Genomic DNA, 144,179 nt, shown 5'->3' with positions numbered 1-144,179 from the left:
TTGGCTTGCCTTGGAATCAATGCCTGCCTCAACAAACTCAGCCCAATGAGAGCGATCTGGCCACGGCATTCAGGTTCCCTGCTTCCATAGGCTCTAAGAAGTTGGGGGAAATCCCTTACCCCTTAACCTTTCCTTTTAACAGGCTCCTTCTCTGAATACCTGCTTGTCTGGCAGAGTGACCTCAGAATTGTCCTGAAGCCGGCAGAATACCTCCCAAGAACAGGATTCAGCCCTCTAAGTCGGTGGTCGGCAAACTGCGGCTCGCGAGCCACATGCGGCTCTTTGGCCCCTTAAGTGTGGCTCTTCCACAAAATACCACGGCCTGGGCGAGTCTATTTTGAAGAAGTGGTGTTAGAAGAAGTTTAAGTTTAAAAAATTTGGCTCTCAAAAGAAATGTCAATTGTTGTACTGTTGATATTTGGCTCTGTTGACTAATGAGTTTGCCGACCACTGTTCTAAGTCATCACCCTCTCAAAAGAGGCTGCGTAGATCCTTCTGAGGATCTCTCGGGAGCCCCTGAGGTAGGCGTTTTCCATCTGATCTCAAACAATCCTTATTGATGAGGCCTCTTTACTTTCCTAGCAGCCAAGGCCAGTGAACTATCAGCTCTCTCTTTTTCTTTTCTTTTTTTAAAATTTCTTTATTGATTAAGGTTTACATATGTGTCCTTATTTCCCCCATTTCCCCCCACCTCCCATTCATGCCCCCACCCCCCTGTTGTCTGTGTCCATTGATTAGCTTATATGCATGCATGTAAGTCCTTTGGTTGATCTCTCCCCCTTACTCCCACTGTCCCCTACCTTCCCTGAGGTTTGATAGTCTGATTGATGTTTCTCTGTCTCTGGATCTATTTTTGTTCATCCGTTTATGTTGTTCATTATATTCCACAAATGAGTGAGATCATGTGATATTTATCTTTCTCTGCCTGGCTTATTTCACTTAGCATAATGTTCTCCATCTCCATCCATGTTGCAAATGGTAAGAACCCCTTCTTTTATACCGCAGCGTAGATTCCATTGTGTAGATGTACCACAGTTTTTTAATCCACTCATCTGCTGATGGGCACTTAGGCTGTTTCCACATCTTAGCTATGGTGACTTGTGCTGCTATGAACATAGGGGTGCATATATCCTTTCTGAAATGACAAGTGCTGGTGAGGATGCGGAGAAAAAGGAACCCTCGTGCACTGCTGGTGGGAATGCAGACTGGTGCAGCCACTGTGGAGAACAGTATGGAGTTTCCTCAAAAAACTAAAAATGGAACTCCCATTTGACCCAGTGATCCCACTTCTAGGAATATATCCCAAGAAACTAGAAACACGAATCAGCTCTCTTTTGAAAGCTGCCCTGCTCCTACACCAAGGTTCTGTTTTCTATTTCTATAGTATCTGCCTTTTGCCTGGATCAGTTTCCCCAACCATTCTCCAATTAAATTAGATGTTTTGTTAGCTTTCCCACGTCTCAAACCAATGGGTAACTAACTGCTCTCTTAAAGATTTCCCTCTGAGATGGGTTCCACAGCCATACCCTTTATTTCAGGAAGGACAACACTTTTCTCAGTTACCCCTTTCTACCAGCCAGCTCCAAATAGGGTTTTTCTGTTATTTATAGCACTGGGCATTCTTTGCAGTTCTTCTCACTTCTCTCTTCTTCCTTGGACAAAGTTATAAATGATCACAGTATCCTAGGGCATTAGTGCAAGGGGAAGTGTCGGGGTAGAAAGAGCCCTATAGTTCCCTTCTGGTGGGGTATTACTGGTCACATTCTTCAATAACGTTTCCCCTGACACCTAACTCATCTGAAGATGGAGAATTTCCAGAGAAAGAAGCTGCCCCACCAAAGTCTCCTACCAGTAGGATTTTGATATTCCACTTGATTTTCCACTTAAGCAAAGAACTGTCTTTACTATTTTCCTGTGGTCTGCAACGGAAAGACTAGAGTTGGGGTGAGCACGTCGGGATCTTACTCCCTGCAGCAAGGAGCTTTGTGGAAGCACGTTGAGGATATATTTAGAGCTAGGTTCATTCTCATGTGTGATTTAGCAATTTTTTTTTTTTCTAGGAAACAGGAAGCCCTTATACTAAGAAGAGGGTTCGGCTTATATAACAAGCTCTAAAAATTTAACGAGACTCTCGGATTGAGATGATGAGTGTGCACAGTGCTGAGGTGGTTTCTTTTAGTCAGTGACCAGACCCTGGGGGCCGGGTTTGGACTGTGATCCCTGGTGAGCAAGAAGAGGAAGTGAGTAAGAGAAAAAGCTGATGAGGCGAGAGAAATAGTGATATGTTCCAAATTTCCTTTGTTTTTCTTTGGGTCGGGGTGGGAGGGAGGTAATAATAATTTAAGAAGTCTACTAGTGTTATTATCTGAGGGCAATAGGGATGGAATCTTTAAAAATAAGTAAAGATTACTTAGAGTAGACATCTTGTGGGAATTTCAGTTCATGGAAGGTACAGAGATAATTGTAAGATTTCTTTTCCATCCTACCCAAAGTATTCTTTTATTGCCTTCTCCCACACCTGCCAATTCCTTTAACCCACGTTATATTAAGTGGTAAGCTTCAAAGTAAAATTGTTCAAATAAAAAAAACAAAAATAGCGTAGCAGCATAGCTACAGTTAAATTTGAGAATGCTACCTTTCTCACACGGTCTACGGGGTTCAAAAAATAGGCATATAACATTGAGGAGAAATAGATGTCTTGGTATGAGAATAAATTTAAATGCGGGTAAAGGTCACAACCTCTGGCATTTGCTACCTAAGGAGAGGGAAGTCATCTGCTGTGCTCAGCTCAGGGTCTGGCTCCCGGGCCAGGCCCAGTGCTTGGCTCAACTTATTTCTTGCTGAAAGGCTGCTGAGGGAAGGGGATCCCACAGTTTTGGAGCTTGGTTCCTGGCTGAAACATGGCCAGTTCAAAGCTTTCAGCAGTTCTTTGTGTGTTTGTGTGTGTGTGTGTGGGGGGGTGGACATTCCTTTGTTATGGGAGGACCACCGCAAATACCTTGTTTTGACCATGTGGTTTCCAGGAACTAAAGTCCTCTGCTATTCCTATAAAAGGTTGACTTCATTGTGGGCAGAGTTGGGTCTTTGCAGATTTTATTTCCTTTAAGAAAATGCTGCTTTTCTAAATAGGACTTAGTCTGCACTGTTATTGAAAATTAGTTGTTATTCCTATGAAGTATGTGTATGTTTTCACAGTTAGCCCACAGGCTATATATACGTGGTATAATATAATATATATTTATGTATCATTTTTACATAGTATATCTTCTAGATATTGTTATATATGATATATTATCTATATGTATGAATACAATTTTTAAATGAAAATCAGTTGTCAGCTAGGCTAGTGAGAGTCAGGAAATTACTATGCTTATTTTAAAAGACTCCTAACCAAGGCTGAAATTTCAAAAGCTCTTAGCATCAAAATAAGGGCCAGAACTAGGCAAATGACATTGGAGAGTAGGGCATAACCTGGTAGATGTCAAAGAAGGGAATGTGGGAACATTGGAATAAAAGGGTAGCAAGAAATTTAGCCTGAAAGAACTGATGATGTTGTAAGAGAGAGTAGCCTGGTGAGAATTACAAGTGGGTAATTCAGCAGATCATGCTGGACTATATGTGCACAGCGAGCTGTGTGATTTGCATAAATGGGTAGGTCTGAACCTCGGAATTTGTACTAGAATCTGTATTTTAAAGCTAGAAGGGACTTGAGAGGGGAAAGAACATTCATTAGGCACTAACGGCGTGCCAAGCATAATGCTTTCATGCATGCATTTTCAGGGGCAGCAAGAGTTCTGAAGCTTTTTAGACAAAGATTAAAATCTTGGCTCTGCTACTTTTTTGGTTTGTGACCCTGAGCAAATTAATTAACCTTTCTGAATTCTAGTTTTCTTCGTATAACATGGGGAGAGAAAGTCTTCCTTTGCAAGGGTTTTCTGTGAATAAAAATAAAACAGTTCTCTGAAGTGCATGGAATATTTTTGCTACTCTGACTGTTAATTTTCTGCGATCCCTTTAATAGTGTACAACACTGAGGTTTAGAGATTAGGTGCCATGTTTGATAAAGAGATTTGGCCAAATTTAGGTTTCTTTTTCTCTGGTCTGATCCCCCACCCCCAATATAGTTTGTCACTACTTGAGTTTGAATGAACACCACTAGGCAACCTGGATACAATGGGTAATGCCAGGTCGCTAGGCAGTTTGCAGGAAGGCGCCTTCCTAGAAAACGCCTAGAAAAGCACAGAAAGTAGCACTATCATGGCGATAGCAAGGCAGATGGCCAATCAACTGTCCCCGAAGGTACATACTTTAATCCAGTGGTTGAGTTAGGGAGAAAAGGATTGTGAGCTATTCTCTAGTAGTTAATGGCAGCCACCCAGCAGATCTGAGAGGAACAGTAAAAGCATTTAGTAAGGAAAAAAAGTGTTTCTTGATGAGCCACTGGGATGATAAAGCTAAGCTTTTGGGGTTTTGCAGATCTAAGATGAAAGTTAAGCTTCAGCTTTGAGACAATATTTCCTCTGTCATTTCCTGGCATAATTATCTGGACATTACCAAGACACATGACTGAACTTTGAACTCTCTGGTTGGGAGTCACAGCAAGCAGAAGCTCCAAAAAGTCTGTGAGGTCGGTGTCTGCTCTTACCTAAGCATTCTGAGGCTCCAGTGCTGTCTTAGTCACTCTGGATAATGATTTGAAAGGGCGTCGGCCCACGGTCCTTGTCTTTCCCCACTGGTCTTTTTATAGAAAATGTATAAGGATGATTGTGCCTGTGTATTGTACAAGAGCCATGTGACTTGTGGTTTTCTGAACTTAACTGGTAGCTCCTTCCAATGTGTAATATCCACCCTGCACCTTGGAATACACCCTCGGAGCAGATATGTAGATTCGTTGATGTGCAGACACGAGACACCGTCCCCCCTCCTGGGGCTGTGGTCCTGGTGGGCAGACGGGAAACAGACACGCTGAGTGGTGTGACCTCAGACAGTAACGGGAAAGACTGATGTCGTTTTATATAGTCTGTATTTCACAATAACGCGCTGAGCCTCGCTCTCTACCCTCTCAGAACTGAACCATGGGCACAAGCCTAGAAAAGGAAAACTAAAAGCAGAACATGGAGAATATGTTCCATTATAAGCTTAGGAGGGAGGTGAAGAGTTTAAGCAAATGAAAAACAGAATCACTGTCCATGGTTGGACACCGTGGCTCAACATACAAATGTACCCAGCCATTAGCCAACGGCCAACTGTCTTTTGGTGGCAAAAGAAAAGACTACATGATATAAGATAGATCTTGAGCTCTTTTGCCTTCGCATGATAAAAGGCAGGCGTTCAATTTTTTACCAGCTCTTGTGTGCTGTGGAGAAAGAGTTTTAATAGGGAGTGAAATCACAGACCCCTGCCACAGGGACATGAGGCTGGTATAATCAGAGGAGGGAAAAGACCGTATTATTTAGGATAAACAAGAAGGGGAGAGCAATTTAATTGGTTCCTGATGTTCCACATAACACAGGCCACAGCTCTTAAAACCTAGTGGCTTATTTTTATTTGTGAACAGATTTGATTTTTTTTTTTTTTAAATGGGTTTTCCATCTGTGTTGGTGGAATTCCAGTCAAGGATCTCCATTCCTGGCTGCTTTGATCTTGTGCTCACCTTTCAAAGCCATAAAGAGGTCTTCTTTTTCCTTTATGTAAAAGTGCTTCCAGCCAATGTTTAATATGAAAGAGATGTTTATCAGAGTTGGGATGGGCATATTGAAGCCATTCAGGGGTCGGCGTTTTCTTTCTCTTACACACCCCCCTTTCCTCCCCTCCCTGCTCCTGACCAGTTTCGGCCCCTTGATTATACTTCCGGTTGTGAGTTTGTGTAGCTGAAGGAGGTATAGGTGGCAATTTATAAAGTTATAAAAGTGAGAGGGAAAGAGTGAAAGGGGTATGGCTGGGTAAGGGAGAAATGTGCATCAACGCAATTGGAAGCCCCCTGACTGACAGCGGCTCTGGTTATTCAGAGCTGACAATTTCAGGACTGTTTGCCAGATCCTGATGTGCAGTCCAGACTTAGAGGCGGTGTTTGCAAGATAATTCTCAGTGGGCGCTGCTGTTCCTCCCCACCCCTTCATCTCTAGGAAAGCTATCTGTCTGCGAATTATTTAAATGGAGCAATCGAATAGGTCTCTTTGTGCACTTTCACAAATAAAGTGGAATTTGTTCTTTTAAAAACCAATTAATGATGATAAAAATAGGTCTTTTTCCAAGTGAAAGAAGTTATCTAGTTCTTGGACAGAAAGCCTTGTCATCTGAGAGCAAACTAACTTTTTTTTTTTTTCAGTCCACTTACCACATTTTAAAATATAAACTGAGATACCAGTTAACTTTCATATAACTAGTATGGTTTCTTATGCAAGGAGAATGTGGTTATAGAACTTGTGTGTCTCACAGCATTTAAAGCAAAACATTCAGGGAGACAGAAATGCCTCCACTTTAAGGAAAATGGATTTTTGATCAACCTAAATTTGCAAAATAAGTTGCAGTAGCATGAATATTTGCAACTCATTACTTGACAAAAATACTATAAAATTCCTTTAAGCTACAGACTCTGAAAACACAGTTCAAATGTACTTTTATTAAGCAAATTCTAATTAATATGCAACCTTTAAGTAATATCAATGGCAACAAAAATATTACATTTCTAAACAGTTTTCGCTTCAGCTTTTTATTTCTCATAAAACAACCAGAGGCTTTGCCTGCTTCACCCACTCGTGCAGCCAACAGGCTTTGAAGAGATTTCTTCATATTCTGCTAACACAGAACTCTCAAACCACATGGAAGAATTAAGCCTTTTTACCATAACGGCCATTGGCTGGAAGCTTTCTTGAAAAATAATTAGTGAAATTTTGTGGTGAAGGATATAGGAGGCAGGACAATGTCAGGTTTTAAATATCCCTTTATCACACACTCCAGATGATGGAAAAGAAATGCTGGAGCAATAGGTCAGCTGTTTTAATGTTTCTCCCTGAATCAAAGAGGGAGGGGACTTTATGGATCCCAGCTGTGCTTACTTTCGGGTTTCCTGGCTCTTTACTATTCTGTAGTTTGTAGTCTACGTGTCCAAAGCTCAAGGGAGATTTTAGTGCAGCAGCTTGCTCGGGTTAGTTTTCTTTTCTTTTTTACAAAGCGTATCAGATACTTGAAATGCTCAGCTTACTGCAGAGTTGCATTTAAATGGCAGGCCAAGGCCGGAGAGGAGAGAGAGCGAATGGATATGAAGAAAGAGTGGAAAGGAGGACGAGAGACTAGATACCAGCAAGTGAACCCACTGTAATTCATTGAGTTCCAAAGCAGGAAAAACGGAAGGGGGAAAAGAAGGAAGGAACCAAAGAATCAAGACTTGAGAAGACTGAAGGCCTTATCTACCTTTTACTTTAAGTTTTGTTGTACGTCATAATCATCTGGAAAGCTTGTAAAATGAGGAATTCCACGACTTGCTGACAGTCTTTGATGTGTCTGGGGCCCAGGAATATGCATTTTTAACAAGAAACAAGTTCATAGCCATAATAATGTTGACGGGCAGTTCCTCCCAGGTTTTGGGGCCTGTAGCAGTTGCCTGAAGATGGGGTACATGCACACAATAAGCCACAGAGGCAGAAAGGAGCGTGAACATGTTACAGGGAACTAGGGAAATAAGGTCAGAGCAGTGCATGAGGAGCAAAACAAAAGTGAGACTAACGAGCTGTGGGAGGAAGAGGGTTAAAAGAGAAAGTGAGTAGCTACAGAGATTCTTTTGAGCTTATAGCATCCAGATTTGACTGTTAATATGAGATAGAAGACAGGGGAAAAGAGAAGAAATACAAGGTGACCGAGTTGCTGTTTATTAGCCAAAAATCGTGGCTAGATTCCTTGATCACATGGTCAGTCATGTGTCTCAAACATTCCTCTTTGAGATGCTCATTGCACAATAGGGAAATCATAAAAAAAAAAATACTATTAGAAAGAAATGACCAATTGGAGTCATTTCCTTTATTCCCAGAAGTTCTACAGAGGCACCTAATTTTTGTTAGAGAGGAACACGGAATTTTAAAGTAGTTGTAAGGAAATTGGATCCAGAAGAGATAGGATCTAAAACTGCCAGTGGAAAGATGGAAGCCTGTTATTCCTTGCCTGGCTTGAAGAAAACTTCAAATCTTCAGAGTTCGAGTGCTCATTTTAAGAGTTTAGAGTTCAAAATGGTATTTGGTTAGCCACTGATGATGACAAAATTTCTCGTTTGAGGGACTTGGAAGGAGCAACAGGGTTGGAAGGAAGCCTGAGGTTGGGTTTGCATTAGCACTTTACATAAGTTGGAGAAAGGCAGCTGTTCATCTGAAACAATAGAGGTTTTGGAGATTGCTGGTGGTAGGGTGAGGGCCGCTAACACTATCCAAGACCCCTTTTTGATGAGTCAACAATGAAGCAGACTTACATAAGGCTTCACTGAAATGTCTATTTAACCGCAGAGAAAATGAAAACATGAGTCTTAAGGAAACTGACAAACTACTCCCTACATCCTGGAGGGGACTCAGCTGACTACAAAGACCTTGAAATGACCTGTGCGCACCTGCCACCTGAAATGAAGCAAGGCGCAGAGTCCCCACCACGGCAGCCTCTTGGTTTCCTTTTGTTGTTGTTGTTGATCCTCACTGATTTTTAGAGAGAGTGGGAAGGATGGAGGGAGGGGAGATAGAGAGAAACATCAATGTGAGAGAGACACATCGATTGGTTGTCTCCTGCACATGCCCAAATCAGGGCCTGGAGTTGAACCGGCAACCCAGGCACGTGCCCTTGACCAGGAATCAAACACATGACCCTTAGGTGCGCCAGCCAATGCTCTAACTGCTGAGCAACACCAGCCAGGGCAGCCTCTTTGTTTCAGCAGCAGACACTCACTGGTCTGCCAATCCATTCAGTGTTCTTGGGTCATCCATACGAAGGCACATGGGAACGTCTGGTCCCCCTGCATGGCACACATGGGTATGGAAAGCTATCTTGGCAGCGGGTATTGGCAGCCACCCCCTTCTGCCTGGTCTGCATTATAGCTCTCACATGTTGTTGAACACCGATTCCCTTAAACAAGTATAGTTTGGGCTACCCTTGACCCAGGGAAGCAATTCACTAGCTCCAGGGTCCTCAGTTTCCCTGACACCTTTTCTAGAATTTTTTAAATTGAGCTACACCCTTAGAGGAGGAAAGTGAGATCACTGGCTCTAACTACATCCTATCTATTCTTTTTCTCCAAATTGCACTAGAAAAACAAAGTCCGCTCTTTCATTCCTTCCTGTAGGCAGGGCCTCTACTGACTGAGTGCTCTCTTCTTCACACTTGGAGAGGAATCCTGTGATCACGTTAGCAATTATGAAAGTGAGAGCTCCAAGAATTCAGAAAATCCTTTTCTCTGTGGGCAGAGCCATTTGACAGTCAGAAGCTAAAACATTGATTGCTTTCTTTCTCTTGCATTCCTGGTGTTAACAGTTCTAATGAGCCCTGACCATCATTCACGTTAGAGGGATGCTCCAAAAGGGAAACCACAGTAAAACGTTTCAAAAATATAATTCCCAGTACACAAATATTTCCCCCGCTTATCGTTTTGAAAGAGTTGCATGTTTTTCTTGATAGGCATTTACAATTGTTATGTAATAAGGGAGCAAACTGCCTTCTCGGGACTAGTGCACTGACCTTCCCTTCTACCTGGAATTCGACCCCCACCCCTTTCTCATCCCCTTATCCCCTTTCCTCAGGTCTCTGATGCCGGCTTTACAAAAGGTCTTTCCTGACCATTCTGTCTCAAATGAGTGCTCCCTAAACACTCTGCATTCCCTTCCCCCTAATCTTTGTGGCCCTTATTGCTACCTGACATACCATTTGCTTATTGGTTGATTCTGTCTCCTCCCATTGGAATGTCAGATCCTTGAGTGAGAGCTACACTGTGTTTTGTTAACTGTTGTATCCCTAAGGTCTAAAGGGGGCTTTTCTGCATTTATTAAGATGCATTTTTTTTTCTCTTTTAAGCCTCATTTTGGGATGACTTGTGAATGAAATGACAAGTCAATTTTAAATTTTTAGAAGTAATTTTATGTACTTTTTGAAATCTTAAAATATTTCTACATGTTCTATAATGTTGTTTTTAGAATATTTTCATCTATATTTATAAGTCAAGTTGATTTGTATTTTTTTTACTGTATTAAACTCTCCTTGCATTTCAAATAATTTTTGCTTTACATAGTTAATGCAATATCATTTGATATAAAAGATTCATGGCTACATTTTTTGGGTAGATTACACCATTTACTCATATAAATTATTCATCTTTATCTCATTTAAATTTCCCTTGATTGTTACTTATTCTTAATAATGCCATCCATGAATTTTTAAGATAACAGTTTTCAAACTTCTATTTTTTTTGTTTTTCTTTTGAATGACAAGTGATTATTATTTTATTTACACATTCAACCTTTAAAATTTTTTAAAAATTATTTTTCATCAATATCTGTACCCATATGTATTCTCTGGTTATTTAGAAACAATTCTCAGGTAATATTTTTGAAAAATATAGTTTCATTGATTTTAGAGAGGAAGGGAGAGGGAGAGAGAGATAGAAACATCAATGATGATTGGCTGCCTTCTGCACGCCCCCTACTGGGGATTGAGCCCACAACCCAGGCATGTGCCCTGGACTGGAATCGAACCTGGGACCCTTCAGTCTACAGACCAATGTCCTATCCACTGATCCAAACCATCTAGGGCTCTCAGGTAATATTTAAATATTTTAATGTATAGCTCAAAAAGAAAAGAACTCTTTAAAAATAACCATAATACTGTTATCACATCTAAAAATTAATATAGTTCCTTAATATCCTCAAATATCCAGTGACAATTTATACTTCCCAATTGTCTCATTTTTCTTTTCTTTTCTTTTTTCTTTTCTTTTTTTCCATCACTATTTATACCCCTATGCCCTTTTCCACCTACACTTAATTGTTTCATTTTTCAAACATAATTTATTTGTTTGAATCAGGATTCAAGTAATGTCCATACATTGCAATTGATCAATGTCTCTTAAATTCCATTTAATCTAAAGTTCCACCTCTATCTCTGGGTTTTTTCTTTCTTATTCTTCTACCCTTTACTTAAATCCCTCACCGAAAACTGTCCCAAGTTGAGTTGTCAAGAGAGAGACCTTAGACTTGACAATGAGTGATATTCTTCATGGTAGCCTCCCATTTATTTTAATTTCTCAGATTTCATCAATATGCTGGACTGCCCAGCCGGCGTGGCTTGGTGTTGAGCATCAGTTTATGAATCAGGAGATCACAGTTCAATTCCTGGTCAGGGCACATGCTCAGTTTTGGGCTGGGTCCCCAGTGTGAGGCATGTAGGAGGCAGCCAATCAATGATTCTCCTTCATCATTGATGTTTCTATCTCTCTCTCCCTCTCCCTTCCTCTCTGAAATCAATAAAAATATATTTTAGAAAACCATGCTGGACTGAGACAGGTGCAATAGGTTATTCATCTCTATTGCTTCTGCCCTGTTCATAGCTTAATAGTGGTTTCACTAGACCAGATGTATAATCGGTGAGAATCACATATAGTCATTTATGCAAACTCCCTGAAAAATCTTCACTTTCCTACTTTCTCCTGTTCATGGGTAGGGACTTGTGCAGTCTCTTATTATACCACTAGAGGCCTGATGCACAAAATTTGTGCAAGAGTAGGCCTTCCTTCCCCTGTCTGCTGGCACCGGCTTCCCTCTGGCACCTGGGACCTGGGCTTCCCTCACAGCCCTGGCTTTGTCCAGAAGGTTTTCTGAAAGGACATCTGGTCTAATTAGCATATTACACTTTTATTATTATAGATGTACGCCCATCCCCTCTCGATAGAAACTGTGCACTTAGAATCTCTTTATTTTCAGCTGCCAGCCTTAGTTACCCATTTTTGTAAAACTGGAAAAGTTTTACTCAACACCCTATTAGATACATATAGAATTTGATCTATCATATCTCTCCTCCACGTTCTTTGTCTTCCCTATTAAAAATTTACTTCTTTGCTTTTTGCTCAGTATTAATAACAATGGCTAACATTTAAGTACTAGAGGCCTGATGCACAAACATTCGTGCAATAATGGGCCTTCCTTCCCCTGACTGCCGGCACCTCCTTCCCTCCCTGCTGGAGCCACCTTTCTGCCTTTGCTCTGGCCTGGAGCTGCCTTTCCGCCTTCCTACGCTGCCCAGAGGTCCCGAGCTTCTGGGGTGGTGTGGAACGCCTGCGACATCACCATGGTGACGACGCAAGCATCCTGCCCCACCCCCAGCTGCTCAGTGCCGGCATATGCAAACTAACCCACCATCTTTGTTGGGTTAATTTGCATACTCACTCCTGATTGGCTGGTGGGCGTCACGAAGGTACGGCCAATTTGCATCTTTCTCTTTTATTAGTGTAGATTTTATGTGTCAGACATTTAGAATTTGCATACTTATCTTATTTAACTCTCACGGCAATCCAATAAAGGGATTATTAGTTCATTATTATAGATGAGGATCCCGCAGCAAGATTCAATTCCTCTGACATATCCTCTAAGGCTTGGGATAGATAAGGCATTTGTCACAATAATACCAAGACTTTGTTCACGTTAATGAGGACTAAATAGAGGGCAGGGAATCTATTTTATCAGTGTTCTCTTGGAACAAGCTAGATTAGTTAGGACTTAACATATTGTGGGGTGAGGTGGTTAATACTCTGAAACTTTTTCCCTGGGATTGAAATACTACTTCTACCATTCACTGCTTATTTGACCTTAGGTAAGCCCCTTGATTTCACTATTCCTTAGTTTCTGCATCTCTAAAGTGCAAATAATAACAGTATTATCCTCACAAAGTTGATGTGACGATTATATGAGTTAATCTGTATAAAATGTTTAAAATAGAGTCAGAACTACGAAAATAATGTAAGAGCCACATGAGTACATAAAAGAATGTTGTTAGCTAGTAGTATGTAGTTTTTCATGAATATTCATATATAAATTCAGTGAACAAAGTGAGGGAAGTATTATTCAGTAGCAAGTTCCTTGAAGAAACAACCAAAGCACAAAACCCACATTTTCTTTTTATGAATCCTGCCTAAATTATCCACATCTGAGTAAGAAAGTGGGAATGACATACTAATGGAAAAACAGGCTAATAAGCCTACCCTAGTTTCACATTCAAGGGGTGGAATAATTTATGGGAAAGCTCTCAAGGCTTCTAAATGCTGCAATCAAATCACTATATGGAGAAAGTTACAAAATCGAATTCCAAACAATGAAAACATCAGTTTCTTAATGGAACAGTTCCAACCATCTGGCATTCATATGTTGTTTGCAGGGGCCGCTATTGTACAGACATAATGACCCAATCCCACCTCTAGGCAAGAAGCTTCATGAAGGAAGTTTACCCTGGCCATTTGTAGTTGATTAACATAGCCAGAAGAGTTTTTCTTTTTCTTTTTCTTTCTTTTTTTAAGAAAACACAAAAAGAAGGAGCTCCAGATATATTTGTTGATTGCAAGAGAGTGGACAGATTTCAACATCTCAAATAAATCTTTCTTCAAGAAACTTTTAAAAAAAAAGAAGTGTCCTGTTACATCAGCTGGATGCAGTCTTGATGATAATCATTTATCTTTTCTAAACAGATTTAAATTCAATATTGGATACTTTTCTTACTACACCTTAAGAACGGATTTTGAATTAAACTTGGAACACAGGAAGTAATGACATTTCATTTTCTTTAAGTGAACTGCTAATTTTGTTAGCATATTATCTTTGCCCTTTACTTATGGAACTTGACTTACAAAGGTTCATTCATTCACTTAAAATTAATTTGTCCAATAAGTATTTACTAAACCTCTATTAAGTGCTAGATATTGACTTAGGCATACCTGTTAAATAGAGTGAACAAAAGACAGGCTTTTAAGAAATAGGGCCAGGTGTGTTATAAAAAGGGAAGATTGATCTAAAATGTTAACAACATGAGAGATTTAAAAAAGATAATGGAGTAAGACAAAAAGAAGATGGAAGACATAAGGAGATGTGTAAGATCATTTAAATTAATGAAAATGAAATACACATCACCCAGCTTTTTGAACCTGGTAAGAGTGCCGACCTTGCATGTCCCAGAACTGTGTGGAGAGAAGCACAGTGTCCCACAGTGGGTCATTGAGAGTGATGCTTCCACCCTCTAACTTCACGGATCCATGTATTTTTCCTGTTGGTGACAAAGCACCATATAAAGGTTTCTCTGACCCTGAAAGATTGTCCCCCATCCTTGCAGGGTATTGTCTCCATATTGGTGTTTCATCTGTGTCTTTAGCAGGATATTCCGTCCCTCCACAGGAAGCTTCTGTGGCAGTCATGTGACAGGACAACGGGATTCATTCTTGCACCTTCTTCACTGTAAATTAAATGCCTCGGTTGAATATTGTTGCCCAGCCCGTGTGGCTCAGCGGTTGAGTGTCGACCCGGGAACCAAGAGGTCACAGGTTCGATTTCCAGTTAGGGCACAAGCCCAGGTTTCAGGCTTGATCCCCAGTAGGGGGCATGCAGGATGCAGCTGATCAATGATTCTCTTTCATCATTGATGTTTCCATCTCTCTATTCCTCTCCCTTCCTCTCTCTAAAAAAACAAGAAGAACGTATTTTTTTAAAAAGTTAAAAAAAAAAATGTTGTATGGAATTTCATGCCTGTGGATTAGGCATTCCATAAGCCTTGGGTTGTGGTGCTGGCCAAGGCGCTGAGGGCATGGAGGGCAATGCCATCCTTATCCAGAGTAAGTGCCCATTCTTGTGGAAATGAACCACAGGCCCTTCTAGGATGGAAGGTGTCCAACCCAATCAACTTTCCAACAAGCTGTCTCCTCAAGAACTAGTTCCTACGAGGGGCTCAAAGTTGGTCCATGCGTGTGTCCATGCTTTTGGCTTTGAATTGGTCTCTGTTGTCGGCAGCTTGAGAGATCAGCTTTGGTAAGTGGCAGCGTATGCTATTGGGCCCATGCATAGCCCCCCTCTCAGCCATGGTGGCCACTTCATTCATGTGTCCATTGTGCCGCTGACAAAGGCTACCTCAGTGTGCCTGCTTGTGGAGATGCGCAGGAAGTCCATCTTTTCCCTCTCCTTTTGCCTGTTGGAAGAATTATGGAAGGGGGAGGATCATGTTCATTCAGGTTCACTTTATAATGTACACTTGCCAAAAACCTCTACCTAATGGGTCACATCCATGTTCTCTAAGTCTAAATTTCTACAAGTCAGTGCAGATCTCTCTGGGAAGAAGTTTATTGTTGTTGCTATTAATCTTTCAGAAACTTCAAGTCCCACAAATGGGTTTTGAAGATAACTTTTCACAGATAATTTTACAGACGTTTTCTTGGAAATTAGAGATAAATTAACCTCCTAAGCAAATTCTATCAAGGCTCAGTTGCTATCACTTCATTCCTCTGATCATACTGCATCTTCCCACGGTTTTAAAATGTCCTGTGTTACTGTTCATATTTCTTAGAGACCATCTGTACTCTGAAAATTAGCAGTGACTTCTGCGAAGTCATTTGTCTGCATAGTAATCCTCCCAAGAATCTGGCCATATCTTATATATAAAATTGGTTCCTATTCTAGGATTGCAATATTTCCATGGAGCCGACAAGAGGTGGCCAAGGGTTCTTGGAACTCATGGATGAGAACTTTACACTAAGTGGATGTTATGGGCTGAATTGCATTTCTCCCAAATTCATATGTTGAAGTACTAACCCCCAGTACCTCAGAATATGACAGTATTTGGAGATAGGGCTTTGAAAGAGGTAATTAAAGAAAAAAATAAAGAGGTAAATAAGGTAACATGAGGTTATATGAGCAGGCCCTAATCCAATAGTACTGGTGTCCTTATAAGAAGAGGAGATTATGACACAGACACACAGACTGAGGGGAGACCAAGTAAAGACTCATGGAGAACACCACCATCTGCAAGCCAAGGCCAGAAGTCTCAGGAGAAACAACCCTGCTAACACCTTGACCTTGGACTTCTAGCCTCCAGAATAGTGGGATAATACATTTCTGTTGTTTAAGCCTGTCTATAGGACTTTGTTAAGGCAGCCCTAGCAAAGTAATATATTGGGTATGAATGTCAGTCAATAAACTTAGATATTCAATAACATTTAATTTAGACTAAATTCTTACCTGGATCTCCCATTCCTCAGTGTTGGAGGGAAAATATGAGCCTAGTTCTTTTGGAGGTCTTCTCTATTCTTAGGGAATTAGTTCACTCCCATATAGATCAGAGTTTTATGTAATGTCAGGGAGATAGAGAGGCCCATCTAGCCCTGGTCCTTAGGGGTTGCCTCTGAGACTTCCTTTGTTCAAGTTCATTGCTGCTATGCTTTCCATGGGATGTGAGCATCTTTTACTAAATTAGTCTAGGTTCCATCTACCGAAACACTCCTTGTTGTCTTTTCTTCTCCAGGGCCTTGCTGTGTCCACAACAGCATTGCCAGGAAGCAGGGCAGAGATGCCATCTGTTCTTGGGGTACACAGACTCTCTCTTTCCCACTCCAAGTGTACTGTTTTTTCTTCAGGTGTCTACGCACCATTCTGTGCCGGTAAATCCCCTTCTCCTAAGAGCTTAGGCTTTCTGTGCAGATTTTTGCTTTTCCGTTTGCTGTTTTGCCACAGACTTTCCTAAGTAATGAGCACAGAGCATATGACTATTCAACAAGGAAAGAGAGGAAAGTGAAATTCAGGGAGAAGAAAATGTGGAATAAAAACCTCAAAATATAGTCCTGTCATATACGTGTTACATCCCATTCAAGACAGAAGAAACTATACACTATTGATGATAGAAATATATTTTATGGTTATATAGGATTAGGATACTAGTTGTGGAAAAGCACAAGCTTTATACATAGAAATAAACTACTGATTTGTTTATTATAAAGTTAATTTTTCTTAGGACATGTTTATAGTGTGTCTTGGTTTTACATCCAGTACAGTCATTTTCTGCTCTTAGGTGGTGTTGTACTTATATGTGTTTAATCACAATAGCAGCCCCCAAAGTATGCCTGTGATGGCTGAACATTATTTCATAATAGTTTGATTTAGAAATATTATTGCATGGATAGATCCAGGTAATTTCACTTGCACTTAAAACATATTATTTAGTTGTTGTTTACAAATAATAAATTGCACCAATCTTAAATGTTCAGCTCAATGACTTTGAACAATTATAAACGCCCAGGTTATCACCACACAAAGCAAGATAGAGGACATTTCCGTCACCCCAGGAGATTTTCTTTCGTGCCTACTTAGTCAGTCCCAACGCCATAAGCCAGTGGTCGGCAAACTGCGGCTCGCGAGCCACATGCAGCTCTTTGGCCCCTTGAGTGTGGCTCTTCCACAAAATACCACGGCCTGGGCGAATCTATTTTGAAGAAGTGGCGTTAGAAGAAGTTTAAGTTTAAAAAATTTGGCTCTCAAAAGAAATTTCAATCGTTGTACTGTTGATATTTGGCTCTGTTGACTAATGAGTTTGCCGACCACTGCCTTAGGCAATCATGGTTCTTTTCCTAATGTCAAAGATTAGTTTTGCCTGTTTTGGAACATCATAGATATGAATTGTGTTGTATGTACTGTTTTGTGTCTGTCTTGTTTTGTTCAGCATGTTTTTTATGATTCATTCATGTTGTTGTGTATCTCAGAAATTTGTTCCTGATATTGCTGATTAGTCTTCCATTCGTGTCCACTTTTTTTTTTTTTTTAATTTTCAGAATTTATGTTGGCAGAGAACGGGGGATGGGGAAGAAGGGAGTGGCAGAGCCTTCAGGGAAATGCAATCAGCGCTTAGTCGGGCAGAATTGGTGCAAAGGTGTAACTCCTCTAACTTGCTCACTTTTGTTGAGTGCCCCTCCAGAGGGCAGTACATCAGAATCTGTCCTTTTCTCAGCTCAATCCACAACTCGGGTGCATGGTGTCATCAAACATGAGAGGTTACGGTCAAAATGTGTGTGAATATATATATTCGTTTAAGTCAAGGTAATTGATAGATTCCCAAAATGTAATGGCTCAAGGAACAAGAAATTTCGTTTCCACATAATGGTCCCCAGTGGGTGTTAACATCAGTGGAGAGGTCCTTCTTCACCTGGACGCTTAGGAGTCAGGACTTAAGGCTGCCTGTCAATTTCAATCCCTGGCTTCCAAGGTTGGTGTGTGCATTATTGTCACAGTCAACCAGGAGGGACAAAGAGCATGAGGGGCGACATGGGAGGGGATGTTAGAGGGAGCCCTAGAATCAGCAGAGGTCACTTATGCTCACATTGGACTGGAGAGAACAGAGTTATGTGACCGCAACTAACTGCAAGTGGGGCTGGGAAATCTAGCCGAGCTGGTGCCCAAGAAGGCAAGAATGAATATTGTCGTTAGACGCACCCTCCACATTTATCAGGAGAGCACTTTCACAGCTTTCATTACCAGTAGGTTCTGAAGGGGGTTCACCACCCAAAATGTGTCAGAGCCTTCTGTTAGGCACCGCTCGTCGTGCTGGTCCTACCTTGCTCTAGAGCAGTGGCTCTCAACCTTTCTAATGCCGCGACCCTTTAATACAGTTCCTCATGTTGTGGTGACCCCCAACCATAAAATTATTTTCGTTGCTACTTCATAACTGTAATTTTGCTACTGTTATGAATCGTAATGTAAATATCTGTGTTTTCCGATGGTCTTAGGCGACCCTGCTAGCGGTTCTCAACCTGTGGGTCAGGTTGAGAACCAACCGCTGCTGTAGAGCCTAAGACCATCGGAAAACACAGATATTTACATTACGATTCATTAACAGTAGCAAAATTACAGTTATGAAGTAGCAACGAAAATAATTTTATGGTTGGGGGTCACCACAACATGAGGAACTGTATTAAAGGGTCGCGGCATTAGAAAGCTTGAGAACCACTGCTCTAGAAGGTAGGACAGGCTGTCGAGTCAAAACAACAGGAAGGACATAAAATGCAAGGGACTTAGGACACCCATCTGCCCCACTTTTGCCCGGTGGCACGATAGAGTTGGTATTCCTTGGAATACTCATTGCAGGTCAAGAGGCAGACATCATTCTGACTACTAGCACTCACAAGAACTCAGCATATTAAACTCAGCCTATTTTATTTGAAAGAGAGGAACAGATTCTGTCATGGTTTGTGCTTTTTGTACCTCATGTAATATATTCTTCTCTATTCTGAAATGATGAAGATATTTTAAAATCTGGAAGTTTTACCTTGTGAATGTATGTATTTACATCAGTAAGAACTGATTTTTGTTTACAGTCAGGGGAAGGGATCCATGTTTTATTAAAAAATATACAGTGTATATATAATATATTTATAATTATCTCAGCATCATGCATTCAAGAGAACATCTTTGATGCTCTGATTTACTTTGACTCATTTCTCATTTATATGTGGTTCTGTTTCTGAACCTGCTATTCTCTTTCATTAGATTATTTAGCAATCACCGCACCAATACCACATTATTTCAACTGGTGAAGCTTTAGGATATTTTGATATCCGGAGGGGACATTTTCCCTCCTTATGCTTCTATAGAATGGTCTTGGATATCCTTGGCCTCTTCCACTTCCATGCGAATTTTAGAATCACTTTGTCAGGGTCTATGAAAACCCTAATACAATTTGGAATAGGTTGCTCTGTATTTATGTAGTCTTATCCATGAACATTATGTACCTCTTCATTTATTTAGGACTTTTTTATGTGTTTCAGTAAAGTTTTATAATTTTCCTTATACAGGTACTATAACTTCAATTAGTTTTTATCCAAATTATAATAAAGATTTGTTGCTATTATGAAAGAGACCTTTAAAAATTCATTATCTCTAGGGGCTGTGGCTTCTTTGTATATTGATCTTTTATTCAACAATGTTGCTAAAATCTCTTATTTGCTCTCATACTTGATTGCTTGGATTTCTTAGTAGATAACAGTATCATCTATAAATCATATTTTTCTTGTTTTCTAACCCTTATGCCTTCTAATTTCTCTCTCTCTCTCTCTCTCTCTCTCTCTCTCTCTCTCTCTCTCTCTCTCTTTCTGTTTTATTTTGGCAAGGGGCTTCAGGATAATGTTGAGTAGAAATGGAAAACTTAGCTTTTTGTCCCTAACATTTAAAGAAAAATGTTTACTGAATTAACATTAAGGATAATGCTTATAGAATTAGATTGTTCAGGAAATTTCTCCATTTCCAAGTTTGCTAAGATTTAAAAAATATAAACGAGTGGCAAAACATTTTCTAATATTAAACCATTCTTACATTATGGTATCAACCCAATGTGCTTAAGAGGAATTTTAAAAAATTTGCTGGACTTGGTTTGATAATATTGATGTATAAATATTTACTCCTTTTGAGATTGGCCTGTAATTTTCCTTTCTATGTTTTTGTCTGAATTTGGTATCAATATTTTATTAGCTCATAAAATAATTCCTTCTTTTTCTATTATTTGAAACCATTTGAATAGAGTTTATTTGTCTGTGAAGATCAAATAATGGGAAAGGTGTCTTTCCCATCAAACATTTGACCCTTTTTGTAAGTAGACTTAGAAATAGAAGTTCAATTTATTTAATGGTTATAAGTATATTCATGTTTAAAAAAATTTAATAAATAAATTTATAATTTATAACTTACTAAAAAGTATCTATTTTAGCTGTTTTTAATTGTTCACAAAATCTTAATATTAAAAAATGACTGAAAACATAAAATCTTATTCACAGTCTTTGTCTTTTCTCCCCCATCAGTCTTAATAGAAATTTACTAATTAAGTAATAATTAATTCTTTTATAGAACTAGCTTTTTGTTTTGTGACCCTTTCTATGATTTCTTTGTATCTATGTCTATTTTTGCTCTAAAATGATACATATAACACACATATTTTTTGTTCTTTATTTCCTCCCCTGCCCCCACCTTTGTTTTAGATTGGAGCCTTTTATTTGGGTGAGGGAGACAAAGGATTTGCTTGTCCTTGATCTAGTCAGGCATTGCCCAGGTTATTCATGCAGAAATATGAGGTAAGAGAAAAGGTGAGCAGATTAGGGTTTTCATTTCATTGCAGTCTAGTCCTCAGACAAGGTTGTTACATGCACAATCCCCATTCCTAGAGTCTCCCTATGCCACTTCTACCCTGAAGAGTGTTATTTATTTATTTATTTTTTACTAAATTGGGCTGCCTCACCCACCTCTGCTACTGGCCTTTTAAAATAGAAAGGTTTCCTAAGGAGAATGTTTTCTCTCTAGCCCAGGGGAAAAACACTGGTAAGGCACAAATACCCCATTTTAAAGAGGAAGACACCTATGCCTGGGGGCATTTGGAAAACACACACACACACACACACACACACACACACACACACACACACAAAACGTTCCCAAGCAGGCTGAATTCTCTTAGGGTATCATTTCACCAGAATATATTCTTTGAATTAGTCTCTGCATCAAAATGGACTGGAGGGAAAGTTTCCAACAGATCTTTTTTGCTGATAGTTTTGATTACTCTGTAGTAGAAAATTTCAAAGGCTTTTGCCAGATGGAAGGGAACATGGGGAGGAAGGGAGAACTGGCATGGCCAGCAAACCCTTTTGAACAAACAGAGCCCAAAGCAGTGACAACCAGTTTTTCTATCCTAAATGCTTTGCAAATTATAGACTTTGGACCCCTAGATAACATCAAGGATTGGACAAAGTCCTTTAAGATATCCACATAAACTCTACTTGAAATATCCCTCATTAAAATTCTCTTCGTTTTGCTGGAAATATTTTTTCTCACGTTTGACCGCACCAGCTGTCTATTTGGCTCTGCTGAAGCCATTTGAAGAAACAAATATAGAGAAACATTGCTTGGCAGAGGATAAGAGAGGGAGGTTAGGACCGAAAGCAGTGGGATGACTACCCAACGTCAAGAGGGCCACAGACAGATTAAAACATTAAAGAAAGTGTATCAAGGTATTCTTCATCTCTATTGAAACATCTTCTACGTCAGTGTTTTAAGACGCCTGTTCAATTACATGATCTTACTTTGATAAAGACAATTTGGAACATAATAAAATACTGTGCTAGTATTACCACCCCATTTCACAGATGACAAAACTGGCTCATTTGGAATACAATACTAGTTTTATTGGATAAATTTCTGTGCTGAACAGGATTTGACTACTAGTAAAGTTGTTGACCTGAAGCTGGCTGCAGAGTGGGCGCTTTTAAAATGTTTTTACTGATTTGAAAGAGGAAGGGAGAGGGAGAGAAACATCCAGATAAACATTGATAGGCTGCACGCCCCTTACTGGGGATTGAGCATGCAACCTGGCATGTGCCCTGACGGAGAGTCAAACCTTGACCTCCTAGCTCAGTGGTCGGCAAACTCATTAGTCAACAGAGCTAACTATCAACAGTACAACGATTGAAATTTCTTTTGAGAGCCAAATTTTTTAAACTTAAACTTCTTATAACACCACTTCTTCAAAATAGACTCGCCCAGGCCGTGGTATTTTGTGGAAGAGCCACACGCAAGGGGCCAAAGAGCCGCATGTGGCTCGCGAGCCGCAGTTTGCCGATCACGGTCCTAGCTCATAGGTGGACACTCAACTACTCAGCCACACCAGTTGGGCCAGAGCAGGTGCTTTTAGCCAGGTCCACACTTGTGAAGAAAACAGGTCCAACCAGACTGACTTTCTATTTTGTTCTCCATTTCATTTTAGGACACGGTAGACCAAATAAAGAGGATAGAAAGTGTTTCACAGCAAATAACTTAGAACTCTTTAATACAAGTCTTGTGTGGACACAACTCCTTATTGGATATTAGTAGAAGACCACAGAGTAATTAAGGCAGTTAATATATAGTCAAAGCAGAAGCAGCCATGTTCCTTCAGACAGCCAGAGATAAAATCAATATATTGGAAGGTATCCAAGTTGAATGGTAGGCGAGAAACTCATTTTCACATTGCCTTTGATTTATGATAGGAGTAAACATTGAAATAATTATCAAATTAAAGATTTATTTTTTGTGTACTTATATAATTAATAATATAACAATACTTTAATTCTTTAAAATAAAATTTTAAATTTCTATTTAGGAGAGGATGCAGAAGTTTTGGTTTTGAGGAACAGAAAGTAAATAAAAAGTGTGTAGTAAGGAGACAGGAAAATCCGCTAAGTGGTTTTCCTGAGTTGGAAGGAAAAGCCCTTTCAGTATTTTTTACTTTTCTTACCAATGTATAGTTTTTATTATACTTAGATCTTTTTTAAAAAAAACATATTTTATCGATTTTACGGAGAGGAAGGGAGAGGGATAGAGAGTTAGAAACATCCATGAGAGAGAAACATTGATCAGCTGCCTCCTGCACGCCCCCTGCTGGGGATGGAGCCCACAACCACAGTACATGCCCTTGACCAGAATCCAAACCGGGACCCTTCAGTCCTCAGGTGATGCTCTACCAGGCGTCCTCAAACTACGGCCTGCGGGCCACATGCGGGTGTTTTTGCTGTTTTGTTTTTTTACTTCAAAATAAGGTATGTGCAGTGTGCATAGGAATTTGTTCATAGTTTTTTTAAACTATAGTCCGGCCCTCCAACGGTCTGAGGGACAGTGAACGGGGCCCCTGTTTAAAAAGTTTGAGGACCCCTGCTATCCACTGAGCCAAACCGGCCAGGGCTATACTTAGATCTTATAGGGGACATTTTCCTCTTTGTCCTGATATAATATATATATTTTTTAGAATTTAACATCAACTCATTATTTGTGAGGTAAGACTATATGCGTTTTCTGCATGTCATACATCAATATTAGTACTGTGCATGTATTAACATTTCTGTTTTTTCATATTTTCAGTGGTTTATTGTAAAATAAATCATACATTGGTAGGAAATGAGAGAAAGCAGAGCCGTTTAAAGTTGATTTCTAAAAAAGGGATTTGAAAAACTGTTTAAAAAGGAAACAGCTTCCGGTAGGAATGGACTACCAGCCAGGGCTTAGCCTGGAGCATCCAGTGCAAACCACCAGGGGACCTCAGCCCAGGTGGTCAGCAGTCTCACCCTGGAGGTGGTCGTGCTGCCTTGGAAGCATACCTCCCGGGAGCCTAAACCATGTCCACTTCCTCCAAGAAGGTTTCCCCTCCCCGAGTGAGGTTTGTAGTCACCTCTCCTTTCTGCAAAGCCCCAGGCTAACGAGTGACGGCCACCCGTGCAGCACTCCCCCGCCGTTCTGCAGTTCTTAGATGTCCTTGTATCAGCCCTGCCTGGTATCTTACCTCTCGCTGCCCTGGCTGTCTATATGCTATTTCAGGCCAGAGTTCACCAAGCTTTTTTTTTTTTTTTTTTTTTTTTATCTCTAAGCAGCTACTTTTGATATGTGGCGGCTTTAGCAGTGGAGTAAGAGGCAGAGAATTCACCAGCACCACGAAAATCCTGGGGAACCAAGGCGGAAAGGTGGGTGGGGGTGGCGCGGCCTGAGCGACCACGATTGCCTGGGTGCAGTTTCAGGGCCTGGGTGAACCTGTTCCTGGCTGGGCTGACACTTTCCAAAGAAGGATTCCCCAGGCCGTCGTCCCCGCGCGCCGCGCCTGCCCACACCTCCAGGTGTGCCTTCCCCGCCCTCCATTACTCCTCTGAAATGGAGAGCTGGCACTTGCAAAGTTGCACCGGGAAAGCGGAAGAGCAGTGTGTGTGATCACGGACGCGGGGAGCTGAGGGAGCACACGCACACCGCCCGTGGTCTGCAGACCCAGTCCATCGAAAACTCCGAACGGGAAACGTGTGCACCGTTCCGGCCGCAAAGTCGACTCCCGGTGCTCTGCAGCCTCCAATTAGAGGCGGCTGCGCTCGGAGAAACTTCGTCTGCTGGAAACTTGGGACGCTGACTTACGAGAGAGGCCGTACTTAGGGGTTTTGCGGGCCCCGCGATGTTTTCCAGAGCTTTTCAAGTGGGAAGAGAAGAGCGACGAAAGGAAAATGCAGCGTGTGGGGGAGCCCACCCGAGTCCCGCCAGCTGCCGCGCGCTGAGGTGAGCGCTGGAGGGCCTGGGGGTGGGGATCCCGAGCCGGCGGCCGCGGGTGTGTCAGATCTGGGGGGGAAGGGGGGGGGGCCGCAAGGGGGGGTGGAGTTGGTAAAATAATGAATGGGCTTCGGCTGCCGGGGCGGGAAGTTCGGCGAATGAATGGGGGAAGGGGATCGCAGTAGGTTGGGGGCTCTGGGGGTATCACGCCAGGTAGGGGAATGAGCTTAGGGGGAGGGAGTTTGGGGGTGCGGGAGTTGCTGACTCGTGCTACGTGGAGTCAGCTGAAAAGAAAGAAGGCGGGGGAAGGAAGAGGTTGGCGTCCGAGCTGCCGTTTCGGCACTCCCTCCGCGCCCCCTCTCCGGTGGCCCCGGCCGGCCGGCGCGCCGAAGCCCGGGCAGTGGGGCCCAGCGGGGGCGGACGCTCCGGAGCGGTGACTCCCCCGGTCCTCCGGCCGAGCGCTGCCTGGGTCTTGGGCGGCCTCGCGCGGGACCCCGGCGGGGTGGGCGCAGGGGGTGGCCCGGCTCCTGGCGACCTCCGAGGGGTGGGCGGAGGGCCGGGCTCCGCTGGCTGCGGGGCGAGGGGCCCAGGAGATTGACCGCGTAGCGGGGAGGCCAGCCCGGGGGCGGCGGGAGCCAGACTCCAGGCGGCGCGCAGGTAAAGGGGCGGGCGCGGGGCGGGGGGACAGCGCCCCCTGGGCCCGGAGCCAGTGCCCGCGGAGTCGCCTCCGACTCCCAGAGGCGCGGCGTTCCGATCGCCCGGCCCTGGCGCGGACGGGCTTTGTGGCGGTGTGTGCAAGCGTGTGTGTGCGTGTGGGCGTGTGAGTGTGGGGGTGCGAGTGTGGGGGTGCGCGCGCGCCTGTGCCGGGCGTGGGTGGGTGTGCGTGCCTGCAAGCCGGCCTGCAGGAGGCGAGGTTGCCTTGGCCTCCCCAAACAGCCAGTCGACCGAGCCCTGGGAGGGAAGTTGCCGCAGCCGCCCGGGCCGCCGGCCCTCCTGTCCCCCGGCCAGGTCAGTGCGTCCGGGGGGGCCCCCCGCCTAAGTGACACGTAGGTGGCCTTGGGTTACCTGGGGCCGGGTGGGGGCGCGGGAAGGCTTCCCGGGGGAGGGCGCTCGAGATCCCCCCCAAATCCTCGCCCGGGTGGACGGGGACCGCCGGGGTACCTCGCGCCCCGCAGCTTGGAGCTCCCGCACCACTTGCTTTTTCACCGACGGCTCCGCGCAGTCGTCTGTCTCGGGCTGAGGACTTGAAACTTCAGTTTCTGCCCAGCCGCTTAGCAAACACGCTTCGCAAGTCACTGGAAAATCCAAGGCAAGGGAGGGACCTGGCTTTGAGGTGGTGGTTTTTGAAATCCACGGGCTCCCCTTGGTTTGTGTAGGACGACTAGCCTGTGTTGAATGGATTTTAAAATTTATGCTTGTTTTTCTTTGCTGCCACTTGGCTTTGATGTGTAAGAAGGACGGCATCCAGGATTTGTTGCCTGCAGTCCGGGGGTGGGGTGAGGTGGGGGCCCACGGGTGGTTGCTCGCTGCCGCTACTTCTGCTCTTTCTCTCTTCTTTTTCTTTTTGTTGAAATCTATGGCTTTTTCGTAAACGTAGGTTTCCAGCGAGTGCTCGCCTATTAAAACTTTCACTATGAATGCGTTGCTTCCCATTGAAATAGATACATATGTGCAGAAGTGAGTATCGAAAACACGTCACTGCTCTTAATTAGAGCAAAATCCTCTATCCCTCCCTACCAGTTCGTGCTTTTCACCTATTTGAAGGAGTGTCGTTGGCCGGGCGTAGGAAGCTTAGCTGTGAAGTGAGAGGTTCCTAGCAGTTCTGGTTCAAGGGAGACCCTGCGCTGGGAACACTGGTCAGTTCTCGGAAGGAGGTAGTCCCTTGTCAAATAGAAGAGCAGGCCCCTGTGAAAAAGGGAGTTCTGGCTGTCTGGTCCGAACTAAATTCCATTACTCACTCGCTCCTCACTCACTCTGTGCCGGCTAGTCCTTGCAGCCCCCAGATTCTCCAAATCCGGGCAGGAGTGGGCCTATTTGCCCCCAATACAAAATTGTTACCAACCATCACCATTGTAAGTAGGTTAAGGTTGCTACTTTCTTGATACCGTTTAACTTGAGGATAAAGAAGCCAAGTAGCAAGAGAAAGAAGCAGTGAATGGCGGGAAGGCAGGGACTGAGGGGCCGGGCAGGAGGACCGGGCTGTCATAATTCAAGCCAGCACCGCGTCCCCTGGTGGTGCGACCTTAGCCAGTCAGGTCAGCGCCTTCTCTTGTCTGAGTGACCTCATCTAGAAAATGGAGGGGTTTGGTGATCTTTGCTGTTCCTTCCTAGCTCCCCAAGAAACTAGAGACTGGGGGTGGGTGGGTGGGTGGGTGGGTGGGGTGGTTATCCCATGTTAGAAATGTGAGAACAATAGGGAGAGGGTAAAGAGGAAGTGTGAAGGGGTTAGTCCTGGAGGGAAGTGATAGGGCAAGAGGGCCAGGAAGGTTGAAAGAAACACCAGCAGCAGGAGATGCCTGGAGGGGGAAGAGCCTGGAGCTGGGAGTTCATTTTTCTCTTTTTTTTTTCTTTCTTTCTCCATAAGGGCATCAGTAATACCCCGTCAATCATTTATTACCCTTATTATTTAAAATGTGCGATCCTGCGTAGCTTTAAAATCTAGGTGATCCCTACAGCTGACCACGCTCCTTCTATTTGCATACTGTTTTTAAGTGGGTCAGCTGCTGCCCAGAGCTTTGGACACTCAGCCTGGACCCCAGTTTCCCGGTGAATGATGGGGGGAAAAAATAACAGAGGTGGGAGTGTAAGTGGCAGCCCTTCCAGCAGCTTGCATTTTGAAACTTCTATTTTCATTTGGAGTGAATATTTTCTGAAGAGTAATTTGATTAAAAATATATATGCCATAGCATTTTCAAGGTTTTACTGAATGTGTTCTGATAGACCTCCTGGGAAATGCAAAGAACTTGCTAAGTCTTTTTGATACATGATGACATTCAGTCTGATAGTGACTGTTAGGGAAACTTTATTTCAAATACTTTGCAGGGAAAGTTGCAATCTGGGCAGAATACACTCTACAATTTTTACTGGGAAGCTCCCTGTGTTAAGGAAATCATGACTTTTGAAATTTAGTCTGAGGTCAAGATTTTAATGTCTGTGCTTACTGCATGGCCTTTCTTTTCTTGAGGAACATGATTTATTTTAAAGTGAAGTGTGATGTAGTAAAAACTTGAGCATAAACTCTTGGTTTCAAGTCTAAAAGTCTGCTCTGGCCTTGATGACTTGGTATTATACTCCTGTTTGTTTTCTTATTTTCACACTAGAGGCCCAGTGCATGAATTTGTGCACAGGGCGGGGGGAGGGTGGGGGAACCGAGGGAGGTTGGCAGGCTGCGGGGGAGGGACTGCCGGAGGTGGGCCAGCTAGGGGGGAGGGACCGCGGGAGGTTGGCTGCCAGCCCTGAGGAGGGAGCAGGCCCTCGGCCCCCCTGGGAAAGGGGCTGTGTCCACCGCCACCCACCTCCGGTTCCCCATCCCAGCCCGGGCCTGAGGGCCCCGGCGGGGTCAGGAGAGGAGGTGACGGTCGCTGGGCCACCTAGCAGTTCTCGCCTCTCCCCCTCCTCCTTCCCTTGCCACTGTGCCACCACCACTGTGGGCTGGCGGCCCCTGAGGAAGGGAGAGGACGGGTGTGAGACAAACCCTTGTGTCGAGGGCTGACTTTCAATAGTTCGTAGCGAGGGAGCTGCTCTGCTATGTAGGAAGCCACAACCCAGAAGCAGGTCTCTACGAATGGTTTAGCACCAGGGGTGGATGAGGGCCAGCCGTCCGGGGGCAGGGGCCACCGGAGGTTGGCCGTGGGCAGCTTCTGCGTTGAGCATCTGCCCCCTGGTGGTCAGTGCGCATCATAGCGACTGGTCGACCAGTCGTTCTGGTTGTTCTGGTCGTTCAGTTGTAATAGTCACTTAGGCTTTTATATATTATAGATATGTTACCCCACAAAGTCCCTATCATGTTATTAGTTAACTGTTTCACGGAGAACTCTTATGGATGTTACAGAGTTGTGAGAAAAGGAGGAAATTTAAATTCAGTAAGCAATTACCGAAATCCTCTTCTAGCGGAGATATTAGTATGATGAAAAGGAAGCCCTAGAAGGAGCTGCAGTGCGAGGGGAAAGATGCAGCTAACGGCAATATAGCAGCTGGATTGCATAACTGGGCAGCAGCTATAGAATCCAAGAACCCTGGCATGCCAGGGAATGGAAAATTAAATTCTGACTCTGGGGAAGACTTCTGAAAGGGACTTGAAGAATGAAAATGATGCAACTCTTTAAAAGAATGTTTATTTTTATTGATTTCAGAGAGTAAGGGAGAAGGAAAGAGAGATAGAAACATCAATGACGAGAGATAATCATTGATTGGCTGCCTCCTGCTCGCCCCTTACTGGGGATCAAACCTGCAACCCAGGCATATGCCCTTATTGGGAATCTGGGAATCAAATGGTGGCCTCCAGTTCATAGGTCAACGTTTAACCACTGAGCTACACTGGCTGAGCTGATGCAACTCTTAGAAGATGAATGTTGGGGAGAGGTAAAGGTGTGGTTGGAGTCCCAGGGTAATGAGGGCTGGAAATATATAAGGTGGTAAATTATGGGGGAACTTGGATGTTATTTTAAGGAGTTGCACTACATGGAGATGGGGAGAAGAAAGTATTATTTAGCCCCAAGATGTAGGAAGACAGTGAGTAACATATATTGGGGCATAGTGAGGGGTGAAATGATGGAGAGGTGATTGGGTTTTTATTCCATTAAATTCCATTGTAATTCATGGCTAGTGAGTTCTAGGGCACTGCCACTAGCATATGCAAATTATATACAGGTTGCAGAATAAATGAATATGTGGTTCCTTCCCCCCAACCCCCAATGGATAGTGCTTTTTCTACTTTTGAGAAATTTAATTTAGTAAAAAATAATGATGCTATTGTGTTATGTTTAGACCTTTTGAGCATGTGGGTTAAAGTCACTCTCCAGGCACAGAGCTGACCAAGAAGGTATTTTGCTTTGCTTTGTTTTGTTTAGGGATGGGACTGCTGGTTAATCCTGATTTAAACATGACTGCAATGGCAACCAGCATTCTTGACCCTGTTTGTGTTATGCATAGTATTTAACCACAGTTGTTGACTATTTGCAGCACAGAAGAGAAAGAATTATTATCAGTTTGGAATTGGGGTTAATGCCCTTGTAAAGGGTAGGGGTGCGGATGGAGGGGAGGAGGGGGCGGGAGAGTAGCACCCTGAGTATTGCAGTGAGGGCTGACCCAACCCTGAAAAGCCTTCAGTAAGTTTAACCTCCAATAGAAGTAACTTGCTCAATACTGTAGACTAATACTTTTTAAACAACCTTCTTTTTGTCATCTTCTCTCCCAACCCCCCAAAATAATCTCTAGAGCTAAGGTGTCTAGCTCATTATCTCTTATATAGGAAGAATGTCTGTGGGATCCTTTGAGAGAGGTGCTTAGCAGCTCTGTAGGTTTCCTTTCACACCCCAATCCCTCTGTCTTGGGTAGGAATGGATGGCTTGTCACTTGCATGTCCAAGGTGGAGTTGATTTGGGTCAATGTTCTCATAGCCCTTGAATCTGGAGATGCTGGGTTACCAAGGAGACAGTAATTAAAGGAGATTAGGTCAGCTTCTTTTGACTATCTTCTGAATACAATTTGAATATTCCCAGCAGTTTGCTTAATCTCTGCAAGGGATCTTGGGTTTGGCTTGTTTGATCATTTAATTAAGTGAAGGAACCCAAGGTTAGTAGACTCTACATTTATTAGAAGGATACACTCTTTTATTTTTTATTTTTGGCGGGGGGAGTAGGCATGAAGGTATTTTATTTATATTCCCTGGCATTTTTTCCCCAGCAGATTAGTATGATTTCAAAGTAGCATTGTTGTTGTTGTTAATGACTTATGGAGATGGGGCAAAGAAAATTGTTTTAACACTTCAACGTTAGCTACTGTCATCTGATCTGTGCTGTAGAAACTTTAACCTTGAAGTTCATGTAGATGTCAATTTTTTTTTTCAGAAGTGAAAGAATACATGGATGTAGGCATACATGGATGTAGGTTGTAATTTATTTTATTTCTGTGGCCCTGCCTTAAAAAAGGGATATGTTGGCAGGATGGACTCTTCACTTCAGTCCAGTGCTAACACAAACATGTGTAAGCCCGAATGAGGTAGATCACGCTGTTTGTTGTATTTAATGTGGAGAGAAGAGAACATGATTTCAAAACTAGCCTCTTTCTTTAAAAGAGAAAAAGAAAGTTTAATTAATAACACTTCATCATGGATCTCTTTGGAGTGGGATTTCCAAAGAAAATTTTGTATATTATGGCCATGATGTTTGCCTATGCTTCTTAAAGTTTAGGATTCACTATACAGAGACTGCTACTGTGAACCATTCTCTTCCTTCCTTCCTTCCTTCCTTCCTTCCTTCCTTCCTTCCTTCCTTCCTTCCTTCCTCCCTTCCTTCCTTCCTCCTGTCTCTCTCTCTCTCTCTCTCTCTCTCTCTCTCTCTCTCTCTCTCTCTCTCTCCCCAAGTTTCCCTTTATTCATTTTCTTAAATTTCAGAACAATGCGCTGCATTTGATTTAATGTAAATCTTCTATACTCAGTTTTCTTTCTCTATGTTGACGTGTTTGTCTTTGACCAGTCCCTGAACTGCCTTCATTCTGAAATTCTTTCCCCAACAGAAGGATATTCCTCGCTCTTTGAAAGGAGAACTGATTCAGGGCAGAGGAAACAAGTTCTGTTCAACCCTAGCAGCACTGAGCTGACGGCCTGTTGTACACCCAGCCCTGTGCTGGGTCCTAGGGGAAAGGGGTGGGGGGTGAATAAGGCTCCCTACCCTCTGCGAGGAGCTTGCAGACATATTGACAGATGATTGCAAGTCAGTGTAACAAGGATGATGAACGAGATAATTATGGGAGCACCAAGCACGGGGCACCTGACCCTCAGGGTGGGTGTGGGTGCAGGGCTTCGGGTGGGTGTGGGTGCAGGGAGGGCTCCTGGAAAATTAGGATCTGGAAGGACCGTAGGAGATAAACCAAGAAACCTAGAAGGCAAAAGAGGGATCACGACAGAGGGAATCAGGAGGCTTTATTTTGCATTTTGGTGTTGCTGGGTAAGTCAGAGTTCCTCTCTTTTTACATCTGTAAAGTGGCAATAAGAACTGATATCATCTGGTTGCTAATTCTAGTTTTCACTTACTTGTCTCTTAATCTTTTATTTGTTCATTTCTCCACTCCATATTCCATAGATGTTTGTTGCACACCTCCCACTACCGAGGAACAGTAGACAAACAAGACGTGAGGTCCCATCTCCCAGGGAGCTTGTATCCTGTCACATTATGTTAACAACACAAGCTCTTTTGAAATCCCCTCAGATATGGAGCACGTTTGTTGAGCTGTTCTTCACCTTCAGGAATGTTTTCTTCACAGGAGTCTCAGTATTTCCAGGTCAGTTAGCTTTTCCCTCTTACGTAAGAGAAGAAGGAAACAGAGCCTGATATTCTCATCTTTTTGTAAACTTGAAATGGTTTACCCCAGGTCTACCTGTCAGTTGTCAAGTCTAGAGACAGACGTAGTTGTTTCTTATCTGTAATGCTGGCTTTCATCTCATTTTGGATTTTCTTAATTTCAACCCGACTTGTGTTTGGATTTCTGTATTCACTGTATAACTTGCTTCCTAGAATCATTCCAATCTAGTATTCCTGGGAAGTCAGGCCTATTTTGAGGTCACGTTGTCATGGGACGTACTTTGCTTTGTTAATGCATTTTACTTACCTTATTTAGGTCACTCAGAGATATGAACCAATAGAAAGTGTTCCAACCGGAAGAAGGGAGCTGCATTCACTTATAAGATCTGTGTTTTTTGGTAATGATTCAAAAATATAGACGTGTCAGAGTAAATGTAATCATCTCTCTTTGCCACTTCAACCTTACCCATCTGATGTAACCCTTTGTCATCAATTTGTTACATAGCCTTCCATACTTGTCTTTTTGCTTATAGAAACCTGCACAAATGTTTGTGTTTAGATATATTTACATATGTGTGGGATGTGTGGGAGGGGGGCGGTTTATGTATACCCATATATCCTATCTAATAAAAGAGTAATATGCAGATTGATCATCACTGCAACACACAATATAGCTGCCCCCATGTGGTCAAAGATCCTGCCCCCATGTGGACACAAGATGGCCACCACAAGATGGCCAGCAGGAGAGGGCAGTTGGGAGGCACCCGGCCTGCAAGGGAGGGCAATTGAGAGGGACCAAGCCTGCAAGGGAGGGCAGTTGGAGGTGATCAACCCTGCAGAAGAGGGCAGTTAGGGGTGACCAGGCTGGCAGAGGAGGGAAGTTGGGGGCAAACAGTCTGGCAGCAGAGTGGTTAGGGGGTGACCAGGCTGGCAGGCAGAAGCGGTTAGGGGCAATCAGGAAGGCAGGCAGGCAAGCAGTTGGGAGCCAGCAGTCCTGGATTGTGAGAGGGATGTCCGACTGCCCGTTTAGGGGATCGGGCCTAAACGGGCAGTTGGACATCCCTTGAGGGGTCCCGGATTGGAGAGGGTACAGGCTGGGCTGAGGGACAACCCCCCTCCATGCACAAATTTTGTGCACCGGGCCTCTAGTATGTTTATATATGTATGTGCGCGTGTCTGTGTGTACACGCACGCCCTCCTGCCTCTATTCTCTGTGGTTGGAAAGAGGCTGTGGTTGAGGCTGCCACCATGGGTCGGAAGTTTCACGTCCAAGGAGCCCGGGTGGCTCCTCTTTAATCGGTACAGCACGATATTACTCAATTCAGAGTGCTCCTCAGAGAGAGATGAACAGGGAACAAGAAAACTATTTCCAGCTGCGTGAGCACCAAGACAACAAATATTACAGAGAATGTTATTTCCACAAGGACTCCGCTTCAACTGGCAGGCGAGGAGGGGCACTTGGGAGCACATATTTTGGCATCTGCGAACCTCTGGTTGGGTGGGACACCCGGCATGGGTGGAAGGCCTGTGGGCCACTTCGGGAGCAGAGCAGAGAGGCGGAGTTACTCATTACAGGCGGGCTTCCTTGTGGGAGTATCAGAGGACCCCCTGAAGCTCCGGTAATCAGCGGAGGGTAGGGATGAAACAGAATTGCCTTTTGTTAAGGGGCTGCTTTGCCATCTTGGATGAGGATTTGTTGGGAGAGGGATTATTGTCATGTCAAGAAAATGAGGCAGTCATTCTGTATCCAGTATTTATTGCAGTTCCACAGGGTTTGCTTTACTTTCTGATTAGACATAGAGACCTAAAGCTTCAAAGGCTGAGGTAGGATGACCCAGACTTTTTCCAAGTTCACTAGTCACTTTATATGAGACCCGGTCAACTCAGTTTGATGCAGCTGAAATCTTCGGTGGTGAAGCCCCTGTGTTTGGCTGAGGACATTAAACAATAGGAGAAGAAGAAAGGAGAAAGGAGGAGAAAAACGATGACCAAGAAAGTAGCTCATAAGCATGGAGAGCCAAGCAGAGACAAATGCCTAAGATCAGGCAGACAGCGATACGTGTCCTAAACCGAGGGTTACACAAAATGCCATTGAATATCTGAGATGGAGAGAGAGTGAACTCTCTTTGGAGTAAAGATTTGCAGCAAGATTCTGTGCTCAGTGGACACGTTGGGTGAAAAGCTCATGTCAGCAGAAGAGTCGTAATTAAGAAAGGCCCAGGTGCTACATGTGAGTGACAGGGCCACTAGAAGGGTGCTGGAAGCTGTTAAGGACAAAAAAGGGGCATATTGATGCCATTAACAGAGAGAAGGCACATGAGAATATGAGGATTGTTCCAGCGAGAACAGAGATTTTCAGCGTGGAAGCTTAGCTGAGAAGTCAGAGCTTGGCAGAACTCAGGACTAATTGTTACATGTCAAAGTAAATGCAGGCATGTGCCACTGAGATAAACCAAGAAACCTAGAAGGCAAAAGAGGGATCACGATAGAGGGAATCAGGAGGCTGTATTTTGCATTTTGGTGTTGTTGGGTAAATCAGAGTTCCTCTCTTTTTACATCTGTAAAGTAGCAATAAGAACTGTTCTGAGAAATGTGTCATTAGGCGACTTCATCATTGTATGAACATCATAGAGTGCACTTACGTAATCCCAGATGGATAACCTACCACATACCTAGGCTGCATCGTATATAGCCTGTTGCTCCTAGGATAGAAACCTGTATAGCATGTCACTGTACTGAATACTGTAGGTAATTGTAGCACAGTGGTATTTGTGCATCTAAACATATCTAAACATGGAAAAGGCACAGTAAAATTATGGTATAAAAGATTTGAAAATGGTACTCCTGTAAAGGGACTTGACATGCGTGAATGGAGCTTGCAGGACTGGAAGTTGCTCTGGATGAGTGAGGGAGTGGTGAGTGAATGAGTGAGGGAGTGGTGAGTGAGGGAGTGGTGAGTGAATGTGAAGGGCTACGTCATTTCTGTATGCCACTGTAGACTTTAAAACACTAGACACTTAGGCTACACTAAATGTATAAAACAGCATGAGATTAAATCAAGTGCAAGAGAAAATTATGTAATCAAGAGTCATGGGTCAACATGAGATATTTGAGGCAGATTGCTGGCCTAACATGGCATGCAGTTTTACAGCAAACTATATAATTAGAAAGAGTATACTCTAAAGTCATGATAAACAGTGAAGTGTAGTAAATACATAAACCCATAGCAGTCATTTATTATCATGATCAAGTATTATGCATTGTACATAATTGTATGTGCCGTGTTTGTATATGACTGGCAGTACAGTGGGTTTGTTTACACCAGCATCACTGCAAACATTAGTAACCTGTTACACTATGACTCTATGTCAGCTAGGATGTCAGGAGGCGATGGGACTTTTTCAGCTCTGTTATAAGCTTGTGGGACTATTATTGTGTATGTGGTCCGTTGCTGACTGGAACATCTTGATGCTGGGCATGACTGTTCTCAGACATTCACTGAGCATCCACTATGGCTTCTCTTGATGAGGTGGTTCTGGGATGATAAAAAGGAGTTGGAGTTTCACCTTAATGTTTCTTGGGGGTGAATAAAAGCCCCTGAACCAATTCATTCCAGCAAAGAAAAAAAAATCCTGGAAATAATTGGAAAACTGATGATAATATGGGGGCTGATACAGTTTTTTAAAATGTAGTTTTTAAAGTATAGTTGTTTAAAAAAATTGATCTTTCTTGTTGAAAGAATTACAGATGTTCCCCTTTTTCCCCCCATTGACCCTTCTCCTCCCAACTCCTGTCCCCTCCCCAGGCCTTCTGTGTTTATGGGTTATTCTTACATGCGTATAAGTTCTTTGGTTGATCTCTTCTATCCTCCCCTGCGCCCATTACCTCTGAAGATCCTCAGTCGGTTGCATGCTTTGATGTCTCTGGATCTATTTTGTTTGCCAGTTTATTTTGTTTATTGGATTTCCCATATAAGTGAGATCATGTAATACTTGTCTTTCTCTGACTGGCTTATTTCACTTAGCACAATACTCTCCAGGTCCCTCCATCTCAAAGGGTAAGAGATCCTTCTTTTTTACAGATACATAGTATTCCATTGTGTAAATGTACCACAGTTTTTTTATCCACTCATATACTGATGGACACTTGGGCTGTTTCCAGATCTTAGCTATTGTACTAGTAAATAATGCTGCTATGAACATAGGGGTGCATATATTCTTTCTGATTGGTGTTTCAGGCTTACTTGACTGCAAGACTAACAGCAATGAGTGTCACATTACCAAAATACCTCTCAGAAAAACTGGAAATCCAAGTAGCCTAAAGACCAGATTTTGAGAAATTCTGACAGGCTTGTCATGGGGGTTTACAAAATCTGATCAAGTAAATTTAAGCTTTAATTGCTTAAGGTTAAAAGTAGAATATAGTATAACTTTGCTCTTTACCTGGTTAAAAAACAAAACTTTCCAATTAAGAATGTATTTCTGTTTCAGATAATAATATTGGCATGCCTTCTTGCATGTAGGATAGAACAAAGATAAATGTATTTAGTCCTTTTCCTTCTGGGCTATTATAATTCTTTAAAGTTGCATTCATTTCCACTTGGTAGTAAAAACTGCACGTGCTCATTTTGAAATTTGGAAATTACAGGAGACTCATCTATAGTTCCATCGCTTAAGAATGTTTCCTTATTCCACTTGGGGATAATTTTTTCCAGTTTAAAAAAATATTTGATTTTCCCGAACATTTACCAGCATTCTGCTTTGTCTCATAAGCACAAATGTCATTAAAATCTCTTTCATTTTTAATTTCCAGTGACTACTCAGAGTCACAATATTTAACGTGTATTCTATTCAATGAATCATTTCCTATTCTCCATTTGCTTCTTTTCTCTCCCTTTTCGGGTTTGTGCTTCTTTGCGTAGCTTTAGGTGCTGATGTTCCCAGAGTCCTATCCTTACTCTAAACAATCTACATGTGTGAACTTGCCTACAAAGTGGACTGTGGTTTCTAGAGCTTTGCCGGCGACTGTCCCCTCTGCCCGGAGTGCTCTGTATACAGATGTGCATATGCTTGCTCTCTCATCATTTTCATGTCTCAACTCAAATGGGGTGAGGTCTTCTCCACTTACTGCACTGAAAAATGTGTGACCCTTTTCATTTATCCGAATTGCCTGATATTTTCTTTTCCATCATATTTATCTTGTTAGATGGGGAGAAGAATTATTATTATTTTTATTTTTAAATATATTTTCACTGATTTCAGAGAGGAAAGGAGAGGGAGAGAGAGAGAAACATCAATTATGAGAGAGAATCATTGATCGGCTGCCTCCTGCACGCCCCACACTGGGAATCGAGCCCGCAACCTGGGAATCGAACCATGACCTCCTGGTTCATAGGTCGATGCTCAACCACTGAGCCACTCTGGCCGGGCAAGGGAAAGCATTATTATTTTTTTAAATTTCTGTTTTATTCTCTGCTGTTTTCCTAGTGCTAGTACAACACTTTGCACATAATAAAACTCAAATTTTTTTGAATAAAAATTTTGCTTGAACTGAAAACTTTGAATAAAAATTAATATATTTACCATCTACTGAGCATATTATGGTAAATGAGTGGTCTTGACTGTATGAGATTTGCGATGTAGTGAAGGAGACGCCTCTGAATGAGTCACTGCAAGTGCGATTGGAATTAGGAAGACAAGTGGGGTGCCCTGGAAGGGTATGACAGGGAGACGGACTTTGTCTGGGAGGGGTGAGGGAAGTTTCTCTGAGAAAGTAGCATTTACACTGAGGCTTGAGAGAGGAATTGAATTAGTTAAGTGAAATTGCGAGGTGAGGATGGAAGAGGAAGGAGACATTGATATAGAAAAAGAAGATATGACTGAAAAAAAATCAACAAAAATAAACAAAAGTCTGATTCTCACTTCTTGAGTTGAAATTAGATCATTTGTTTTAAATGATGGAATGACGTAAGGGTAGAAGTTGATCAACTTTGTTGGCATTTTTTTATGTATAGTACTTCGTTCTCAATAACTTTAAAATAATCAGCAATATTTAAAAAAATTTGGGTCAGACATTATTGAGGGAGAAGGAGTTTTCATCCGAAAGCAGATATATTTTTAAAAAAATGGAGCTAGCTTGAATTTTATTTTGTGCTAAAACAAATCACTGTAAAAATAAAAACAGTGCAGGGAAAGTAAACATTCTTGTTAATCTCTGACTCCACGGGGGATACTAGTGGTTCAGGATGACTTGGCTGAAGTTTGCCTTACTGTATACATGTAAGCTTTTGCATAGATTACTGGTTTTATTTATCATGGTAACTGAGTGAGGTTTGTACAATTTCTTGTTGATTAAGGGGTTCTGTGTCTTGCTTGAAAAGAGCATGATTTTCTCTGGGTGACAAGTACAGATATGTTTATTAATTCAGGCGCTATAATAATATCATTCACACCCTCTATGCCCTGATTCTGTACTTGAGCTGTCCTAAACTGGTAATGGTCCTTTGCTCTCTCTCTACAAATGGGCTTTTGTCAATTTTTTAATAGCAATTTCTACGAGTTAACATAGTATTAAATACATAAAGGTTCCTGCTAGGCCTTTACTATGTGTTTCTTAATATAAAATAACCCTCTATACATTTGGGACTATATTCTATTTTTTCCCTGATCTTAATGTTATCAATCCTCTTTTTTTTTTTTTTTTGTCTTTGTCTGAAATAATTTCACTCATCCTTCTGATTTTAAATGTTTGGTGTCATTTTAGTTAATACATTTTTGCCTGTAAGCAAAAATTAATCAATTTTGTTTTAACATACTTCTTATAGGGAAACTTATTACTGTTAAATTTATTCTTATAACCAGTACGTTTGATCTTATTTCTTACCCTTTAGTTTTCTCTTTGTTATGGCTTGCCTTTTCCACCAGTATTTAGTCACATGGCCTTTAGTAAATTACATAATGTCTCTAAGACAACAGTTTTCTATTTGTAAAAAACAACACACACACAACAATCTTTAATTAATGCTTTAAAAGTGCCTGGCACACTGAATGTGTTAACTACCATTTTTATCGTTGTTGATATGTTGAATGATATGGAATTGTTGGTATTTGACTCCTTTTGACCTGTTAAAAATGGCATTTTCATATGGTTCAATCTAATCTTCCTGTGCTTTCCTTTATTTTCTGTCTTTTTCTATGCATTGTTTGTTTCATGCATTCATAGTATTTTGAAATGGCCCAGTCTAGAGTTCAATTTTAAGAGTGATTGCTTTTATGTTTCCAAATGGTTTCATAAACCTATGTTTTTCTGGTTCCCAAACTAAAAGAGCTAAATAACTTTTAAAAATCTGTACAAAATTGAATTTAATATGACTTTATTTTTCTTGCCTCCTCACCCCTTCCCAATTTTCATTATATACATGGTGTCTCGCTCAAAATGTATACACAATTTTCATTATATACATGGTGTCTCGCTCAAAATGTATACACACTTTAACAGCTGAAGGCTCAATTTTGAAAATGAAATGTATTTTAATAAACACTGCCTTTATAATTATTGAAAGTATGTGTATATATTTTTGGGGACATCCTATATATACATATATATATATAATAAATTTGTATATATTTTACCTGATAACTTAAACTTTAAATATAGTTTAGATTTTGTATTCTGTTTTGTAATAAAATCTGCAGCAAATATTTCATACGTGTCTATAATCAGCTTTGAGCTTCATTAGCATTTGCATCCATTTAGGTGCCTTGCTTTGGCTGGCTTCACAGGTGCCTCCCATGTAGCTGGGGGATGTCCACATATTTATCTGGTCAGTTGCAACCTCTTCATTTCTGAATTAGACTCAGGATTTTTCATACATTTATCAGAGCATCTGTCTTTTTAAAAAAAATATATATTTTATTGATTTTTTTACAGAGAGAGGAAGGGAGAATGATAGAGAGTTAGAAACATGATGAGAGAGAAACATCGATCAGCTGCCTCCTGCACACTCCCTACTGGTTATGTGCCCACAACCAAGGTACATGCCCTTGACCGGAATCGAACCTGGGACCCTTGAGTCTGCAGGCTGACTCTCTATCCACTGAGCAAAACCGGCCAGGGCAAGCATCTGTCTTTTTGAAGTTCAAAAGGTGCAGTGTGCATCTTTCAGATTCATGTGGTCCAAGAATGTGCTTCTTACCCATCCTTCAAGGTGTGGTGGCAACTGTGTCTTGATTTGGGCTTTTTCCCTCCTGTCTTTCTAGCACTGCTGCCATTATTTTTGCTGTTTTGTGCACCTTCTTGAGCATTTTGATGGGAAATTTGAAGAGTTGTATTGGGACATTAGTTCAGTGGCTTCCAAAATGTTTTTCACCGTGATCCGTAGTGAGAAATGGTCATACACACATGAATAAAACTTGAGTTTCATGTTGTTTACTACATACAGTAAACTGTGATTCCCTCCCTTAGTTTTTCTGTGATACTGTGTACATTTTCATTTAAAAAAAGTGCTGGTCCTAATTCAGAAGTTTTGAACACACTGATCTGGTCATGGACTGAAGTTTGAAAAACACTGATCTAGCCTGCTGCTACTTTATGTAAAATTAGGGTCATTCGCTATTTAACATGTCTTTATTCTGTGCAGTTCCAGTTCCCATGCTAGTGGCTGGGAAAAGCGCAGTGAATAAAGCACCATTATCATCTGAGGCGGGAAGCATGGAGTCTAGTGGGAAGGAGGATATTGACCAGAGAATCACTCAAGTATCTATGTACAAAATGTGATGATTTCTACAAAGGAAAAGAATAGGGAGTTTCAAAAGAGATTAAATGGGGAACCTCATCTGACTTTGGGGTGATTCAGGATTTCCCTAGGGAAGTGACATTTGATTAGCTCTGCAGAATGAGAAGGGGTTACCTCTGTGAAGGGACGTGGTGGGGTGTGTGCGCGTGGGATTGTAGACTCATGGAAGAGTTGAGTAATGGGAGCAAAATAAAGTCCCGACAGTGAATGGCAGGGGGAAGGCAGTCCTTTCTTGTTTGATGATTTGACATTTTTTGTGATATTTAATGGGCCTTCCTGTTTGTGGCTTTTAAAAATTTTTCTCTTGACAAAAGTCCAACAGGAATAGAAAGCATATTTTTGGGAGATGAGTGTAGTTAAGTTTTGGTAAGTGAAGTCCAGATGATTGGGTATATTCTTAGCTTCCTGGTGGCTTAAAAAATGGATAGGAATTATTGATGTTAGGCTTTTTGTTTTTATTTTTGTAGTATGTTTTTGTTGATTTTAGAGAGAGGAAGGGTGAGAGAGATAGAAACATCAATGATGAGAGAGAATCATTGATTGGCTGCCTTCTGTACGCCCCCTACTAGGGATCGGGCTTGCAACTTGGGCATGTGCCCTGAAGGGGAATCAAACTCTGACCTCCTGGTTCATGGGTTGGTGCCCAACCACTGAGCCACACCGGCTGGGCGAGCTTTTTATTTTTTGTTTACCTATTTTGTCATGATAGGATTTAAGGGCTCATGCCTCTTTCCTACTGTTTTAAAATTGTGTGAAGAGTTTTTAAAAAGATTTAAAATAGGAAATTCATAAAAGAAGTTTGAGACTGAATGAAACATGAGACTAGGGTTTGAGACTATTGAGACCATGATTCAAGTGCCAGTTTCCGCTGCTGTCCATGGGGCCTCTGGCATCACCCAACCTTTCCAGCCTTCAGTTTGCACAAATCATTCTCCCCATTGTATTATTATTCAATGACTTTAAGCTAATTATTCTTAAATTTGCTCTGGGGATTTAATCCTCAAAGTAATGACGCCTTGCCATTGAGTACATTTAGTCCGATAAGCTCAACGAAACGTGGGAGGACTCCAGGCATTTGCATGCTCAGGTGCATTGTGAGGTAGGGCTCAGGTGGCGCAAACACCTTCACATTGTACAACTTGCTACTGCTTCTCCTGGAAACATTGAAGACTGGGCGAAGATTAGGACGTAGCTGGACAAATACTTCAGACTTCAACATCATCGTTTATAGTTTGCCCACACTTGAAATTAATTTTCTTAACCTTTCAGATTCAGTGAAGGTGAATAAAACCATGGGTTTATATGCTGAATGCTTGCTTTGGGGGGAAATCTACAGTATCAAAGTTTTTATATGTAATCCACATTTTATGGAAACCCAGTGAACAGTGAGTGATGCTCTTTCACAGAGATTTAAAGGGCTAAGGAATCATAAGGAGGACCCATTCAGTTTCAATGACTACAATTAGGAATATTTGATAAGGAATGGGTTTTATGTGGAAAGGAATGAAAATAAATTATAATTATAAAGTGCCCATTATAACATGAGCACTTTGTTCTTATTTTTGAGGAAATTGTATTTGAGAAAGAAAGATGAGATGAATGCTTTTGTATTTGAGCTCTACCTAATTCCTCATTCACAATAAATGTTTATTCAGGAAGTCCAGGTCACTGTGGGTATTTTACTTAGTGTGTTTTGGTGCTGATTCATCAGCTTATACTCCTTTATTTTCTGTTGAATAGCTTCTGAGTAAGCTGATACTGTATGGCAATCTGGCCCGGACCACAGGCTCCTGATCTGGGACAAGGCAGGGACACGTTGCAGTGTTTGGGATCATGCTTGGCATAGGTCCAGGCAGGTAGTAGGCACAGATGTTGCTCAAGGCTACAAGGCGTTGGAGTCATGGGGTTAGGTTAGGTTCAAGGCAGATAAGGCCAGAAAGAGGCGCAGAGTATCCTGAGGCACTGCCCCGGGGTCTAAGGAAAGGCATTCTCAAGAGCCCTAAGAGAAAGTTGTGTAGGTGAGGTAAAGCTCCCCGGACGAATTTTATTTTCAGTGTTGGGAGCATCAGTTGAACATCTCTGCTTGTTCAAGGGAACCTCTGCTCTCAAGCAGGGCTTTGTCATCATGACCCTGGGAACTCTTCAAGCATTTGGCCATTCCAAGTGGAGGACCAGGAATCACAAATCCTTATCTGATGCAGGTATTAGGGACCTTGTTGATCACCTTCTCTAGGAACAAGAACTAGCCCAGACTTCATGTCTAAATATATTATTCCTGCAGGAGATTTATTATAAAACATATTTAACATTCCACTAATTTTTTGGCAAAAAATATCAACTCTGGCCAGTAGCTATTACGACAGAGGTGAGTGGACAATTTTGGGTTTATTCTAATGCAGGGAGAATGCACAGTTTCATTTACCTACTGAAGTACTTTCCTTTTTCCTTCTTCATCCCTTTTTGATGCTGGAATAACTCAGTGGATAAAAGGGTAAAAATCTTTCAGTAAACACATCTTAAAGTATTTAAACCTATTCAATTCACCAAAAATATTTGTTTCCTTGTAAGAAACTGCTTAGAATATTCTTACAAATGTTTAAAAATTATTTTTGAAACCACTTTAGGGTAATATTTAAATAAGCAAACACTCACATTTGCAATTCCCTAATGTAATATGCTTTTCATTTAAACTTGGTAGTTTTGGGCCTATTCCCTTTATGGCCTATTTTATGGTCTACTTCTACGTAGAGGCAACAAATGTGTGTTTGTTCTACTCAGCATTTTCTATCTACTGTTATACATGGCATCATAATCTGAGTCATTATATTTTTAATGACATTAAGTTGTTAAACTGTTGTTCATTCAAATATTGTCCTATTTTTGGACATTTAGTTTTATTTCTCATTTATTGACTATTTTAAGAACAATGCAACCAACAACTTTTTTTGAGAGTAATATGAGTTGGTTTTCAACTAGATTAAAAAAGACTATTAAGAAAACTTTTTTATTACAAAAGTAATCTGTGTTTATTGTAGGAAACAAAGAAAAATGTAAAGAAAAAAGGGGAAAAAACAGCTATAATGCCCACTTGCGATAGCCATTGTCAAACTTTATGGGGTCAATTTTCTTTTAATATTTTATGTGGTTGAAATGCTACTGAGTCCGAGGATCCTGTTCTTTGTTTTAATAGTATATCATAATTAGAGGTGACCTTAATTCCATTCAGTAGCTCTACCTCCCTGCAGTGAATACCTTGGTGTGCGAAGCTTTTTCAGATGATTTCTTGAGGATAGATTCCCAGTTACAGAATTTATGTCTCGAAAGTTAGGGATGATTTTTATGAGTAGTGGTGAGAAATGGTTAAATCCATCTTCAAAACAGTGATAACAGTTCATATTCCTACCAGCAGAATTGGAGAAAAAATTAAAGATATAAATTTGTGTGAATGAAATGTGGATTTTTAGACGTTGGAAAATGATTGGAGCAGTAGGAGACTTTAATACTAGGCAGCCCTGGATGACACGAGTGGAACTGACCCGACCTTGCTAGTGGATGTGCTCCTCCCCACTGTGGCGATACCCTCTCCACACCCCACAGCGTTGGATCCTAACAGAGAGCATCTTCTCAGGGCCTCCCTGGGCCCTCCTCTGCCCTTTGAGTGTGTGGATTTTAATATGCCATCAAATATTTTGGTTTTAACTACGTTCACTGTATGAACTGATTGTGGAGTATCCCTGGTTCATATACTAGTACTTCTGCGAAAGAACTGGTTAGCAACTAGGAAATGGAACAAACAATTTAAAAATGGAGCGCTAAGAATTAAAAACTAAACATTATTTATACCTGTACTTATTTAGTGTGCATTCCTCAGAGTAGTCCCCATAAGCTTTATTTTCGTCCAGATTCCAGTGATATTGAGATCAGGGACCACATTTGGGGAAATTAAGTTAGCTTCCTAAAAGTAATTTACCATTTCATTCATAACTGGAAGTGGTCAAAGGGATACAATTCAACTTGACATTCAATTAGTGATCACATTTTAGACTAGGGAGATACAAAGGTGAGTAAGGTACAGGCCTTATCTTCAAGAAACTCCCCAATAGTAAAGGTGTGATAAAGGCAATGCTAGAAGTTAGTACCTGTGTTTTTCCCTACTGAAGATAGAGAAATATAGTAAGCACAGGAAGGAAATGCAGGAGGATAAAGTGAGTGTGAATTTAAGCAGAGACCAACACTGAGGGTCCACCATGTGTTAGAAAAGGGCTCCACATTTTACTGTTGTTACTGGTAGTTGACATGAAGAGGGGACACAATCCGCTGTATGATCCAGAGATCCTCTGAGGATAATGGCTAAACAAGGGACACAGCACTTCATGGTACTGGGGGGAGAGAGGATTTTATCTATGGTTCTTTACACACTTAGATATATTAGTGTAATGAGCAATTTCTCTAAACACAACCTTTACAATGAATATAACAGTTGGTTTTTTTAAAAAAACAATGTTGCTCAATGTAGGTCAAGGGCATAATTCCAAAGCTTATCTTGGAAAAACAATTCCATAGGAGCAAAGTAAGACAGTTCAGACAAGTAGCTCGTTGCTGGTAAAGCTTTGTCCAAGGACAGACATTCCACATTCCTTGTGCAATGATGGGCTAGATACCTTTCAGGGTATTGCCTATGAATGTTATTTCTCACAAAAGAATATCTTTGGTAGGTACTGAGGAGTAGTGAGTAGAAGGCTTATCCAACTCAACACTGTCCTTTTCTTATAGTCAGGTAAGTGGGGATCTGTGTAAATGTCAGCCCCAGTGACGTGAGGGAGTAGTATGAACAAGGATCAGCCTGTGACCACAGGTATGTGGGCTGTGGGAATACCCACAGGCATGTTCTGTAGTCTTTTTGCTTCAAGGAGTTGAAGGAAGAGAAGCAAAAGCTCTGACATTTTATGCCTTTGGCTAGAGTTTGCAAAACTGGCAGTGTGTGTGCCAAATGAATTTGGCCCCGTGTTCTTTTTATTTGCTCAATACAAGGTTTTAAAAGATGACATAGCAAGGTAGGCATTACGATTGGTTCTAATGCAAGCATAGTTTCTATATCATGCAAATTTAGGATCTGTTTTCACCAGGCACTTTATTTATTTATGACACCTGGTTGGTCCCTATGGGTATTAGTGTTTGTGACACCTGCCAAATTATGGTCACAGTATAAAGTGAAGTATGTGTAAGTTTCAGAGGCAGCAGAAACTAGGTAGTGATTAATCTGGATGGGGAGGAGGGTCATAAAAGGTTTCACTGAGAGGTGATTCTGAGTCTGGGAGTGAAAGGATGAAGTAGGTGTTTACCCAGCCTAGAGTTTGGACAAGGGAGATTATTCCAGGAAGAGCCAAACACATTTGCAAATGCATGGATCAGCATTATGTGTAAGGGGAGTTCTGAATAGATTCAAAGTGCTAGAGCTTAACTAGCAAGTGAGGTTACAGCTGAAGTAGGAAGTAGCTGGAGGACTCAGTATGCTGTGCTCGAGGAGGTTGGACTTAAGTCAGTGTGGAATCCTGTAAGGGTTTAACACAGAGCATTTGGCCATGCTGGATTTCTGTTTCAGGAAGAGTATTCTTCACAGAGCCAAGCGAAATGGTGGGAGGTGGAAGGTACTGGAACATCCTAGCAGAGATAATTAGGATCTGAATTAAGGCAGTGATAGCGGGTTTGGAGGGAAGGAGGCAGATGAGAAGATACTTAGGAGGAAGAATTGACACAACTTAGTAGTTGAGTAGATATGGTAGGTGAGGGAGAGGGAGAAGTAATGGCGAATGAATGGTGATTCCATTGCCTCAGATGGAGAAGAGAGAGTAAGGAGGGCATTGGAAGGGTATGAGTTTGCTATGGCTGCCCTAACCAAGTACTGCAGACAAGGTAGCTTAAACAATGGAAATTTTTATCACAGTTGTGGAGGTTAGAAGTCCAAGATCAAGCTGTCAGCATGGTTGGTTTCTTCTGAGGCCTCTCTTCTTGGCTGGTTAGATGGTCATGCCCCTGTGTCTTTACATGGTTTTTCCTCTGTCTGTGTGTACATGTCTGTGTCCAAATTTCCTCTTCTTGCAAGAAAAGTAGTCATTTTGAATTAGGGCCTGCCCTAATGACCTCATTTTAATTTAATTACCTCTTTTAAAGACCCTATGTCCAAAAAAGGTCAGATTTTGAGTTACTAGGGGTTAGGACTTTAACATAATCTTTGGGGTGACCTAGTTCAGCCCATAACAGGAAGAATGAAGAGGATAGTATGGTATCTTGTTGAGAATATACAGGGGACAGTGGTGGTTCTATAACGCATTAGGTATGCGAGAATGCAGCTCAGAAAAGAGTTTCAGATTTGGTAGTTAAAACCATGGGAGTGGATAAAGTTTGGCCAGTGGTACCCAAACTTGGCTTATTCTAAGAATCACCTGGGGGAGCTTTAAAAATAAACCACATTCAGGGGCCCCACTTCCAACCAATTGACTCCGTCTTTGGAAGAGACACCAGGGCAGCCACGTGGAGATTCTAATATGCCTCCAAGTTTGAGAGAGTGTGGTAGGTGAGCCAGAGATGATATGTGCAAAAATGGCCCACATCATTCAAGTGATGGGCGGCAGGGGAGAGAAGGACGGGAAGGGCAGAACTTAAAGAGGCTTTTTAAGTTCTGATTTCTCCATGATGGCTATGAGTTATGAAGCTTATCTGAGAGGACCAAAGGCTTAGAAGAGATACCACAAGAAATGGAAGAGAGTAGAGAGAAATGACAGCATGAAAACAGCTTCTACTGTGGGCTCTGCTGAGATTAGAATACATTGATTAGCGGTGACATCTTCATCTTGTCCTTACGTGTTCTCCATGGGACCTCTGGAGGCTGTGAAGGAAAGCAGAACTGGAAGCTTGGAGTTTAATCAGAACTGGGGTGTTAGAGCACAGAAAGGAGTGTGGGAAGTAGCAGGCTGGTGAGAGGGGAGCTCGTGCAGTGGACCATGGCATTAAGGCTGGGCATGATGAGAACTGAGGCTGGACAGGGCTGATGAACAGGGGGAAATGGAGGGGGCAGGAAGCTGGGTAATCTGACGTCCAAGGGCAGATATAGTGTGAGTGTAGACATCTGTACGGATGTACAGTTCCAGTTAGAAAGGGGATTTTGAAGTGTCACGGGGTAATGAAGGGCTAAGCAGAGAGGTCAGGCTTTCAGATATGTTGAAATTGCCCTAGATAATGACTTGCTTGATGACAGAGTTGTTTGGAGGAGGGAATGGTGGGTAGGGGGGATTTACTAGATAACCTTTCATGTCCCAGCCTCATGTTTTAGCAAAAACGTCTTTTTCTGAGTCACTGCTAACTTTTTGTTGTTTTGGAATTAAAATAAGGCGACCTGGAAAGTTGCCATTTAACAATTCCATTTTTATTGATCCCCTTGTAATTGTAAATGTTTAACAGATTATGGCCTCTTTAAATGCCTTTGGAATCCATTAATGCATGTTTCAGAGAGTTTACACAGAGGGAAGTCCCACATTGGTCAGAAAATGCTTCTCTCTGTGTCACTGATCTGTCTCCACCAAACAGCTGGCTTCTGAGGCTTGTACTGGGCAATTATGACAGGAAGGACAAGAGTTGCTGAAGTTCTTTTTAAGGTAACATTAATTGGATTCATCTTTTACCGCATGCCAAAGGTCATGGCTATTACATTTACCATTTCGGGTTGGAGTTTAGCCTCTTTATTGTGGATTTGTCGGTCCTGGGCATTTTCCGATTTAGTTTTGTGGTAGGATGTTTTGTCTGCAGTTTGCATCTGTATTTGGAAACAGAATGAAATGCAGTTTTAAAAACTAGGACCCAAAACAATGGAAAGAATTTACGGGCACACTTTGTGTTCGGTGTTAGGATTTCGTCTTTGATATCTGAGGAAATAAGTTTGATCCTCATCCCGGAATATACAAATGACTCCTGAATTTTTGTTGTTGTTGCAGCCAATGCAGACATCAACTGCTTCCCCTTTGAGTTTGCTTATTGGGGGAGGAACATTTTCTAAATTGCATAAAGCTTCGTATTAATATGATAAAACTTGAAAATTAAAATTGTAAGAGTGAAACTCCATCGCGTTCACAAAGTTACAGGCTGAATTCAACTAGCGTATCCTGTACAGTCACAGGAATTCCCCGTCTCTGCTGCTTGGGGTTTTCCGTCCTTCCTTCTCCCCTCTCATTCCTTGCCTTCCCTGTCTTCTCCTCTTTTTTGGCAGGTTCCTCCAAATTGAACAGTTTCCCAGCTTTTTACCACGTATCTCCAAGGATCAAGTGTGAATGAAGAATTGTTTTAGGCTGTTTATTTTTCCCAATTCAACCCATTGAGTAGTATGCCCCTCTCCTCATTCTCCTACTACATCACCTGTTCTGTTCTTTTCTTTAGGGATAAACTCGGACTGGCACTAAAAGAAGGGATTACCAGTTCCTGGTTGTAATCCCCATTTACCCATCAATCGAAACCAACCCAGTTGTACTAGTCATTTCATTTCTGCCTTCATGAGCTGCCAGGAGATAGCGATAGAGAATGAATGAATGAATGAATGTGTTTGTGCGTGGTAAAGCAATAACAGTTTGGCATCATGGGGTAGGACATTGGTTCTCACTTTGCATTAGAATCACCAGAGAGTATATTTAAAATACAAAGTCCATTTCGACAATCTGGGAAAGATCCGGGACGCTGCATTGTTAACAAATTCTACCTGGTGGACCATTTTCTTTGTGCAACAGTGGGTTTGGGGACTCTAATTTTTATAATTCTTAGTTTCATAGTAATAGCATTTTTCAAAGCTGGACCCATTTGAAATGGCCGTGATATCAAACCATAGACTTCATTTCATTAGTGAGTTCTCTGACCACCTGGCAGTTACAGTGAGAGCAAACAAGATGTTGGTTTCACCGTATTCTGGGTTGGTCAGAACCACCCAGCAAGGGTACTGTACTGTGTTTGAGGTGCCGCCCTTTAAGAATTTGAGTGTTCTCATGGAGAGGGGAAAGGAGTCGTAAAGATCTGTGACAGAGGACTTACCAGGGAGAGGAAAGAAAGAAACAGGTGACCCGGTCTTTACCTTCATCTGCCTGATAAACCTTCAAGTGTCTGAAGGATGAGGTTCAACTTGGTTACAGAAGAGCAGCTGGGTCCCAGGCCTGGTTTTCTTATCATTAGCTACTAACGTATCTTTAAAGTCACATGAAAGTATATTGCCAATGGTCTACATTTTTATTCCTGAATAAATTAGAGATTTAAATCTGCGGTTTCTAGTTCAAGGGCATTGTACACAAACACGCAAATCACGTATCTGATGTGGATTTTGATGCCATTAAAGGGAAGTGCAGCCGCCAGGCCTTAGTAGCGTTGCCCCCCTTTTCTTGGTTGCCTTGGTCTTTTCCTCTTATGTTGAAAGGCCACAGCGAATGTTGACTTTCTCCCTCTAAATGGCAATAATTGTAAATTTTAATGTGTTTTCAGATAGGTGGTTTTAGCCCCTGTCTTATGTTCTCTTGCTTCCACTGCTCCGGTTCCCAAGACTCGAAATTGAGTCCAGATGTGGGTCAACATTGAGAAGCCCTGACTGGCCCTCTTGTTCTCTCCTTCCCCAGATATTAACGCGAGAAGGAAACGGCGACACCGGGGACCGCCACTGCTAACGTTCTCGTGTTATTTCTGCCCGTCATTCCCCTGCAGGCTCTTTATGAGGTCTGCACATACTTTTGTTCTGTGCTTTAAAGTTTTAACATGTAAAGGCAACACTGTCCCATAAAGTTATGTCTCTGGAAACGTTGTATACAAATATATGGATATGCTGCATATTTGATTTCAGTTTTGATTGTTTTATTTTTTTTTAATATGCTTTCATTGATTTTTTTATTTTTTTTTTAAGAGAGGAAAGGAGTGGGAGAGGGAGAGAGAGAGAGAGAGAGATCGGTTGCATCCCACATGGATCAAACCGCAACCTGGGCATGTGCCCTGACCGGGAATTGAACTAATGACCTTTCAGTACACAGGACAATGCGCAACCCACTAAGCCACACCGGCCAGGGCCAATTTTGATTATGGCGTTTCCTTGCACAAAGTTCAACACAGCTGACCCACCTATGTATCCACATGCAAATGTTATTATGTTTTTTTTACAATCCTCACCCAAGGGTATGTTTTTATTGTTTTTAGAGAGAGAGGAAGGGAGAGAGCTAAATATCTCTGTGCGAGAGAAACTGATCGGTTGACTCTCTTACATGCTCCTACCAGGGATCAAACCCACAACCTTTTTGGTAGACGAAATGATGCTCCAACCAACTGAGCCACCTGGCTAGGGCTACCAGTTTTTCTTAATTGTGAAATAACAAAGTGTATAAAATGTAAACTTTAAGAAAGCAATGAAAATGTAAAAAATATGAAAATTATAAATCATGTAGAAATTTAGCACCCATAATAAAACCGATGTTAATGCTTTTTTTATTTTTTATTTATTGTCTAAAGTTTTACATATGTCCCCCTTTTCCCGCTTAACACCGCCCCAGCCATCCCCAGCCATTCCCACCCCGGGCAAGCCCCCACCACCCCAGTGTCTGTGTCCATTGGTTATGCTAATATGCATGCGTACAAGTCCTTTGGTTGCTCTCTAACCGCCCCCCCTCCCCACTCCCCTGCCATTTGTCTCTGGATCTATTCTTGTTCATCAAATTATGTTGATCATTATATCCCACATATGAGTGAGATAATGTGATATTTATCTTTATCTGACTGGCTTATTTCGCTTAGCATAATGCTCTCCAGTTCCATCCATGCTATTGCAAATAGTAAAAGTTTCTTCTTTTTTTATAGCAGCGTAGTATTCCATTGTGTAGACGTACCACAGTTTTTTAATCCACTCATCTGCTGATGGCCACTTAGGTTGTTTCCGAATCTTAGCTATTGTAAATTGTGCTGCTATGAGCATAGGGGTGCATATATCCTTTCTGATTGGTGTTTCTGGTTTCTTGGGACAAAGGAGGCAAGAGCATACAATGGAGTCAAGACAGTCTCTTCAATAAATGGTGCTTGGAAATTTGGTCAGATACATGCAAAAAAATGAAACTAGATCACCAACTTACACCATACAAGACAACAAACTCAAAATGGCTAAAGGAGTTAAATGTAAGATGGGAAACCATAAAAATCCTACAAGACTCCGTAGGCAGCAAAATAGCAGACATATGTCATAGCAATATCTTTACCGACACAGCTCCTAGAGCAATGGAGACTAAGGAGAAAATAAATAAAAGGGACTACATCAAAATAAAAAGCTTCTGCACAGTAAAAGAAATCATCAACAAAACAACAAGAAAGCCCACTGCATGGGAGAACATATTTGCCAATGATATTTCAGATAAGGGTTTAATCTCCAAAATTTACAGAGAACTCATACAACTTAACAAAAGGAAGATAAACGATCCAATCAAAAAATGGGCAAAGGTTCTAAATAGACACTTTTCGAAAGAGGACATACAGAAGGCCGAGAGACATATGAAAACATGCTCAAAGTCACTAATCATCCGAGAGATGCAAATCAAAACAACAATGAGGTACCATCTCACACCTGTCAGAATGGCTATCATCAACAAATCAACAAATGACAAGTGCTGGAGAAGATGCTGAGAAAAAGGAAGCCTCTTACACTGCTGGTGGGAATGCAGACTGGTGCAGCCACTGTGGAAGACAGTATGGAATTTCCTCAAAAAGTTAAAAATGGAACTCCCATTTGACCCAGTATTCCCAATGTTAATGTTTTTAAATATCAACTCTTTATTCCTCTATATTTATACATATAATTTGTGTGGTCATTGATTAGATAGTATAGACAAAAATCATCCAAATTCTTCTGAACTAGAAATATTAGCTGTTAACACTTTTTGTATATGTCTTTTCATATATTCAAAGACATAGATATGTTCAGTATTATTTTCTTTTAATTTTTAGTAACTTTTCTTATAAAAGTGATACATACACAATTTAGAATCCCTGAAAAAGATAAAAAACATAAATAAAAAACTGACAGAAATCTTTCCCTTTAAAAAGAAATAATTTTTAAACTAGTTTTTCCAGGTATGTACACATGTCTGTAAACCCATATTTTTAATCAAATAAAAATGACATGAACATTTCCTCCCTCCTTCCCTCCCTCCCTTCGTTCCCTTAAGAATGTATTAAGCATTTTTGTGTCAATATATGCACTACTAAACTTGTTTCAGTGTGGATTTCCTTCTATTGATCTTGCGTCTCCTGAGTCTGAGGGTTTCTACCACCAATTCTGGGGCATTTTTTGTCCATTGTTTCTTTGAATAACACTTTACTCCTGCTTTGTCAGTTCTCTGGTTCCAGATCACCATGGAGGCGTCTTTGAGACTTTCGCCATACTGCCTGCCTATGAACCTCACTCCTAAGTTTACCCCTGTGCATCTGTCCTCCATTCTCACCAGTTGCACTTCGATTTAACTCACTCATCATGTTTCTAATTTGAAATACCATATTTTTCTTTCCTAGAAACCCAGTTTGGCTCTTTTTCTAAGTTGTGTGATCACTTTTAATATATCAGACTTTTAATATAGTCAGTATCTGATAATTCCTTTATCTGTAGACTTTGTCTAATTCTGCTATTTGTTGTTTCTGATGACACTTGTATGTTTTGGCTTGCTTCCTCATTTTTTTTTTTTTTTTTTTTTTAATGTGAGCTCACATTTCTAGAAACTTTTTCTCTGGGAATTTTTTGAGAACTTAAGGTGAATCAGTTCAGGAAGAACTTGTGCTTGCTACTGCTGGTTGCCTTAAGGGCACTATCAAATCACGTCTACATCCGTTTCAATATTCAGCTTCAGATTTATTGGGTGGCCACACCTATGTATTAATTCAGGCCCCAAATGTATTAAGGGTAAATGTCTGGATATAAGTTCTCAGGGGAGGCTCTTTCCTACCTACATCCAAGACGGAGATAGTCAAGTCTCCTTACCCTCTCCCTATGTGACATGGGTCAATATTTGTTCCTCTAGTTCACCTGTTGAGGGTGGTTGAGGGTGAATGTCCCAGGTTTTTATAGAGGGTTTTTATCTGCCTTTCACTTTCCACTTGATTCTGCCTATAAAAGTCAAAACTAGAAGACACGTGGCGTTTGAGTATAACTGATTGCTAAGTCAGTGTTCTTTTACCTTGATTGATTTCTTGACATATTTTAGCTTCTCAGGAGGTTCATTACTTTTTTGGCCAACTTGATTAAGCATTTACAAAGGTTAGGGGTGTGTGTGTGTGTGTGTGTGTGTGTGTGTGTGTATTGGGAGGGTTTTCAGGGTAATTTGTGCTCAGTATTTCCAGAATGGAAGTCCACAATATAACTTTTTAATAGCAGGACATATTTCATCCTTCAAATAAATGTTGTTTGCTTAAATAATTTCCTTCCTTAGAACCTTAAGGTTGCTTTCAATTTCTCTGTTACAAAGGATGGCCTTATATAGCTATCTTAGCGTAGGTTGTTGATAATTTCCTCAGGATAAATATCTTGAAGCCGGATTGCTAGGTCAAAGGCTATGCTTGTTATTTATTTACTTATTTATTTTCAGAGAGAGGAAGGAAGAGGGAGAGAGAGAGAGATAGAAACATTAATGATGAGAATCATTGATCGGTTGCCTCCTGCATGCCCCCTACTGGGGATCAAGCTTGAAACCCGGACACATGCCCTGACCGGGAATCGAACCAGGGACCTCCTGATTCATGGGATGACTCTCAACCACTGAGCCACACCGGCCAGGCTGCTTGTTTGAGTTTTGATAGCGATTGCTAGAGACATCCTGCAGGATCAGGACAATTGCTCTACATTGAAACTCCCAGTCCTCGTACTTGAAGGAGCCACCTTCATTAACACTGAGTGTTATAAATTTAAACACATCATCAGTGTTTTGGGGGAAAATACACTTAATTTTTAAAATTTAGATTTCTATGATCACTCAAGAGGTTAAGCACAACTTTTTTAAAACACTCCTTTGTTTCTGTCAATCATTTTTTTCTATTAGGCTTATTTGTAGGTTTATTTTTATTTGTTTCAACTATATACTTAATATATATAATTTTATGTTGAAAACTTAAGATATTAATGGACTTTCCTATGTTGTAAAACATTTTTTCAGTGTGCATTTCCATACCGGTGGGCAAAAGTAAGTTTACAGTTATGAGTATATGAAACAATGTTTATTCTTGTATTATTTATTACTAATTGTATTATTTTACATCCAAACAAATGTTGCCCACCCTGTATATCTATATGTAAGCTTTAAATATTTAGTTACCTTTATCTGTATTTTATGGTTTTTGCTTTGTCATTTTGCTAAAATAGCCACTCCTCACTTTAGGATGATGTAAATCTTCTATTATGTTTTCTTTTTTTTTTAAGGCTTTATTTTTCACAGAATGTATGTGATGTGAAGATCTGTCTCTCACCTTCTACCACTGTGAATTTATTATTCAAGTTGGTTTGCCTGTGTACCCCTTTGGAAGTATGATTTGGATAAAGCCAAATAATTTTGGACTTTTTTCATGTTGAAGCTGTAACTTTTGAAAATGGAATTGGCATGGGATGGGATGGGTAATGTAGATATTTGTACAGGGAGTGGTGAACTTGGAGAAGAAGCAGGTGAGTGTGTTAAGAAAGGCTAGATGAGTTAAGGGATGTGTTAAAGAAGAAGGTTAGCTCTAATGCTTAACCATCACAGGGTCATCCTCCCACCAATTTGTGTGTGTATATTTGTTTTCCTAACGGCCATTGGGAATAGAATGTGTGGGATTGTCAGGTCGGTAGTGAGTTGAGAAAGCTGGGAAGACTTTATATTACCAGCACTTGGTTTCTTGTGTGGTACAGCGTTTTGTGTGCAGTGGGTGGGTGCTCAATAAATATTTGTTGCATGAATGGGCGAATAAAGGAGATTCACTGGGTTAGGAAATAAAGTTAAGTTGTTTAAATACTTTGGATTTTTGGGTAAACAACTTCTTTAAGTCATTTTTTATTTTTAGTGGCCATGCATCTCCATTAATTTCTCCCCTTGTTATTCAACAAGACTTCTTGAGGACTGTTTATATGCCAGCCACAACTGAGCATTAGAATAAGAAGATAATGATGGTGCTGTTCAAAGTCCACTAGTTGCCTCATAAAAGAGTGGAGTTTAGTGTGATAAATATTATATCTTATGTGCAAAGTACAAAGATGAGGGCATATAGGAGGGCACAAGCAACGTACTGCTGATGGTGATGTGTGTGTGGGTGACTAAGAAAGAGAGTTCTGAGACTTGATAATAAAAGACTGAAAGATACAGAGTTCTACAGCGTTGTGGATGGGCAATGGAAGAGAGTGTTTCATTCAGTGAAAAGAGAATATGAAAAGGCATGAACTACACAGTGTTTTCTAGGATTTCCAAGTCATTTGGTTTGGGAAACAATGGAAGACCTGCTCATGCATGAGGCAGAAGCCAGATCACAGGGGGTCTCGCCTAGTGTGCAAAGACATCTGAGGTTTGCCTCCTCCCTCCCAATTCTCGATAATTGAAAGGCCTTCTGTAGTTTTGTCAGTTTCATCATTATGGGAGGTTAAATTGAAGAGGGACAGAGAAGCGAAATAAGATTAGCGATAGAGACCCTTGCAATTGTCCCCGGGAGGTGACCTGAACTAAGTAAGTGACAGCGGGGCCTGGAGGAGAGAGAACGGATTTGAATCTGTTGGAAAGGGGGTAGTCAATAGGATTTAGTGACATGCTCAGCGTAGGAAAGTAGTAAGTTGAATTTGGCATAGTTATAGTTTTGAATTTGAGGTTTTCAATGAAATGCAGCAGTGTGAGAGAATGTTCTGGAATGGGAATGCATAGTTAAGAATCTGCCACCGTCTTCAGCCTGCAAGTGTCTGTGGGAGCCATTGTTATGGGTAAGCTGGCCTACGGAGAGTGAGCAGGCGTAGAATAGAAAAGGGCCAAGCAAAGAACTCGGGGGAGCACCAGCATTTCCAGATCCTCAGAGGAAGAGGACCTTTCAAAGATGCCTGGGGAAGAGCAGTTAGAGCGTTGGATAAGAATCAAGGGGGCATGGTGTCCTGTGTAGGGCAAGTTTAAAAAGACAGTGATTAACAATGTAAAATGACGCTAAAGGGTCAAGTCAGATAAGTGCTGAGAGATATCCTTATTTAGAGGAAAGTGATCTTTCCTCAAAATCTTGAATGGTGAGGCAGACGCCTTGTGCATCGTAGGAGGGTGCTAAAGAAATGAGCACAGACTGTTCCTTCAATAGTCTTGGCCTTGAAAGTGAGAGAGAGGGTGTGGAAGGAGAGGGGGAGAGGAGGAAGTAGTAGTTGGGGTCAAGGGAGTATTTTTTTTCCTGTTTTCTTTTAAAATAGGATTTATAGCATGCTTTTATTCTGAGGGCTGGGAACTGAGGAGAGAACAAAGCTGAAGGTGAAGAAGAGATCATTGGATGAAGCCAACTTGAGTTCAAAGCTGGATATGGCCAATTGAGGGCTGGGATGAGAGAAATGCATTGCAAAGGCAGCGTCGGCTGAAACTGGTGACTGTTACTACCATTGGGAGATACCGTTTTTTGAAGCAAGCATGTCACAACTATTTATGGCATAAAGAACGGTGGCAGCTATCCACTGGGTGTATGATAAAGCCTTCATGGAACAATTATTTGGGTATTTCCCCCTAAGTCTGAATTGTTGGGATAAACGGTATTGAAATAATGAATATGACTTTGATACTACTAACAGTATAATAATATTACATATTGATTGGAACAGTGGTCAAGTAATATGTAAATGAATTCAATACTTTTGGATTGTTGATGCTTAGCGTAATTCTAGCTTCCGTTACATTCTTGTTTCTGTGAGCCACAGGAACCTGGAGTGCAGTAAAGAGTTCTGGGGGACAGTTACGAGGGTGTGTGGCTCCAGCATCCTGCCTTCACTTCCACAGATGCGTGTTTAGTTTTCAGGCTCTCGCTGTGTGGGATGGGGCTCTGGGAAGGAAGGTAGCTCCTGACCCTACCGTGTTGCGTTGGCATCTGGGGCACTGCCCATTGTGTGATTGCTGCCACCACCTTTTCGTCCCTGCACCCCAAGTAATAGTTTACCTTATGCGTTTCCCTACCCTCCCAAACAGAAGGCAGTTTTCCTTTCACGTAGGAAAACGCTGTGAGGCATCCTCAGAGGTGACTGCACGATGGTAAAAATAGCCTTTCTCTTTCACTGTGTGGTCCCTTCTGTTAAGCAAATTGCATTAGGTTTCCCCACAGAACAGGCTCTAGGATGATTGTCTGTCACCCGCTGGTCTCACTCTTGCCAGCCTCCATCTGAACAGGCACTGGAGGTGCCCCGGGCACGCATTCACTCTGTCCCGCCTTGGCGTGTTCCGGCTTGCCTACTGAACTCCAGGGATCGGGGCAGCCATAGTCTCTCTTTCTCTGTTTGAGAATGAATCTCTGTGGTTTAAATACTTTCTTATTGATTCCATAGAATTTAGGGATTCCCATTCTAAATGGACTTCCGAAGACCATGCCTGGATTCCCAGAGTTTCTGACCTGGGCATTCCCATAACGACACTTCCATATTTTAAATTTTTATATTGTTTTTTATTTTTTATAATTGATTTCAGAGAGAGGAAGGGAGAGGGAGAGAGAGATAGAAACATCAATGATGAGAGAGAATCATTGATCGGCTACCCGCTGCATGTCCTCCACTGGGGATCGAGCCTGCAACCCAGGCATGTGCCTTGACCAGGAATCGAACCCTGACCTCCTGGTTCATGGGTTGTTGCTCAACCACTGAGCAACACTGGCCTGGCAACACTTTTATATTTTAAAGAGGAGTTACACACCCCTAGTACTTTAGATTTTGGGTGGACACGTGTTTTCAGAGCTTCTTATATTCCTCTTTTACTGGCAGTTTTAATCGCTTAGTTTTATTAGCCTTGGCAGGAAAAAATCCTATCTGTATTTATGGCTTTTGATCCTCTGCTTTATCCCGTTTTGACTAGGGATAAGAGAATGTCTACCTGTCCAGCTTTCAAAAGGTGAGGGATACTGCTTTACACTCATCCTCACTATACCCCCTTTGTTATTTTACATCCCCCATTTTAAAAGATAAATTGTTTCTGAAATATGTCCCCACTTGCTTCTGGTTTTGTCAGTGAATATTGTCTGGTAAAATTAAATTTATTTATTTTGCCTTAAGTTAACTACAATACATATACAGGGTGGAGAAAAAGTAGGTTTACAGTTGTGAGTATGTGAAACATAGAGTTTATTCTTGTATTAATTGTTATTTATCAATTATTGTACTATTTTCCATACAAACAACTGTAAACCTACTTTTGCCCTACCCTGTATGTATTATGGTGATTTATTGTGTAGTGTTCAGATTGAGGTGGCTTAGAAGTAACTTTGAAAATTGATTTCTCAAGGGAATTTTACAAGGAAAGTATAATACATGAATATGTCATTAGAACCCTATTTCTTTTTAAGGAATATTAGTTAGGACAACCCAGCATTTCCATGTGTTTGATTCTAAAAAGACTATTAGCTTATTGTAACTGTCATAATGTATACATAGTTCTAGATGCATTTAGTTACATTTCATTCTGACTCCAAAATGACAGAATTCTCTGGAGACTACATTATGCAGAAGAGAAGAATATCGCTTCCATTTTAATTGCAAAGTAACAAAGCTTTTTCCACTTCACAACTTTTGTGGACAGTGTGCCAGCATTAGCCAATGGAAATTTTTGCAATGATGGAAATGCTTTATTTTTGCACTGTCTACATATGGTATGCGGCTTTCTTATTGGACAGAGTAGGTCTAGATTTTGGAGTTAACCTTCCCCCCGCCCCCACTTCCTAGCTGTGTAGCTCTGACTGATTTCAGAAGGCTTATTCTTTTGGGCAGGCACAACTCTCCACTCGGGCACACAGCTGGAAACGTGGTACAACTGGTCATAAACGGACTTCTGAATAGTTGCTAGATCCACGGAGCCAGACCCCTGAGGCTGTGTACCTTGACTGCTGAAACAGGAGAAAACCCTGGTTCCACTCCCCCAAAGAAGTCTCCCCAATCAAAGTAGGGCCCATTTTCCCCCGAGTTACAAATCAATACTAAGAGACTTGGCTAGTGACAAAGAAATTCTTCGTGTTAGAATTCTCCCTGTACCCAGATCTTTTAAAACTGGACTTTTGTTCTTCCCTACTCAGGAGGCCATGAACCAGCCAGTGGATTATTGATTGTGCTTACTGATTTGTTATTATTACTTTTTAACACACACACACACACACACACACACACACACACACACACACACACACACACATTATTTTAGAGAGAGAGGAAGGGAGAGGAAACGTGGATGAGAGAGAAACATTGATTGGCTGCCTCCTGTACGCCCCCTATTGGGGATCGAGCCTGCAATCTGGGCATGTGCCCTGACCCGGAATTGAACCAGTCATCTCTTGGTTCATGGGTTGATGCTGGCTGGGCATGCTTACTGATTTTTGAAAAAAATTTATTTGCATGAAATTTCTGAAAGTGCAGGGAGGAAGGGAGAATAGTGGATCACTGGTTGTTTCAGAAAACAGAGCTGCACAATACAGGGCCGGTCCCACTGCTCTCATTGGTCCCCACTGTTTATTCTGGAAAACGAGGCAGAGTGGGAGAGGTCTGAACCTTCTTACTTCTGGCTTCTCCTTTTCGGCAAGCAAAGCATTCACTGAACACTGCTTTTAATTGAGCTTCATCTTCACTGTTCTTAACAGATACTGTTCCCAGGGTCTAATAAATGGCTGGCTGTTATTCTTGGTTTCAGAGCCATTTTGAGTTTAGTCTTTTTGTTTGTCTTCATGTGTACTTTAACTGGAAATTGGGTGGAGAAGGAGCAAGGGCTGATGTCATCTTTATTCAGAAGTCCGTTTATGACCAGTTGCAAGATTTATTGATTTAATCACAGCCTTGAGTCTAGTGAAATGTCTCTGGGCTGCACTGAATGATTTTAGACTTTCACATTTTTTTATTTTTTAGGCTTTCATGTTTTCTGAGAAGATTGATATGGCCACACAGAGAATCATTTAGTATAAAGGAATTATCTTTTGACAGAACAAATTTTATTTCCAAATGATGTCAACTCTGTGTCCACATCTCTCCTCCTTCTTTTAACTTTAAAATTTACTAACATAAAAAACCACATTTGTATGAATGAGATATTGCCTTTCCAGTAGAGCTATCCTATGACCTTATGCTCATGAGCAGGAAATGGATTTAAGAAGCCTCAGACCTACTGGCCAGTCCTTTTCTTAACGGAAGCTTGCTATTGACTTTGTCAAAGCTAAAGCTGTTGCTTTTGGCAAACGCCTTCACTATTCAGATGGGCAGCATTAACTAGCTTCATTCCATGGGTTAATTCCTATAATGATGTGGTGGGTACATTTCGCAGCTCTCTTATTCTTGTGGACACACAGTGAGATGGAATCCTGTTCAAAAATAGCATGTCCTTAGTAGCTTCAAAAAATTGACATATACCATTATATTCGTTTCAGATGTACAACATGATTCAACTGTTTGTATATATTGTGAAATGATCACCACAATAAGTCTAGTTAACATCCATCACCACAAATAGTTACAATTTTTTTTCTTGTAATGAGAACTTTTAAGATCTATTCTCTTAGTGACTTTCCAATATGCAATGCAGTACTCACTATAGTCACCATGCTGTACATTATAGTTACAGTTAAAGTCTGTATTGAATAAGTCAAAAGCTTCTCCCTAAGAAATTTTCTGGCAACTCTCATAATTGGATAAGTGAAGCAGCCCTCCAATTTGGATTACAGTCTAATTTTGATTTTTTTAAAGAAAATGCCAAATTTTCTTTTTGTGTCTGGTATCAAAAGCACATGAAACTACTTTTTAATCAACAGCACTGAACACTTAAGACTCTTATCAGAGCCTTCAGTTGAATTATCTACCTTCCGGTTGTACCAAAGGCCATTTGAGACAACTGGCTATTACACGAACAGTCCAGTGAGTGGTTCTCAAAGTCTTGTGCGCAGACCAGCAACCCCAGCGTCCCTGAGAACTTGTGAGTAAGTACAAATTCTCAGGTCCATGCCAGGCCTCCTGAACAGAAACTCAGCGGGCTGAGGCCCCGCCATCTGTATTTGAACAAGCCCTCCAGTGAATTCTGGATGCTGCATGCTGCAGACTGAGAACCACTGCTCTGATGCAGTAGTTACCACATTTGCCTTTCAACCTAAGCTCACTTTGGACACATTAAAATACAGATTCTTGGTTTCCATTCACATAGTCCGATTCAAGAGTCTGATTTAGTTGGGCCCAGGAATCAGTGGCCCTGCTGTTATATGTATGATGATCTGTGGGTTTGTCACATGTGGCCTTTATTATGTTGAGGTTATATTCATTCATAATTTTTATCATGAAAGGATGTTGAATTTTGTCAAATGCTCTTCCTGCAGCTCTTGAGAGAGAGGGTCATATGATTTTTATCTCTTATTAATATGGTGTATCATGCTTACTGATTTGCATATGTTGAACCTTCCTTGCACTCCAGAGATAAATCCTACTTTTTCGTGGTGTATGGTCCGTTTAATGCTGTGGTCTTACTCTCTCTTTGTTTTGCTAGAATTTTGTTGAGGATTTTTACATCCATATTCATCAGGGGTATTGGCCTGTGGTTTTCTCATTGTGCCTTCTCTGGCTTTGGTATCAGGGTAGCACTAGACCAGTAAAATGAGTTTGGGCATGTTCCCTCCTCTTCAATATTTTTGAATAGTTGGGAAGGATTGGCACTAATTCTTCTTTAAATGTTTGGTAGAATTCACTAGTGAAACTCTCTGGTTCTAGTCTTTTTTTATCTTGGGTAGTTTTGGTTACTATTTCAATCTACTTACTTGTAATCTTTGAATTTTCTGTTTCTTTTTGATTCAGTCTTTGCACGTTGTACATTTCTAGGAATTTATCTATTTCTCCTAGATTATCCAACTTATTGACAAATAATTGTTCATAGTCATGACTCTTGTTCTTTGATAACTTTCTGTAACTTGTTTGGAAATGAAGGGGGTCCAGAAACTAAGTAAATGATGGACTATCTTGCTCTAGCCAGTTTAGCTGAGTAGATAGAGCATCAGCCTGTGGACCAAAGGTTCCTGGGTTCAATTTTGGTCAAGGGCACATACTTTGGTTGCAGATTCCTCCCCGGCCTGGGCTCTGGTCAGGGCTCTTGCAGGAAGCAACCAATTGATGTGTTTCTCTCACATTGATGTTTCTCTCTGTCTTCCCCTCTCTCTTCTACTCTCCCTTAAAAAATCAATGGAAAATATCCTTGGGTAAGAATTAAAAAAAAAAAATGATGGACTATCCGCCCTTTGCCTTGAAATGAGCTTTGTATTTGAAGGACCTTTCCCAGCTCTGGGTTAGGGTCTCTTTATGTCTTCCTCCATAGGATGGATACATCACAATCGTCAGTAGCCTGGCTGTGAAAGAGTTAACGTTTCCCATTACCAGGCACTGACATAGGCAGTTGGGGAAATCTGGTTCATTTTGTTTCAAAATACACCATACCTCAAGTAAGTACAAACAGCTGCGATGCAGGACTGGAGCCAAAAGAAATCAGTGTGGTGCTATGAACTCCAACTGAGGAGAGTTCATGGAACATGGATCAGAGATCAGGCTCCAAAATGAAACCATCAGGGCCCAGCAGGAGAAGGGTCCTTGCTTGTCAACCCCGTCACCTCCCCAGCCGCCACCCAAAGAAACTGGGTGGTTCTTCAGGGAGGTGGCCTTCTCCCTTTTTCCTTCGGAGCCACTTCTCTGCCATGGACGGAGTTCACCACGTTCCGTTTCTTGGAGCCCAGAACTCCAGTCGTGTGACATGGAGAATTGTTGGAATAGAAAGGAAGTATAGACATGCTGCCTGCTTATGCGCCTTAAAACAACAATCACTTGAAGCCCAGCCCTACAACACACGCTCCTTCCTTTTCAAGCCTCAGGAAATTCTTGGTAGAAACTGCATCTACGGAGTCTGTTTGGCTGTTCCTCCTTCTCCCAGATTTTTTTTTTTAATTAATATCAGTTTAGCGAAACGTTTTGTTTTCCTTCTGATTTCTTTTATACCAGAATTGCCTTTCTAATCTTATCATGCCTTATCATCTCGTTGGGGGACCCATGTCATCCCTTTCCACACCCGTTAGACGTTTTCTGTATGACAGTCTCCAATCTCCACATGTGTGGATCCCCCCCCTGGGGTTTTCTGGACATCTAGCCATTCATTAGTCCGAAAGGACAACATCTTTCAGGCGAATGGTTAGATGGTCACAGGTCTTTCAAGTGGTGCCTCCCAGCTGCCTTTAGGTCCCCGGTTGGTGTTTTGGGGGGACGTCTCAGGCATGGGAGCTTTGTGGCCACTTGGTGGTTTTACTCACTCTTCTCAGTTTATAAAAAAAGACTTCTTTCATTCCATTCTTTTGCTGCTTTTGTGATCAACAGCTTCAGCAATCATTTTTAAAAGCTCTCCCCTGTTAAGTTTAAAACCCTTTTATAAAAGAAAAAAAAAAAGGGAGTTAGAATACCTTTCACAAAAGTTAGGGAAAGGCCCTTTTCTCTGTTTGTTTTCACAGTTACTAAATCATTGTGAATGGAGAAGAGTCATTGAATTCCCTTTGCTTCACATTCCTAATTTCCCCAACAGGGGTGATAATGTTTGAAATGCTACTCCTGGACCTGTTATATGAATGAATGAGGCCAGCCTTTGCTTACTGACCCCTCAAGCTGGCAAAAGCATGTATGTGAATCGCAGGAAGCTATGGTATTTACATATCCACAACCCAGCTGGGGATAATTCATCCTCTAGCACAATACTAGTTTTCTTTAGATTTCCCTCTGAACTTACTGTTTTAAAGAGACATTGCCATGAGGGACTTCATGGAGGAAAAGCGCTGTATATTGGGAGCAGGAAAGGAAATGAAATTAAGTGCCTCATTATTTTTCCCATGGCAAAGCAGATACTAGGATTGAATTTAACAGGTATAATTTCCCCCCCTCCTCCCTCAAAACTTTGGGCAGATGTACAACTGTCTGGACTTAGGATGTACACTGTGTTTTTTTTTTTTTAAAGCTAACTTATCTCCACTTTTATTAGAGATTAGCGAAGGAAACTAGGTTTCTCATTTGGCTCTTGAATTTTTTGAAAATAAACAAAACGTTCATATTTTGAATAGCACATTGTGGGCCAAACAACATCTGGAAGAGATTATTCTCACTGCAGGCAGAAGAACTTTCATAACCAGAGAACACAGTACCTTTTCACAGTTCCTTCCCTTGTGTCCTGCAAACAGAAGAAGCCGATTGCTGGGGCTTCTGCCTTCGTCTTTGTTGTATTCGATGCAAGTGTATCTCTCTCTGTTAGCTTTTGGAAATAACAGCACAACTTGGCGGTGCGATGCTGCCTACATTGTTTACTGTGGTCCAGACTTCTCCTTTTTTCAAAAGACCTACTTGACTTTTGGCAATGTGCCTCTTACACGCTGCCATTTGTCTGAGACGTCTTTTCCTGTCTTCTCCGAAATCAGGCACATGTGTGTCTGGGATGGTCATGGATTTTGTAACAGTGACTTCTAACTAGATTAAAACATTTCTTTTCAATTAAATTTATGCTTGGGCATGTCTGTTTCTTACAGTTAGTAGTGACACATGAACACAGCCTTCTACTGAAACACAGGGGCCTCTTCTCTTGCCCCTACGCCTCCCCGGCCCCTCCCCCACGCCTTCTCCTCTCAAATTCACAGAAAAGTTGCAAGTGCAGTGCAGAAGTACCAAGAACCTTTTATCTCGCCAAGCCATTAAGAATGAATTGCTGACGCTGCCCTCACACCCTCAGATACTTAATAATGTATTTCCTGCGGACAAGGATGCGCTTCCACACAGTCACAAAACCACCATCAGAATCAGGAAGTTAACATCACTATCGTACTATCAGCTAGTTTTCAGATCCCATTCACCTTTCCCCCAGTCGTCTCGATAATATCCTTCAGGGCTTAGGGTCCAGTCCAGGATCTTGCATTGTATTTATCGTGTCTCTTGTTCTTCTCCTTTAATGAGAAACAGTTTCTCCGTTTATTTCCTTTATGATCTTGATGTGTTGAAGACTACAGTACGCTTATTTTGTGGAATGCCTCTCCGTCTGAATTCAATCAAAAGGAGACGTGGGTCACTTTGGGTTTGACCCATGTTTCCTTTTGATTGAATTCAAATTTTGAAACGTTAGCAGGAGTATCACGGAAGTGATGCTGCCTTCTTCCCGTTGCATCCTATCAGGGGGTACACAACGTCAATTCGTCCCAATTTCCCGTGATGTTTTACTTTGATCACTTGGTTGTGGTGGTGTCTTCCAGACTTCTCCGCTGTAAAGTTACAGTTTTTCCTTTGCAGTTAATAAGAAAGATGTCGGGACATATTTGAGTCTATGTGAATGTTCCTTTTTTTTTTTTTTGTCAGACTTTTATTAGTTTATTTATGTGAAAATGAACTCATGAATTTCTTTTATTCCAAGGGTTATAAATTTGTTCTTTCATTTATTTTGAAGGTCAAAATTTTCCATTTAGGCCAGGGACCCCCTTCAAGCTAGCTTCCTTGTCCTTTTAACACGTCTCCTTAATTCTTCGAGTGGTGTCTTCCTTTCTATCAGAAGGTGTACCTCTCTTGCCCCAGCTCTGGAAGAAACATTTCTCCAAAGAGCCTGGTTCCGTACAGTAGAGAATGGTATTTAGAGACCAGGACCTAAGTGCTAGGATACTTGTTGTTATTGGGGTGTCACTACTCCCTGGCCTCCTACTGTATTCATGCACACACATACTCTGACACCTATTTTGATTTCTGTAGCTATTGAAAACCACAACTCCGTAGCTCTTTCTCTCCCCTCTTTCTCTTTCTCTCTTTTTTAAGCCTCACCAGAGGATATTTTTCCATTGATTTTTAGAGAGAGTGGAAGAGATAGTTAAAGACAGAGAGAAACATCAATGTGAGAGAAACACATAGATTGTTGTTCTGCAGGCTGACGCTCTACCCACTGAGCCAAACCAGCTAGGTCTCTCCCCTCTCTTGGATGTGCCTACACCTTCGGGCGCTGACAAGTGCTTTGGGTTACCTGCCCGTAGGGACATTTCGCTTCCCTCATTTAATCTCTAGCACTCACATTGGGCTGTCCTTGTATTGTTACAAACACATGATTTTATATAGACTAGTATATTAGAGTTAGTGATCAGATTTCCTTACAAGTCAGTGTTTTCCATTCAAGGAGAATGTTCTTTAACTATTGTACTTAAAGAAATCTATAATATAGCATTTTTCCTTATTATAAGACTTATGCTTTCTTTTAATATTTTTTGAGAACATACCCAAACTACACATATTTAAAGTGGACAATTTGGTTTGTTTTGACATGTGTATGTACCTTTTAAATGATCACCATAATCAAGGTAGTGAGCACATCAATCCCCCTTCACATTTCCTCCGGTGCCTTTGAAGTTGTTCCCTTTTGTGGCCCTGGCCTCCCCTTCTATCCTGGTCATATAGACGACTTGGCATTTTCTGTAGTTTCATATGAATGGAGTCAGACAGTAAGTGCTTTGCTTTATTTGGCTTCTTTCAGTCAGTGTATTTATTTTGACACTGATACATGCCATCGCGTATATGAAGAGTTCATTTCTCTTGGTTGCTGCGTAGTATTCCATTGTCTTTATATAAAAAAAAAATGTGTCCATTCTTTTCTGATTTTGAGATATTTCCAGTTTTTGGCTTTTTGAGATCAAGTTTCTTGAACACATTCAAGTCTATGTTGACATAAGTTTCTTTTCTCTTGAGTAAATATCCAGGAGTGAAATGGCTGGATTGGATGGGGGGTGCTTAACTTTTAAAGGAAGTGACAAATAGTTTTCCGACCCAATTCCATCTTGTATCCTCACAAGACTGTGAGAGCTGCTGTTCGTTTACATCCTCAGCAATGTTTGGTATGGTCTGGGTCATATGGAAACTCTGTTTAATATTTTCAGGGACTACCAGGATGCTTTTCACATTGGCTGCATCATTTTACATTACCACAAGCAATGCAGGAGGGTTCCATTGCTTCATATCCTCACCAACACTTGTTATTATCTGTCGTTTTTATTATAGCCATCCTACTGGGTGTGAAGTGGACTTGATTTTTGTTTCCCTAATGGCTAATGAAGTGGATAAGTATCTTTTTAAATACTTATTGGTCATTTGTATATTTTCTTTTCAGAATGTCTGTTCAGATCTTTTCTCACTTTAAAATTGGCTTTTTTTGTGTGTCTTTATTATTGAGTTATAAGAATTTTTTAATATTCTGTATACAAATTGTTTTTCAGCTATATGACTTACATAAATTTCTCCCATTCTGTGAGTTGTAATTTAAAAAGACTTATAGAATAAAACTGTTGTGTTTTTTTTTTAAAGTATATTTTTATTGATTTCAGAGAGGAAGGAAGTGGAAAGAGAGATAGAAACATCCATGATGAGAGAATCATTGATTGGTTGCTTCCTTCATGCTTCCCACACTGGGGATCGAGCCCCACAACCTGGGCATGTGCCCTGACTGGGAACCGTGACCTCCTGGTCGATGCTCAACCACTGAGCCATGCTGGCCAGGTGAAAACTGTTTTTTATATATACTAATTTAGTTCCTACTTTTGGTGTTCTCCATTTCTTTGTGAAGATTTATATTTCCATCAGATTCAATTTTTATTGTGTCTGATGGGCTTCCTTTTAAACATTTCTTGTAGTCCAAGGTCTATTTATGATCAATTATTTCAGCATTTTTATGTTTGAAAATATTTTTAATTTACTTTTGTTTTTGAAAAATGTTTCCATGGTTATAGTATTCTAGATTGATAGGGTTATTTTTCCCATTACTTTAAAAATGTTGATCTCTGCCTTTTTGCTTGCATTATTTTTGATGAGAAATCTCCTGTCATTCTCATCCTTGTTTCTCTCTATACCACAATTCGTTTTTTATCTGGCAAGTTTAAATATTTTGTTGTTATTATATTTTGATAAATTTGATTATAATGTGCCCTTGTGCACTTTTGTTTCTTGTACTTGTCGTTCATTAAGGTTGTTGAATCTCTCAGTTTATAGTTTTTGTTAAATTTTGGACTTTTGATCTTTATTTTTCAAATATTTTTTCTGGCCTCCTTTTTCCTTTGGGGTCCAATTACGTGTATATTAATCCACTTGAAAATTCCCTACATTTCACTGATGTTCTTTTATTTTTTTTCCTATTAATTTTTTTCTCTCAGTGTTCCATTTTTTCTAGTTTCTATTTTTGTCACTTCACTTTTTCCTGCTTCTTTGCTTGACTGGTAATCATAGATTGGATGCCAGACTGTGAACTGTACCTTGTTGGATGTTGGATATTTCTGTGTTCCTATAAATATTCTCAAGCTTTGTTTTGAGTCACAGTTAATTATTTGGAAACAATTTAATCTTTTTAGGTCTTGCTTTTAAAATTCGTTCAGTGGGATAAACTTACTGTTTGGTCTAGGGCTAATTATTCCCCACTACTGAGGCAAGATGCTTCTGAGCGCTCTGCCCAATATCCCGCGAATTACAAGGTTTTCCAGTCTTGCTGATGAAAATAGAAACTATTCAGATGGCTATCACTTACGCCTCTAACGGTTTCCTCATGTGCCTTCTCTGACCAGTTCTCTGTTGAATACTCAAGGTGGACCCTGCAGATCTTTAGGGTTTTCTGTCTTTTCAGTCCACTTCCTTGCGATACTCTGAACTCTAGCTGCCTTGAGCTTCTTCGGATCTCACATCTACCTTTCATCTCAGTAAGTTCCCTGGATTTCACCAGAATGTCTCCTGGCCTGGACGCTCTTGTGACAGGGAGCTGGGGCAATTATAGGGCTCACCTTGGTCTTTTCCCATTTCTTAGGGATCCTTGTCCTTTGTTACACACACAGATACACACACACTGTATTCCAGAAAGATTATCACAGTTGCATCAACACTGGAAATAAATTTGAGTGCCTATTTTCCTATGTCGTGGCAAATGCATCTCGAAAACTATCTTTCAAGCGTAACTTTCTTATGTCCAGGTACAGTTTTAAACCACCATTCTTCAGTTCAAGCACTCAGAATTGATTTTGACCTATACTCTCAAAGGTACTTGAAGTTTCAGCTACTCAAAATGGTAAGTAAGGAAAGAGGCCTCTGTTAAAAAATGTTATATTGGATCCCTTTTCTTATGACAGCGATAGACTTCTATGTTCTCGACACATTGCCTCAACCCTATTTGCTCCCTTCTCTTCCCCACATCCCCACCAACATGTAATGCACTCATATTACTCCTATTCTACACCACTTGGGAAATACTTCTGACTTTAGAAACGTACACTTGCTCTTAGAAGGAAATCGCTCCCAAGACTCCTCCATTGGCTATGGTTATCAGAGTCTGGCTTGGCCTGGGGCTTCCTTCTAGAGGCTGTGCTTTTCTTTTTCCTGAAACCTCGGGACTGCAAATGCTCAGCGTGTCTCAGAGGGTCCCTCATCAAGCATTCCTCAATAAAAATATATCCGCCCGATGCTTCAGGGATTCCCTCCCTTAGGTGGAACTCTTAATAGCCATTAGTCTTTGCACTGCTATGTGTCCCTATGCAAATGGTGTAGGGTCCTGCCTGCGGATGCTAAGATGATCCAGAGTTTAGACATTGTGAGTCTCTGGCAATAGAAATGAATGGGCAGTAGTAGGTCTGTCTCTTATCCAAAGTATAATTTTTCTAATTGTCCTACCTTTCAAGAGGATTTTCTCAAGCCTTTTATTCGACGCTGTTCCTTAATTTCCACCCCTTCTTTCCTTGTTCTCTCCCTTTGTGATTGAGCACACTCCCTGAGTTCAATTTTCTCTCACTCAGAAACCTGTAATTCCAACTCATTCCTGATCCACTATTCCTAAACTATGGATTTCCCCCATTTTCTAAGCAATATAACATAAAGTAGCTTAAAATCGAAACCTTTAAGAGTATTGCCAATATATTCTTTGCCCTAGTAGTGACGTGTCTTACAATTCCTAGTTATTTTGATAAGTTTCAGGATAACTTCTCTCCCAAGTAGGAACACTGTTCCAAAGTGAAAACTGGCCCTCTCCAGTTTTGCTCAGTGGATAGAGTGTCGGCCTGCAGACTGAAGGGTCCAGGTTTTGATTCCGGCCAAGGGCACATGCTCTGGTTGCGGGCTCGATCCCCAGTAGGAGGTGTGCAGGAGGAAGCTGATCAATGATGCTCTCTCATCATTGATGTTCTATCTCTCTCTCCCTCTCCCTTCCTATCTGAAATCAATAAAAAAAAATATTTTTTAAAAAGTGAAAATTGTATGCCTGTTTATTCAGTCTTTGAAATCAGGACAACGGGCTTATTTAAGTAATTTTGGCCAGTTTTGTCAGTCTGTAGGACACTGGACTCTGAACTGATAAAATACGTGTAAAACAGTGTGGTTGTGGTGCTTGAGTTTCTCTGTCTGCAGGCAGCATGAGCAGGACGGGCTAGCTGTGCTCCTTCCTTTAAATGCATCAGCTTAATGCCATAGAGAAAGAACCATAGAGTTTTTAGGCGAAATGTAGAATAAAAGGTCTGATTGAAATGCCTGGCTTGTGTGGCTCAGCTGGTTGGGCGTCATCCTGTGCACTGAAAGGTTGCCGGTTCAATTCTGGGTCAGGGCACATGCCCAGGTTGTGGGATAGAACCCCGGTGCGGGGGTGCAGGAGGCAACCCATCAATGTTTCTCTCTCACATTGATGTTTCTCTCCTCCTCCCTTCTTCTCTTTCTAAAAATCAATAAAAATATCTTTAAAAAAAAACACAAAAGAAAAATGAACCATCTTTCACCAGACAGTAAGTAAATTAAAAAAAAAAAAAAAAAAGAAAAAAAAAGCTGGAGAAGCAAATGGAAAAACTGATTCTGTATGTGGAAAAGGAAAGATTTAAGAACATGAAATATATTGTCTTCTGTGAGTATACTGAAGCAAGATCTTGGCTGCCACAAGTAGAGATGGTATTTAAAAACAAAACATGAGGAAATTATTTGATTTCTCCAGTGCCTTTCTGATTTCTTTGTTCTAGCTCTGCATGTGAAGCAAATGGACTCTGAAAGTAGTCCCAGCTTTCCTCATTCCAGCTGGACCCCTTGTCTTCATGGTTGCCCGGGAAGCAGTGGCGAGGGAGGGAGCTCAGGTAGAAAATGTAGCGTGGCTATTCCTTTGTCACCCTTCCCACCCCTTTCTCTTCTTTTTTGGTTTTCAAAGCCTGAAATTCTCCTTTTATCAGCTTCAGACATAAAACGGTATTGACTGACTCCTTTTTCCAAAGGTGAGGCAGCATTTTCTCCCTTTTCTGACGATTTCCTACAGTTTTTATCCTAGTTCATTACGCATATACAGGGGTGGGCAAAAAGTAGGTTTACAGTTGTGAGTACATGAGAGTTTATTCTTGTATTATTATTTATCAGTTATTTTCCATATGAACAACTGTAAACCTACTTTTGTCCACCCCTGTGTATCCAAGGGCACGGATACTCTGCCAAGGTTCCCTTGTGAGTCTCCTCACCGGTCATCCATGGGTCTCCGTGCACAGTTAGGCCAGGAATTCCCTTTGTTTTTCTCCAGTATTGACGTCCTGTTCCGGTATCACTTGCCTTCCTTTTTCTGAGTTTCTTCTCTGTTTTGCTGAAGAGCATCCTCCAATAGAATTAGGGGTTGTAAATCACGTTCCTCATTGCTCCATTGTCTCCTGGCTTCCAGGCTGCTCTTGAGAAGTCCAGAGATCGATTCCCAATTCTTTGTTTATGAGCTCCTCCACACACACACTTTCTTAGAGCTTAGCGGATTTTTAAAAATATCGAGTGTAAAAAGAAACAAGAAGAAAAATAAACCTCATGATGGTATGCTTATGGGAGTGTACTAATATAATGGTGGGCACTTCCTAGGCCTTTACACTCAACTAACATGACTTTCCCACTTCAGAAAATGTTTTGAGTTAGTGATTCGATTTGTCCTTCTTTTTGTCCTTCATTCTTTTCTTCTAGAATTGCTCTTATTTGGCTGTTGGATCTCCTGGACTAGCCCTCTAGCTTTCTCACTTTATTTTTTGCTCTACATTCTGGATTTTTACATTTGGAACTTCACATTCCAATCCTTCTACTGAACTTCAGATGATCGATTTTTAAGCATTTTGTTTTTGTTTCATGGGTCAATGACTTCTTCCTGATGTGACTATTTTTAAGTCTTTTCATCTGGTGGGATTCCGGAGAGAAGCATCTTCCTGCCTCAGGCCTCAGATGGTAGGAGGGTGGCTTCAGATGCTATTTAGTCCAGTAGGAAGAAGAGATACTAAGAAAGCTAAGCTATAGCACTGGCCTTCCTATATCTCATTGTTTTATTCTTCCACCACGTTTGGGGTTCAGAGTTTTTCCTTTTCTTTTTTTTTTTTTTTTGTTCTGCCAGACTATAGAGCTCTCTGCAGCAAATTTCAAGTCTGAAATGTTTTCTTATTTAATGTAAATGGCTCTATATATGTGCAACACTTTTCCAAAATGTTGAGGATAAATTATCTTTTTTAGGTTTCAGCATTGATGGTTTCTTCTTTCCTCCTTTAGTACTTTTTGTTCATCTATTCTGTTTTGGGGATGGAAGCTTTAAAATCTTTATTCATGTAGCTCCCTGCCCTATTCCTCTAAGCTCTGGTTTATCTTCTGTTTCACTAATACCATTTTCAGCTTAATTTTTTATTCTGTTTACTGCTTTATCAACTGCCTTCATTTGAGTTCATGATTCAGATGTTTTTCTCTTTTGGTTAATGCAGACTCATTTCTGATATCCATTTTAAAAAAAAACACATATTTTATTGATTTCAGAGAGGGAGGGAGAGAGAGAGAGAGAGATAGAAACATCAATGATGAGAGAGAATCTCTGATTGGCTGCCTCCTGCATGCCCCCCACTGGGATCGAGCCCACAACCCAGGCATGTGCCCTGACTGGGAATCAAACCATGACCTCCTAGTTCATAGGTCAATGCTCAACCACTGAGCCACACCAGCCGGGCTCATCTATTTTTTAAGTTTCCTTTTATGTAGTTCACTTATTTCTTAAGTAAATATTTGCTCTGCTTCTAGAGTCTTCCCGTCTCTGGAACCGTAGTATTTTTCATTTGCCTGGTGGATTTTTCTCTGTTGCTTATCCTTAGAGGGAAAAGTCTATGCATATTCAGTGGCGGGTATTGCCCTGTGTTCCTTCAAGAGACTGAAATGAGTCACTGTTTGACTCAAGTCCCGATGAGAAGAAAAGGTTAGATTTATAGGAGATTAATTTGCAAATTGGAAACCCATCTTCCTGTGAGACCTAGAGAAGGAGCCAGCGTCAGCTGCAGGAGTAATCAGAATGAAGTTTGCCTCTCAGCCAGACTCTCTTTCGGGCATTTTGGTGTGGCGCTCGGTCATTAGCAAGGTTATTGTCACTTGGCATGGCTGCCCATATCAGAAGCCAGTTGGTAGTGCCCCCCACCCACGTGTTTTCTTGTGCAGTCATCATGACCACATGTAAATTAGAAGTAAGTGCAGCTAGAGATTACTTGCTCAGTTGGAGCCAGGAACCCTTTTAAGGAGTGAGTGTATTTTAAATGTACTCCACCTCTCCCTGGCTTTATTCCCTGCAGCCTGCGTCCTGCTGAACTAGGAGTATCAGTATGAATCTATTGGGGTCTCATTTGCTGATTTTCTGTTCTGAGCTTCACATGAAGGTGATATTGCGCCTTAGTCCTTCTGTCAACCTCCCATGTTGATTTTTTTTCTATTATAGGGGGATTGCAACAGTAGGTTTACAGTTGTGAGTACACGAAACCGAGTTTATTCTTATATTACTATTTATTTTTGTATTATAATTTTTTTTCATATGAATAACTAGAAACCTACTTTTGCCTAGCCCTGTGTTCCTGGAAGTTTAAGCAATAGTAGGGATTCATCTTTGGCTTCTAAGGCTGATTAAGGATATTCCCTATTCTTATTTCTTTAGTAATCTGGCACAGAGGAATGAGCCTATGTAGCTTTCTTATTTGTAAGTTGTGTTTTATATATCCATTTTGAATGGTAGGGAAGGATATTGAGGTAATTCATATCCAGTGACACTAGGGGAATGAATGAATGAATGGGTACGTAAATAAGTGAGGGATAAAGCTCATCTTTTGCAAGTGGAGGGCATTAGAGGTAGTTTTGTGGTTTCCCAAAGAATGGTATAGATTAGAAGAGATGCCTAGAATGGTACATGGAGGCAACTAGAGAAGAGAAGGGGGCAACAGGAATGAGCCAAGGGTAGCTGGGGCTAGTGGGACCCGCCCACACTGCTTTATGGCTTCCAGCTGGAACACGGTCTTGGAGCTCAAGCAAAGGAAATGGGGAGTTAGCTTGATGACAGATGGGAAGAACTTCAGGACAATCATCCAGGTACTTGGAAGAGTTCAAGAGGGGTGCATTTCTTCAAAAATTCTGTGCAACTCTGCAGTTGACGGTTTGGGGCTCTGGGAAAGCAGGGGCTAGAATGTCAAAGTAAAAGCTAGAGACCAAACAGCAGGATTACTCAGGGTATTGTCTTTTTTGTCATTGTGTCTAGTTTCCCCAGGATTTATTCAGTTTTGTAAATAAGTTGGGAAGTAAATAGGTTTCATAAATGTGATTTTAAGACCACTTCCAAGAGAGAGCTGGTGATACCCTCTGAGGTAGTATTGCTTAGCTCTTGTATTTTCAGAGTTAAAAACAATACATCATTTTATAAAGGGCTCTTATAACCTTTTTACAGGATTCAACGAAAGCCTCAAAACCAGATATGTCTTAAATGCTTTAGGGGAAGGCAGTTAATCTTCTTCCTTATTTTCTCTTTGAAGATATGAAACGAATAATCTGTTATCTACTATCTATCTCAAGGACACGTAACATAAATCAAAACTAGGGACCCGTCATGAAAACTTTGTCTAGATGAGAGCAGTATGAGTGTCTGTTTCAGGGTTTGGGGGAAACAGAGAAGAGTCTGCAGGACATCTGACTTCCATCCTGCATTCTTCAGGAGCACCTGAAAGTGGTGCTTAAAAGGATTCCAAGCACGTCCTCTTCATTGTTGTTCCCTTGAAGGGTTCGTCTATGGAAAGTACATGGGCCCAGGAGTGGGTCCTGCGTCAGGTCTCAGCTCCTCATTTCCTGGCTGTTGTGACTCTGGGCACGTTGCACAACCTCTCAGAGCCTCGAGCCCCCCATTTGTGAAGTGTGTTAACACGGTCTGCCTCACACTGTCTGTGACATGACCCTTCCAGTGCTCAGCCTCTAGTAGGGTGGCAGTAACCCCCACTCTCCCACCTCTCCCCACTTGGTTGTCAGCAATGATGCCATGTGGTGTATTTGCCCATCAATTTCTATATCCCTTCCCATACTGCAGGCTAGGTGCCCAGGATTCACCGTTTGGGGAACTCTATGTACTCTGAATACAGGGTGGGGCATAAGTAGGTTTACAGTTGTGAGTACGAGAAACTCGGAGTTTCTTCTTGTATTATTATTTATTAATTATTGTGTTATTTTCCATACGAACAACTGTAAACCTACTCTTGCCCCACCCTGTATTGAAAATATATTAAGATTATATAGCTTAATGACAGCTTGGCAGAAATGATATTGGGTTGAGTGCATAGTGAGAGTCCTTAAGAATGGAATCTCACCTTCCTGCTTGTTTTGGTCTTTGGTTGTCATGCTATTTATATATTCACCTATGTACCCTATATATGATAGAGCAAGGTAACAATTTATAATTTCACAAATTATAAATACGTTCAAAAGAAAAATGAAAAATAAAGGAGTAGGGGTGGGCACAAAGTGATGCCAGCAATAAGTTCAGTACAAAATAGCGCACCATGGGGTCCTATAATTTTCTCAGAGCAGCAGCATGAAGGAGGAAAGGCACTCCAATATATATGTGCCTTTCTCCCGGGCCGTTCAGTTAAACTCACAGTGTGATAAAACACAGGTCTGCCCTCAACCCCCAGACTGTAGCTTAGGAGAAGATCAGTGTTGTCTCAGGGCACCTATGGACTTTTGTGTTGAATGTTATACCAAAACATCTCGACAGCTTTACTGCTACAGTTCTAAAAATAAAGACTAAGCGGCCCGGCCAGCGTGGCTCAATGGTTGAGCATCAACCTATGAACCAGGAGGTCACAGTTTGATTCCCAGCCAGGGATTGATCCTCAGTGTGGGGTCTGCAGGAGACAGCCTATCAGTGATTCTCTCTCATCATTGATGTTGCTATCTCTCCACCTCTCCCTTCGTCTCTGAAATCAATAAAAGTATATTAAAAAAAAAGAAAGAAAGAAAGAAAGAAAGAAAGAAAGAAAGAAAGAAAGAAAGAAAGAAAACCCAAAGCGACTGAAACTATAGTGTGAAGGATAATACACAAAGACAGGATACAAATCAAAATTTAAAGTTGGTAGAAATTGCTGCCAAACCTAGATCATTTCCTAGGAAAATGTCTGAGGTTCTGTGACTTGCTCAGCGTCCAGCTAATGCAGAGTAGTGCCAGTGGACTTGAGGCCAAATGACTTGGAGTAAGCGTCCAACTTCACTGTTCCTACTGCCCAAGACTTGGGTCTTGTGATCCTGCTTTGTTACTTTCAGTATTATTACAAGTATCATTTTGTAATAGTTTATCAGAGTTCAGGTATCTTGCATGCTGGTGAAGCTAGATAGTGTATTTACAGGCAAAAGATTCCTGAAGTCGGGCTGCGTACTTTTACTCATTATACCCTGAGTTCACTGCAAATGCTCAATAAATACATTTTGAATAAAAGAATATTGGTAGGTGCGTCCTAGCCGGTTTAGCTCAGTGGATAGACCATCAGCCTGTGGACCAAAGGGTCCTGGGTTTGATTCCGGTTAAGGGCATGTGCCTCCGTTGCAGGCTCGATCCCCAGCTGTGGTTGGGGTGCATGTGGGAGGCAACCAATAGATGTGTCTGTCTCACATCTATGTTTCTCTCTCTGTCTCTACCCCTCCCCTTCCACTTTCTAAACGTCAATGGAAAAATATCCCTGGGTGAGGATTAACAAAAAACAACAAAACAAAACAAAACAAAATAAAAAGAATATGTTAGGTGGTATGGAAACAACATAAAAATGAAAAATTTTCTTAAAATTGAAGCATTAAAAACATTTTTTTTTTAAATGAAAAAATTTCCCTTCTGGGCTAAATTGCAACATGGAAACAATGGCCTTAATCTTTCAACAGAATTTGGGCCATGCTTTACTGCAGGGAGTTTAACATCTTGTTGAGTTTTCTTTATAAACATTAATAATGAACGATTTAGTTATACTTGGTGCTTATCTAGCATCCCCTCTTTGAGGATGTCAAAGGATTTAAAAATGCACTTCTCCTCACACATGGGGAGGTCTGAGTTACGAAGCCCTCGCCACCCGCCTGAGTGTACCTGACTCATTCCTGTGGCTGACTCCTGCGCCTGTGGGGTGCCTTCCCTCTCTTTAACCATTCCCTGGGGAAATGTAAACCTGGAACCATTCACCTTCTGTTTCCCACTGGAGTGGGAATGGTTGTTGGTCCAGTGCTGGTTCTGCCATTAATGAAACTATGACTTAGTCCCTTCTCTTCTCCAGCCTCCGATGTTTTTAATCTGCTAATGGGCAGGGGCTGATCTCTAAAACCCTTGATGGTGTATTCTCTTTGCCCTTTGTATGTAAACTCTCAGCTCTCTGTTGTAGGCCACTCGATTGCTTTATTGGTTAAAGACAGGATGGCTTCTCTCGCTGGCCCATTCTCCCCGTTTTCACAAATAGACACTGACATCACAAAACATCTAGGGAGCCTGCAGAGTTGGATTCAAACCTGTGAAAATACATCAACGTAACACGATTTGGACGAGTGGACTAAAAGTCTTGGAGTTGAGACGTTAGATGCTCTCTCCTGGATTCCTCTGTCCGTTAAGCTGGTAGTTGGCATTTGGTCTGAGGGATTTTTGCTTCCTCCGGCAAATGGTACTTCACTCCCATGTGATATTCCTCACAGGCTAACTGGGTTTTCCTGTTCTTTTCCAGGTCCGCCGCTTCTCCTAGCATGACTGCCATCTGATCAGCAACCACGAGAATTTGACTCCTGTGTCTGGCGCCGTGGTGCTGGGGCCTGGTCACTGCCCACAACTACAGAGCCGCCATGGCTACCGCCTCCACTGCCACCCCTCTCATTTCACAGCCCCAGGTACGTGATTCAGACCAGCACAGGTTTGAGCGAATCATCCTTCCGTTGAATATTTAAATTGAGTTTCAGAAAGTGTGTTTGACTGTGGGGATCATGTGTATCCTAATGATCCTTCGGTGGGTATTTGGATAATAGTGCTTTTGTGGCCAGGTGCTGTTTAGTTCAAGAAGCAGCTGGAACAGTGAGCAAGTGATTTTTAGTGAGCTGGTCTCTGTTTGTAGGGGCCTTGGTTTTCAGTGCTTAGGATGTTTGGCTATTACTATAGGCATCCAATTCCAAGTCAAGACAGTCAGAAGAGAATCCTGAACCCTGTTTCTTTTCCTGTCTGGGCTTTTTTAGGATTTAATGAAATATCTCAGAACAGTTGTAATCTTATAGCCAGTTTTCTGAATGCTGTCTCATTGTCCTACTCCTATAATTATTACTATCATTTGCCTTGACCTATTTTAGTAATTTTTTGCAATTCTAGAAACTTCTGAACAACAATAATATGAATTACTTTTTCTATCCAATGAAGGACAGTAAGCCTGGCCAGCGTGGCTCATTGGTTGAGCATCAACCTATGAACCAGGAGGTCACAGTTCGATTCCTGGTCAGGGCATATGCCAAGGTTGCAAGCTCAATCCCCAGTGTGGGGTATGCAGGAGGCAGCCAGTCAATGATTCTCTCTCATCATTGATATTTCTATCTCTCTCTCTCTCTTTCCCTTCCTTTCTGTAATCAATAAAATATATTTATGTATATATATATATTAAGAACAGTATTAAGGCAGGAACATTGTTTTTGTTCAGATTACTTCACAATCTGATCTATTCAGGTTTTAACTGGACTCTTTCAGTTTCAGCAGGCAGAGTGGCTCACTGGGGAAAGAGACTTTGGAGTCATTAGGCCTGAATTCACATACCAATTGTAGATAAGGAGCCTGAGTCATGCTAACCTCGCTCAGCTTAATTTCTTCTCCTGTAAATACAGTTCACAGGATGGTTATATGGATTAAATGACAGAATATGTTCCAAGCACATAGTAGGTGCTCAATATATGTAGTTTCTTGTCTGTTCTTCCTTCATCTCCTCCTCCTTCTATAGTATGACTTCCCATCTCATTCATGACAAGGTTAAAGAAAAAGGTACACCTTGAGAAAGAGCCATCTCGGTTGAAATTTGTCTCTTGATGATACAGAAAGTTACTCCCCACTTCTTTTTTCTGTATTATTTCACAAACTACTACATTTTGTAAGTATTTCAAGGAGGGGTGTTTGTATGTGTAAGGGAGGGAAAGGAAGAAGGAGCCGGAGCAAGGGGCATTTGTATTTATTATGCTTTTCGTTTTGTTTTTTAAATCCTCTAAAACACCTTGGAATTTTATGGATAAAGTCCTTGCCGGTCTTTAACATTTTAAAACTTTAGTATTACTTCCCAGGACGCTTAGTGTTATCTCTATTAGATGTATTTCTCTTTCTGGTAAATGGATCGTTGCGTTTGTAACACTTCATTCCACTTTGGGTGTTTGGTTGCCATTCCCCTCAGCAGTGTTTTTGGTCCCTGAGAGACCTGGTCAATAGGTAAAACGATTTAGTTCCTGTTACCCGAGTTCACCATTTCCAAGTGCACTGCAGCTGTTCCCATGCAATGGCTATTCTTAGCCTTCTGTGATGTTAGGCCCCAGGACAGGTTCCCCGACAAGGCATTTCAGCATCCCAGTCTTGCTTATGTCACGTGTCAGCATTTCTGACAGCATCATCTTATCTGCACACCTTCCCTCTTACACAAGCTACTATCAGTTGGTGAGTAATGTAAGTATTTTTAAATGACTCATTTAATTAAAATGTTTACTACCACCCAAGGTAGAAAGAGGTCATATTTAATATAAACACTTGGGGAAACGTGTACTCTTGTAAGTTCTCTGTGGGAAAATAATTTGGTATAGTCACTCTAGGGGTAATTTGACTATATGTATTAAAATTATATGCCTTTGCACATACCCTAGTCTAAGCATTGTTTCTACATTAGAAAACACATGTGAGCCCAAGGAGATGTGTGTAAAGAGATTCATTGAAGACTTAGTTGAAGGCCAAGAAAGAAAAATAATTTTCTGACTATATGATAATGGAAGGGCTTAATAAATTTAGGAAAGCTGATAATGATTTAAATACCATGCAGCAGTTAAAAATGACAAATATACAGGGTGGGAAAAGTAGTTTTACAGTTGTGAGGACACGAAACACAGAGTTTATTCTTTATTACTATTTATTAATTATTGTATTATTTTTCATACAAACAACTATAAACCTACTTTTGCCCACCCCTATATATCTTAATATAGTGGTATCTTCTCAAACTATCTGATTGAAGGAAAAGAAAAGAAGATGCAGAATAATGCTTACAGGAAAATATAATTAAAACTGTAAAAAAAAAAACACCACAAAACAAAACCACACACAAAAAGCTGTAAAACAAGACCATATGTTTTTAAGGATAAACATATGGTACATTAATGTAAATACATAGCAGAATGTCTAGAACATACATTGTCAAAGGAAATGATATTGCCCCAACAAGGCAAAGATTGGATCTTGGGTGATGGAAAGTCCCCCTAAAGCTTAGCCCTACCTGAGGAAATCGTATTCTTTTATATTTAATTTCTCTCACTAGGGAGAATTTAAATTTAATTAAAACATTCTCTTTGAGATTCACCAGTGCGGGGGAAAGGGAAGAAATGCTGGTCTGGAAGGATGCACAAGGCTCTTCAGCCATGCTGGTTGGGCTCAGATCCTGGCAGTAGGAGTTACTTGCTCTCAGAGCCTCCATTTCTGCATCTGAAAAATGAGCATAATATTAATAAAGCCAACTTGATACAGTTGTTTAAAAGATGTGTAAAACTTGCTATTTGGCTCTGTTGGCTAATGAGTTTGCCGACCACTGGGATGGAGCATCAGCCTGCAGACTGAAGGGTCCCAGGTTCGATCTGGTCAAGGGCACATACCCGGGTTGTGGGCTCCATCCCCAGTACGGGGCGTGCAAGAAGCAGCCAATCAATGATTCTCACTCATTATTGTTGACTCTATCTCTCTAATCTTTCTATCCCTCTCTCTTCCTCTTTGAAATAAAAAAAAAAATATATAGCCGAAACCGGTTTGGCTCAGTGGATAGCGTCGGCCTGCGGACTCAAGGGTCCCAGGTTCAATTCCGGTCAGGGGCATGTACCTTGGTTGCGGGCATCCCCAGTAGGGGGTGTGCAAGAGGCAGCTGTCGATGTTTCTCTCTCAAGTTTCTAACTCTCTATCCTTCTCTCTTCCTCTCTGTAAAAAACAATAAAATATATTTTAAAAAAATAAATATATATATATATAAATAAAAAAAAAAAGATGTGTAAAACTTAGAACTGTATCTGGTACATATTGCTCCATGCATCTCAGGATTATTATTTAGCAAGCACTTGTGGCGGGCCTGTGGAAGCAAGAACAAATAAGATAAACAATGCTTTTGCCCTGCTGGAGTTCAGACATGTAGTGGGAAGTAGGTAAGGAAACAATAAGTTACAATGCTGTGTCACAGATCCTCTGACACAGGAAATCTGGGTGCTCCAGGAATAAAGCGGAGAACCCAGGAAAGACTTTGGAGAATCAGGGAAGGCTTCTTGAAGGAAGACCCCCCCTCCAGGCTGGGAGCTTAGGAATGAGTATGACTTATTCTGCTAAGGACGAGGAAATGGCATGGGTGAATGTCAAGTGTCCCCAGGTGAGCGAGCACAGCATTTGCATGCCAGTTCAGGATAGTTGCAGTATGTTGGGGCATGAGGTTGTAAGGGACACGGTGGAGCCAGCTCTGCCAGCTCACAAGACCTGGTTACGTTTTCAGGAATTTAGTGAGCCCATTGAGTTCACGCTTGGAATCAGCCAGGGTGGAGTATTTACATCATGGAAATTGGCAAACACGCTCCCTCCCTCCTAAGGGCCCATTGTTACGTATTTATCAGCATATTTCTGGTTGTAGAGGAGGAAGGTGGATTAGGTTACAAGGTTGGAGAAGATTTTGCAGGGCCTTGCAAGCAAAGGAATTTGACAGGAAGGAATTTAACATTAATCTTGAAGAAGACTGTGTAGCTTTTAAGTCTTAGACCTGGGTTCAAACCCCGACTTTTGACAATTTGGTTGAACAAGTTCATTAGTTAATCTCAACCAGGATAGTGAGCCCTATTATTCTCACCATATGTTGGGAACAGCAGTAGCCTCTGATGTTTGGGGGAACTGAAGCCCACTTGGAAGGAGTCAGCTATAAACTGGGGTATTAGGTCCCAGGCAGAGGCAGCTTATTCTTCTGGAGAGATGCCGACCACTGGGTCACTTCTTTCCCAGCATCCTCTGCTCGATGATGGGCCTCCTGATTATATGGCAACTCTTCACGTGTAATTTGTGCAGTCAACTTTTAGTCCAAGACTGATTGGTCTTTGTCCCCACGCTTGTATTGATGCCTTCTCTCCTATGATGAAGTTTTCCCCAAAGTTCAAAGAAGGTAAAAGTAATTTAAATACAGCATCTCCTTAGGCAAAGCGTAACAAGCAGTTCACTCAATCAGCTTAGCCTGGTATTGTCTGGCACATCAACTTGCATTCTTTGAGAGTGAATTCAAGGACCTGTGTAAAGATAAGCCCACATTGAAGTGTGAAAGGCCTGACGATTCTTTTCAAAAATTCTTTGCTAAGGCAAAAACAACAATGCAAGAAAGAAAGAAAAAAAAAAGCTTTTGGTTTTGTTTGTTACTCTATTCATTGGGTAACAAAGAGCATTTTTCTAATCAAGGCTGCCTAATACTAGATATAAACTAATTAATATGAACAAATAGCCTGTGATTGTTTCGAACAATAACAGGGAAGAAAGCTTTCATTGTCACTCCTGCTGGGATTGCTATTTAGCCAGTGAAAGATATGCCTTGTGCTTTGAAGTGGGACAAGTTTGCATTCCCTGCTTTGCTGCTGCCCAGTCTGAGATGGATTTTTGTTTTCTCATGCTCAGAGAGCACCTTGGTCTTCTGAAGCAGGATGAATAGTGAGGCGAAACTGGACTAGCAGCAGCAGGAAAGCTGTGTTTGTAGCTGATTTATAGTCCTCCTAGTCCAGACGCTGATAGAGAGCTTCCTTACCCAGAGGAAGCTCCAGGGATTTGTTCGCAGACAGGAACATGCTCATTCGGTTAAATGAATGTGTTCCTACCCTGTGGATATGGTGGGGGACGGAGCGGGGGACAGGACACCAAAAACTTGCCGCTCTTAATGACTATTCTGTTTCTAGAACTCTGTTTAGAACGACCTTAATTGTGGTTCATCTGGTGACTGTGGGTAGAATATGGATTAAAAGTTTCATTTTCCTTTGGAACGGAAGGGTCAATAGTTCAATATATGAATGAGGGGGTTGGCCTCTCTCAAATCTAGGATTGGTATTAGAGACCAGAAGAGTTGTTTGAAAACTTCAAAGGTATTCAGATCTCAAACCTGGGATTCCAGTAAGGAAGGATTCTCTTCTATCAGTATTTTTTTTTTTTTTACAAGGTATTTCATTCTGTCTGTCATTGGTTAAGTGGCTATCTTGGTTTTAATCCAAGGAAACAAAGACATGTTGATTTCTCCAAGTTCCTGCCAGATTTCCTGTAGCTTTCATTAAAGACATGAATTTGAATAGATTTTCAATGTCTTATCAGATTTGCGCCTCTAGTATTTACCCAGTGCTCTGATACAATACAAGTAGGCCTCTCCTTATTATCTGTTGAAAGATAGGTGTTTTTGAACATCATTATTAATAAGTAGGTTATCCTAACAAAATTCATCATATTTACAAAATCTATGTTTTAGAGGTTTTAATTCTGATATGAGAGAGTGGGTACTTGTGGATTAAAGCAGTTGAATTCCACATTAAATGGGTTGTGTTTTTTGAGATTGAAAGACTTTTTTTTTAAAGAACTTTGTATTATGGCAATTTTCAAACATTCACAAAGATAAAAATAATAATATAATGAAGTTCAATATAGCTATCACCTAGATTCAATACTTACTAACATTTGCCATGTTTAATTTGCTTTCTCCATTTGGTGGAGATGGAATATTTTAAAGCAAATCCTTAATATTGTGTCATCTTATCTCAACCTTTATAATCACTGTGCATCTCTAAAAAAACCACTTACTTACCTAACTATTACAATACCATTATTAAAAACTCTCTAATATCATTTTGTACTCACTCATATTCAGATTTCCCCAATTGTTTTTCTAAGAAGTGTTTTGGTAGTTGGTATGTTGTATCATTCTTTAAAAACATTGATTATATTAGTTTATTCTTCTGCTTAACAATGTTCAATGATTTTTGTTAAGGTTTAAATAGCGTTTCCCCCTTTATTCTCTAAGTGTGGACATAGATTGAAATATTAACCCGAATATTTCACCACTGAAGAATAAAAAAAAGAGAGAGAGAGACATATACTGAAGGCTCCAAAGTAAGGGAATGGTGGCAATTGCCAAATTAAGACTCTCTAAAGTAAGGGATCACGAATATTTCATTTTAAAAAAATATATATTTTTATTGATTTCAGAGAGGAAGGGAGAGGGGGGAGAGAGAGAGAGAAACATCAATGATGAGAAAGAATCATTGATTGGCTGCCTCCTGCACATCCCCCTGACTGGAATCAAATCCAGGACCCATCAGTCAGCAGGCTGATGCTCTATCCACTGAGCCAAACCAGCTAGGGCTCATAATATCTTGATAGTGCCCTCTTTTAGACTAAAGTGTGAACAATTAATTGCAGTAGGAAGTCTGCTTCCAGGGCCACACAATAAAGACATAGTATGGTCTGGTCTCATCTAACATGAAATTGAGAAAAGAGAATGCCTGGGCTTAGATCCAAGTGGTTTTGGGTCCAAGTGTAGGTTTAAATCTCATAGCTAGGAGATCTTTAAAAGTATCTCTTTTAGCTTTATTTTTTAAAATCTCTAGGATTCAAATAATACACACCGTGTTTACAAGTTTAAATGGCAAAAATATGTTAAGTGCTCTGTATAGTATCCACCCCTTAATAGATACCTGGCATATGTTAGTTTGTTCCTTTCCCCCCATAATTATCCTGGGAAGAGTTCTTTACAGGAAGAAAGTAGTTACCTCTTCACGTGGTCTGTGTGCATACTGTGCTTATGTACCACGCCAAAAGATCCATCAAAGGAAAGCCAAGTTAGATAAACACTCTACAGAAAACTCCAATGTATTGCCAGGAATAAATGCAAGTGGAGATAAACACTGAAATTTCTGACTTACTCCATCTTGAACCATGTTTCCATTAGAAGTTAAATTTGTTCTCATATTGCAATCTAAATTCATCTATGCCCTCTTCTGTGTTTATAAATTCAGATAGCGCTTGAGAGGCTATCCTATTTCAGAATCCGAGGGCACATTTTGAGTTCTCTATTCTTAGGACAAAATTGTACCAGGATACCTGGGGTCAGCCACAAATGAGACCTTTCACGTTTGTTTCTCTTTCTTTCCAATGCATCCTTTCTAAATGGTTAGTCTTTAATGATTAATGGAGCTACCTGTTTATCCTTCAAAGACATGTGGCCTTCTCCTGCCTCCTGCCCATTATGGTGTTCTTTGCCTGTTTTCCTTTCCCCACTCCGAACTTCTCCAGCTAGTTTTCTTTGTAGCTTCTCCGTGAATAAACACTAAGGTGGAACAACGCCCTGCTGTTTTTTTGAACCAGCTGAGAAGATCATAATAATAGGGCCCAGGGGATTTGTGTCTTTTGAGAACTGTACCTTGCTGTAATAAGTCTGTCATTTACAAAAATCAACCTTCATTTGCTCTGTGATGATGCTGCCATTCGGTAATTGCCTAGCATCACATAAAGAACTGCCCTCAAGATACACTTACCCCATTTCATAAATGATTATCCTCGGCAGGCTCAGGCTGGGAGAGAAGGGAGAGTGGTTGATACCTGCCCTTCAGCATCAAACAAGATGTTTAAGCAAGGACCACGGAGCAGATTAGTTCTTGAAAGACTAGGCTGGCAATAAGCAATTTTCAAATACTCAAGACGATTTTTGAGAGCAAGAATGCCAGTCCTGCAGGAAGAGGGGTAGGTATGGTTGTTGGTGAACTAGGTAGCTGCCTGATTTCAAAATATCTGCACTTAGAGGAATCTCTACCAGCCAGTTTAGGGAGGTTTTAGAGCCTTAGTTCAGGCCTGGAAGGAAGAGACATTCATCTGGTTTTAGGCCTGGGTCAACTCTCAGGGCTTTGCATATCTAGAACTCTGTTTAGCATTAACTTGGTTGTGGTTGACGGGGTTAGTAACCCGGCAGAAACAATGGAGGGGAGGACTCCAGAAGAATCCCAGCCCGAGGGCTTCCCTCTGGCATGCTGTATTGTGTGTGGATGACCAGTGGGAACTTAAGACTCAGCAGTCATGGTTGGGTATAGATCCTACGTCTGTGAGAAGTGTCAGTGTGGAGCAGCTCAGCTGCCCATCAGCCTGCTGTCTTATTCAAGATTAGATTTGAAAAGCGGGCAACTCTGAACCTGCAGATGGGACTTCGGCTCTGTGACAGTGGAGAAAGAAGAGAGACAAAGAACAGGGAATCTGTGTGGATGATAGTCTTAGTCACACCAGGATGTCTAACTGAAATTGTGTATCAGGAATACACATTTGGTCTTATGAGAATGTTTTGCATGTTTTCCCCCTTAAAATTATTAAAAATAAATTGCTTTAAATACTTAAAATATTAAATGATGTCCATTTTTTGTTGTATATTCTATTGCTTTCCTCTAGGCTAGTTATAGAAAAGGAAAGTATAGACAAGTAAGTTAAAAAATATAATAAATATGGCTGGTAGAATACAACATATTTCTTTATAAATGTAAATAAATGGATGTATAAGCCTGGTTTTAAAAAAATTGAACACCTAAAACTAATAATAATGTTATATGTCAGTTATATTTCAATAATAAACAACTTAGATGAGAAAATTATCCCCCAAATCTATATGTAAGTACATTAAGAGTATCAAGTACTTTAGAATAACTCTAATAATAAAATAGGTATAAGAACTCTTTGAGATTATTTATAAAACTTTATTAATAGATATTAAAATAAACTTAAATAGATACAATGTCTATGGATTTTAAGAGTGTTGATTTGATGTTAAGTTCTCTGCAAATGCATCTATAGATTTAATGCAATCACAATAAAAATTCTATGAGTAGAATTTGAACCCAGGTCTCATGGATTCTAAGGCCTAAGCTTTCAGCCACTATAAATCTATAATGTCATCTCCCATACCCTTTATTTGTCTCCTAAGAAATAGAAAACTTAAGTGAAACATCATCCCATCTTTTAGTTTTGATCCATTAATCATTCTTTGGGCCTGGTGAAGTCTAGTAATAGTGCTTGCTGCTTCTCTTCCCCTCTTCTTGCTCCCCCTCCATCTTTTATTGGCAACAGAACCATTTGCTGCAACTCAGATTAAATTAGATGTTTGTGAAATATATATATATGTCAAACATACAGAAAAGGGGAGAGAGTACTATAATACAATAGTATATCTATTACCTAGCTTTGTAAAAATTTAACATTTTGATGTAATTGCTTAAAAATTTTGGGTTTTAATAAGTAAAACAAATGAATAAAGTTGGAGCTCCTTGTACATCCTGATTTTATTAACCTCCCTCTTAGCTCAGACTATAAATTGATATTTATCATTTTCCCACATGTGTTTGTGGATATACATATGTGGGAAAATATAAGTAATATATGGATGGTCAAATTATCATGAAAGGGTATTAAAATTTACCAAGTCCATTTCTATGTCTGTTGAGATGAACTGCCTTTTTTCTTTCCTATATTTGTTCATGTGGTCAATAATATTAACAGATTTTTAAATGTTTGCATTCATCTTTATATTCTGGAATAAGCCCTATTTAGTCATTATAACATATATGATATTTATATATAATATTTATATGATATAATAACATAATATGAAATATAATCATATAATATAGTTTATATATAATATAAGTATAAAATATAAGTATGAAATATATTTATTTAGGAAGTTTTCATTTATGTTCTTAAATCATATTTACTGATAATTTATTTTACTTTCCTTGTTTGTTCTTGTATCATGGCTGTTCTGGCATCATGTAAAGATAATCAAATAAATAAACTCTGAAAATATAAAATCAAAACAGTAATATTCAGTAATTTTAGGTCAGTGTCGAAACAAATGGAAGTAAATGCTGAACCACAGCAACATGTAAAAGTGAAAGGTTGTCAAGGGCAAAGGATGACCTTTGGTCAAGTATGCATGTTAAAATGTTAAAAGTAAGCATTAAGGAACAGAAATAGAAAATGTTGCTCTTGAACCAGTAGAAGTGGAAAAGGAGGAACACAAAAGCTCAACCAGTTTTGTCTTAAATCTTGGGTCTAATCCTGTTGCGGACTGTTTTGCCGATTTTCGTACATGATATCTGTATTGAGGTCGGGTCCTCAGGAGAGTTTATGCTGGCCAGTGCCAGGAGCAGGGAGTGGGAGGGGGAGGGGGATATCGCAATCCCGGGACCACGCTTTGTGTTAATTTCTCCTTTTGTGGGTTCTCAGACTTGACAGAGAGACTAACTTCAAAGCCCAACTGTGTGTGAGTTGCAGGCTTGGGATCCTGATTTCTGAAGGGAATCTTTTATTTACATCCCAACCAGGAGCCTAACCTAAAATAGACAGACTCGCTTGTTTTCCCCAGTGCAAGTGGGTAGATTATTATTATTATTATTATTGTTTTCTGGTCTATTCTTTTACTGATCTGGAGATCTTCAAGACTCCTAGCGTAATGATTGGGTCTCAGCTCTAACTCACTGCCTCAGTCAAGGCCACGGGCTCACCTTTTCCCCATAATATTTAATGTCCTTTTTCCATAATCTGACAATCTGCTTGCAGGGCAGTCTATCGCCTTGGTTTGCATCCCTTTGAGTTCAGCTGTTCATCTAGAAGACGTATTTTCCTCCGGCATGTCTTTGTATTTTTAGTGAATTTTCCCATCCCTTCCTCTTAGGACCAACTCAAACTCACTCTCTTTGGAAATTTGACAAGTATGATGTTGCCCACTTTATCTCGGCCTGTTACAAGAGGTTGTAAAAAATACGAAGTGTTTTCATTTATTTATGATTTATTTTCCATAGTTTCTTTTTAGATATGTGTACAGAGTGGGGCAAATATTGGTTTACAGTTGTTCGCATGGAAAAAGACATACAGGTTATGATTATTACAACAGCTTTAACCGTGTTTTGCCTGCTCACAACTGTAAACATACTTTTGCCTCACCCTGTACATCATATTATATATATTGTTACTTTATAAGAAATAACATTTTATGTACTTTTTTCAGATAAACTTAAAAATCTAGTAGTTGCATGTTCTTCAGCTATTTTAAGGATTCTAGCTTTGAAACATTTTTCGTTTGAATCAGCATTGTTTTGTGGCCTATTTTCTAGGTCTAGTGGCAAATGATCCCATTTTTTGAATTGTTTCTAATTTGAGGCCATAAAAAGTGTGGGGACTATATTTCTTGTTAATAGAGCATTAATGGCATTTACATTTTACAATATCTCTTCCCTAATTATTTTTGGGGGACGAAGTGTGTCAAAGGTCTGATTGCTTGACATTTAAGAGCTAGAATGGAAGAAGCCTGAGAGGCGACTCAGACCTCACTTGACAGATGAGCAAGTCCGCACTCAGAGCGCCTGGAGACCTGCTGAACTAATTAGCTGGTGAGCATTGGGTCAGGAAGAAGCCCTCCTCCACCCATTGCTGTGCTTGAACAGAAGTGGGAGACGGAGAAGGCTTGATTTATGTCTTATTACTGGTCCTTGATCCAGCATAGACGAAAATCTCTCCTTTAGAATGGCAGTAGAGTACATATTTACATTCTTATCCAAGTACTTACTAAGCCACATAGTTTTAATTACTCGTCTGAGAGCCGGTGCCAAGTGTTCCCTTTTCTCCTCTGCTAATGAATATGTAATTGTCTCTCAGGAGATTAAAAAACCCACTGGCCGGGCTGTGAGTGGCTCCACAGCAGGCACTCAGGTGTGTCATTTTGGCACCCCTGGGAGGCCTGGTGTAGGGCAATGGCATGCCCATACCTGGCATTCCATACATGTTTGTGAATGTGCACATGAATAAATGAAGTGCGTAGTGAAGATGAATACCACATGTGCCTCTTCGAGTTGGGGCTTGGCAGATTTGTTTTGACTTCTTTTGAGATCACATGATAGAGGGAGGTACGTTCTGAGATTTGGAACAGCTGTTCGGTAGAGCAGCCAGCGACCCAGGATCCTGAGATGTAATCGGTGGATGTGAAAAGGGCATGAATGTGGATTTCTCTTTCTAGCTTTGAGGACAGTTTCATGTGGGGTTAATCCCGTTTTATTTACATCTGTTTCCTTGGGCAGGGCACATTTCTGTAACTTATTACAGAGAAATGTCTAATTATAGTGATTTGGATATTGGGATAATAAAGTTAAAAAAGGTATTTATTGAGAGTTTTGTCTGACTATGTGTTTTTCCCTAAATTTCTTGCAATAAATATTAGTTATTTTTCTGAAGAAGAAGATAAAATAATTATAGTCTGATCTATATACATTTTACAAAATTATCATTCTATGCATTACCTTTTCCCCCTATTTTCACTCTTTTTATCTTCTGTAATATGAAAAGTAGTCATCCTACTTTAGTGTATTAATTACTCAATTTGGTGGTTTTTGAATCATCATATTTAAACTTATATTTGAAAATTATTGTTATAATTTAAATAGTATGTTTTGAATCTTACCTGATTAATAATAATATAAACAGTAATTTGCATACTTCTGAGTTCCTTATTTTCAAGTTCTTATTGATATGGTAATTTTAATCCCAGATTATTATTAAATTATTATTTTAATAATTATACCTTCAAGAATTATTTTTGATGTTTGCTTTGTTTAATAACCATATGAAGAGTAATTACTTAGACTCATGTTTGGTGGTTTTTTGATGCACAACATATGATGTATAAATTAATTATTTCCAAAGGGAGTTCTGAGTGGTTGCAAAGTCCAGGGTGTGGCCACGGAAGTGGGCAGATATGTTGTAATGAAATAGAAGGTCATCAGAGATGAGGTCAGAAACTGAAAGGCAAAAAAATGAGATGAGTTACCCAGAGTAATGGCAAGATTTGGGTGGAATGGAACACTATAAGCCAAATGCCCAGATCTCAAGGGAATGAGATTCTGTGGAAGGTACGTAAGACACCAATATGTGTAGGACAAGATCTTCACTACTTCCCTGGACTATGATCTCTAAGAAACAGACAAGTTAACACATTGCAGACCAGTAGTTTTATTGCTAGCTTTACCCCGTGGCCAGATAGGTTTCTATTGAACGAGTACAAAAAACATTTTACATAAATGTTAAAGGCATGCTTTAATATTAAATACCCATTGCATTTTGAAGTTATTTATTACATGTTCTTACAAGCTAATATCTTTTTAAAGTATGAGACTTTGAAAAACACTGTGTAATATGAAGTGAGAATTCTCATGATCCATCTGTAATGTGTTAAGCTATAAATAATTATACAACATGCTATGTGTAATGGTAGAAGCATGATCTAAAAGCTTTTCAAGTCTAGATGAGGAAAGAGACTCTTGATATCTGGATGAATTAAAAGACTAACCATTTAATAAACATTTATACTGTTTGGAAACTTTCAGGGTTTGTAAACATTTATGCACAACCTGTGGATATTGAATATAATATTTGGTCTAAAATAGTGGTTAACTATGCTGCACACCTGAAATTCATACAGTATTAGAATGTCAACTACATCCAAAATTAAAAAAATAGAGGTTAAACCTATCACATTTGCTAAGTAATGAATTAAACGCAATACCAAATAAAAGGAAAAAGGTAGATGTGAATTGTCTTCAGGAAATATTTTCACCCTGCTGGTATGGCTCAGTTGGTTGCATGTCATCCAATACACTGAAAGGTCCCCGAGGCCTAGGGACCCTGCCCATGCATGAATTTCATGCACTGGGCCTCTAGTTCTTTTATAAACTTCCTCAATCCATTTTGGATTCAAGTAAGGTATAAATAATAAGCAAATATATTCTAGTTGATGACATTAAAAAATAAGGAAACACGTAACACATTACCACTCCACATTTTAGAAGATATTCTTTTTTTTCTTTTTAATATATTTTTATTGATTTCAGAGAGGAAAGGAGAGGGAGAGGGAGATAGAAACATCAATGACGAGAGAGAATCATTGATCGGCTGCCTCCTGCATACCCCCTACTGGGGATCCAGCCTGCAACCCAGGCATGTGCCCTTGACCAGAATCGAACCCAGGACCCTTCAGTTCGCAGGCTGATGCTCAATCCTCTGAGCCAAACCAGCCAGGGCATGGGAGATATTCTTTATCTAATCTAAGTATACCTCGCTGTTTGTAAAGCAGTGTCAAAAGGTCAGCTGCTCTTTGGACATGACATTAAGTAACATATTTCTTATGTCTTCCAAAAAGAGAAAAAGTCTTCACACATCATAGATTGGTTAACGATTGCTATTCTGGGGACAAGGAGTCGTGGGGGTAGACAGTGCTGCCCACAGGAATGTTGAACAGCAAATGCTGGCTTTGGGCAAAGAAGCTTTGATCCATAGTGACCTCTTTGAAATGTTGGGACTGATGGTCCTTGTGGGGACTTGTATTAAAAATGTCTGTCACAGACAGGGCATTCTATGTGAGAACAGAAATGCTGAATAATAGGGCAATGATACCCTATCTATAAACCAGCTATGTTTACAGATTCCCTAAATAACAGGTCCAAGTCGATTTCACTGTGATAAATATTCCAGTTGTAATGCTCTGCAGAATTCTCATCTTTCTCATGTATTTTAAGTAAGATTTCTGGGCCATGTGGCTTTTCTAGTAAACATCAATGATGTGCAACCACCAAGCACAGACCTTGTCATTTATTTAACTCCAACTGTCTTTAATCTTGAAACTCTTGAGGACAGTAATACAGTGAGAAACCTTGAGGTTTCAACATAATCATAGAACATTTTGCAGAAGCAGATTTTCAAATTCTTTGCTTTTTTTTGGGGGGGGGGTGACATTTACCATCGAAATCTTGTGTTATCTATATGTCTTTTTATTTGGATTCTGTGGTTTCTTTTTTCCCTTGGTTTTCATCTTTCTTCCTTCCTCCCTCAGTTCACAGCCATGAATGAACCACAGTGCTTCTACAATGAGTCCATCGCCTTCTTCTATAACAGGAGTGGGAAGTATCTCGCCACAGAATGGAACACAGTCAGCAAGCTGGTGATGGGGCTTGGGATCACCGTCTGTATCTTCATCATGTTGGCCAACCTCCTGGTCATGGTGGCCATCTACGTCAACCGCCGCTTCCACTTTCCTATTTATTACTTAATGGCTAATCTGGCCGCTGCAGACTTCTTTGCCGGGTTGGCCTACTTCTACCTAATGTTCAACACGGGACCTAACACTCGGAGACTGACTGTCAGCACGTGGCTCCTCCGGCAGGGCCTCATCGACACCAGCCTGACGGCCTCGGTGGCCAACTTGCTGGCCATTGCGATCGAGAGGCACATCACCGTTTTCCGCATGCAGCTCCACACGCGGATGAGCAACCGGAGGGTGGTGGTGGTGATCGTGGTCATCTGGACCATGGCCATTGTTATGGGGGCCATTCCCAGTGTGGGCTGGAACTGCATCTGCGATATCGAACATTGTTCCAACATGGCACCCCTCTACAGTGACTCCTACCTGGTCTTCTGGGCCATTTTCAACTTGGTGACCTTTGTCGTCATGGTGGTTCTCTACGCTCATATTTTTGGCTACGTTCGCCAGAGGACTATGAGAATGTCTCGGCACAGTTCTGGGCCCCGGCGGAACCGCGACACCATGATGAGTCTTCTGAAGACTGTGGTCATTGTGCTCGGTAAGCGTTGTCTTGGCTGTCGCTTGCTCTACGGATTCTCGATGTCTTACTAGAAGCTTTGTTAGTTCAGGATAGTGGTGAACGATGGTATGAATATTCACCAGTAGGTATGCAGGACTTACAAGGGGATGAGGTACTTTTTTTTTTTTAATAGCAAAGGTGGAGATTTATTGAAGAACAAGTACAGGCTCCCACATGGGGAGAGGGAAGGATCCCACAGAATGGACTCCCACATAAGGAGGGGGAAAGGGTCCCCGGATGAGGTACTTTTTTATCAAATCTCTGTGGTGAAGACGGCATACGGTCTTTCTACAAGGACAGAATTAGCTTTAGAGAAATGCGTGTCTAGTGGCTTAGTGTACATGATGATGTGAAAGATGTCGTTGATGAGTTTGGCTATCAAGCATTGAAAATTCCAGCTTTGACAGGTTTTCCTGTAGTCCAGTTGTGGGATTTTTGCCTTGTGGTCTGTATGCAAGATTTTCAGATAGAAAGTGTTTATTGTGTAATACGAATATGCTTTCATAGATAGCTATGTTTATCAATCTATTTATAAATAAGTTATCTTTCACATTCTGTAATTGTCACTACACACAGGTATAGGTAGTATATCAAGGTTTTGTATAGATTTACTGCATAAAATGGATTTGAATTAATAGCATTCTCCATCTCTGTGAAAACTTAGTTTTTTCCCCCACTAATTTTCTATTTGTAGTAGTAGAAGTTAATTTATATTTTAAGGTGAGGAGCAAGTTTTTATTCTTCTATGTATACGCAAACAACTTTTGCCTTTAAATAACTATTGTTTTTCCTGGATGAAAAATTCATGGTAACGACCAGGAGGAATATTTTTATTTCTTCATTTAAGTACTCAGGGAATTAAAGAACATCTAAGTTCCAGGTCCTCTTCTGACCCCTGGAGATTTACCCACAAAAAGGATACACACAGAACATTTCTCTTGGAGCTCAGAGTGCGTCTTTTAAAAGTTCACCCAGTGAGAATTCGTTTAAATAATTACCCTATTGGATCACATTTTCTCCATAGACTATATTCAGAATAGTGTTTGATCACGTTTTTAAAAATATCTTTTAGCATTTCAGTTTTCCCCATGGAAATTCAGTGGAAAGTTCCTCTAATGCTCTTTGGGCCAATTTCTAAAGCCGTGTTGAATGAATGTGACCTGGGATTGCGTGGCTCCTCTGAAACTCCAGGACTTACATTCATTTAGTCCCTGGGAAGAGATGGAGCCCTAATCATCACGGAGTACACTAGCATTCTGGGTGAGGCATTGGTCCCATTTATTTTGATTAGGGCAAATGCATCGTGGAGGTCAGAGCTGGGTGTGCTGATTGAGACCCTCACGTAGACCTTAAGGATAAGGATGAGACCTGGGAGTTGCTGATACAACTGAAGCCCTGCCTGTAACTAACTGGACACAGATAATATTCCCACTGGGGACTCCAGCCCCTCAGATATGAGATTATCTTATTCCTTCCAACAAAGCTTAGTAGAAGTACAAAAATGGTTTCCCTATATATTAATTGGCACCAAAAACCTTGGGAATTTGAGCATACCTGTGCCATGAGGACATCTTTTCCATGATAGATGAAACACATCTTATGGGGGCCACATTTCCTATTATACCTCAAGTGCTGCTGCTCACAGTTCATAGAGCCGCTAGCAGAAAAGGACTATTGAACTTGGAGTATGAACCTGCCAAGTTCTTGTTTTGATTTTGACCTTTGTATAATGCCTAACAAATTCAGGTATGCAATATGCTTCAAGACTCATGTACATTAACTTTTGTGTCTCATTGGATTGCTTTGTAGGTTAAATGAGAATGATTTTGAGGGTTTATGAGGCAATAGTTTCAGTGTATATCTGCCCTACATGCCCCTTCCATCCCAGCACACCAACCCCAAACTTAAACATAACAAAAGTAATGTTGCCCTCTGAAGTTTAAGCTTGGAGACTCTGCAGATATCAAATACAGGTGACAACCTCTGGGAAAATAGCATTATTTGTATAGGTATGTATGGGAGAAGTTTTATGTGTATGTGACTGTAACATAGGAAAGAGAAATTAAATACATGGACTGTAGCCTTTTTGAGAAAAGCAGTAAGAATGGGAGAATGAGCGGGGCGGGTGGTTAGCAAGCTTAGAATAGGGAATTTACATCCTATGCAGATACTTGTCAAGGTGACGCCTGAAACCCATTCAAACAATGTACTCTGCTGCCTGAATTCTGCGTAGTCATGATTGCACGGAAGAGATGGGTTGGTCTTGTAGGAACAAGAATTCTAGTCTACTTGAAGCTCTTTTTATTGTAAATTAGTTTATTGACAGTGGGGTTTTTGGTGCACATTTTATTTTTAATATCCATCTCCCCTGCCAGATTGTCAGCTTTGTGACGATAGGCAAGGATTGCAAAGATGTGTTGTCCATTTTCTCCACATTATCTTCCAATCCAAGTACAACAGCTTGCAAAGCGACTGGCCATGTGGATGCTCAGTAAATAAAACTTATCTAACTTTCATTTATTTGGGGGATGATTATAGTTGGATTAATTGTGTAGAGAACCTTCAGTTTCCGTTTCACCATGGTAAAGTGACCTCTGGGTTGTCCAGTCCTCATGACCAGGAAAAGGATTTGTTGGTCAACAAGTCGAATTCCTGGGAGTCAGCATCAAATAAAGGCACCTTTGAGGTTTATGGTGGCAATACCTGTATCCGTTTCTAAGCATAAGGTTGTATGTAAGCAGCTTTTGAGTGAGCACTAGATCTTAATACTTTTATTTGTCATATTATTTTTTATTTATTTTATTTTTTAAAATTCATTTCAGAGAGGGAGAGAGCGATAGAAACATCAATGATGAGAGAGAATCATTGATTAGCTGCTTCCCGCATGCCCCACACATGTGCCCTGACCAGGAATCAAACCGTGACCTCCAGGTTCAGAAGTCAACGCTCAACCACTGAGCCATGCCGGCCGGGCTGTCAGACTCTTAGGTAGCATGAATCATTTGCCCTGGCCTGGTCTACCATAGAAATTAGTATTTGGAATAGCAGCCCTGTGGAGTGTAGGTACCATTCTGTATTTGTTACCTTCCTCTTTCAGAGGTGAAAACTTAGGGACAGAGAAGTTAGGCAACTTGTGCAAGGTCACACAGCCAGGTAAGCGCAGGAGCTGGAGGTCACGGCAGGCCCTCTCTGTTCCAGAGCCCATGCTCGCCTGTATCTCCATAATAAAAACCATCATGCGCACTGTGCTGGGTCCTGTTATGAAGTTTGAACAGCGCTGTGCTATTAAAATTGAAACATTGTGACCCCATTTGTTTCTGTTGATACTGCCTCGCTGCCTGTGCTTTGTTGCCTGGGTGGAAGAAAGCTTTAAGGAGCATTCCTTTCCTCCTTTTGTTTCCAATGATGACTCTCAGGACTCGCGTTTTTATCAGCCCTTCCCCACGCTTTGCAGTGGCGGCACCAAAACTGACTGCTTATGATTGAGTGAGTGTTTGGTTACAGGTATAGTTAACTCGAGGGTTTATTATCCCGGCATGAGGTCATGTAATCCTTACCCAGGCTCGAAGTCTCCCTACTTGACATTTTACCAAGAATTCCTTTTGAGTTCGTTACACAGTTGAACCAGAGTGGCAGGCAAGTTCTTCCTTATTTGACCACAGTCTGTCTTGACTTGTAAGTCCCAGCCTTTCCTGCTCTATTCTTTGTGATGACACTTCTACTGGGGATAATTAGAAGAGGAAACCCAGGATTTAGAAAGAGACAGTAATGGTGACCGTGTGCAGGTTTTTGCCTCTGAGCCCTGGGACAGAGTGAGGGACATACAGCAACAGAAATCCAGGTGGGGATTATGATCCTGTGGGGCTCGTTACACTCTTTTTCTAGTTTGATCTGTTCTGGCTGGAGATGATCACCACTGGAGCTAAATCACCCCTTATTACCTACATTCTCTGGGCCCTACTCTTGCACTGTTGATACCTTTACACCAAGGACCGTTGTCTTTCCCCCGTGTCCTACCGAAGGAACTGAGTTAAGATAGGGTCCTGCGTACCTTATCCAGGACCACTTTTGTCAGTAGCAGAACTGGAATTCAGCTGCAGGATTGTTGTAGACCGTGACCGTCCATCACAGGAACATACCATACAAGAGACTTACTGGTCGTGGTACTAGTGATGGGCCAGATGAGTTCAAGTCCATTGTTTTTTTGTTCACTCTGAGGAAAGATAACTTGGCCAATTTCGTGCTAGCAAATCCTTATGTGCTTCTCTTTCATTCATCAGACATGTTGTTGAGTGCTCATTGTATGCTAAGGGATAAAAAGGTGAGTGATACACCCCATTCTTTACAGAGCTTATAGTGCAGGAGAGGAGACTAGGAAAGAGCTGCAGGACAGTCAGGCCCAAGTGCTAGTAGAGGTCTGGGTAGGGAATCCCGAGCGGAGGGAAGAGAGGACCTCCCACAGGAGGCAGTACTCAGCTTAGTCTTCCTGATGGTGGAGGAGCTTGCCATGGTGTGGGTGGGGGTGGAGGAGAAGCTAAGCAGGAGCAGGAGCAAAGGTCCTTACGTTTGAGGAACTGAAAGTAGCCAGGTGCGATCAGCAAAGAGTAGGGACGTCCGACTGCATTTTGACTGGAGAGAGAGTAACGCCTTCAGAACACAATAAAGGGTTTGGGCTTTGGCCTGTACGTGATCAGAGATGCTGAAGGATTGATTCCCCAAGATAAATGACAGCAGTTCCTTATAGGATTAACCATGTAATTTATCATCCGAACCGAGACACTTTTATTTAAGGAAAACAGGCATTAAGTGGTTAGGGCACTGGGAAAACAGGCATAAACCAAGAATGGTCTGGTCAACCCAGAGTGTATGTCACCCTCCTTGTAGGCTCTGCTTTCTCTTTGCTTGTTTATTAATATTCTTTCTAGGTTTTCTTTCGGCATTTTAAGTGCAGAGCTCAACACTGGACTTGTTCCATTGTGTAAAGCTGGTAAAGAAGAACTTTCATTACAAAAAAAAAAAAAAAAAAAAGCAAGGATCTATCTAGATTTCGAATTTTAGAGCTGAAAGGGTACTTAAAAGCACACCATGTAACTCACTTATCTTACAAATAAAGAGACTGAAGTTTCCAAGTTGACTGAGAAATTTAGGACTGAGGTTTTAATTGGTGGCCCAAGCCGAGATCCAGGTTTGCTTTCTTCCCGGGGGCACTGTTCTTACTGCCTATGCATCCACCTGGTTCAGTCCGGTCCACACTTTCTTCCTGTGAGCATGGACATGTATCGACGGGGGTAGCTGGGATTAGGTATAAACACTGGCTATTGCCGTACCTGGCACCTGCAGAGAGGGTCCCCTGGAATTATAACCAGTTGGTAATCTCTGTAATGGATCTTTGACAAAGTCATGGGAAACTGAATTACTTGCACATTATGTGGTTTCCACATATATTAGTATCCTGTTAGCTTTCTTCATAACAGTGTTGTATTTGTTTTTCATTTGTCTTTTTTTTTATTGTTTGTTTTACCCAGTGTGTGTGTGTGTGTGTGTGTGTGTGTGTGTGTGTGTGTGTTCTCATTTATATTCTTTGAAGCAGAATGCCTCTGGGATCTACTCCTGACTCTGCCATTAATTGGGTGATTTAGGGCAATTACTTTCTCTATGCATTAATTTCTCTGTACTTTCATCTGTAGGATGAAGTTGGCCAGTTTGATTTTTAAGATTATTCTGAGTTCTCTGTATTACTCCATAAATAAAATGATAAGGGCCTAGCTACTGTGGATCAGCCATGTAGAATTTTCTAGTGGAAAACATCCATGGAATTGGAATAAAAGCAAGGGACGGTGACTTTTCTCCACATCAGCTTCTTTAATAATTAGCATTAGACATATATCCCCTACTCAAGGGAGTGGCGCATTTACAGAGGATCGTCTCAAAGAAATGAACTTCTTGCTTTGCTCTGCAGTGGGGAGCCGCGCGACAGGAAGGGAGGGCTTCCCAGCTGGTCCTGTTGCTGGGGGAAGGCAGTGGGTACAAGACTCTCTTATTCCCTGGCCACAGGTGACCAGCTGCACATCCTGTTGATGTGAAGAGGAACCAAAGCTACCCCGAGTCCCCTCAGGTCCCCGTGGATTCTCACTGAAGGCCTCTTTGAGGAAGAGCCCGAGAGAATATTCATGAGAGCTTGGATTGTTTGGCCAGCGCTGGCTTGGCACCGTGGGTGTGGGCAGGAGAGACACCCTGGGGAAGCCCCATCGTGCTGCCCAGACCCCAAAGCTTGGGCCGGCCAAGAGAGAAAACAAGTTTCAAATACCAGCTCTTTATACCCTTTTGTTGCTCCACTTTATTCAAATATTTTTACTCAAAAGGAACTTTAAAGCATAAACACAAATAAAAAATACCACATTAACCTAACAGAGTCCCTTTTGAGGTGTGGACAGAGCTGCCAGCACATGAGGCTCTTCCCTTATTTTAGGTCTGATGAGAACGATTCAGACCTTGTCTAGCTGAGACTCTGCGTTGCACAGTCATTTGTCCTTATCATTCAAGGTCATGAGGGGTGCACAGATTCCTTGAATGAATTGTGGTGACCACTGGTAATCACTGTTGCTTAGGACTTGAGAGCTTAGATTTGGGATAGAATAGGTCAGGACTTGGGATTTGAATTCTGACTCCTCACTTGTTAGTTTCATAACTGTGAGGCAATGACTTAATCTCTCTGCTGAGTCTCAGTTTCCGAACTAATAAAATAAGGATGGTAAAAACCTTTCTCATCAGGTGATTGTGAGCATCAGATGAGCTGATTCATGTAAACCACACGGGAGGGACCTGGCTAATAAAATACACTTACTAAATGGTAGCGAGTATGATGACTCCTTTTCCGTTTCCTCCCCTTCTTTCTTTCTCTTTCTGACACACCCACATTCCCTCCCCCACTCATTTCTTTCTTTCTCTTTCTGACGCGCCCACACGCACCCACCTGCCCACGTAGGCAAATAGTGAATTTGGTGGTTGAGATGGTGCTTCATTTCTGTGACATGGGATAAAGTGTGTTTTAGCAGCTGTTGTCTCTAATAACAGGCTGTAAATTTTATCTGAGTGACCTTTGCTTTTCCGAAGATACATCAGTACTGCAGAGTTGCCGGCATCTTATTTGTCGAGCCTCAGCCCTGTGTATGGAAATTTCTAGTAGCACCACAGGGAATGGCATTTTTGGTCTGGTAATTCCCTGGAGATGATTAAATGGTGTTGACCATTAAAATGCAACAGGCCACTTTGTCAGTATCTAATTGAAAGGGTCATCACTCCTTCACATGGACATGCAAGGCTTAGGACACAGCTAGCAGCCCAGTCAGTATCTAGGGCATCATTCTGTTTCCTTCTGATCCTCAGTGAAGGACCATTTCTGTCATAAGTGGAAGAAATGGCAAGTGGATGGGTCATGAGTCTTTATTGCTGTTGTTCAGCTGGTCCCAACTTACAGTGTGACCACTAGCGATTCCTTTATCCTGGGCTTCATCACTGCTCACCTACGAGGACAAGGACGTTTAACTCCTTCTACTTTCTCACTGCTACCTCGTGAATCTCTTTGGAGCATCGTTATGGACATTGCACGGTCACTGGGCTTTATCTTACTTCCCAGCACCTACAATAAGGCCCCGTCCTTAGCATACTCGAGATGTTTTTTGACTGAATAAGTGACATACACCTTTTATTCTGGATGGAGTTTTACAAGTTCCCTACTAACAATAGAAATATACTTGTGTAGCCTGATATTCAATGTGATTTAACAATGAGTCTCATTCAAACAAATCTTTGTTAAAAGGTAGTCGTAAGGCAGTTCCACATCTTGCTTGTCGAGGACATTTTTTGAGGCTAAGTTCCAGTGTGAGCTTATTAATAGTAGTTATTTTGTCAACAAACAGGTATTGGATGTCTACCAGACCCTCTGTTAAGGCGTAGGGATGCAAAGGTCGGTGAACACATGGACCTTGTTCTGAAGGAGTTCTCATTTTAGTAGATCGTGATAGATAATTTAAATAAATAAATTAATAAATAAATAAATACAATACAATACAATACAATATAATATGGTAAGACATGCAAGGTGCTATGGGAGTGCTGTCTTCTGGTTTGGCAATGCCAGCAAGGACTTCCTTCTGAAGGTGTTGTCTTAAATGATGTGTAGGAGTTTGCCATGTAAACCCAGGGCAATAAATGATTTCTATTAGATACCCTTTGCACTCTGAATTGCATTCAGTATTCAATTACTTCCTTATATTGCAATTAACATGTCACTTAGATATGATAGTAGCTCCTGTTAGGCTTGTGTATTTCTTGTAGATTGCTGGGAGTGGGAGGGGAGGCTTGTATAATTTTAAGGTAATATTGTATTTATAATATTTTTGACTGCATTTTACACTGGTATAATACATTCATTTTTTTGAATTGACCATAGTTAGCAGATTCCCATAATCAAATTGGTTATAAAGTAAATGAATTTGAATGGTTACCGACCTATAATGAAAGCGATGAATTTCTACACGTGCAAATTAACACCCATGGAAAGTAAGAAAGGTTCTATAGAGACATTGTATATCACGGAGAGGTCGTTGCCAGGAAATGTTGACCCCCTGCACTTACTATAAGCACACACACACACACACATACAAATTGCCAAATTTAGCAAATAAAAATCATTACATGGGACATAAATATACTAACAAAACTATTCATTTATTATCATAAAATCACATTTAACTGGGCATCATGTATTTTATCTGGCAACACCAGCACACCTGGCATTTAACGTCAATAAAGCATTTCAGATGACAATCATCTCTATAAGTAGATTTGTCTTACAGGTTTTCATAATATCCTGGGGATCCATTTAAGTACATAAGGAGTTTCACCTATTTAATGCTTCTGATTTTTTGTTTCGAGTTGTCTGGAGAAAAATAAAGGGACAGTTCTAGTTTATAGAATCTTACATTTGTTTCTCAGAAATTACGTGTGCGTATGAATAGGTAATGTTGTATACCTCTGGTTCAAAACGGGATTACCTCCTTATACATATTCTTTGTTGTGCTCTTTGAAAACATTTTAATGAAATCTGTTTTTCCATATAAACAAGGATTTTTCCTTGTGTTTCTGCCTGCGACTTTTTTTTTTTTTTTTTTGAGGTCTAACTACAGCCTGTGCCTCTGAGAAGCTACTTTCTATTCATGTGTTTTAGTGAAGATGATAGTGTCTAGACTGAGTGTGGTCATGGCTTTACTTAAACCCTGGCAGGACTCGTCCACCAATAGAGGGGTTGTTGTAATGATCCAAAGCAAATAGGACATTCTAGGAGGGTGACACAGCAGTAACAGGGTCTTTTTGAAGAAGTGGGATTTAATCTGGCATCGGGAGACTGGAAATTCATGGCTTCACCTATTTATCCTGCCCTGGTTGACTTTTGTTGACACAAAGAACGCTGCATTTTAAGTCGGGTTTTCCATGAGTTCATTCTAAACAGGTATTTCTGCACTTGAAAAAGCGTCCCTTCGTGTGGCAGGTCTGAGTTCATTTGCTCGAGTTTTTTTCCTTTCTTTGGGGAGAGAGGAGATAGTCCTGAGGAGCCCCGGCTTCCAGGCCCTGCACAGGAGACTGATGAACTGGAAAGCTGACAAGCGTTTGCTGTAGCCAGCAAGTGATTCGCCATGTTCTGCTGGAGAGATTTGCTTTCCTAACCTCACTGAGCACGTGGTGTCCGGGAATACTGCTTGGTATATTGCTCCAGCCCAAAGGGAAAAAGCTGAGCTATAAATCGAGGAGCTGGAATTGGGTTTCAGGAGAGGTTGTATTTGGACAGCCTACAGAGTACATATATAATGATCAAATAAACAGCAGTTGTAGAGATTAGAGCACTAGCTCTATTTAATTTGGCAAATTCTAATGTCCTGGGGAGGGAGGGAGATGTTTTTGTTAAAAAAATATGATTCCTAAGGCATGTACTCTAGCATACTTACAAACGACCAGTGTAGGAACCACTTATTTAGAATAGGAGACAATGCTGTAGAAACCGAATTTGAATAGTAAGTTTAACTGTAGTATAAATTATTACATTGCTATTGCTAAGATAGTAAGGTTGATATTATTTTATAATGGAATTTCTTAATATTTTAGTTCAATATGAATTGGTTCTACCACTTTTAAGGCAAGAAATCTGTCTCTAAAGCATGCATACATTTAAAAGGTATTAGAAGCAGGAACAGAAATAATGAGAAACAATTAGAAAATTCATTTATATTTATTGATATGTCTATAATACATTACATAATAAATGATTTACTGCTGTTACATTATATGTTCAATGTGTTGCCCCTCAGCCATTATTGAATGACAACTTTACTTAATAATGTTGTATGTAGCCTTATTACTATGTAGCTTATTTTGGTTATGGGTTATTTTGACTCATTGTTTTGATTAGACTTTGAAGACATTATGTAATATCTTTATGAATATAGATATTTAAGTCAGAAGTAGAATAACATTCAATTTTTGTTGAGAAGGTATCTACCTTCATCCTTTCAACAATTTACTACATAACAATTACTACATTCCTTTCAACAATTTACTACATAACAATTAAAACATTTCTAGTTTGCAACATTTTTCATATTTAACTTAACCGAAATTTTTTATGAGGCTCAAATGTTTTTGTAAAGATTATAAAATGACTGCTTCATTTATCCATTACTTTTTTCTGAATATATAAAATTGTAACAAAGTGTTTACCATTGTGATTTTTCATTTTTCCTCTTGCCTTATTTTATAGCTAAATTTTATTGCAGATACTTGATTTTGTGTTTTTTTTTAATATGTAATAACTCTTACTATGTACAGTTTGAGCATTAATTTTATTTTAAGTTACTTTTATCTACCAATTTTTAACTTTTCCTGTGTCAATACTTATGGTTATGAGAGTTTCTAAAAAAGAAAAATAAGGATAATACTGTTAACAGTTGAATGCTTACTAGACATCAAGACACACTAGTCTTGCCCTAACCCAGTGGTTCTCAACCTTTCTAATGCCGCGACCCTTTAATACAGTTCCTCATGTTGTGGTGACCCCCAACCATAAAATTATTTTTGTTTCTACTTCATAACTGTAATTTTGCTACTATTAATGAATCGTAATGTAAATATCTGTGTTTTCCGATGGTCTTAGGCTCTATAGCAGCGGTTCTCAAACTGTGGGTCGCGACAGGTTGAGAACTGCTAGCAGGGTCGCCTAAGACCATCGAAAAACACAGATATTTACATTACGATTCATAACAGTAGCAAAATTACAGTTATGAAATAGCAACGAAAATAATTTTATGGTTGGGGGTCACCACAACATGAGGAACTGTATTAAAGGGTCGCGGCATTAGAAAGGTTGAGAACCGCTGCACCGGTTTGGCTCAGTGGATAGAGCATCGGCCTGCGAACTCAAGGGTCCCAGGTTAGATTCTGGTCAAGGGCATGTACCTTGGTTGCGGGCACATCCCCAGTGGGGAGTGTGCAGGAGGCAGCTGATCGATGTTTCTAACTCTCTCCCTCTCCCTTCCTCTCTGTAAAAAAATCAATAAAATATATTTTAAAAAAGACACATTAGTTCTACTACTTTGCCCCAAATATATATGATATAAAATATTTTTTAAAATATATTTTAATTGATTTTAGAGAGAGAAACATCCATGTATGAGAGAACCATCAATTAATTGCCTCCCGTTTCACCCCTACTGGGAATCAAACCCACAACCTGGGTATGTGCCCTGACCAGGAATCGAACCAGTGACCTTTGGGTGCATGGGGCGACATTCAACCAACTGAGCCACACTGGCCAGGGCTGATATAAAATTTTATGCAAGAATCTTAATCTCTGAATTTTAGTTTTATCAACTGCCAAATATAGATGCTGTAATGTAATTTGTGGGAAGATCATAAATGATAATGATTGTGAGAGCTATTTTTACAGGAAGTGTCACATAAATATAAGCTATGACTGTTTTTGTAGCTGCAGCTTATAAAGTAGTAATTAAAAAAAGGGTTGGAATGCTAAGCAAGAAGTGTGACCGATTGTGGTTGCAAAGGCATCAGCTATGTTCTAATTCCTGATTTGCTGCCTACTGGTTGGAATGACTTTGGGCAATGTACTTAACCTCTACAACCGTTTGCTCATCAGTGCCATAAAGGGCTTCGCTGCTTCAGTGTTTCTCCGAGTGCGGCCCAAGGGCCACCCGCAGCTGAATCCCCTGAGATGCTCGTTACACAAGCTGATTCCCGGGCCCCAGCCCAGCTGCTGAAGCAGAACCTGTGTGCTGGCATCTGTCTAGTCGTCTAACTTCCGTCACACACACCTTGAGAATGACAGCGATGAGTCTCTGGCTTTGGTTCAACCTTCATGGCATTCAACTTGTTCTTGCTCATTTCGAATGTCTATTTTTTTACCTTTTTCAAAACGGACACATTATTGGTACCACTTAAACGTGGGTGAGGACCTAAGATGGCCCCACACCTGTGTCTTTGCACACCTGCTTTGCAAGGGAGAGGATGAGGAGAGAAAGGTAAAGGAAGGTGAGGTTAGGGAGAAAAAGAACACAGCACATCCAAATGATGGAATATGATATACCAGTAATCACCGGGCACTGAGGTTCTTATGTTCTCTGTCTGTCTGTCTGTCTGTCTCTGCTGTTACAAATAACACTCCGATAAATATTATCTAATATGAATCTTTACTTTCCTCACTGAGACTTTATGAATCTTGATTACTTATAGTCTAATGTTCTCCAGAGAGTTTGTACCAATTTATACTCCTACCACAAGGGAATGAGAATATTTAGTTACATTCATGTCAATATTTGATGGCTTCTTTTTTTTTTTCTTAAAAGTGCATGTTGTAACCATTAACATTATATTTACTCATGAGGATAGACATTGGCAAACCTAGAAAAGAGGTAGAAACTTTTCCAGGATTTAGAGACTAAGAATACACAAAAATAGAAATGCATTTAGTCCCATTTAAATATACAGTATATACTAACTTGAAGTTCTTCATTTCATGTAAAGGTCTGATGTATATTAATTTATTTAAAAACCTAAAGGCCTAGCAGCTGAACACTATAGCGGGGAGGTAGGGGGGACGGGGAGACCAAGTGTTCCCTCTGAGGTGCCAAGCGCCTGGATTCTAATCCCCGCCCTACTGCATGCCTGCAGAGCCAGCGTGGACAATGTTTTCAGTCGCTTCAAGCTTCTATTTCCTGGTCTGCACGATGAGAGGCAGGGCAGAAACAGCAAGACCTCAAAAGATTAAGTAAGATAAGATACCAGGCTTGTCAGAACGTGGTAGACACTATTACAAAATACATGACGTGGTGTTTTCATCGAAAGATCGTATTGCTATGTTGAGAACTAAAGTCGCTGGATTCATCTTCTTCGTTCTAGACTTTCATTATATTGTGAGCAGAAGGGGCGGGCCGGAAGAAGAGGGCCCACCTGGCCTCCCAAACTCAGTGAGGCAGGTTTCTCCTGGACTGGATGGTGTTTCCATGTCAAAGGATTCTGAAAACGGATACACAACGCTCACTTCTGAGATCCCCCGCTTTTCTGTCTTCCCCAAACAACTCCAATCCCTAATGCCAAGGTCCCCATAATTTCTCAGTGAGCCTTATTGTCTCAGTCACTTTTTCCAGTACCTTTAGGCCAAAAGAAATACCTAACGGTTTCATTTATTAAGAGGTTAAATCAATTTAATAAGTGCATAGGTCCTAATAAATCAGGAGCCGTTTCATAAAACAAAAACACATAAATTGGAAGAAATATTTTTAGCTATTTCTTAACAGCAGTTATGAAGAGCACTGCACAACTTCTCGAAACTTGGTCTCGGACAGGACACTGCTGTCTTCGTATCCTGTTCCACACTGAGTTTTACACAATACTCGATTTTTATCACTAAAGACATGTTGCAAAGACGTGACGTCATCAACAGGAATGTAATGCCATCTAATGTTGAAACTGTGAACTACTTCAGGCTAGTAGTTCACGTGGCATCTGACAGATGTTGGGTGTGACTGTTTTCTCAAATGTAGAATTCAGCAGTGTTCCTTTACATTCACTGTGGAACCCTAAGGTTCCTCAGGGTCTAGTGTGGGGACCAGGGCCCTACTGTATTTCTGGTTTCTGGCTTTACTTCAGTTTTATTTTGCTTTCTTCTGGCTCGTTGACTCTCTTGTTTCCTAGTTCCTGCTTTTATTTATTTCTTGGTTCTAGCTATCTAGTTTCCTTCCCCTTTGCCCGGGGCCATTCTCTGCCTGGTCTCCATCCAGCAACAGCAGAGTCTGTTTCTGCTCCTGGCCCTCCTTTGCAGACCTAGATGGAACCCTGGAGGCCCTGTATGCTTTGGTGGCCAGCCATAGGTCGGTGACTGTGCTGTCAGTCTCCAGTTCATGACTCCAGGGAGCATCATTGCCATTGTAGGCGGCCTAAATGATATGCCAGTGATGTGGTTTATCTGTAGGTGTTGATCTGTGGCCGTCTCCCTGTGGCGTGGGTGGGCATGCCCTCCACACTGGACCTCCCCACTCATTGGGGGCGCTCTTTGCCTTATAGCAACAAAGACCTGCCCAGGCCACATCTCATGGCCGCTGTTCTTGGCATGTCAACCCAGAAAATAATCTGAAGCAGGCGAGTGGCTAATTGTGGGTTCTGAACTCGACTACTTGCTTTGATGACCTGGGTTTACCACTTATTGCTTAATTTCCTGAAACTTCAGATTCCTCATCTGCAAAATAGAGATAATAATAGGTCTTATTTTGTGTGAGAATCAAATGAGAAAATAAAATGAAATAAAATAAAACATGGTGCCCCTTAGCATAATGCCTGACATTAATAAATGTTACAAAAGCACTTACACTTTTTTCCCCCCATTTAATTTGAAAGCAACTATGCAATTTACTTTCAAATATTTCAATTGATGCTAGGAATAAAGTAACAAACCATTAATTTTTAGAATTTAGTATCTGTCTTTGCCAGTTTATGAGAGAAAACATCAATATTAAAGTGAAAAGGTACCTAGCATTCATATAACATTTGGTTTATATATACTAAGGTATCTTCATAGACATATAATCTCTTAAAATTTTCATGACAGGAATATATATTGTGTAAATATGACAGTGTAGATACTTCTCCCCATTTTAGAGATGGCAAAACTGATAATTCAATATTTGAGCCCATACCCCACTCCAGCATTTGTAATTTCAGTGTTAGTGCTCCTTACTTGCTACATTGCTACTTTTTAATATTTTAAAAGTTAAAATGAAAGAGAAAGGTATAAAGGAAAATAGAAAGGAAAAAGTATGATAATTGGTATTCTCTTTGCTCCTCACTTGCTCTGCTGCCGCCTTTAACATTTCAAAAGTTAAAAATGAAAGAGAAAGGAAAGGAAAACGAAAGGAAAGATGATTGTTATTCTCTTTGATTTTTGTGAACAATGAACATTGGCTATTTCGGCTGTGTCTAGTACAATACACTTAAGTGTTATAGTAGTTTTAACTAGTGTATAAGAATCACAACACTTTGAAAAAAAATTGCCAATGCTTTGTTAGAAATAATTTCAAAAGAGAAAATGCGTAGCAACCTTTGAACTGCATATTAAAAAATATATAATTGATCTTGGCCGGTGTGGCTCAGGAGTTGAGAGTCAACCTGTGAACTGGGAGGTCATGGTTCGATTTCTGGTCAGGGCATATGCCCCTGTTGCGGGCTCAATCCCCAGTGTGGGGCGTGTAGGAGGCAACCGATCAAGGATTCTCTCTCTTCATTGATGTTTCTCTCTTTCCCTCTCCCTTCCTCTCTGAAATCAATATATATATATATACATTCAGGGGGGAAGGGAGAGGGAGAGAGAGATAGAATCATCAATGATGAGAGAGAATCATCGATCGGCTGCCTCCTGCATGCCCCCCACCAGGGACCGAGCCCGCAACCCAGGCACATGTCCCTGACTGGAATTGAACCCAGGATCCTTCAGTCCACAGGCCGATGCTCTATCCACTGACCCAAACCAGCTAGGACTGTAATACAAGAATTTTAAAGCTCAATTTCTGAATGACAGAAAAATTTGATAATTCAGTAAAAAGAGAGACAAACTCTCTCTCCCCCCTCTGCTCCTTTCCCCCAATGTTCACATGCCTAACCCTTTCACCCGTGCTAGAGCCTTTACTGCCTAACCGCTTTCTGGGCACAGAGGCATGGAAATACATCATCAGGGTATAATTTTCAACACAGCACAGAGCACATGCTATTATGGAACCAAGTCGCAGCAGAATAGCCTGGCCTTAGACTATGTTTTGACCTCAGTGTTAGAATGGAAATGAAACCTTGGCTCCTTCTTGCAGGTCTGTAGGAAGTTTGCTGTCCCATGCTTTTTGGTGGTTTTCTTGCCCAAATGGAAAGTGGGGGGAGAACAAATGGTCTTGTAACTTTGGGGTTGAAGGCATTGACTTGTGTGTGCTGAGTCACTGTAGTAGCTTGTGTCTCTGTCGGCTGACTAGAAAATCGTGGCAGTCATAGGCTGGCCAGGCTAAGTTTCTCGCCTCCTGGAGGCAGGTTTCTTTGGGTAGCGAGCACTGAATCCTCGCAAGGACACTGTGTGATGGTCCTCCAGCCAAGCATCATGGATATGGTGGCAACAGTGTTAGTTTAAGAATCTGAAACATTTAATGTGGGAGAACTTGCTAAGTACGATGTAAGCTATTAAGAAAAGTGTCTGGTGTCAGTCATACCTCAGTAAAGGGATGTGAAAATAAACATGAAGGCTACCAAACAAAGTAAATGATAGAAACTCCTGAAAAAGAAAAGAGTCTGAGGTTTCCATTCCATTTTTTTTTCTGTTTAGTTAATATTATAAGGCAATTCCCATGCAAGTTGACTCCCTGTGTTAGTTTTCTATGCTGCATAGCAGATTACCACAAACTCAGTGGCCAAAATTCATTGACTAGCACACAGTTTTAGTAGGTCAGAATTCCTCGCACCTGTTGCAGGAGTGAGGAACTTTCTTTCTGCCAAGGGCCATTGGACATTCATAACATCATTCTCGGGCCACACAGAATTATCAACTTAAAAATGAGCCTGCTATATTTGGTCAAACATTTAATGAACTCACCCCTAATGCCTTGGAAGGGCCAGACCAGATGATTTCGAGGACCTTATATGGCCCGAGGGCTGGACGTTCCCCATCCTTGCAAGGGTTCTCTGTTCAGGGCCTCAACCAGCTGAAACCATTGTGTTGACTGGGCTGCATTCTCATCTGAAGCTTAGACTGTGGAAGAATCTGCTTCCAAGATCTTTCTGGTAGTTGGCATAATTTATTTCCTTGTGATGTTGGAATTCATGGCATCTTGATTCTTCAAAGTCAGAAAGAGAGAGAGAGAAAGAGAGACGAGAAGAGAGAGAAGAGAGAGAGAGAGAGAAGAGAGAGAAAGAAGAGAAGAGAGAGGGAGAGAAGGAGGATGAATCTGGTATCTGTGCCTTCCAGTCTCTGGCCTCTAGAATCTGTTTAAAAGAACTTCCTTGATTAGGTCCAACAGACCAAGGATAATATTTTTGATCAATTTAAAGTCAATTTAATTACATCTGCAAAATTCCTTCACTTTTGCCATCTAACAGAACCTAATCAATAGAATGATATTCTATAACCATTGCCATATTCTATTTGTTTGAAGCAAGTTACAGGTTCTTCCCACACATAAGGGTGTGATTCATTGGGGGTCACGTGTGTTTTGAGTACAGTTGGAAAAAAGATAGCTTTTGAAAAGCACTTTTTAAAAAGAAATAAATGTTATTAGATGAAAGACTAAAGGATGGAATATTATGTATTTAAATCTACATTTATTGTTTTTAAATAATTTGCCCCAGAAATATTTGTCTTTCTTAAAGAACGAATCACGTAACACTTCCTTCTTGAGTTTTTCTCTTCCTTTGGCTACTGAGACATTAGTCTTTTTTTTCCCCCTTCTTTATTTCTTTATTGATTAAGGTGTCACATATTTGTCCTCATCCCCCCATTCCCATCCCACACCCCTCCCCACAGATGCCCCAACCCCCTGTTGAACTTAACCATTGGTTAGGCTCATATGCATGCACACAAGTCCTTTGGTTGATCTCTCCCCCCTCCCCCCACCCTCCCCTATCCTCCCTCTGAGGCCCGATAGTCCGATCGATGCCTCCTTATTTCTGGTTCTGTTCTTGTTCATTTGTCTTTTCTGATTCTCCTGTCTCTTGACTTATCCCTTTACTTGCACCTTCTCCACCCACTCTGCTTGCTTTTAAACACTCACATCTCGAACCTGACAATCCCTTTGGTGAGGACAGCCAGAAGTCTATACCCCCGACTGCTTACTTCCTGAGCACAGTGGCACGAAAACATAATCGTGATGTAATGGTGACCCTGCAGATAACCAGCAACTTTTAAGCTGGGATCAGGTTGTAATCTGGGTGTCTGCTGAATGGCCTGTGGGTGACAGACTGTTTGGATTTCGCTGTTAAAATAGGAATGAAAATGTATTTTCTCGTTGTTGGTCTGTAAGAGACGTGCTGGTTCCATTCTTGTTGGGTATTTTTATGTCCAAGTAGCAATATTACTGAAATCGTTTTACAGGCATGTGCAGAGTATGTGCCTGTGTTTATTTATACTCAATGTTGTGTAAAAAAAAAAGGGGGGGGGGCGGAGATTTAAGGCAGCTTAAAAAGATGCACACAGTTCAGAGGACAAAGTTGAATTCAAAATAAGCAAGACAAGGAGGGAAAGGGGAAAATAAATGTAAGAAAATGACATGGAGTCACAGAAAGGTATGCTTGATAGCAGTTAAGGCAGAGGTAACCACAATTAGGTTCATGAATTTTGGCCATAAGGCAGGATCAGGAGGAATAGCTCCTCTGAGTACAGAGTCCAAAGAGACCTTTCTTCACCTGTGATGGCCACATGGTGTGATGTACGGAACAACTCCCAGCATTGGACTCATGCATGGCCGTGTCCCCTAGGTCACTGCTGATAACACTTCTCCAGGGAGGCTGGTGGCCTGCGGCCAAGTGCAGCTCAGTGAAAGCATTTCTGTGGGGCTTGACTATCTAATATACTGACCGACTCCATCTAGAATGACGTTTAGCATAGTATTTCTTGGTCTTTTTCAAGCTTATGGCCCTCCCCTTCAACCCCCCCCCCCCAAAGTTTAAGAAATTTAAACATTTTATTATCCATATCTTGGATTATGTTTTAGAAAGAAGTTATTTTATCTTCCAACTATAAAGGTGTCATAGTATTAACAATGCACATACACAGCACTAGGAATTCTGCTGTATCTTCTCCCAGCAGCCTTTAAGAATCTTTATTTCCGCTTATGTAGAAGAATGAATTATGCAGTTTGCCATGCATAGTATTTTGTAGTTCTTCTTTCAAAGTTTTTTTCCCCCCAGATATATTTCCTGATCACATCTGGACACTGTTATTTTAAAACTTCTAGTTAAGTATAGAATGTTTGAAGTCCATGGAGTTTTTTGGGGTGCTTTTTTCTGGTGGGGTGGAAGGTGGGGCATACGTAATTAACATTCTTTAGAGAAAACCCGAGGAACTTCAAAAGACCTCTATGTCATGAGGAGACTGCTCCACCTCATGTGCAAGGGAAGAAAGGGGCTCCCATGGCCACACGAAGGATCCTCGTGATAATAATGGTTGTCCCATGGGCAAGGGACTAGGCCTCCTGGCTCCGGGTCACAAAGGCTGCACGAGACATTTATGAACTATTCACTAATTTGTTCTTGATTATCAAAGTAAATCACACCTGATGTCAATGTTCTGTAATGTCCAGAAACATTTCAATAAGAATTCCAGCCCTAACCGGTTTAGCTCAGTGGATAGAGCATCGGCCTGTGGACTGAAGGGTCCCAGGTTCAATTCCGGTCAAGGGCATGTACCTTGGTTGCGGGCACATCCCCAGTAGGGGGTGTGCAGGAAGCAACTGATTGATATTTCTCTCTCATTGATGTTTCTAACTCTCCCTCTCGCTTCCTCTCTGTAAAAAATCAATAAAATATATATTAAAAAAAAGAATTCCAAAGTTGCCATGCATTTGACCACCATCATTTTGACATGTTTCCACCCAGTGCATGGTTTTCCATGGCACTGTCGCCTTGCGGCTCAGCACGGAGGCTTCTGGAGGCATTCGGATGTATCTGGATTTGGAACTCAGCCCCACCATTTATTAGTTGTATTGCCCAGAAAAGCTTCTTGAGCTCTCTGAACCTCAGTTTCCTCATTTGTAAAATAGAGATAGCAGGAGTGTCTACCTCATAAGGTTATTGCAAGAACTACATGAGAAAGCATATCTGATGAGTGCAAGGCATGTGGCAAAGGCTCAATAGAAGCTGGCTATGGTGTGTGTACAAGTATAAAAATATATACAGCCATATTATATTGATGCATACTTGATACTGCTTCCTTTATCCTTAACATTTTAAATCTGCCAAATACGTTGCCATAGGGTGATATCATTCTATACTTACCTGTTTATTTTGGTCATTCATATTGTTACCATGGTTTAAAAATTGATAATTTGATAATTTATTAAATTATTATATTGAAAGATACTCAGGAGTAAGCAGGGAGATACAAAAGAAGGCAAACTTATTCCATTTCTCTTCTTAGGGAAGTCAGTTACTGTTTCATAATTGATGATAGTAAGTATAGAAAAATAAGTTAAAATATACATCTAAAGACTTTAAACTGTTTATATCCTTTTATGTCTTTTTACTTCTAGGAATTTATTGTGAGGGAAAAATGTGTACAAAGATATATATGTGTGTGGTAGTATGTATATGTGTGCATGTATGTATAAGATGTTCACAGGTTTGATTTCAAACATGGTTTTAAAGATCCATTTTGTATATTTTATTTTTCAAAATTTCTACATTATTTACTTTTTACTCTCATGATCATAAAATAGCAATAAACATTAATTTTTTTAAATGAAAGGTAAAGAAAAACTATGAAATCCTAAACACAGCAGTTTAGGAGTACAGTTATACAGAGCTTAGAAACAATTTAAAGTATCCTGAGGACAATGTCTGTGTCTTAAACATATGACCCATATGCTACACATCAATGTGATGTGTACAAAGAGGCCCTTATCATTCCAGTCATTGAATTCAGACTTTTATTTTTAACCTGTGAGATCATGTTCCTGTACAATCCAGGTGGTTAGACCTATTTTCAAGGATGGGGTTAGCATTTAACTTAGTTGGAAGAGGTAAAACATTCATCTTTAAGGAGAAAAGTGAAACACAGAAGCAGCATCTCAGCACACAAAATAAAGCAATCTTGTTTTTGAGCCTTTAATGAGGAAAGGAAGTGGGCAGAGGGAGAGAGTCTTCTGTCAGAATACTCGATTAGGCATCCTCCTTTTAAGTAGGAGCATTCTGCCTCCCTTGATAAGACTGCCAATCTGGGAAGAAAGAAACCATGAGTTATTTTCTCAACCAAGATTGTTCTAGATGTTTGGTAGAAACACATTAAAGACATTTGTGTACTCAATGATAAAACTGTTTGAAAGTTAGGGAGCGAGCTGCATTAAGAAGACAAAGGGAAGTATGATTAGAATTGAGCACGGGCTGGGAGTTTGTAAGTTCCTGGTTATGGAGCTGGCTTTCCCGGGGAAGAGTGATGGCATCCTTTGTGGGCAGGAACCGAGGGGGGAAAGCAGTGGGGAACTTCTCCTTTTTGCCCCTCATCCCCTGCCAAAGATAAAGGGCGAGGATACCTGAAGCTTGGACACATTTCCTTAATGCAATGTAATAACAACCAGCCCCCTGCGGAGGAATGTAGCAGGTACCGAATGGAACTTCTTAGCCATTCCCTGTACTGTCAGCATCTTACCCTGCCTCTGTGTTCTGCAAACTAGTCACTTTGGTCTTTGTAATTAAAAATTCAAATGGATCCCCACTGCGTAAGTCTGATAGGCTCATCCTTCTAACCTCATATTGCAGCCTGTTCTTCAGACTTAGTTCCCATAATTCCCCTTCACGTACTTTACTCCATCCCAAATGGGCCATGGTTCCTTGGGCCTATCATGTGCTTATCTGGAGGTCTAGTCTGGTTATTACATGGTTTTATAGTATCCAAAGCTAAATATAGACATACTTACTTAAAATATTTAAAACACATTTCTCACTACTTTTGCAAAACTTGAACTTAGAGACTTTTAGAATCAAGTGTGTGTGTGTGTGTGTGTGTGTGTAATAACAAATTGGTGCTGATTTTCATGTCTCTTAGGAGGATGAACTTTTCTATTTTGGTTCTAGGATAGACTTGTCATAGTGGTAAATACTACCTTTGTAAACCTGTACTTAATGTAATAGTGGCTGCTCTAAAAATCTGTATTTTCCATGGGGCATGGTCTGGTGGAAAAATGCATTTGAGTCAGATAACTTAAGACTTTGTTTCCATAAAGACAGATAGAAAGATAGCACCTGTTATATGCCAGATGAACATTGGATTTGAACATAGACCTCAATTTGAATGATAGCTTGACAAATCAACTGAATTCAACTTCAGTTACCTCATCTGGGAAATAGGACAACCGATCCTACTTCACACATTGTGTTGAAGAGGAAATGCAGAGTGTCTGCCAGGGATCCTTGTTCAGTGCCTCTTGCCCTCCTTGCCGTATTCCTGGGCCAGACCTTCCTGAGCTGGATGGAGTGGCTCTCCCAGGTTTGACCAGTTGCTCAATCTACTTGAGGCCAGCCCTTTTACTAATGGGGCCATCCCAAGAGAGGCAAGATTAGCAGGCCTTTCTCATCTCGCCAGTGAAGAAGGTCGGACAGAGTGTCCCACTGACACTTAGATGAGAATCTCGTAGCCCTTTTCTTGGGACACAGTTTCTGAGTAATGAAAAAACTGTGATGTTGAGACGTTGTTTTCAGCAGGAGACAAGACAGCCCATACTTTAATATACTACCTAAATTTGGCTCACATGTAGACTCTGACAGTTTCTATAGTTGATAAAAGCCTGATATTCAAATATTAGCTCCATTAAAAAATGTCAGCACTCTCTGAATGTGGGATGCCTGAAAATGGGCTTTATTGTGAAAGAAGAAGCTCATTTAATCTTTCCTCTTCTTTCTTTGCTGTTAGAAGTAAAAACAGTTAAGTGAGAACTTGCAGTCAGAAAAAGGTCCGTGACCTCTATTAATTCTCCTTTTTTGGTAAACTGTCATTAAAATACAAGAGTTTTTCTTTTTCAAAGTCTTCTATTCTGCCTCCATGTCTGGGATCAGACCTTTGCGCCTATAAAGAAGTCAGGATTGCCTCTGAGGGAGGGAGGTTCTTGGCAGTGTCCGTGTCTCCAAGCCCAAGGTTCATGAGGCTCTCGTCACCTTCATGAGGGAGAGGGGTCCGAGAGGAGGCCTCGCTGATGGGTGGTCAAAAGTAGGACGTGTGTGGGAAGAAGCTGAGTTTGTCTTTCCGTTTTCTCTCATTAAGTATTCAGAGGCTGTGATTTAACTGTTTTGTTTCCGCATTGCTTTCGTGCTCTCCTCTCTCCCTTCCACTGTCCTCAATGACCCAGATTGCTTTCCATCTGTCTGTCCACTTCCTCTCTCGCTCCGGGTTTTCTGCCTCTGAGGTTTTCTTTACACAGAGACAGCGTCTCCCCAGCCTTCCTGCTTTCCCACTGTCCGTTGTGCAAGGACCAGCCCTTTTAGGTGTTCATTCCATTATCATAAACTGAGAAACAGAAGGTAGTAGAAATAGGGGGAAGGTACACCAAGGGGTCAGGACCGTACAAATCTTCACCGCTCTCGGTGTCTGGTCTGTAGTTCTCTTGTTCCTCCTGCAATGCAAACTGGAAGTCCCATTGAACTTTTCCTGTGCGCGGGACACACCAACTCTCCTGAAAGGACACTGGGCACGCCTGCCGTTTTCTTCAACGAGGTTCTTCCCAGCACAGTCGGTCTCTCAACTTCCCGAGGAGCTGCGTCTGAATTTACAAGGCTTTCTGGGAAGTTGTGCCCATGTCCGGGAGTTTCTGGTCCACAGAAGAGAAGGCATTTCTTCATAGTGTCTAGTGAACCCTGCCACCCAATGAATCTTTCTCTGAAAGACTAGGATGTTCTATTCAATGCAATTACTAAAAATATGTTTAGCCTCTTAGGTTATTATTCTACTTTATATTTCCATTTGGGTTTCTTTCAAAGAGTCTTTGTGATTAATTTACATAGGCGATTCCTATTTTAAAACTTTAATGATTAACAGTAAATTATCATAGTGTAGGCCCTTTAATAGTAAAAAGACCTACCTAAACATTTATTAATATTTTATTGTGTTAATAAATCATTGTAAATTCATCTTTTTGAAAATCTTAAAATATTTTACAATAATTAAAATAAAAATATTTAAAAAGAGCTTATGCCCTCGCTGGTGTTGCTCAGTGGTTAGAGCATTGGCCCATGCACCTTAGCATGGGCATGTATGTGGGTTGCAGGTTTGACCTCCACCCCAGGTTGGGTGCTTGCGGGAGGCAGCCAATTGCTGTGTCTCTCACATTGATGTTTCAATCTCTCTCTCCTTCCCTCCCTTTTACTCTCTCTAAAAATCAATGGAAAAATTATCCTTGGGTGAGGATTAACAAAAAAAATAAAAATAAAATAAAAAATAATAGCTTACTAAATATTTTTAAATATTTAAAATTAGTAGTACTTTAGTTCCTAGTTTAAGTGGAAACTCTTCTTAAAATATGCTTAAGGGGAAAAAGAAAAGATAAACACACTGATTAGTTATTTCCCAAGAAAAAATAAACAGGGAGCGATTGATGAAAGGCTGAATTAATTGGGTTGGACAAGAGCTTACCCTTTATCTACTACTAGAGGCCCAGCACATGAATTTCATGCGCAGGTACAGTCCCTAGTCCTGGCCTTCGATCAGGGCCATCTTCCCCAGCTGCCTGCAGCTTGCTCCGCCCCCAGGTTCACCATGGGGGGCGGGATCGGTGCCTGACCTCTGAGAGAAGGGACCGAGAGGTCAGCTGTTCCCGCCCGCTCACCAGCCCCGCCCCCATTGTGGGTTGCCTTCTGTGTGTGGGGCGAATGGTGGGGCGGAGACCTTGGTCCCCCACCCCCAGTTCCCTGTTCACCATCAGGCAATCGGAGCCTGCTGGCTGGGGAAAGGGACCAAGAAGTGGTCAGTGCGCTTCATAGTGACTGGTCCAGAGGTCGTTCTGGTCGGTCCACTGTTAGGTCAATTTGCATATTACCCTTTTATTATATAGGATAGTATAATCTTCTTATGAATCCATTTTAGCTTTTTCCTGAGATCAGAAAAGGTGTGTGTATGTATGTTTTAAGGCTAAGATTTTTTTTCAGCATCAAAATTTAGAACAATTTAAATTGATATGAGTAGGAAATCTCAAATATTTTTTGAATAATTTTCAGAGTACTTTTAGAGACATTTGAATCATAAGGAATAACACAGGATGGATAAGAAGAATGGAGAGCTATAATAATTTATGGAATAATTAAATTTTAGCACTGGAAATGGCCCAGGTTCTCTTACAGCCACTTCTATTTGATGTGAAAACGGGCCTAGTAAGGTGGTGATTGATATTCCCAGTTAAAGTCAGATCATGCTCTAGTCTAGATCCATTCCAGAGTGAGGTAGTTCTCAGTCTATGACTTTTTCCTAAATGACTTTATGCATTTATATGCATTTAGCCACCTAATATGCAGAATCTCCAATAGATATTTGGGGCTTTTAGGATTTTATCTTGATTTATTTACAGTGTTTTTCAGTGTATCTCTTTGTATTGTTTTCTTATTGGTTACTCTAGGTATTACAATATTACATATGTATGTGGCTTATCCTCTGTTGACATCATCATTTTACCACTTTGAAGTGTGAAAGTTTTACTTCTATTTCAGTCCCTTTACCTTCCCTTCTTTTAAAGGACATTGTCTTGACTATCAGGGGGTAACTTAGTGTTTGTTTCAATCATCCAATGTGTTCTATAAAACTTATGAAGAGGATCATCTATTGTATATAGTCATATTTCTGTTTCTTTTGTTGTTCTTCCTTCTTTTCTGATGATCCAGGATTCCTTCCTTTGCCATTTCCATTTTGTTAAAAAAAAACCCCACAAACTTCTTTTAGCCATTCATTAAAGGTAGGTCTGCTAACAACAAATTCTTTTAGTTTTCCTTCATCTAGATATGTTTCTGTGTGTGTGTGTGTGTGTGTGTGTTTTCTTCAATTCCTGAAGGATAGTTTTGCTGAATACATAATTTGAAAATGGCAGGTTATTTTTACAACATTTAGAAAATGTGCCACTTCCTTGTACCTCCATGGTTTTTAGATGGGAAATTTGCTGTTTTTTAAATGTCCTCTAATGGGTAGTGTGTCATTTCTTTCTGGATGCTGTCAAAGTTTCTTTTTTTTTTTTTTCCTTTTTGCTTCAGTTCTCAAAACTCAATTAAGAAATGTCTTGGTGTGTATTTCTTTGGGTTCATTCTCTTTTAAATTCATGCAGTTTCTTGAAACCATATATATATATATAAATGAAATCTAATAAAAGAGTAATATGCAAATTGACCATCACTCCAACACACAAGATGGCTGCCCCCATGTGGTCAAAGATGGCTGCCCCCATGTGGACACAAGATGGCCACCACAAGATGGACAGCAGGGGAGGGCAGTTGGGAGGAACCAGGCCTGCAAGGGAGGGCAGTTGTGGGCAATCATGCCAGCAGGGGAGGACAGTTGGGAGCCAGCAGTCCTGGATTGTGAGAGGGGTGTCTGACTGCCGATCCCCTACTGGGATCAGGCTTAAACGGACAGTCGGACATCCCTCGAGGGGTCCCAGATTGTAGAGGGAGCAGGCTGGGCTGAGGGACACACACCCCTGTGCATGAATTTCGTGCACTGGGCCTCTAGTGTGTGTGTGTGTGTGTGTGTGTGTGTGTGTGTGTGTGTGTGTGTGTGTATCTTTGCCAGATTTGGAATTTTAAACCATTATTTCTTCTTAGATTCTTTGAATCCTTACCTGAGGATATTTTTTAAATTGATTTTTAGGGAGAGAGGAAGGGTGAGAGAGAGAAACATCAATGTGAGAGGGAAACATCAATTGGTTGCCTCCCATATGTGCCCTGACCAGAAGCTGTTTGGTGTACAGGATGATGCTCCAACTAACTGAGCCACCCAGCCAGGGCATCTTCTAATATTTTTTTAAAATTCACTCTCTTTGTTCCCTCATTCTGGGAGTACAATGATATATATTATATATATATATATATGGTGGATCTTTTATTATTGTCTCAGCATTTTTGCTGCTCTGTTCCTTTTTTTTTTTAAGTCTAGTTCTCTCTGTTCAGATTGAGTTGATTCTATGTATCTGTCCTCAGGTTCATTGGTATCTGTCCTTATTGATATTCAACTCAGTAAGTTCCTTTTTGTTGTTGCATACTTTAGTTTTATAACTTCCTTTTAGTTATTTTTTTTATTACTTCTAGTTCTTTGCTGAGATGTTTCTATTTTTCATTTGTCCTAAAGAATTTACAGTTGTGTATTGAAGCATTTTTATGGTGGCTGCGTTTAAATCCTTGTCAATAATTCTAACATGATTCATCTCTGTGCTAACATCAGTTGATTGTCTTTTCTCAAGTAGTAATTTTCCTAGTTTTTAGTATGATGGGTGATTTTCCATGGTGTCTGGACATTTTGGACATTATATTAGGAGGCTCAGTGTCCTATTTAAATTTTTTATTTTAGCAGGAGGTTATCCCATTTAGGTTTAGCATCCAGATCCGATCTGTCCAAATTTTGTAGGCTGTGCTTCCAAGGACAGTTACGATTTCAGAGATTTTTAGTGCTATTTGGTTTGCTTGGTTTATCTGGGTCTCCTAGGAATCCCACTGGTCCCTGCTGATGCTGCTTGATGGGGTGGAGGGGTTTCCCTGGTGAGGTCTCCTGGTGCCTCTGGTGGGGAGGAACGCTCTGGCCTGTGAGGACAAATGGGCCTCCTAACACTTACTGTGCTGTGAGCCTTCTTTGCTGCTTCCTCCTCCTCCCCGCATAGTGCAGGGAAGGAGAACAGCTCCCAGGTGAGGCCTTTTTGTGGCTGCCAGCTGGCAAGGGCGGGGGTGGGGGGGCGGGGGAGGGGGTGGGAATGGGGTGGGAGGGGTGGGGGTGGGGGGAGGGGTGTGTGTCTTAGGCCCAGTGAGTGAGGAGAGTGCTTTCCCTGGGCACTTATTGTCTGGGTTTAGCTGGCCTTCAAGGGACTGGCAAGACCAGTGAATCCTGGGGTCTCGAACAGTTCACCTTTCTCGTTCTGCATTTCAGAGTTCTCTTTGGTTGCTTCTTGTGTTTTTCCTCCCAGGGTTTGTATTGGCTGGGTGGGGCAGGGAGAAAATAATCTATACCATCTTGTCTGGACCAGAAATCTTGCTCAGGGATTTTTAGAGAGGGAAGAAAGAAAACCTTATGAATCTGTAATGCTTGCAACAATAAAGATAACACACACACACACTCACACACACACACAAAACCCAAACAAACAAAAAACAAACACTCTTAGGACTACCTATAAGAGAAAAAAAATGAATTTGGTCAGTAACTTCTTTTATCCAAAAGCACTCTATTCTTCCACATTTCTCCTCTCACAGTTCCCTATAAACAAAACCAGAACACCATCTCCCATCTCTCTCCCCCCTCCTTCCCCCACCTCTGGAATCATGCTGCACCATAGGCTTCTATGAATGGAAGTCCTTGTACCTTTGAGAGTGCGGAAGAGTTAAAGCCTCAGTGTCAGCTTGCCACTCTGTGGTGGGAAAGTGAGTCAGGAAATACTCTACCCTTGGGCCACCACTTCTCCCTCCACCTTCCTCCTAATGCCTCTTGTCTCCCTCACCCAGCTTAACTGCCTAAGAGACGGAAATGGACTTTAAAAGACAATTAATCACATCCTGTACATCAGACTCAAAAAGGGAAAGAAACCTTAAGTGTAAATGCCATCTGGCTTTATTTACTCATCCTATCTCTTTCCGATACAGCTGAGCAGATGCAGGCGTTCACTCTAAAGAGCAGTTTATAGGAACGGGTTGAAGAAAGGATTTGTTTAAAATATTTAAACAATAATTGGACTTCATTAACGTTGTTGCTGATTGTTCTGTAATTGAAGATGCCCCAGCCCTTGGCACATTTGAACAGCAATCTTAAAAAACCAACCAACAAACAAAAAATACAGACAAGTTACTGATGAAGGTTTTGGATTAGGGCTCAAGTAACCAAACACTCCTTTTACTTTTAAGGGAAATAAAAAATAATTAAAGGAAGTTTAAAGAAGTGGCAAATATAACTACTATAGTCTGAATGTGTTCCCTTCAAATTCATATGTTGAAGCCTAACCTCTAAGGTGATTGTATTAGGAGGTGGGGTATTTGAGGAGGTACTTAGGTCATGAGGGTGAGGCTCTCATGAATGGGATTCGTGCCCTTAGAAAAGATTCCACAGAGCTCCTTAGCTCCTTCTGCCATGAGATGATACAAAGAGAAGTTGGCAGTCCATACCACAGGAGATGGCCCTCACCAAACCTTATCATACTGCACCCTAATCTTGGTTCTTCCTTAGACGAATCTGTGTGTGAATAGAAATGCTAAAAATGTTTTTAGGAAAGTACTTGAAGCAGCTCATAGAATCATAATTTTATAAGATTTTAGGGGAAAAAACTTTATCTTAAATTATTTCAGGTATGAAATTATTTACTGCTTATATTTAAAAAAAAAATACTGTAGTAGTGAGAAAAATGGCCCACCAAGGAAATCCATATCCTTTTCCCTGGAACCTGTGAATCTGTCACCTTACATGGCAAAAGGGACTTTGCCATGTGATTAAGTGAAGGGCCTGGAGATGTGGAGATTTTGCTGGATTGTTTGCTTTGGAGAGGGAGGATGGGTCCATGAGCCAAGGAACACAGGTGGCCTCTGAAAGCTGGAAAAGTGGAGAAAACAGGATCTTCCTCAGAGAGTCCAGAAAGAACTCAGCCTTGCCAACTCTGATTTTAACCCATCTCAGACTGCGGACCCCTAGTGTTATACTAAGTTTGGTTTCTTTTGAGCCACCAAGTTTGTGATAATTTGTTACGGCAGCAATAAAAAACTAATACAAATACCTAAGTTGTTTTTAGGACATTGTTGTTCGCCTTATATACCTTTCTATATGAAAGCATTATCCAGACCAGGGATTTCCCCTGCCCCAGCCACCTGAGGACATTTGCCAATGTCTGGGGACATTTTTGATCTTCATGACTAGGGGGTACAAGCTGGAATGCTGTTAAACATACACAGTGGAAAAACCAGCTTCCCCACAAGAAAGCAACATCCAGTCCAAAATGTCTTATTGTCTACATTGAGAAATTCCAGTCTAGGTGGATGTACATACTTAAAGCATATAAAAAGTGGAGGGCCATTTAAAATAAAAAGCCACAAAAGACTAGGAAAATAGTATCAAGTTTCCTCAAAATATTTAAAATAGAACTGCCTTTTGACCCAGCAATTCCACTTCTGGGAATATATCTAAAGAAACCCGAAACACTAACTTGAAAGAATATATGTACCCCTGTGTTCATTGCAGTGTTATTTACAACTAGAGGCCTGATGCATGAAATGCGTGCAAGAGTAGGCCTTCCTTCCCCCAGCTGCCGGCACCAGCTTCCCTCTGGCACCCGGGACCCAGGCTTCCCTTGCAGCCCCGGCTTCATCTGGAAGGTCGTCCAGGAGGATGTCTTATCTAGTTAGCATATTACGCTTTTATTATTATAGATAGCCAAGATCTGAAAACAGCCCAAGTGCCCATCAGTAGATGATTAGATAAAAAGCTGTGGTACATTTACACAATGGAATACTACTCAGCCATAAAAAAGAAGGCAGTCTTGCCATTTGCAACAACATGGGTGGACCTGGAGAGTACTATGCTAAGTGAAATAAGCCAGTCAGAGAAAGAGAAATATCACATGATCTCACTCATATGCGGAATCCAATAAACAAATAATGGAACAAACAAAATAGAAACAGAAGCATAGATACATAGAACAGACAGACAGCTGTCAGGGGGATGGGGGATTGGGAGACTGTGTGAAAAAAGTGAAGGGATTAGGGAAAGGGGATGGGAGGTGGTGGAAGAAGGCAAAAGGGGGGTAAATGGTGGCAGGAAGAGACTTTTACTTTGGGTGGTGAGCACACACTGCAGTATGCAGATGACGTTATTGAGTCAATAAATTCAATAAAAATCCATAAAACTTAAAAAAAAAGACTGGAAAAAATAACAAATATCTAAAAAATATATATATAAAGGCTTATTAAAAGGAAACTACTGTAGTATTTTTGAAAAATGAGAGCCCTAGAAAGTATTAGCAGAGTTTAAAATCTTAAGTGGTAAAATAACTCAAGTACATATTAGTCTTGAAACTCTTCATTAATATCACATCTTTGGATGAAATCAAGAAAGTCCATTTCTCTCTCCACTCTAAACTGGACACAGACATTTTACTAACAGCTTGGAACTAAAGGTAGGCAAGTGAATCAACACAGCTTATATCTCCCCTAAATTTTTTTTTCTCTCTGTAAACTTGATCTGATTAAGATCTTTAAGAAATGTATATAAAATTTGTGGGTGAATGTGGTGAGGAAAGCAAGAGAGAAATGTCCAGGGTAGTCCAAAGGTTCCCTTCCCATTCCTTACAAAGCAAAAACCAACCCCCTCCAGGCTGGATTTGGTGCTGTGTTGTTGCTACTCCATGTCTTAGGAAAATTAGTTTTTGTTTTATCTGTGTGTGTGCTTTCCCCTTTAGCCAAAACCAGGCTGCAATGGGATTCTCTCAGCACTGGCCCTTTCCCAGCAGCCCAGCTGTTTCAGGAGGGTGGGGTCCAGTCCCACAGAGGTGGCTGGAATGTGTTCAGTGCTGAGCACCCCACTGGGGGCTTATGCTGCCTAACAAGCCCCCACCGTCCCCTCCTGAGCTGTAACCTATGAAAAACAAGTGTGAGGCCTGTGTCCACTCCCTGCAGAACTTCCCGAGCTGCCTTATCTGTTTTCCTCAAATATCTCCATTGGGTCGGGCCCTGTCAGTTTCATCCAGTTTCCCAGCTAGGAAGATTTCAGACCTTGGCTGGTGGGGCTCAGTTCTGCCTTTCTTCATTGTGGGACTCACACTGCCAAGTGGCTAGGCCCCAGCATCTGCGCCAGAGAAACTTGGAGCAAGCTACCCGGAAGCTCCACCCGCTACGCCTGCCCTTGCACCACAGCTCTGAGCATGCTCTGAGGAGAGCAGCACCACTCCACTGTGTTCCTGGGGGGCTCTCCAAAGCCGGAAGAATTTCATCCCTTTTCAGAACACTAGAGCAACATATAGCAGGCTGAGGCAGCCCATTCCTCTTTAGAAATTTCTCCCCTTTGCATAGTAAAATCAAGGATCATTTCAGAGAGGAAGGGAGAGTGAGGGGGAGAGAGAGAGAGAAACATCAATGATGAGAGAGAATCATTCATCGGCTGCCTTGTGCATGACCCTGTTGGGGACCAAGCCTGCAACCCTGGCATGTGCCCTGACCAGGAATCAAACTGTGACCTCCCGGTTCATAAGTTGACACTCAAACACTGGGCCACACCGGCCAGGCAAAATCAAGGATCATTTAAACTTGTAATTAATTTGTCTCTTACCTCAAATCCTTTTGCAAATGAGATAGGGTCTAAAACTAAAAAAAGTAAAAGGAAAGGCTCATTTTATTTTCTACTTAAAGCAAAAAAGGGACAGACCATGAAATCTGAGAGTTCATTAAGAAATGCTGGTGGGTATTTTCAGAAGTTTCTCAAGTAGAAGGACAGCCTGGTGGTCACTGGGTGACCAGAGCGATAGCATAACAGGGAGTACAGCTCCCCAGTTTGACATCTCTCAGCTGGGAGAACCAATATTATTCATGTTTCTCATACATTTATTCCTTGGGTTTTCCCTGAAGAAGGAGGAAAGAGGAAAAAAAAATGAAGGAAGCCTATTAGGTGGCCCTATGCTTTATATCCTACCCACGGTGTCTCATTCAGTCTTCACGATAGTTTTCTGAACATAGATTTTATCCCCATTTGAGGCTCAGCAAAATTGAATAACTTGTCCAATGTCAAACAACTATTGTGGGAAAGACACAGCATGTAACCTCAGGTCTGTCTCTTTTCTCCGATAAAATATGAATACATACCCTTAAAATCCTCCAAATCACACAGCCTGGGAGATTAAAAGAAATGTTATCCCTAAGGCACCTCCGTCATCATTCTCCCCACCAGCCAGCCTCTTGAGTGCCCATGCAAATAATGCCTGAATATTGTCATCTGTTTCCTTAATCACTAAAGTGAATTTAGATACAAGGGGACCTTTTAAATTTAGATTTTGCTAAATTGCCCTCCAAAAAGATTGTCAAATGACTCTTCTATCAACAGTATATGGGTGTGTCCACTGATTTATTACTCATTCTGTCATTAATAGGGAGATTTTGAATCTTCCCCAATCTGCTAGCTATTCTTTTTAAGATATGAATATCGTCTATAATAATGAAAGCGTAATATGCTAATTAGACCTGACGTCCTTCCGATCGAAGCGGGGGCTAGGAGGGAAGCCCCGGGTCCTGGGTGCCAGAGGGAAGCCAGTGCCGGCAGCCGGAGATAGGAAGGCCTACTCTTGTGTGAATTTCGTGCATTGGGCCTCTAGTATTTAATACTGGTGAACTTTAGTTTAGAAGCCAAAAGCACTTGCTAATATTTCATTTGGTGACCAAAAGACTAAACCATCCTTGCAAACACTTGTTTGTTGATTTTTTTGATGATAGCCATTCTGACAGGTGTGAGGTGATATCTCTATGTGGTTTTAATTTGCATTTCTCTGAGGATTAGCGATGTTGAGCATCTTTTCATATGTCTGTTGGCCATCTGTGTGTCCTCTTTGAAGAAGTGTCTATTCAGGTCTTTTGCCCATTTTTTAATTGGATTGTTTATTTGGTGTTGAGTTGTCTTCTGTTTGCTCTTGAATTTACTCATCAGGCTTCTATTCTCCACTGAACTGCCATCAATGACCTCCTTGTTTCTAAGTCCTTTATTTCAGTTGCTTATCCCGTTTCCTTGACTCCTCTCTCCCCCAGCAATGTCCAGTCTATTAGCAAATTATATCAGCTTTACCATCATCATATATCTGTTATCACCACCTTCTCATGTTGAAAGCCACTATTATCTCTTGCCTGGATTGCTTTATGAGCCCCTAACATCTCTCTACACGTGCTCTCACTTAGTCTTCAAATACCATCCCCTTCTAAAAGATAATTTTATTTATTTGTTCTGTTAGTTTTGTCTCACACCCTCCTAGATCCTGAGCTCGATGAGCAGAGAGATTTTTTTTTTCTGTTCGATTCACTGTGTCTGCAGTACCTAGCATAGCAACTGACATATAGCACACACTCATGGACTTAGATGAATTTAAGAAGAAAGTAAAAAGATTAGTATACTATAACCTGAAGGCCAAATAATTTAGCTCCTGACAGTTACCAAGAATCAGTTGTTTTTGCTACTAAAGCTGTTTATGCCAAGTTATTAGAAAAATGACACAACTAGCAAAACATTACATTATCTAATAAAAATGAGTACAACGAGAAGATATTTCTGGCGAAACTAAGGTGGATACTTGTTAAATATCCAACGAAGTCAAGTTGCAAAAATAAATTGCTTTAAATTTTCGGGTGAGAGCAACTATAAATTTGGGGAAATACATAAAAAATCTGCAACATTTTGTACTCCAGTTGCTTTGTAAGAATCTTAAGTTCTGACTCCACTTTTTAGGAGCCAATTTGGAAGTAGTATGTGATGCTTTATTGGTGTTGCTTTCCTTGGAAGATCTTGCAGAACTCCAGTTAGCAGACCCATATTCAAATTTTAAGCCTTGGCTCTATAGTAAAAGATTGACAAAGGAATACAAATTGCTATTTTAAGTTCAAATAAAATACTCAAGTATCATTTTTATAATTTCATGTTCTAAATATTTTTAAAATTATTAGCTTCATTTGGGGCCTATTGTAGGGCATCTGGGATTGTGAGTGCACATGTTTTTTTATTTTTGCTGTTGTTAAGGCATAATTGAAAACATATTATACACAGGTATATTTGTGTATATCTTGTTTGTCTTACTTGGCAGTATATCTTAATAACCTAAAAAAGTTGAATAGGATTTCACTTTATGAATGCAACAGTTTTTTTACTTCTCTATTTATGATTATCTAGATTATTTTCGGTTTTTTAAAAGAAATCATGCCACAAAGAATTATTTGCACTCACGTAATTGTATTGTGTGTGAATATAGCTATACTAGAGGCCTGGTACATGAAATTTGTACACAGGTAGGGTCCCTAGGCCTGGCCAGTAATCAGGGTCAATTGGGGCCTTCTGGCTGCTGGCTGGGGCCTTCCTTCCCCAGCTGCTGGCTGCTGGTCGGAGCTTTCCTTCATTCTGCACCACCCCGTGGTGGCCAGCGCATGTCATAGCGAGTGATCGAACTCCTGGTCTCCCAGTCAAACTCTCGAGGGGACACTTTGCATATTAGCCATATATATATATATATGATAAATTCCCAGAAGTGATATTGTTGCAGCTTATTCTGATGGCTCTAGAACTGATGGACTTTTCTTCAGGATTTAGATGTTAGACTTTGCTTTGTGATATTTAGTCTTAGTATTGTTAGTTTTGAGTAACCAATATTTTACTCTGAGCTTGTAGTTAAAATAATTGAAATTCAATTAGGAAAACATGTTTATGATTTTGAATCTGGAATCATGTAGCCTAAATACCCACTTCCCAAATGAGTAATTGCTTTTGTAACTTAAAAAAAATACTTTTTAATAAAAGTTTTTGATAATGGGAAATATCTTATACACACAGCTATCATATTATAGCAGAACAGATTGTACCTCCCTCCTATTCTGCCAAGAATCTGTGCTTCATAAATATCATTCCAGGATATTTGGAGGCAAAGCCAATCTCAAAAAAGAATGATCATATTTATAATTTCTGCTGTTCTTCTTTTCATGTCTTTGGCTGTTAAAAAGTATACAGACACACAGATTTATATACACATATATATTTTTAAATAAACATTTTTAGGTTGCAGGACTATTTTATAAATTTTTCAGAATTAGCTTTGGATTAAATAAAAAATTTCCCCCCATTTTGTTAATAAGAAAATGAGTTAGAAATGAAATTTCCATTATGTTTCTTTGTCCTTGAAGTTTGCCTCCTGAGTAATACATATCTTGTTGCTCCGGGCCAGTAGTTCATGAACTGCAAAGAATAAAATCCACAGGATTCTGTCATCAGCTATATTCTGTGAGCATTTTCAGCTGGATTGTAGTATTTGTTTAGACTTATATCATTTGCAGACAAACTTAATTCACAGCTGAAAGTTAAATATGTTGCAAAACTGCTTATAAAACCCTGTTTATGTTGAACCTTTGCTGGGGAAAAATTCTGGGGGGGAATTTCATTTATCCTTTTAAAGGGATAAATATTATTCAAATCACCTTGGAAACAGCTGGACCACAGTCATGCAATAAGTTTAGTATCACTCTGAGTTAGATGATGTTGGTCTAAAGTTGACAACATTGATTTTCTGTGAGATTTAAGAGTTATTTTTTTAAATAAGGGGGAAATGTGCTTTTTAAAAAGTTGGCAACCTATCACTAGGTTTAGGAGTGATTTAAACAGATTTAACTATTCTGAGAATGGTGAATTATTTTCTATGTAATTATTTTCCTTTTTATATTACACACATAGTGCATACGCTATGTATACATTTATATAGTGTATGTATGTATATATATGCATATACATAAATTATATTTTTTAAAAATATATTTTATTGATTTTTTCACAGAGAGGAAAGGAGAGGGATAGAGAGTTAGAAACATCGATGAGAGAGAAACATCAATCAGCTGCCTCCTGCACACCCCCTACTGGGGATGTGCCCACAACCAAGGTACATGCCCTTGACCAGAATTGAACCTGGGACCCTTAAGTCCGCAGGCTGACGCTCTATCCACTGAGCAACCCGGTTAGGGCATAAATTATATTTTTATTAGTTTAAAATGTATCTCCTTTGAAAATGGCAGGGACCTATAAGAAAATGCTTTGATAAGCATTTGGAGTAGCACTGATTTTTTTAGTTCACCCTCAGACAGAACTGGGTAGAAATCAGGAAACATGTTTAGGGATGAAGGGCAGAGGCAGTGACCCATCTTAACATGGCTTAACATGTTTTGGTTTTGTTGAAAGTAAATTTCAAGCATTTCCTGTTTTGTATGCTCACAGAGACCTCAGGGGTCATACACTACCACAGAAGAACACTGACTGCTATTGGAGTGTGTGTGTGTGTGTGTGTGTGTGTGTGTGTGTGTGTGTGTGTGTGTGTGTATTAGGATATACTATAACTCAGTGCATCTTTCGTTTGCTTGCTGTCTCTTGATAGAATTTGGAGCTAATGAGAGAGTCATGCTACTTCTATATTATTTGAGCATTATCACAACTTCATTTTCTCTAGTCACAGATAACTTTCAGAGGGCACACCACTCCCCCTGTGATTGTCTAATATATAATTTTGCCTACACATTAGAAGGCATCTGTGGATGTTTTAGGTACAAGAAAAAGCTGCCTTTGGTGGCAGTTGACTATCCTATCTTCTTAGGAAGTCTTCTATTCAGGAAAGCCTCCTGTAAAACGGGGCAGATTCTTTGAAACATGATGCCCACATGTAGCATCCTACATGGAAACAGGTAGTATAGGAAACACAAAGCAACTTGAAATAAATTATAATTAACATCTTCACACATTCAAGAGGATAGAGTATTGATCAAATTAGGACACATTGCTATATAAAAACACCAATCAGAACAAAAACGTGTTCCTGAAAATAAAAAATCTGATTGCCTAATCCTCACTTACCCATCATCACTAATATACATCTTTCAATGTTAATTTTATATGCAGTCAGAAAAAAGGCACACATTTAGAATTAAAAGAAGCAACATTTTAAAAGTGCAAAATCTTTTACTAAAGTGTCTCTAGACTGCAGTACTATGTGTGACTTAAAATTGCCTATTTATATTTGTCTGTATTTTTCAAACTTTCTATTGGAAAGAAAAAGGCATATCAATAAACAGGATTAGCTTTATACCATTATTTAGACTTCAGTCACTGAAAGGAAAGCAGCTGACAGACCAATCTGGGAAGAAAATTAGATTAATGAGAATTATCCTTATCATCCTCTCAAAAGTTATATGTTATATGTTAATAAGTAAACTGTATTACAAATTATCAGAACATAAATATATAAAAAGAACTCAATTTGAGTCTCTGCAAAAAATGCAAGTATGACACTTGAAAAAGTCTTGTGAATATTCACTCTTAATATTATGTGTGGACGGTGATTTTGCTGATAAATTATTAGGACTGTCCTTTATAGTTTAAAAAGTGGTCAGTTGTGCTGAAACCGGTTTGGCTCAGTGGATAGAGCGTCGGCCTGTGGACTCAAGGGTCCCAGGTTCAATTCCGGTCAAGGGCATGTACCTTGGTTGCTGGCACATCCCCAGTAGGGGGTGTGCAAGAGGCAGCTGATCGATGTTTCTCTCTCGTCAATGTTTCTAACTCTCTATCCGTCTCTCTTCCTCTCTGTAAAAAATCAATAAAATATATTTTTAAAAAAAGTGGTCAGTTGTTATATGTTGGGGGATAGGATATATTCTCTCTCCCCACTCTCTGATAACTAGAGCCTTGATATGAGACTTAACTGTGCTCAGTCTGATCCCCATGCATGGAGCCTGGAATTTTGAGGGATTAACATAAAGGTTTGTTGGGTCAGTTATTGATTGTTCCAGGCAGAGACTGCAGAATCCAGGGTCTGATAGGGTAGCATCATCTTACTGAACTATTCCTATAGCAGCAACTTGACTAATGCCACAGATGTCTTTATTCCTGACCCCAATCTGGTTCTCCAGAACTCAATAGATTCCAAAGATAATCTGACACTCTCAGTATTAGTAACAATAGGCTAGCTTATGCTACAGTAACAAATGCATATTTATCAAGACTTTTGCCCAGGGGGTCCACCTCATGCTTCTTTGGATGCCTCGAGGATTCATTCAAAGGCCTTGCAATGTTTGTTTTCTAAACAGAATTTAATTACTTTCTACTGATTATTTTTTCTCCTATTAGGCAGTTAGCTGTGACTTGCCAGCTCAATTAGCAGAAGATACATTGAGTGTCCATTGTATGCAAGACACTGTTCTAGATGCTGGAGATACAGACATGAAAGAGATAGCTTCCCTGCCTTTAGGAAGAGAGAACATAAACATGTAAACCAATAAATAAGATAATTTGGGGTATAGATAAGGGATGTGAAGATGATCAAATGGGATAATGTAGTGGGGGAGAGGGTGCTACTTCAGTTACAGTAGTCAGGGATAGATTTTGCAGTTAGCAAAGTAGATATGAAGATCCACAGAAAGAGTATTTCTGTGTCCATGGGTTATGCATATGTGCATACAAGGTCTAAAGGTCTGGGGTGGGTGTGGGTGGGGCAGGGGCGGGTTGGAGGGAGTCAATGGGGGAAAAGCGGGACATATGTAATACTTTCAAAAATAAACAATTATTTTTTTAAAAAAAAAGAAAAGTTAAGAGCACTAATAAAAACCATTATTGGATATGCCTCAGGCAACTAAGTTTAAGTGAATTTCACTGTGTGAATAATAACTTCTTTCAGAGCTGGAATTTGGTGATTCAGTCTAAAATGATGTGATCTTAGGTCATCTAAGTTAAAATGAAATAAATGATTCTACCTTTCTGAAAAAAGAAAAGAAATGAAAGAGTATTCCTAGGTGAAGGAACCATAAGTGCAAATGTCCTGAGACAGACATGAACTTACTTGGTGTATGTGGTTAGAACCTAGTGAATGGGGGTAAGTGGGAAGAGATAAGATTGAAGAGTCTGTCAGGGGCCAGCAGTGTAGGGCATTATGGACCATGGTAAGGATTTCAAATAGGAAGCCTTTGTAGGATTTTAAACATGAGAGTGATGTAATGTGAACTGACTTATGTTTTTGAAAGATCATTCAGGCTGTACTGTGCAATCTGAACTTTAGGGAAGAAGCATGGAGGAAGAGGAATTGGTTAGGAGTCTGTTGCAATAGGCAGATAAAAGGTATTGCTCACTTGGCTAGAGCTGTAGCCATGGAGAAGTGGTTTCTACCGGCTGTTTTCAAGCACAGATGTTCTTCTATAAGAGGCAGTGCTAACATGCAAGCCACGGCAGCATGTGCTTTTCAGTGTATTGTTGCAGGATGAGACTCAGAGTCTGCAGTAGGATATGGAGAAGGTATGTGTATGGTACTTATTGCTTAATGTGAAGGAGAGTACAAAATGCCAGAAGGCATTCTCCTATGTATAGAAAGGCCAGCATTGTGATCAGGACAGCATTAGGGTGCTGAAACTTGCACCCAGGAATATTAAAAGAGATACTGAGTGTTCTACTCTGCTTTGGAGATCTGTGTTAATGCCCTTCTCTAAAAGATAAATGTTGCTATCAGGAGTGAGTGGTGGAACCACTAGTGTATATCATACAGTGAATCAAGTCATGAAACTTTAAATGTATGAAACATTTACTATGACCATGAAAAATTGTAAGTATTGGGCACTAAATTAAATGAAGTAAAATTGGTATTAGGAGATAAATGACTTACTGTGGAGTTGCATTACTTTTATATTCTTAATGTTCTAGAAAACAGTTTTTATAATCAATCTAGGTTACTCTTTTAGAAAAAAACTTTAATCTTAAAAAATCATTCACATATATTTCCATTACAATGACCATTTATAGGAATAAGCTTTTTTAAAATATATGATCTATTATCTAACATAGAGGCCCGGTGCACGAAATTTGTGCAGGAGGAGGAGGGGTCCCTTAGCCCAGCCTGCACCCTCTCTAATCCAGGACTGCTGGTTCCCAACTGCTTGCCTGCCTGCCTGCCAGCCTGATCACCCCCTAACCACTCCCCTGCCAGCTTGGTCACCCATAACTGCTCTCCCTTGCCAGCCTGGTTGCCCCTAACTGCCCTCCCCTGCCGGCCATCTTGTGGTGGCCATCTTTGACCACATGGGGGCAGCCATCTTATGTGTTGGAGTGATGGTCAATTTGCATATTACTCTTTTATTAGATAGGATAGTCTCTTTCAAGATATATAATTTAGAAGGATTTCCTAGCTAGCCAAGTCTTACATGTGTAACTTAATAGCAGAAATCACAATATAACTAGAAAAATGAACTAAAGTTAGATTGGATTCTGGGATACCAAGATGCTGCCCTGAAGAAATACATAATTTAGTGACAAAATAAACATTTGTTTAGGTATTTGAACACTTATTTCCCCTTGTTTGTTTCTACCCCAAGACACTGAGGTAGGGTAGCCTGTTTCTGGGAACCTCATTTGAAGAGCGAGGTCAAGGAGAGATTAACTTGGATACAGCACTGGTGCAGAATTGATTTACCTTGTTTTAGATCTGTGGGATGTCTGACTTAAAAAAACACACACATGACAAACAAACAAACAAAAAAACAATTTGCCAGCCATACTGGAAATGCTTTCTGCTTTTTTCATCAACAATCTTGGGTTCTCTCTCTAGAGGTTTTCTCTGTCAAAAACACTTTTTCTCTTCACCATTGGTTTTTATGTTCCTTATGTAAGTGAAGAACAACTCGTTAGGAAAAAGGCACTCTAGAAAAAGACTGCAATTGTGAGACCAGATGGTAAGCATTATTTAGCTGATGAGGGTGTGTAGATGTGAGAGAAGGTGTGGTAATATGATCTGGTTCTGCAGTCGTGACCTGTTGGTCCCAAACAGCCTCCTTCCTCCCTGCTTTTTGCATCTACATTCCAGCGCCTCTCCTTCCATCTTTGTGGGCATTGGGGCCCTCACAGAGCAATTGCACAGATGTGTAAGAAAAGAATGAAGCTTGCTCTAGAAAAGGCAACTTCTGATATTTATTCCAACCCACAGATATTTTTTGAATATCCTTCTCCCCATGTTACTATTGGCAAATCATGCAGAATGTAACTACTCTTGTTCAGCACACTAAGAGACAGTTTCCTGGGATTCCAGTTGCTATCACAATGTCGTTAAGGCATCTCCACTTGAAGTCTTGCAGGTACCTCAAACTAAAGATAGATAAAAATGAGGTCATCATCTCTGTTCTCCTCACCTCACCTCACCTCACCTCAACTCACCTCAGAAAACACCAACCCTTTCTGCTATGTTTCTTCCTTCAGGGAAAGGTAACACCATTTTTCCCTCACCCAAATGGATAATCTAGGAGTCATCCTAGACTAGTGATGGGCAACCTTTTGAGCTTGGTGTGTCAAACTTCACCAAAAAACTGAGCATAACTCGGGTAGTGTGTCACTTTGAGGAAAAAACTAACTCCAAGACTCTAGTCGCAAATGTTTCATCCTCAGGAGCAGCAAATGTTTCATCCTCGGCATGCGGCCACCTCAGCGGCCGTGTGTCATCAGAAATGGCTACGTGTGTCAGTGCTGACACGTGTGTCATAGGTTCGCCATCACTGTCCTAGACTCTCAAATCTTTCTTATCCATTTCATGCAGTCCATCTCCAAAATTTTTTTCTAATCCTTCAATTCCTCTCTTTCCTAATTGTCATTGCCCCAGTTTAAGCTCCTCTGGAATTTGGAAACATCTGATGTTTTTGCCTTTATTTTTATCCAGATCATTTTGTTCATCCAGTGTTGTATATTAAATGAGACTCTGACCAATGAGGCCAATGAAATATAAATTTCATAGGAAGATGGGTAGAGGAAGATCATTATTTCTTATAAGCTCGACAGGCTATTATAGTGTGTGGCTAGGGGTGAGAATCAATAATGGGCTAGAGAAATTTTAAATGTCTTAGCCAGGCCATATACAAGGTCTTCATGACCTTGGAGATCTTATCTGTTGACACTTCTGCTTTTGACTTTACAATAAGTAACCATAAACTACATGTGCTTCCTTGTACTTTCATGCTGTTACATACCATTTCTTGGTTTTATGGTCTGTGGGGGACCCTTCATCAGAAATGTTCTGGAAATACAGCACTATTTCTTTGGAGTACCGAATTATTTTATTTTCCATCTTGGGAGGTATTGAGTTGACTCATGGGAACCTCCGAAATGACTCAGGGCTTCTGTGCTTCTCTGTGTTTCCTCTCTTTTCCTTCTTGTTATCCTCCTCACATCCAATTGCAAGTCCTAGCACTCTCTTAAATTAGGATGGTGTTACATCAGAGCTTTTTTTAAATGCCAGGACTTCATGGTCCAGAACATGCTTCCATGTTCTTCCCTGGAGTAACTCTGCCCTGGTACTGTGCTCTAACAGCCTTTACACATGATACCACCCACCATGTAGGTCATGTAGTCAGGTAGATGTGCAGGGTATAGAGAGCTTTTATGTGTTTTATCTCAACTTGATCCTCATCATACCCTGTAGAGTAGACAGGGACCTAGTACTTTTCCTCTTTATAGATGTGGAGATGGAGATTCATTTTATTTTTATCAACCTGACTTATAGGTATATACTTGAGTCTCTACAGATTATATCTTGATAGGGTCCACAATGTACTATGACCAGATTGAATTATGATTAGCTACTTATTAATAAAGGGACTTGGGTGTAGCTTTTGTTTGTAGAATTTGTTGGTAAATTTGAACAAACTTAATTCTTATTTTTTATTTATTTATTATTTATTTATTTTTAAAATATATTTTATTAATTTTTTACAAAAAGGAAGGGAGAGGGATAGAGGGTTAGAAACATCGATGAGAGAGAAACATTGATCAGCCGCCTCCTGCACAACCCCTACTGGGGATGTGCCTGCAACCAAGGTACATGCCCTTGACCGGAATTGAACCTGGGACCTCGCAGGCCGATGCTCTATCCACTGAGCCAAACCCGTTAGGGCATTTATTTATTTATTTATTTATTTATTTAATATTGAACAAACTTAGTTCTTAATTTCCACTCACGATTGTTTAGAAGCCTAATCACCTTGTAAGTTTCCAGGCCCCATTTTCCACTTATGTAGTCCATCATCATCTTTTGGTCAGTCTGGTTCGTAGCACCGCTCTGAAACAGAAGGGAAACTTGTATGATTGGTTTTAAATGTTGATTTTTGGGGCCTGGACTGTGAGTCCCTTAAATTACTCAATCAAGTCTTGAAGATCCAAATGCAGTGTTGGGACTGTGTGGTTGGGCCTAATCATAGTACTGAAAACAGTTCTTTTCAGCGAGAAGAAGGGAAGAGGACTTTGAGTTCCTCAATGAAGCGTCCACATATGTCAGGCCATGGTGTTTCCCACTTCCTATCTCCAATCTAGCAAGGCTCCTTGCATTTTCTTTTTGTGTGTGTGTGTTTGTTTGTTTTTTTTTTTTGGGGGGGGGGCGGGTGTCTAAAAGTTAGGTCCATCAGACTAGTTTATGGGACCATAGCTTTATTTAAAAAATCTTGCTCTTCTTGAATTTAGGAATTAGAAGAAATTATAAACAACAAATGGCTGTATTTGACTTCTCTCAGTTTTGAACAAAGTCACACAGTTTGAGCAAGTCCATGAGAATAAGGAGTCCCCTTCTACTGCCTGGAAGGAGCAAAAGATCATTTTATTTAAAATAAATCTATTGAGATCCATGTTGCTGGTATCTAATCGAGCTCTGAATTTGAGTTCAATCAGAGCTTTGATGAAGGAAAGGGGAAAGAAAACTTGAAAGAATGCTGTTCCATTCATGAAGAGTTTGCATGTTTTCAGTTTCCAAGTAAATGGAATAATGGCACCATGCATTTCCATCCAGGCATTTTCCACCCCGAGAATAATGCCCTTCCTGGTTTCTCAATGAATAATGCATTATTTCTGAAACTCCAGAGGCATTCCTTTCATTTTCCTTTATGTTTAGCTTTCTAAGTGATTTTCAAGCAAGGAAATTCAAGGACTTGGAATAAATGCTTTATTAACATTTTTACTTGAAGTTCAAATAGCTTCTTGGCTATTATCTCCTGATGTTTGAAATATTTTTTCTCTCTCTAAGGAAAGCCTAAGGTATTGTATTTATTAGAAAGTGAAATACCTTGGACAGTCTTCAAAGTGAATGGCAGTTTAAAACCAATACACATTTGTGTTTTAAAACAAAGAGCTTTGTGGGGGTACTTTTCTCCTTTATTTTCATTTCCCTGTTGAAAAGATTCAAAAAGGAAAGCTCACATCCAAAAAAACTGGGCTGTGTGGAGACGAAATCTTGTTTGTTTACGTTTTGTGAAGCTCATTCCTTGAGGCTAGTCCAAATCCACCACCTTGGTCCAAGTCTGTGTCCACCTAGGCCAGTGCCATTTAAATCTAAAGATTCAAAAGCTTGTCTGGGATCATCTCTATTTGCTATCTACACATTGTATGGCCTGATGCATATGGGTGAGATGTAATGGGACATGACAGTGCCCACTGGTTCTATTGGCTCATGTTCTCCTAGCTGAGGATCCCAGATCATCCTGGAGTAACACAGTGGTAGATTTTAATGCTGTTTCACCACTTTCATTTTCCCTGGGAGCCAAGTGGGTGATTTCAGGAACTAAATAAGCTGGAATTAAGAATATAACCTTTCCATTCTTCCTTTTATTGTAAAATCTTAATGATTCAGAGTAGTTGGGGAAGAAAGAAAACATCATTGATCTAAATTTGTAAGACATCCAAAACCTAACATTTGGCTTAAAATATTTAATTTTATTAATCTCAAGAAGTGGGAGTGCAACCATATTTTCTGGAGTGTAGACTCTGGATCCAGCCTCTAAAAGCAGAAACTCTGGTGTCTATTTTCTGTCTGCCACTTTCTAATACCATGGCCTTGAGCAAGTTACTTAACTTTTTGGGTCTCAGTTTTTTCATCTGCATGATGGGAGAATACCTGCTATCTCATATGGCTATTGTGCAGATTAAATAAGTTAATATTTATAAAGCATATGGAAAAGCACCATTTAAGTGGCTGTTGAATAAAAATAAAATCAAACAGCCCTAGCCTGTTTGGCTTAGTGAATAGAGCGTCAGCCTGTGGACCAAAGGGTCCCAGGTTCGATTCCCGTCAAGGGCAGGTACCTACGTTGGAGGCTTCTCCCCGTCCCGGACTCTAGTCGGGGCTTATGTAGGAGGCAACCAATCAATGTGTTTCTCTCACATCCATATTTCTATCTGTCTTTCCCTCTCTCTTCTACTCTCCCTAAAAATCAATGGAAAAATATCAATGGTGAGCACCCATTTACTCTTTACAACAAACAACAAACCTAATGAGGAAAACATAACCATTTATTTTTTTCAGATGAGAAAACTGAGGTATGAAAAGTAATTTGCCTAAGTTTACCCAGTTTATAAAACAACAAAACAAGGGTTTGAGCCCAATCAACCTGAATTCAGAAACTGCGCCTTAACTAAATATTAAAGGACATTTGTCATAGTGCTTATCTTATGCTATTAAAATCCATACCTCTATAAGCATCAAAGTGTGTATCTGAATGAAGTTTTTCATGTCTTACTTGCTTAGCAACTCTATGTTTTGCTCAAAGTAATCATCATCAATGTCTCATAAATACTCAGTGTTAGTAAGGTCTGACTTAATGAGGTTTTATTAAATTGATTATTTTAACATCATTAATTTTTTTTCTGATTATTTCACAATATGAACATTTTATTTCAAGTGGTGATCTGGTGGTTTTGAATCCCAGTATTGTTATATTGAGCGGGAATTATTTCACCTTATGGTTGCTGGCTTCATAATTATATTTGTCCTCTCTTTTTTAAATCCTCCCTACCCCTCTCTCTGTCCTTACAGGTGCCTTTATTATCTGCTGGACCCCTGGACTGGTCTTGTTACTTCTCGATGTGTGCTGTCCACAGTGTGATGTTCTGGCCTATGAGAAATTCTTCCTTCTGCTCGCTGAGTTCAACTCTGCCATGAACCCCATCATCTACTCCTACCGCGACAAGGAGATGAGCGCCACCTTCAGACAGATCCTCTGCTGCCAGCGCAGTGAGAACACCAGTGGCCCCACGGAAGGCTCCGACCGCTCAGCTTCCTCCCTCAACCACACCATCTTGGCTGGAGTTCACAGCAATGACCACTCCGTGGTTTAGAAAGGAAACGAAGAGGAGAAGCCAGCATCATCTATTGAGGGATGAAGAGCCTCCCCTACCCAAATGCCTGGGCAAGGTGTGGGGTGTGAGAGAGAGAGAGAGGAAAAACAAACTCATGTACTTAAACACTAACCAACGGCAGTATTTGTTCCTAGACCCAACAAGACTTGATATATGTTGAAAATTAGCTTATGTGACAACCCTCATCTGGATCCCCATTCCCTTTGAAAGTAGACAGTGGAGCTCTTATAATGGAATTCGTAGATAGACTCTGGAGTGTCCCTTTAGAGAGATGACACTAACTAGACTTCAAAAGATTTTGTGTGGTTTGGTGCAAGTCAGAATAAACGCTGACTAATGGAATCCACAACTTCATTTACATACAGGCTTCCCTTTTTTATTTTTAAAGGATACATTTCATTTAATAAACATGTTTATGCCTATCAGTATGCTTGTGATGGATAAGACTAGAGACTTTTTAAACTACCATAACTTCATTTTTTTTCCCACATGTAGGAAAACTATAAATTAGACTTATTTTTTTTTAGAAAGCATGCATGTAATATATGTATGCAGTATGTCTTACTTAAAACGATAAAAGGATATTAATTTTAAATCTTCTAGGAGATAGGAGAACCTAGATGTCAAAGCCAGTATTCGTTTAGGTTATGAAACACACAATGCTCTAATCACATTACCTTTTTTATTAAATTGTTGTAACACATATTAAAAAAATGGGTTGCAAGTTTGTTACCGAAATAATATGTACTCTAAAAATGTTCTAGAAGATGAAGCTCAGTAATATTGTTCCCACATATTTATAATACCCAAGTACATTCTAATTATTAGTACATCAGAATGATTTTTAAATAGCCTGTGTTTTTCTGTATTATGAAATAATACATAGTCATTATAGGAAACTTGAAAAATGCAGAAATGTATAAAACAAAAAATAATTACTGATAATAAATATCACAATCCAGAAGTAACCACCGTTAACAGCTTT

The 144,179-nt window shown here is 40.6% G+C and overlaps 1 protein-coding gene across 3 annotated transcripts; it reads left to right on the top strand.

Moving 5' to 3' along the window:
- Window positions 1-24,669: 24,669 nt before the first annotated feature.
- Window positions 24,670-143,619, top strand: LPAR1 (lysophosphatidic acid receptor 1). 3 transcript variants are annotated; one of them, XM_008141805.3, is made up of 4 exons: window positions 24,670-25,076; window positions 79,623-79,782; window positions 95,067-95,814; window positions 142,872-143,619. In XM_008141805.3, the coding sequence occupies exons 2-4, from the start codon at window positions 79,738-79,740 to the stop codon at window positions 143,171-143,173; spliced, it is 1,095 nt and encodes a 364-aa protein (XP_008140027.1). In that variant the 5' UTR covers window positions 24,670-25,076; window positions 79,623-79,737; the 3' UTR covers window positions 143,174-143,619. The 3 variants fall into 3 exon arrangements, with proteins under 3 accessions (XP_008140027.1, XP_028001652.1, XP_054583027.1); XM_028145851.2 differs by lacking the exon at window positions 24,670-25,076 and adding an exon at window positions 25,947-26,075; XM_054727052.1 differs by lacking the exon at window positions 24,670-25,076 and adding an exon at window positions 72,401-72,499.
- The last annotated feature ends 560 nt before the right edge of the window (window positions 143,620-144,179 follow it).

The sequence above is a fragment of the Eptesicus fuscus genome, chromosome 15 (genome assembly GCF_027574615.1).
Source record: "Eptesicus fuscus isolate TK198812 chromosome 15, DD_ASM_mEF_20220401, whole genome shotgun sequence".
Lineage (NCBI taxonomy): Eukaryota > Metazoa > Chordata > Mammalia > Chiroptera > Vespertilionidae > Eptesicus > Eptesicus fuscus.
The sequence above is the reverse complement of the archived record's forward strand: the minus strand, read 5'-3'. Positions and strand labels throughout refer to the sequence as shown.

Coding starts and splice junctions, on each gene's coding strand:
- LPAR1 (XM_008141805.3), top strand. CDS start 79,738: ATGGCTACCGCCTCCACTGCCACCCCTCTCATTTCACAGCCCCAG. Junction 79,783..95,066: donor CTCTCATTTCACAGCCCCAG/GTACGTGATTCA, acceptor TTCCTCCCTCAG/TTCACAGCCATGAATGAACC. Junction 95,815..142,871: donor GACTGTGGTCATTGTGCTCG/GTAAGCGTTGTC, acceptor CTGTCCTTACAG/GTGCCTTTATTATCTGCTGG.